This window comes from Tachypleus tridentatus, chromosome 13 (genome assembly GCF_004210375.1).
Source record: "Tachypleus tridentatus isolate NWPU-2018 chromosome 13, ASM421037v1, whole genome shotgun sequence".
Classification (NCBI taxonomy): Eukaryota; Metazoa; Arthropoda; class Merostomata; order Xiphosura; family Limulidae; genus Tachypleus; species Tachypleus tridentatus.
Window position 1 is genome coordinate 227,608,953 of NC_134837.1, and position 121,896 is coordinate 227,730,848.

At 32.5% G+C, this 121,896-nt stretch overlaps 3 protein-coding genes across 16 annotated transcripts; 2 read left to right on the forward strand and 1 right to left on the reverse strand.

Annotated features, from left to right (window-relative positions):
* The first annotated feature begins 8,383 nt into the window (after positions 1-8,383).
* Positions 8,384-13,815, forward strand: LOC143237555 (IQ motif and SEC7 domain-containing protein 1-like). Of its 3 annotated transcripts, XM_076476957.1 has the most exons (4): positions 8,398-8,583; positions 8,721-9,115; positions 11,570-11,649; positions 13,403-13,815. In XM_076476957.1, the coding sequence occupies exons 2-4, from the start codon at positions 8,831-8,833 to the stop codon at positions 13,407-13,409; spliced, it is 372 nt and encodes a 123-aa protein (XP_076333072.1). In that variant the 5' UTR covers positions 8,398-8,583; positions 8,721-8,830; the 3' UTR covers positions 13,410-13,815. The 3 variants fall into 3 exon arrangements, with proteins under 3 accessions (XP_076333071.1, XP_076333072.1, XP_076333073.1); XM_076476956.1 differs by lacking the exons at positions 11,570-11,649; positions 13,403-13,815 and adding an exon at positions 9,511-11,560 and having other exon boundaries at positions 8,384-8,583; XM_076476958.1 differs by lacking the exon at positions 11,570-11,649 and having other exon boundaries at positions 8,401-8,583.
* A 9,503-nt stretch (positions 13,816-23,318) lies between these two features.
* On the reverse strand, positions 23,319-70,946 carry LOC143237126 (monocarboxylate transporter 10-like). Of its 3 annotated transcripts, none has more exons than XM_076476028.1 (10): positions 70,662-70,946; positions 66,602-67,005; positions 52,106-52,467; positions 51,244-51,363; positions 42,340-42,468; positions 41,181-41,321; positions 33,020-33,245; positions 32,506-32,612; positions 30,136-30,217; positions 23,319-29,498 (listed from the first exon to the last, which is right to left on the reverse strand). In XM_076476028.1, exons 2-10 carry the CDS (start codon positions 66,888-66,890, stop codon positions 29,293-29,295), a joined length of 1,662 nt encoding a protein of 553 aa, XP_076332143.1. In that variant the 5' UTR covers positions 66,891-67,005; positions 70,662-70,946; the 3' UTR covers positions 23,319-29,292. The 3 variants fall into 3 exon arrangements, with proteins under 3 accessions (XP_076332143.1, XP_076332141.1, XP_076332142.1); XM_076476026.1 differs by having other exon boundaries at positions 51,238-51,363; XM_076476027.1 differs by lacking the exon at positions 70,662-70,946 and adding an exon at positions 67,317-67,637 and having other exon boundaries at positions 51,238-51,363.
* Positions 70,947-83,809: 12,863 nt separating this feature from the next.
* LOC143240772 (uncharacterized) lies at positions 83,810-116,747 on the forward strand. 10 transcript variants are annotated; one of them, XM_076483785.1, is made up of 13 exons: positions 83,810-83,927; positions 84,330-84,474; positions 86,823-86,921; positions 88,330-88,498; positions 98,887-99,145; positions 101,089-101,148; positions 102,422-102,536; positions 105,414-105,506; positions 106,002-106,109; positions 109,855-110,068; positions 111,032-111,117; positions 112,251-112,418; positions 113,774-116,747. In XM_076483785.1, exons 4-13 carry the CDS (start codon positions 88,354-88,356, stop codon positions 113,981-113,983), a joined length of 1,458 nt encoding a protein of 485 aa, XP_076339900.1. In that variant the 5' UTR covers positions 83,810-83,927; positions 84,330-84,474; positions 86,823-86,921; positions 88,330-88,353; the 3' UTR covers positions 113,984-116,747. The 10 variants fall into 10 exon arrangements, with proteins under 10 accessions (XP_076339900.1, XP_076339896.1, XP_076339901.1 ...); XM_076483781.1 differs by having other exon boundaries at positions 88,337-88,498; XM_076483786.1 differs by having other exon boundaries at positions 88,344-88,498.
* Positions 116,748-121,896: the final 5,149 nt, after the last annotated feature.

The window sequence follows — 121,896 nt, forward strand, 5'->3', positions numbered from 1 at the left end:
CGAACACCTTAACCACAAAGGCATGCCGAACTAGCATTAAAGGAATAAATTACCGAGAACACAATTAACAGGCAACATTTTAAAATATAACAAATAATTTTAAAAGTTTGGCAAAATTTAAGTATGATGTGGGAATGGCAATGTCAAAAGGTACAAAAACAAGGTAGGGATGAATGCACAAAACCATACAAAAATCCCTCCATAAGTGAACAGTGAATACTGAAGTCAGACTTTCAAACTTATGGCTATTAGCCGCTGTAATACTGTATAAAACTATTCAATTTAAAGTATTTTGTTCAAACCTGAATTAATGCAAATTTCAGATAATCAGCATTCACTTGTGGATAAAAGTTATTCTTGGAAATATTTGGCTGCTTATTTAGTGATTCATAAAATATTTTGTCCATCCAACAATATCTTATTTCTGTATTTTTGGCATTGCCATCCCTACATCATACTTAATTTTTTCCAAATGTTTTAGTATTTGTTCCTCTCCTTTTGTAAATAATTTCATAGAAGTAAGATGATAAGTGAAAACTTGTTTTATTTTTATAATTCAGTGGTAATATATATTGTTCATATCATTTTTGTCACTTCCTTTCTTGCACTTGTCCGAGGGTCGCGGGTTCGCGCCCGCGTAGCGCTAAACATTCTCGCCCTCCCAGCCGTGGGGGCGTATAATGTGAGGGTCAATCCCACTATTCGTTGGTAAAAGAGTAGCCCAAGAGTTGGCGGTGGGTGGTGATGACTAGCTGCCTTCCCTCTAGTCTTACACTGCTAAATTAGGGACGGCTAACACAGATAGCCCTCGAGAAGCTTTGTGCGAAATTCCAAAACAAACAAACAAATCTTGCACTTGTGAAATGACGTCAGATACTGATATTATACCATACAACTGGTCAGAATAGATTATTAATCGTGACTGATCATAACCTTTACTTAGAACTTAATAATGAAGTGACTACAGTAAAGAAGAGAAATATGAGAACTGTAAAACTGTATCATTCCTATATTCATGTTTGCATTCTTAGTGGCACTGCCATCTCTACATAATATTACATTTACACAATGTTTTTTATTAATTATTTTGTCACATTTCCCTCCTGACTGAAAGTTACTGTATTCTATAAATGTATACAATAAGATTTAGTATTACGCGTATTGATTTTTTTTACTCCTTGACTTCGTACATAGTGTAGAAGTTCGTTCCATAAAGACACCAATTGTATAGCGTAAAAAGTATTGAATATTCCACGTCCTATAGTCATTTAATGTTCATCTATTGTTGGCTGCTAGTCCTTGTTTCATCCCGCACTTAAGTTGTTTTAAAAGAACACAAACTAATCTCAAAGGGTAATGATAATGTCATTTACACTAGAGTTGTGATTTTTTAGCTTAATTAAGTAACTGGTTTGGCTTGTTTTGAATTTTGCGCAAAGCTACGCGAGAGGTATCTACGCTAGCCATCCCTAATTTAGCAGTGTATGACTAGAGGGAAGGTAGCTAATCATCACCACCCACCGTCAATTCTTGGGCTACTCTTTTACCAACGATTGACCATCGCATTATAACGCTCCCACGGCTGAAAGGGCGAGCACGTTTTGGTGTGACGGAGATTCGAACCCGCGACCCTCGGATTACGAGTCGAGTGCCTTAACCACCTGGCCATGCAGGGCCTTATTAAATAATACCATGCTTAATGATTTTTTGTCGTACTAAAGCTGCTGCAGAAATTCCACACATTTGTTTGGCTAGCATTAAAAAAATAAGAAATATGAACACTTTGGTTTTTTAGGAAGTTCCTAGTTCTCAACTTTCGCAACATTTTACAATGATATCGGGAATCTCACAAGCTGTGAAAGACTCTATTACGGCAATTAGACGCTCAAATATGGCTACAATTCAACTTAAGCAGCTATTTGTAAGAATCGTGAATAATATATTGAATACAGCAGACATTGGTTTCTCGGTCCAAGATCTTACCATAAAGATCCAGAGTTATGATGTTAAATCTGGTTAGTGTCCTGTGAAGCATTGAACAAACTTTTCACACTAGACTTAGTCTTTGTTTTATATAACAACCAGGTGATAGATGGGGTAATGTGGCAGGGTCTTAGGATAACTGAGAACTATCAGAACGGTAATGACAAACTTAGAGAGTGCAGCAATAATTTGAGACCAAGGGCAAGATCTGAAGATGCCTGTGTTATTCAAGCTGCCTACGGGTATTAGACATCGCGTTCTTCAAGTAGTATATACATTATTACTACGAACATATTGGCATGACACTCAACCACGAACTATGATTTTTAGCACTCTGCTTGTAACAAAGAATTTAGGGCAGAATATTTTTTTAACCAGGCCATAACAACTGAACCCACATTTTAACATAATTTTTCTATCATTTGGAGTTTATTTGCCCCTGCATTTTCAATTCTGACATTTGTTATCTTTGTTTTCAACTAGTTATCTGTGTCTAGGACACTCTAACATTGCAGATAAACACAATATCCATTGTAAGAAAACGGGAGAAAGCCTATGGTGAGAAGTCTCATTTGGGCAATTGTACAGATTACCTGGAGTATTGCATCCTTCCAACCTCTCTACCCCCAGTGACGTAGAGTATGTACGCGGACTTACAATGCTAGAAACCACAGCAAAAAATCAGTCTCTCTCACTAAATTTAAATACTTTACGGATCTAACAAATAACTTATCACAAACAGGACGAATGGAAGGGAGATACTAATATCCCTGAACGTCTCAATTTGGGAAATTTATTTCCTTTGAAAAATAAATCCCTGTCACGTAATTTTTGTGTTTTTTATTTTAAAAATATTAAAACACACAACAATTAACGTTGTGTAATAAACAAAAAAATATTTAAAATCCAATCATCTGTCGCAAAAAAGGGACTTGCTATGTTTCAACGTCGCTGATATAAAACACAAGAATGTTAAGAATGAATGCTCTGTGACATATAGATACAACGAAGCCAACCTTCATTCTTATCTACGATGAAATTATTTTGACTGTGCTTTATTATTTTTTTGTTTTCTCTAATATTTCTAGCCAACAGTTTCCCCCTTCCCTCCGATATAATATGGTCTGTAGAAGTTACAAGTTCAGCTAGGGCAGAGTTTTTACTTTTATTTTTAACATTTCTCTTATTTTCATTTACTCTAGATTTTAAATTTCTTATAGTTTGACTAATACAAGTACCACCACTTTCACATTCAACTTCACGTTTTTTCCATTACATTAGTTCCATTTTTAGTTTTACTTAGTAGTTGACTAATTTTATTCAGTGGTCTAAAAATTTGAATCAATTCTTTTTTAATTTACAAATGAAATTCACATGACAAACATGGAACACATGTTAAAACAACATTTTTAACTCTATTTTATCAAATGTTGATTTAAGTTTACTTTTTTGATGATCGTCTGCAGAACGTGTGCATGAAAATTTCTACAAAATATATAAATACACGTGACTAAAGATGCATTCCACAGTGTTTATGAATGAGTAAAATATGATGAAATTTTCTGACATCTCACTACTTTGGGGCGGGTACATAAACACCTTGCATTTCTTTTGACGACATAGTTTTGACATCACTATAAAGTTATCTTCAGTTTTTCACGTTCAACATTGTTATCTTCAAAGTTTTGTTCACTTAGTTAATTTACAATATTTTTTCTGTTCTCTTCCTTTTTATCACTTTTTTGTCCACTGCTTTATATGTCTTACATCAACAACAAAATCAAATCTTATGCCACTACAATTTCCACATAGTGACACTACAATAAAAATTTAACACAGACGGTTTTGTTTAACTTTCATTTGTAAGAAAGTCAGTTTTATGATTAATATTATGCAACTTTCGATATTAATATTTCAGCAACGGGAGAAGCGTGATCTGTATAATTGTCTCTGGTTAAGAAATATAAAATTTCATGTCATATTAGATAGACTATAAAGCATTATTCATTTTAAAAGATTGATAAAATTAGGATGTGTTATATATGACTTAAAGATAAGCAGTTAAAAGTTATAACATATATAAAAGTTATATTTCATTCATATTTTTCTTTAAACTTTTTACATACACAAAACCTCTAGAGAAAGATTTTTTTAACAGAAGAAAAACGTGAAAATAGAATATTTTAATACATACGCTACCTTTAATTTGTAGTATTATGTAAAGTAATGATGCTAATTTTTCTTATTTTCCTTCAGCGAATCTTTGGAAGTAGTTGGGTACAAAGTAATTTACTAATTTCAGATATTTTTTACCATGCTAAGTAATTACGCTAATTTTTCCTTATTTGTAATTTTTGCAGATAATCTTTAGAAATAATTGTTTTTGTTTTTTTTTATAGTTAAAAACAAAATTATTATTGATAATTTCTAATTTTTTTCCGGTCATTTCGATTTTGTTTTGAATTTCGCGCAAAGCTACTCGAGGGCTATTTTTGACTATATACATACATGATATAACTATAGATAACTTAGAAGTGGACCTAATACGTGATAAGGATAGGAGATTGTAATTCTTCTTTTGAATGAAGAATTCCCAGTAAGCACGAGATAGCTGTTAATGAGGTCGTAATTGTAGGGGATTTAAATTTTTCAAATATAAAATGAGAAATGAGAAACGTTATTTCATGAGGGAGAGAAGTTTTAAGAAACTGTTCATGGTGATATTCTTCACTAGTGAGTCATGGAACCAACTAGTAATGATATTTTAGATACATTGTTAACATCTGATATAAAAACGGCTGATAGGGTGGAATTTGAGAGATATCTGGGTAAAAGTTGTTATTGTTCAAACAGGCTTGATGTGCTACTGCATGTAACAGGATTAATGAAAATTTGTTTCGAAAAACAAATTTTGAAAGGATGATACAAGAATTTGAATTGTGAATTGGTTAACTAAATCGCGTAGACACACTGAGAAAATGTGAAAAGCTTTTAAAATATATTTCTAAAAATTGAAGACAGAGGCTTTCTTATTGAAAAAAAGAGAAGACTGATACAGAAAGAATAACATTAAATAAAAGCACAATACCTTTAAGAAATTTAAAATTATTGATACTACGAAAGAGAATTTAATGAATTATAGAATATCAAGAAGTTGGTCAAAAAGAAAATTAGGAAATTAAAATGTATATTAATAAAAAATAGACTGAAAATGTAAAAAATAATCGTTAGGATTTCTTTAAATACATTACAGGTAAGTAACATTATTGTATGGGAGTTAGGCTAGTGAGAGATGATACAGGAAGAAACATACTTGATCATTATAAAATGGCTCGGTTATCAAAACCTTTATTTTTCTACAGAACACACACTTTGTTTTTCAACCACGTTAACTCCATACACCCCGACATTAAGTTCGCCTGCGAGCATGAGAAACTAACCAAATAATATTTCTCAACCTTAAGATCACAAGACCTAATACCATAATTCAAAACAGAAATCCGCAGAAAAGTTCCTGGGACTCAGCACATGAAAAAAAAAAAACAAACAACAAATCATTAACATATTAAGCAACCAAATTAACATAGTCACACAATTCTGCTCACCTAATAAAATTAATGATGAAATCGATCAAATAAAACAATAGTTCATGAAGATCAACAAATTTCCTTTGAAAACCGTTAAAAATTATACACATACACATCTATACTAATAATACAGTCAACAACAAATAAACGATGACAAATTCATTGAAACAACTAACTGCAAAACTTTACATACCAAATATTCCTTATATTAGCGATAAAATAACCAACATTTGGGAAAACAAAACACACAACAAAACATAACATTCCAGTAAATACTAAATCCATTCAAATAACAGGTACAAATCTAAAGTCCATGCTATGTAAAAACATAACACCAATATTATTTATAAAATACAATGCAATAACTGCAATGTCTCCTATATTGGAGAAACAAGCAGAAAAATGGAAACCAGATTCAAATAACAAAATAAAACACCTTCGCACGTTTCTGAACACTGCAAATCAAATAAACATAGAAAACATCAACATACAAAGTAGGGAAACAAATACAAACAAACGCAAAATCAAAGACGCCCTGCTTATACAACAACTCAATTCAAAATTGAACCAATATAGAGAAACTCCTTTATACCTGTACTAATTAATAACCTAACATCTAACTGCGACGCCTCCTACAATCACATGCACGTTTACACCGTCATCCCTAAGACATGCGCTCAGCAACGGCCAGTTACAAACTCTTTATTAACCTGAAGTTAACCAAAGAAGGTCGAAATCTGAAGATGATCTAAGAATGTCGAAACATTGTTCTTTGCTTTATTAGTAAAGTGATACTTTTACTTCAAGTGGGTTTCTCGTCATCACGAGTGTTCTGTACTTTATTCTAATTAAAGTTTTAACATCTATACCAATCGTCTTTACACAGTCTCACCCAGTTTGAAATGAATATTTTTAAAATTGTGATTTGTAACTTGTGATCAGAACAACTGATAGATAGATCACCCATCAGTCATATTGTAACGTTACATTATTCGATTATATTAGCTCAAGAAGTAGCTCTGAGATCTGTTGATTTGTTGCCTTTGTTCTAATATTCAGGTTCAAGATCGAGGACAGTTAGCTTACGTAGATTTACTCGAATATCCAAACCAAATCATATATCAATACTCACTTGTAACTTTTGGAAAAGATAGAAGAACAAAGCGAAAACATTGCTAATATGCGATGATGCCACATGTTCACATTAAATTGTATATTCTACTATTTCAAAACGAGCTTTGAAAGGAGCTTATTTGGTGGATCTTCAAAAATGTGTGAAGCACAAGTTGATACAACCGACCAGTCATAACATGTAAAGAGTTTATCTCCGTACAACCATATAAACTAGGGAAACTCCTTCAGATGTTTGTTTGTAATTAAGTACAAAGCTACACAATTGGCTCTTTGTGCTTTGCCCACCACGAGTATCAAAACCCACTTTCTAGCATTTTATGTCCCAAGAGATACCACTGTGCTACTGGAGGGGGGCCTCCAAATGTTAAATCCTCCTGACTAAGGATCACTACATAAAGATTTTCTGGACAATTTGGATGATATTCATCTTGGAGTACGTTAATCGTATTTCAAATTTTTACTTAAATCTCAAAAGAAAAAAAAATTCACTTAGAAAATAACAGTAGTAATATACAACAAAAACTTGTTCCTTTTATAAAATACCTAGAGTAAAATAAAAGAAAAACACTTGTTTCGCTTAGAAACCAACTGTAGTAACACAAAAATAAAAACACTTGTTCCTCTTATAAACTAACTGTAGTAACATAAAACAAAAACTTGTTCTTTTTATAAACTACTTGTAGTAACACAAAACAAAAACACTTGTTTCTCTTAGAAAATAACTGTAATAATACAAAACAAAAACACTTACCCCATCTAGAAATTGCAGTAACACAAAAATAACTTTTTCCACTTAGAAACTAACTGAATAGCACAAAGCAAAAACAGTTGGCCTTCATAGAAACTAACTATAGTAACAGAAAAGAAAAACACTTGTTCCTTTTGGAAACTAACTGTAGTAACACAAAATTAAAACATTTGTTTCTCTTAAAAACTGACTGCAGTAATACATAGCAAAAATCAACGCTTATCTCTCTTAGAAACTAACTTGTTCCAATTAGAGGGCCCAGCATGTCCAGGTGGTTAAAACACTCGACTCGTAATCCGAGGGTCGCGGGTTTGAATCCCATTCACACCAAACATGCTCGCCCTTTCAGCTGTGGGGGCATTATAATAATACGGTAAATCCTACTATTCGTTGATAAAAGAATAACCCAAGAGTTGGCGGTTGGTGGTGATTACTAGCTGCCTTCCTTCTAGTCTTACAAACTAAATTAGGGACGGCTAGCGCAGATAATTTTGCGCGAAATTCAAAACAAACCAAATCAAATCATCTTAGAGACTGACAGCTACCTGAAAGACAAATAAACGAATGCAGTTGCGTATGATTATATTTTGGTAATTTAACTGCTGTATTGTTAGGTGTCGTAGAAACATTCATAAACGATGAAAGTTAATCTTTACAGAGGAGAATATATATCAAAGTTTCTACTGGTAACGAGGCTACACTATGTAGTACTACTACCTTGATATTATGGTATTCTAAATAAGTAATGAAATCTAATGCTATTTTTAGATGTAACATTATGTTATAAACTTAACTGGAATTAAATACTCATAAAACATTGACATTTTCTAGCTCTCCATATTCTGTTGTTATTATTATTATAATAGTAACATTCAGTGTTGGCGAGTCAGTGTCTGTTATTTTGATTACAACTTATCTATTCATATTTTCTTGTAGTAAATTAGTTCATAAAAACACCATAAGAAGACACCACTGTGACGCAGCCAAAGTTATATTTATTAACAACTTGCCTTAATTTAAATCATAGTGAAGTACTTTCCCGTTTGAAATCAACCACAAGCAATTTAGAAGGAAAGAATCTTGGAGAATAAATGAGAAAGCGTCGAAACGAACTCATCTCAACAGCAACCAGTAAGTACTCAGTTTTATATGTTGTAATCTGTTTGAGTGGTTTGTGAAACGACATGTATACACGTGTGTTTGTTTATGAACACAAGTTTTTCTCTAAATCTTGAGAGGTTTGTAAAATTTCAAACTTCTCCTCTCAGGTGCGAACTTTCACAACAGTTGCAGGACGAACAAATAGAAATTTTGAAAGGAATATTTGTTTTTGCCCGAAGAGAAGCCCTATATTCAGCGTGCTTTTCGAAAATTTTCTATGGACTGTTGTTATCAAGAGCTCACTAATTCCGGGAAAGAGAAGGACAACTTTTTCGACGCGTCACAACAATGGATTCCAAAGGGAAAGTCTGGATGTACAATGACGACCGTAACTGTCGTTTCTGTGTATCCGAAGGTGATATTTTTTTATGTAGCAGATAACGAGCACCGTTCTTCCACCTATATAGATCCAGTAAACAATTTATCTGGCACCTTTGTGGAACAAAACTGCGAGGAATATTGTGGAGCTGAAGATATTACCACACCAACATCACATCATAAGGTATGACAGCTTCTTCTTTATTAAACAGCTCATTTTCTGTATTCAGTTGTTTAAACTGAAAACTAATTAACATAACTTATAAGAAATAAATTTTATTCTGGCCTGCTGCATTATCACTTACAGAAGGGAGTCAATTAAGAAGTTAATTTTTGTTGTTTTAAAACAATTTTAATGCAAATAGTAGAATTGTTTAAATATAGTTTTTTGCTTTCAACTACAATATTGTTCACTACCCATTCTAATTTATTAAAATTGAATGAATGTAAATCAGAATATTTTTGTACTTTTTCTTTAGCTGTTCCCAACTGTTGAAAAAGTGTCACTTGTAATATGTTTTGTAGTTCTTGGCTGTACCTTAACTTGTAAAGTAATGGCCAGTTTTTCTACTGACATAGATGTCAGATCTTCAGAGAAAAGGCCAATACAGAGTGGGTTTGAACTTCAACAAAAAACCAGAAAAGGGGATTTCTTACCTTATACAAAACAATTTCTTAAAAGGAACAGTCAAGGCTGTACCACGATTTTTGATTTCCAAGAAAGGACTCTGTAAACAGAGCACTGGAGAATATCTGAGAAACTTACAAAATGGTTTCAACTCAACTGTGTTAAAGTAATTAAACCTCAAATCAGATGTGTAACAATGTAGACTGTTCTCAAAATGCAGGCATCAGCAGCTATAGGAATCAGTATTTACAAATACTTTCCACTAGCTGGACAGTGTTGTATTATACAATATATAGTACACATATCAGGAGCTGTATGAATCAGTATTTACAAATACTTCACACAACACTGCCCACTAGCTGGACAGTGTTGTATTATACAATATACAGTACACATATCAAAAGCTGTAGGAATCAGTATTTACTCATACAATATATGACATTTTATACTTTTTCCCTTTCAAACCAAAGTATTAGTTTAAAAATTAAAATGTTTTGTACATTTCTTGTTTTTCAGTACTTTGCTAGCTTTTGACTCTTATCCAATCTTTCATCAGGCTGTAAACCACTTTCTAAAAATCAGAGATTAAAGGAGTTTGAAAATCTTTGTCATTTTAATGTTAAGTGTAGGTAGCAACCCAAAATTATATTTAAAAGTATCAACTATTATATCGTTGAGGCCCAGCATGGCCAAGCGCGTTAAGGCATGCGACTTGTAATCTGAGGGTTGCGGGTTTGTATCTGCATCGCGCCAAACATGCTCGCCCTCCTAGCCGTGGGGGCATTATAATGTTACGGCCAATCCCACTATTCGTTGGTAAAAGAGTAGACCAAGAGTTGGCGGTGGGTGGTGATGACTAGCGGCCTTCCCTCTAGTCTTGCACTGCTAAATTAGGGATGGCTAGCACAGATAGCCCTCGAGTAGCTTTGTGCGAAATTCCAAAACAAACAAACAATTATATTGTTGAGTGGAAATTACATACTCTGTGTCATTGTTAAAATTTAATGTACCTACTAAACTCTGTGTTAAATGATCTTGTGATAAATCTAAAATAGGTTATTTTTACCCTCCAGTTGTTATTACAATAGACTGTTCTACTTGGCAGAAGGGATAAGTGTCAGTATCGGGAACATACAGACTGTCTTCTTTAATGTGTATCATCAAAACATGAATTCATTTCAAATTTGATGTAAGAAAGGTTTGTTTTTTTTTTAATTAGCTAATTCAAACATATTATTCTTATGTTGGTTTAGATGTTTTTTTAATAGATTCAGTAGAAAAAAATGTTATAACAGAAAATGATTATGAATATTCCACATTTACAGAAATTGATCTAACTGGAATGCAAGTTGACGAGGCTCTCCAGAAGTTCCAAATATTTTTTTAGGTATATCAGTAAATTCAGTATTTATAACAGATAGTTGTGTAGAGGTTTTAAAAAATTAATATAGAAATTTAGAATATAACAGGGTAACATCTTCTAATTTAGTTGTTAGACTCAATAGTATTTTTTCAACTCAAACAAGTCAAGAAGGTGCTTTTGGTAAATCAGGTTTTTATGCCTTCACTTTTGAGAACTGATTAGAAGAAAACTAAAGTTTATAGACTAGATATATGAGGATCTAGACAATTAGTTCACTGAAAATTACATGAAAGTCTGGATAAGGTCTGAAGATTGCTTGAAACTGATAACAAACAATCTGGTTTACACATAAAATATCATACATTGATAATTAATTCCTGAAAACCAAGTGTAATCTTTACTTTAATTTTGTTCACAACATAACATTAAAGATATAAAAAATGTTTTTTTTAAGATCCACTTGAACTAACAGTTTTTATAACATGTGTTCACATTTAGGGAGAATCCATGAAAATTGATCGAATTATAAAGGTGTTCAGCTACAGATACCCCAACTGTAATCCTGATATAGTTTCAGGAGTTTTCTCCTATAGTTTTCTGATATAAACACAAACATAATCTTTGTTCTTGCTTTTGTCATTATAAAGCTTAATACAGATCTGCATACCCTGAACATGAAGGCTAACATAAGGATGAAGGTGAAAGACTTCATAAAAAAACCTGAGGGGTAAGATGTGACACTTGGATAGATATATTATACTTTTGTAGAATACAGTGATGTATATTTAGAAATAATAGGTTATTCTTTTTTGTCAAAACTCACCACTATAATTACATAGATTATAATGGTAATGTTTTGATGTCAGTTTCATAGAATATTATCATTATACAAACATGTAATCTTGAATCTCATCAATGTTCAGATTTATTTTCAATTTCTATATTACTCCAAGTAAAATTACTCTAGTAACCAAAATATACTTTAAATAGTATATGGTTAATATCATCACTATTTTAATTCTTTAAAATTCTGTTTTTTCAAGAACTTCACTGATAAATGTTTGAGTCTATAACTAATGACTTTTTTAAAAATTATTTTCATATTATAAGTCCTGTTATATTTAAAGTGATCAATAAGTGTTTATGGGTGGTATAAATGCACGCAGAATGTTTGTGAGCTATACACCGTATACACATTCAACTACCGAAGGCGAACTGTACCCTATCTCAGTGGGCTCAGCAGATAACACAATGTGACTTTGGTATAAGAAAATAACAAACAAACAAACAGCAAATCAGCAGTCAATGGGTAAAAAATAGTCAACTCATTCTTTTGTATTTTATCATACATGAATGCTTAAATTAATCTTTAACCCAGCCTCTTATTAAATTATACATAATCCTGTCTTAATCCAGCCTCTTATTGAATTATCTAAATCCTGCTTTAATCCAGTTTCTTATCTGGTTTATACAATATTTTTTCTTAAATCCAAGTTATTCTGCAACTATTCATAATCCAACCTTTTATAAAGTTATATTACAATATTCACTTAATCCAACCTCTTATCACTTTGTACTGCAATTCTCCCTCAACAAATCTTTTTCTTCAAGTTTGTTCACATGTTCCACAAGGACTTGTAAAAAATTATTTTTCATATGCAAAGCTTGATTCTGTAGAAGTTGTTCTTCACGTCATGATTTAAACTCAAGTCCTCCAATAAGGTTTAGTATTGTACTACACGTGCTTTATACTGGAATCCTTATCAACCCTTTTTCTTGCTGGAACTTATGTGAGTGAAAACTAGTGATAAACATTCCATAAGTATGTTGAACAAATGTTTTATTAGTTTAAAACCATAAACCTTTGTACTATTGTTGTAACTAGCAGTAGATGATGGTCAAGATATGCTGTCAAGAATTTACAAAAGAATTTAAAACTGGTTATGACCATGTAACACAAGTAATGAAGGTACAGCAGATGATTGTTGGCAAGAAACCAGTAAATAACTGAATTACTTATTTCTGATTGTTAACATAGTTTTCTCTTCATTTCTGTTGCTGTTTTCTTGACATTTTCGACTTCTTGTTGAATTATTCGTTGAGTAAAGAGCCCAAAGTATCATCTTGAAACTGTAGAACAAGTCCTTATAAACTGTGTCTACGTGACATTGTTATAATTATTATTATAATTCAATTACGGACACCAGTCAGCAGTCGGAAGAATGAAGTTTCTTTTTGTACCTCTAGAAATATTTAGTGAGATATTTCTCAACTTACATACAAAGGTACCAAGTTATTAAATTATTTTCAAAGTATAACATTGTGTAAAAAGAAAATATTCAGAATATAATGCAGTAAAAACTTATGCTTTCTTTAAATGAAAGGTTTATTACAATGATGACTTAAAAATGAATGCACAGTAAATAAAATGAATGAGTTATATTATCTCAGATTAATAATTGATTGATTTAACCTTCCAGAAGTTAGCCCAGCCTCACAGAAGACTGGTCTCTCCTTGCTAACTGTATGAAATTTATAAACAAGAAAGAACGAGCAGGAATCCATCAGAGAGAACTGTTTCTCTTTAATGATATGCTTATGGTAAATATAATGGCTTATATCAGACCAGTAGAAGCTGTATTTAATTGTATAAATCTATTAATTTTTTATCCTCTATTTTAATACAAGTTTAGTTTATTTTGCAGCATTTTCATCAAACCTACTCATAATATCAGTCATATTTTGTACTCATGATATGAGTCTTATGTTCTACTTTACTGTGTGATAATCTTATCATGCCCTGTTTTATTTCTTTACTAAATGATCAAAATGTTATTTATGTCACTATTTTTTAATTTGTTGTTTGTATACATTAAAAATTTCAAACTTTATTTTATTTAAAGATGTTTAAGTTAACTTGTGAAGTTAATCATACTCACTTATCAAGAACATTTATCACTACAGTGTGGGCTGTTAGATAATTCAAATTGAAAAGAAAAAGCTTAGAGTACAAGGCTATCAATGATATTTCAGTCACACAAGGTATGCATATTTTTAGGTCTGTTAAACCTTCAGTAAAAAGAAAACCAGTTTTACCCACAAGCCCAAGCAATCTTTTCCGTTATGTGGGATCAATGTTACCATTTTTGAAGCTCCATGTATGATAATGTTAATATATTTTTAGTTTATTTCAGGTTATTTGTGGAATTTATTTATCATTATGTAGAACAAACTGCTATATTTTTTAGAAAGTTTTCCATTTTATGGGTTTTCAGTATGTGCAAGTAAATGCATGTGGGGTGTTAAAGAGGACATTTGCTTTCACCCCTATCCTTCATTTATGATCAATAGAAGCTCCCAGAATCTGGTAACAATATTGAAAAACATGTATAAAATTAATTTAATGTTAAGAAGTGGAAAAGATGACTGTGTAGTCATTTGATTTCACTAACTTAACAAGTAATGTTTAAAATATCACCACATCCAAGGGTTCTCAACATTCCTCCCCTCCAAGATTTACACCACCTCTAAAAAGTTTTTTTTGGGAACTCATGTACATGAACATATCATAAGTATGAACTTTTCTTGTTCAAACCAAACCATTTAGAGTCATATATGAAAGACAAACTTCATGGCTGTGTTTACTATGAATTTGTTTCAATATTTCTCCACCTCTTATCTCTAAATCACAGGTGTAGAGGGATCTGTTTAAGACTAAGGAAATTCATAGTGTTGAGTCACCATGTTTTTCTGACTTTAGGGATACAGATGTAAATGTTGGTAAGGTAAGAGTCGTATTCAGCTTTATTTTTCTGAGAGGGTGGTTGGAATTCGAAATAGGTTGCCTTCAGATGTGGTGGAAACAGTTTATTTAAAGGAGTTTAACAGGAATTATTGATATATATCTGAATGGTAAGGGCTGGCTCCATGAGATATTTCAGTGTTTAATTTAGTAGATAAGATAACTTGGATACACCATACAGCTAAAGGTCCCTGACTGTTCTTTAGTTATTATGTAATATTATATTTTACTTGTTTGTTAAGATAAAGAATGATGAAATATGTTAGATATGCCAAACTGAATTATAAACAGTAGTAAAAATTAGGCTTAAGGTTAAAAAGAAGCAGTCTTTTATAATTCTTATAATAATTTACACTACTTTTATGGTTACAGTTTATCCACATGAAATTCTGCTTACACAGGGAGTTGACAATAAAGTTCTGATAACATTCAATGCTAGATATGAAGATGATTGTATAATGTTTGTAGATGATATAAAGGAAACTATTCTAGAGGTAATAATGTTTACTGTTAAAATTCTACATGATGAATTTTAAAAGTCTCTAAGATTAAATCAAAGTTAATAATATCTTTGTAACAAGTTGCTCCTTAGGTTACTGTTTTCACCCTTTGGGATTCTTTTTTATGTTGGTTGTTGCTGTTTTATGAATTAGATACAAAAATACAAAATGGGCTAGCTATACTCTGACCACCACAGGCATCAAAACCCAGTTTTTAGCATTCTAAGTCTGCAAACATAACACTTTTAGTGTTGGTTTATATTTTTCTTCTGTTAGATAAAGTAACGTATAATTTGGTCTGAATATTTCTTTACTGCTAACATATAACCTCCTAAAGTGTACTTTTTGACAAATCAGTTCTTAAATTACAGTTTCCCACATTTTGCATTTGTTTTTTACAATAGGCTAATAATGATTGTGACTACAGCCGATTATCTATGGCAATGGAGGGGAAAAGAGAGCCCAGATATTCAAAACGCAGATAATACAAAACACACAACAATTTATATATATATAAATTTCGTCTTTAAAGAAAGACGAAAAGTTGAGAAATATTTAACCTAATATATGCCTTTCATACAATAAAATTTATAAAACTTTGTAACAAATATTTGCCTTAAAATCCTCTACAATATATTCAAGGATCTTGCCTTTGTATTGTTATTAAAAACTGCATTAACACATTTTCTAAATTATACAAGTGCCAAGAGTTGGCAGTGGGTGTTGATGACTAGCTGCCTTCTCTCTAGTCTTGCACTACTAAATTAGGGACGGCTCGGTGCAGTGGGCTAACAACCTACTCACTTAAATACCTGTTGAAGAATCCACAAGCGATTGCGGCCCTATGTTCCTTGATGGAATCTAATGGTGATAACTAACTAAACTTTATCTAGTCTTGAGTTATTCTTTAACAGACATACTTTTATTGAGCATCTTGAATATTTTCGGTGATGAACATCTGTCATTGAGGTATTACTTAATCGACAAGCTTCCGTTAAGTACACTCTGTTGAAGGTTTATTATGATAGAATGATAGTTATAGTTTAATTAAGATATACTTTGTTAGGTGTTAATGATGGTAGGACATCTAGTCAAGTTTTGCTCTAACAGATACGATTTTGTTAAATGTTTATTATGTGTAACATCAAAAGATGTGCCTGAGTATATTTTGTTTAAAGTTCATAACTGCAGGGCATTTAACATTGTGTTAGTTAAACTCTAAATGACGCCCTGTTACACACTGTTATATTTTGTCTAATTTTACTAGACTGGTTTGCGGGATGATTATGAAAGAAATTCAAATTGATAAATTTTTATTGGATTTTTCGCAAATGGAAAACACCTTTTTTCTTAAAAACACATATGTACCTTTAGAAAACAGTTTGGACAAAATATGCTAACATTTATTGCTTATATTCAAATAAGACTTATTCCTTAAGGAATTATGCTTTGTGAAATTTTAAGGAGAATTTTGTGCACAACTTTCTAGAGAAAACAAAATGGGAAACAAAGTGTTATAAGAAGTGTCTTTATTGAAAAGACACAAACCGTAATTAATGCGAAGAAGTCTGATCACGCATTTTCTTTCCTTCCTAGCTAATTTGATAGCATACATAATTTTTATATAAATTGTCGTTTATTTCAAATTTCGCGCAAAGCTACACGAGATTATCTGCGTCAGCCGTTCCTAATACAGTAGTAGTGTAAGACAAGAGGGAAGGCAGCTAGTCATCACCACCCACCACCAACTCTTGGGCTACTCTTTTACCAACGAATAGTGGGATTGACTGTCACATTATAACGCCCCCACGGCTGGGAGGGCGAGCATGTTTGGCGGGCGCGAATCGCGACCCTCGGATTACGAGTCGTACGCCTTACGCGCTTGGCCATGCCAGGCCCAAATATAAAGTAGACTTAAATAATTACAAACGATGTTATTGAAAGTTTTAGTTCATTTCTTTAGTTTTCCCCAGAGAGTTTTCAAAATAAAGGGAGGAGTAAGACATCGAATTAATTCATGATACTTATTCAACAACATCAATAATTACAATAACTATAATTATCAAAAAAGTTTGTTTATTCTGTTACCTTGGAACTATACTTAGAATAATTTGTTTCATAGTGTTAAATTTTCTACGGATATCTATCAGTATTAATACCAATCCATAATAATAAAAGAGTGTGTCTATGTGTGGGAGCATAATATCTCCAAGGAAAAAAACCTTGGAACCTGAAATTCTACATACATACTAAGTTGACTCTGGGGTTGTGCACCAGGGTATTATTACCTATCGTATTCACGTACTTTTTAACGAGGTAATCTAGTAAAAGAATGTAAAACACAGAAAATAAGTGGTTCCTTCAATTCAAAATAGAAATCGGAGACAAACAGATAAACATGTGCGTGTCTGTGTGGCCATCGTAACTCTAAGAGGAAAGAACCTAGAAATGTGGAATTTTGTACTCGTATTAAGTGGATCCATAATCTGTGACTGTTTGCTTGCTTTACCACTTACTGTTTAATATTCATTATGCTTTTTAAACAAACATAATACAATACCTTGACTAGAGAACTTTACATACTCAACTCTGTAGAATACTCCTCACAAATTCTATTTACAACTAAACACTTTGTTGTTATTTTACTCATTAGATTTCGTCCTGGCTCTTGAAAATTCTCCAAATAAGCCTCCTCAACTCGTGAATTCTTATTGATCTATTAATGTTAGCATTGTTTTCAACAAAACATTTGAGCATATTTTAGTTTTATGGTTCCACCATTCTTTATTGGAAAGTCATTTCTTATTCAATTTCGGCTTTACACCCTCGACCAACTTGCCAGGATGTTTGACGTTGTCGCCAATCATTTTAATACTAATCCCTCATCTTTTTATATTTCTGTTGTTTAAGTATGAGAGAGCATCTCATACTCTGTGGTGCACTGTACTTTATCCACAATCTTAGAAGTTTTCAGTGATCCCACTTTCCTTTAAACCCTATAAGCCTCATTCAATTATGGGCTCCTACTGTCCAAACAGTCTCACAATAGTATTTAGTAAAACCTTTAAGGGTATACTTGTTAATAATCTAAACCACTTTCTTACAAGCCATATTTTATTGCCAAACATAAAAGCTAGATTTTGTCTCGCACTTCTAAGGACGGACGAGTTTTCTGCCTATCGAGTACTATTACCATTCATTTATATGCAAACAGATTATCTTGAATAATACTCTTCAATTTTGAAATAAATATTTGATTCAGTTTGCATCGTTAATTAATTTCCAAGCTATGAATATACCACTTATGTTCGAGTTACTAATCCATTCTTTAGCGGATCTTTTCTATAAAAGGCATCTTCTCAAGACCCTTTACCCTACATGCATGTCTTCCAAAAGGCTCATTTATTTCACCTTTCATCTGTATTCTACATATTTCAGTTATGTTGTGGCCTTCTAGCTGAAGATTAGATTTTCAGAATGCTGATGGTACTGTGAGAACGGCCATCTCTTCATCTATAGTCATTTTAAAAAAATTTTACAAACAACAATCAATCACTTACTTCTAGACTGACAACTTGCATTCAGTGTGTGTGTGCTGGCCAAAATCTTAAGGCCAATTAACATAAAGAAAAAATATGCATTTTGCATTCTTAGACTTAACCACTTATTTGAGTAGAGCTTCAAAAGATGAAAATAAGAAAAGGGAAAATAAAAATGAAAAACGTTTTTAGCATTTTATAGGAAAAATGTGAACACTATGAAATTAGCCTAAACACTAGCTGGTCACGATTTTAAGACCATACCGAAACAAAGCGTTAATCGGTAAATACGTAACGAAATTTAGTCATTTTTTTCAAGCATTATCATTGTCAACATCTCCCGTGTTACATTGGGTAAAAACATGGCAAAGGCTAAAAAGTTGGCAGAGTTTGAACATTGCAGAATTGTCGAGCTGCAAAAGTAAGGTCACTCAATGTGCCATCGCTGGTGAGATTGGGCGTAGTAAAACTACTGTTGCAAATTTCTTAAAAGACCCTGAGGGATACGGAACGAGAATTTCAAGTGGTCGGCCCAAGAAAATTTTGCCGGCGTTGAGCAGGAGGATTCGACGGGTTGTCCGGCAAGACATTAGCCGATCATTGAACCAGATTAAGGCCCTTACGGATGCAGAATGCAGTTCAAGAACAGTAAGATGACATCTACGAGAGAAAGGCTTTAAAAACCGTAAACGTATTCAAAGGCCACACCTCCTTCCACACCACAAAATAGCTCGGTTACACTTTGCTGAGAAGCACCAAACATGGGACGTAGAAAAGTGGACGAAGGTTTTGTTCTCTGATGATAAAAAATGTAACCTGGATGGTCCAGATGGCTTCCAACGTTAATGGCACAATAAGGATATCCTACTGGAGACATTTTCTACACGACATAGTGGAGCAGGTTCCATCATGATCTGGGGTGCTTTTTCCTTCCACGGAACAATGGAGCTTCAGGTTATACAGGGACGTCAAACAGCAGCTGGCTACATTGGTATGTTGGAGAGAGCATCCTTATTGACTGAAGGCCCTCGCTTGTGTGGAAATGACTGGATCTTTCAGCAGGACAATGCTGCAATCCACAATGCCTTCAGGACAAAGGAAATTTTCATGGCAAATAACGTGATTCTCTTGGGCCATCCAGTGTGTTTGCCCAAACTGAACCTCATTGAAAATGTTTGAAGGTGGATGGCGAGAGAAGTCTATAGATATAGACGTTAATTCCAAACAGTGCATGATTTTCGTGAAGCCATCTTCACTACTTGGAATAACATTCTAGCCAGCCTTCTGCAAACGCTTATATCGACCATGCCAAAGCGAATGTTTGAAGTTATTCGTAATAACGGCCGTGCAATTCACTAGTGAGACCTCTTGTTGGGCATTTCCTTCCCTGTTTAGGAATTTTTTGGTATGGTCTTAAATTTTTGACCAGCTCGTATTTAGGCTAATTTCACAGTGTTCACATTTTCCCTATTGAATGCTGAAAAGGTTTTTATTTTTATTTTCCCTTTTCTTAATTTCATCTTTCGACGCTCTACTCAAATAAGTGGTTGAGTCCAACAACGCAAAATGCATATTTTTTCTTTATGTTCATTGGCCTTAAGATTTTGGCCAGCGGTGTGTATATATATATATAACCAAAATATTATTTTTGGTCAAAATGAAGAAAAATATTGATCTTGTTGAAATATTGATTTCTGTTTTATTCATATAAATGAAAGGCCTTCTTGTTAGTAACTTGTGGAACACAAAATGTAGACCTGAGATGTTATTTTTACACCTCTAGTCTTGAATATGGAAATTTAAAAAAAATTTACAGTTAATGTTTTTTATCACATACTTTTGGCTTAATAATGCCATTAAATTTATAAGATGTAAACTGTTGTTGTTTTGAATTAAGCACAAAGCTACACAATGGGCTATCTGTGCTCTGCATACTACAGGTATGGAAACCCGGTTTTTAGCGTTGTAGGTCTGCAGACATTCTGCTGAGCCACTAGGGGGCGAAGATATAAGAAATTTGTCACTTTAATTTCAGTTGTAATATGTAGTTTCTATGTCTATCTATATATGTAAAAATAATCTGTAATTTGTCTCTGCGTAATATATCGGATGTCATATAAGTAGAAAGTTTATTATGTTGATGTCTAAATATATCATACCCTGTAAATAGTTTGTAAAATGTTGTTGGATAACTGTTTGTGTTGAATATCATGGAAAGGTTCCATTTTGACTTATGATAGCAAAGATGTAGTGGTTAGGTTGCATCTTGAATGATGTTACCAAAGATGTCAAAGTGATTTTATATTGTGTCATAACTGTTGATCCTCAAAGTCCTGAATTGATGTTAGGTTGAGTCTTGAGTGATGATACTGAAGAAAATATAGTGATGCTTGAGTGAATCTTGATTTATATTACCAATAATGCTGCATAAATGATATATTTTAACTGGTGTGACTGAAGATGCTGTATTGATGTTAACCTTGCATTTTGATTAATGGTACCAAAGATATTATGGTGATGTCAGGTTTCATCTTGATTGATGAAACCAGAGACACTGAAGAAATGCTAAGTTACCAAAATGCTTTACTAATGTTAGGTTGCATCATAATAGGTGATACCAAAAATTTTGCAATAATGATAGACTGTTTCTGATTTATGGTACCAAAGATGCTGTAGTGATGACAGGTTACATCTTGACTAATGACACTTGAGATACTGTTCTGATGTTAAGTTGATCCTTGTCTGACAACACTCAAATACCTTATTGATGTTATGTTGCATTTTTACTAATGATTTCAAAGATGTAGTAATGCTAACGAAGATGGTGTTAGGGTGTGTCTTGATGGTTCATATTCAATATTCTGTTGTATCTTAACTGGGGATATTAAAGGTGCTCATGTGATGTTAAGTTGTATCTTTACTGATGAGACTGAAGATGCTGTATTAATGTTACTTTGCATTTTGATTGAGGGTATCAAAGATATAGTAGTAATGTCAGTTTGCATCTTGATTGATGGTACTGAAAATGCTAAAAAAAATGGCAACGAACTCTAGCAACAACTGAAGTGAATGGTTTGGGCATTGAAGGAAACACAAGTTTTGTCCATCATTAACTTTTACAATGGAAGGAGGGCTGCAACATGGCAACAGAAACATGTTAGCTTGTATATTACGGTATGTGCTTAGCTATTAAACTCTTAAATCCAGTATTTCTTGGCAGTCACTAATGATGGATATATTCTGCTTTATTGTTACTTTTTGGGTCCGTATTTTGTTTGGAATTTTTCTTGCACATTCCTGTATATTTCTAAAAATTCAAGTAGTCAGTCACTTTTATTCTGTTTTCTTGATCTTTTGCCTGGTTACAAATATTCTTAAATGTTTGAGGAACTAAATAAAGAATGTAATGTTTAAAACTGTAATCAGTCTAACACTAATGTCTTGAGGCAAATGTAACTGTGAGAATGACATAAAGCTGAACTTGCAACTATATGTTCACCTGTTTTGAAATAATAAAACACTTATTCTTATTTATTTCTTGCTAAACATAAACTACACAATTAATAATTGTGCTGTGTCCAATGCAGGTATTGAAACCATAATTCTACTTTTCTTAGTCCACAGACTTTTTGCTGAGACACTGAGAAACTTAAGTAAATACCTAAACATTTGGTCATTTTGCCAAGGTAAAACATTATTTTTAAGTATATGAATTATCTCTGCATGTTGATGTGGGTTACATACGTATGTGTATTTATTTTTTATATATTTTCTCCCACCCTGTAGATACCGGTAAAATTTAAGTTCATGCACACAGCACTACAAGTATAGAATTTTCTTTAATAATTTATACTTGTCATATTAGTATCAAACCTATTACTTTTTAATCAGTCTTTAAGAGTTGTTTTCAATAATAATAATGTCAATAATATTTATAGTATGTTTAACTTAACCAACGACAGATCTCACTTAGCTGTTTGGAATACACAGTGGTTACCTGAAAACTAGTTACATAAATCACCTGTTATAATAACATTTTTTATGGTGTGAATGCATTTTCTAAATTGATGAAGCATGACTATAATTATTTAGTTTTTCAAGGGGAAATATATAATTTTCAACTTGAAGTCCAGACCCATCTATGTAAACAATAATTTTGATTTTTTAAATTTTAATGTCCCTCAGTGGCATGGCGATATATCCACTAGAACTGGGTTTTCATACCTATGGTGGGCAGAGCACAGATATCCCCTTGTTTAGTTTTGTGCTTAACTACAAATAAACAAATCCAATTTTAATTATTTTAACAAAAAAGAATGTCGGAAACTTTGGGAGTGCTAAAAATCTATTTACAGTCATAGAGAATCTGGAACATTGGAATCGACATGAAAAATCCCAGCAAAAAACCATAAAAACATAAGCCTCATAACAAATCGTGGAAAGTAAAAACACTGATGCTTTTTTTTTAAACTATTAGTTGTTTTACAATTTCCATAACCATCATTGGGTGCTTGAGACTAGCTAGAGACAAAACGTACAAAGCTTCTCCTAATGATTTTTTTTCAACTGCACAATTTTTAATAAACAACTTATTGCACATCACACAAACTGGCATAATAACACATGATCCAAAAAATAAAGAATATTGTAGTAAATACATTTATTTATCAACTCTGCAATGGAATTTTAAAATCTTAAATGTCATTTTAATATTTATCCACTTGAACTTATTTAAGTAGGTTAATTTTCAACTGCACACGAAAAAACCCCTAAAGACACACTCCATAAATATACATTTTTATATAGCGACTAGACTTTAAAAACAAAACAAAAAACAGCATCCCTGTCTCCATCAGCAAGCATTACATTTTCAATCCAGGCTTTTGCTATTTAAAGTATAATTCTTGACCTTTCTTGCTATCTTATTCTTAAACTAAGCAGTGTGTTTTTGTCCCAGTGTGCTTATATCTCTGACCTGAAAATCTTGATAATGAAAAGTATTTAACAATGAACATCAGTACACCCAGAACTTCCTCTTCAGAAAAGTTCTAGCTTAGATGACAGATCCGAAGACAGTTTATGTTGACCTGACTTTTAATGTAGTATATATCATGAATGAAGATGCACTGGTAACTGAAATGTGATGTAGAGCACTTTACTGTGCCAGCTTTTAGAAACATGCTGACAGCACCACCAGAGAGACCAATGTACTTTACACTACCCTCAAAAACAAAGCTACCCAAAGGCCAATAACACACCATCTACTTGAATTGTAATAAAACATCAGAGGAAATCTCCACTCTCTATGACAATCGAAGTATCACTGCTCAAGTTGCCCCAAAAATGACTGCAATGGTAACCAAAGTTCATCTTACCAACATTTTCACCTGTCGTCATCACATGTAACAGGTTTCATGACCAAAGTAGTATTGTCAGAAAGTGCCTGGAAAGTGAACCAAGGGCTTATCTTGGTGTAACCATGAAAAGGGCCAGTTACTTCAGCTAAACTTTTAACCTTGCAAACTAAAAAAGAAGACCCTCTAACTATGTGTGTAGCTGGCCCAAATGATGAAAGCCTTAGCCCAGAACATAATCTACTTCACTACTATGGCCAGTTAACAGTCAAATGCCACTTCCAAATGTGTTTACCATTTGGAAGGATGCACCTTTTGTGCATAATTTTCTTGACTTGTTCATTCATATGTATTTTTTTGTCTTCCAAGTTTTCTTGCCCTTTATCTTTTGTGTGTATAATTACCAGCTATGAACCTGTGATATTTCCTATAATTTGTTGTTTACTCTTCATGAACAGGCACAAATGAGAAATCACAGCATCATCAAATCATGTGATTCTGAGAGCTGTAGATTGAAAATTTATTACAATATTTTCTTTTATATTTAAAAATTTAAATAATATAAACTTTCAATCTTAAGGAGATGGATATACTAGTTTCACCACAGCTACTACATGATGAGACAATACTTAAAATAATAATCAACATAAAACATAAACTCAATGGCAACTAGAAGCAAAATGTTACAATAAAAATTGAGCTTGTAATGGGAGCAAGCAAGAATAAATACTGTATATTTTACAAATTAAAAATTATCAGAAAATACTGTAATTTTCTAACAATACACCAAGCAAATCTAATAAAAATACTGTGAATGACCTGAACATCTAACCACTGATTTGTTCACATCTGAGTCAATATAAAAACCAAATTGTACTTATCCACTATTTTAATTTTAAATTGACCATTCCTAGAAAATTTATGAAACAAAATTCACTTGTTCTGTCAATAGATCATTATAGACACAAGTGCAAGCTTTATGACGTGAATGAAAACCTAAACAGAATTTTATTGGAGCTTTTTATTTGCCAGAAGTGATGATTATTTCTGCTTCAAATTAACAACAATTCTATCAGTCTCATATCTGTTTTTTAAGCTGTCATCACAAATAACTATAAAAAGTGAACATAAAACTAATTAAGCAACAACATTTCGCTTTCCAACCAAGTTAGCTTCTCCTGGCAAGTCACATGTACAAATGGTATTATATATATTAATTTTTCTTAAAGTTACAAGACAGTTTAACAGAAGATCTCTTCTAAAAGTGATGGTTGTAGGAAGTTAGAATACAAAAGACACTTTGAGCAGTGATGAGAATTTTCAAAATAAAAGTTGCTATAGCAAAGAATAATAATTTATAATGTAATTTGTTTTCACATAACACTGACAACCTTCAAGGAAAACAAAACATTGCCAATCTTTTTTGTTGTTCTCTAACACTTAATATCATTATATGAATATATAGTCTTATTTTCACTGCATGTTAAAATATAAAATAGACAGTAACACTAATTACCATTTAATTTCCCATAACAACACATCAATTTCTGGAAAAGCTGTTCAATCTAGCCGTGAAACATTGGTCAGGGATTGTATTATCTGATATCAATCTGATTTGGAGTTAGATGAAACAAATGACAGGTGAACACTTTATTTTTCTTACTAGCATTCACTAAAGAAAAATCAATAACACAACAAATTCTGCATCTCATAATATTATTAATCATTTTTTTAAAGAGGTCAACAATACGTCATTATATTCCATACTGACTGAACACCAATTTGTTTAATTCTCAATTCATCAAGCATGTGCACTTCTGAGTTTACTCAAAATTTCACATAATTCTAACTTATAAATTACTATTATAGTTAAAATGAAAGTTTCAAGAACAGTTTGTAGTTTAATAAAATTCTTAATGAGAAAAACAATTTAAGGAAGAAAGTACATGTAATTGATACAAGCTTTAGCATAAGACTGAAGTATGTCTCTTCTTAAGGAATTATTAAAAAGACAGAAATAATCTTTTTCTTTTGTATGCTTCAGTGATAATAATTATTTGTGTGTGTGTAAACACTGTCTGTGAGTTAGGGTGCAATAATTTTTAAGGTGGTAATAAATTCTGAGGTTCATGGTGTGTCTTAAAACTACCAGAATATTTTCATTTCATTTCATACAAGCTTTTTGACAAAATAAAAAAAAAACATAGTAGAAGTAACACAGATGCTTAAACTGAAACAGACCAATTTATTTTACATTGAGGAAGAAAGATTGTCTTTTTGATGCTCTACAATATATTACAAAGAATTTCAGGAATTGTTAACATCAGCAAACATAAAACCATTAAATGGGCATTTATGCAATGTTATTTATTGGAGAGACCAGCTGAAAATAACACTATAAAGCTTTGGGAGAACATATTTATTCCACTGTTGATATTACGTTTTCCCCTGAACTTTTACATACAGATGATAGAAAAGTAATGAATCTACATTTAAAAATTGAGCAAATAACTCAACAACTAAACTAGGTCATAATTCAGTGTTACAACACACTAAGTTACCAAACAATATATACACTTAAGGCTTGAGAATCATTGCCCTATACTGGTATCTTATATTTTACTATAATGGTATTATAGAGTAAATGGAAAGTACATTCAAATGTTTAACAAGAGCATTTTTTTTAATGTTAGTTCAATGTAACCAGGAAGATGTTTTAAAAGGTTACCTTCAAAGTACAGTTTAAGACTGGTAGGGATATACTGAGCCATATTACTGTAATATTACTAGCAACAGTTTATTGTTCATAGTATCCAATATTAGCAACAAAAAGTAATGTCACTCATATCTCAAAAAAACTTAAACTGTATAATACCATCAAACATTGCAGGAATATATCTTATAATATTTGAAAATACCTTAATAAAACAAAGGAAGTTTCTTTCAAAATGTATTTAAATATTTCCTGCTGACTTGATTCAGCCATAGAGATTTTAAAAACCTACAAATGATCTGGGACTCTCTGAAGAATTTAAACATACTAAATAGTATAGAGTTCTGTGGTTGTTGAAGAAAAAGTTGATAAAACTAAATCAGCATATATAAATTCAGTTAAATGTTACAATGTACTTTTAATAATTTAAATAACATCTAAATCCTACAGTATGTTCTAATTTCGTGAAACATTTTTAACATCACAACAACAGTTCCTCCATCCTTTCCTATGAAAACTTAATGTAGTATAAAGCTTTACATCTGACTGCAATAAAACTAGCAACAAAACACATCTGATTAAAGTTACAGGATGTTAACTAGTTACAAAGAAAATTATTACTTGAAATGTACCTACCCCTATAAAGGTTTGATAGATGCAATGAGTGCTAGGAAAACAATTTTTTTCCCTTACTTGTAATAACATGCTACTTGATTATTGTAGAATATAGAAAATTTCATTGGTGATTAAACAGTTCTTTTCAAAGGAAACTACTTTGTAAAATATGGCTTTTATCTGTCATTATTATGTTTTAATAAGAAAATGAGCACAATACAAGATCATCTGAACTTTTCTACAGAACAAGGCTATTTAATTTCATTGGGTATTAGACTCCATCAATTCAACTTGTGGAAACATCAAGAAATATTTGTAATTATTAAGAATCTAAGCTTGAGAGAGATCAATAACTGTAACAACTGGAAAGTATCTCTTATTCTAACTCACTAAATTTTAATAGTACATCAGGAAAATCATGATATTTCTACTTCACCGTCTTACAATGTTTACAAATGGAAACATGTATAGTATGATAGTGAAAACTTGATCTAAATTCTTTGGGATATTAAAACTGTTGACAATATGAATAAATGTTTACACTATATACAACAGTATATGACCTATTATAAGATCAACCTACATTTGGCCAAGTTCTTGTTAGATTTTAAGTACAAAGCATATCCTTAAAGTTCTTTCTCCAAGTATAGCTTAACATGGTTTTAATACAGTGCCCTTTTGGTAATTTCTAGCATGTGCATTTCAGTATATTCCTTTAAAACGTGGAAAATTGAAGCAAATATGTTTTGGTTACTTTAGGGAAGGTCTTTCCTTCACTTGGGTTTGAAAATTAAACCTTTTACATCTTATAAAGCATGCTATTTACATATGTTTCATTAAAAAAAACTAACTATAACATGAACAAAACAAATGTTCACAAACTCATTAAAGTCTCAGGCTTCACTAGAGTATTACTCAAGAAAGAAGTCAATAATTTATAAAAAACAAACAAAAAACATTATATACATATTTATTTAAAACAAAGTCTCTTCCATCGGATCATTGTATCAAGAAACAAATAAATAATATCCTTTACTTAATAATATAAATCAACTACAAAAAGAATATGAGAATACAGTTATAATGCTTCAATTACTGTTACATTTTAATACATTTAATCAAGCCATTTACATCAGTAATGATAGTTAAAACTAGTACTACTTTAATACTGTTTTAACTACCTCACATCAACTTCCTGAGATCCATCTACGAATACTTAAACAGCTGTTCTATATTTCAATATTTAACTATCCCATCTACATCATCTTTCTGACATTTACTCAGTTGTAATGGTTAAACTAGTCTTATTTTAATATTAAATTAACTATCCCACTTACATCATCATTACGACATCTACCCAGTTTGAGTACTAAAACTACTGTCCTATATTACTATGGGCTTAACTATTCTACATACATTATCTTTCTGAGATTTCCTCAGTTGTAATGCTTCAACTATTGTTCTGTTTTAATATTAATTTAACTAAACAGTACTTATAATATTTACTAGGTGTTTCAAATATTTCAATTTTTTAAAACTAGATTACCTATTCTATCTACACATCTTTCTGAGATTAGACCAACTGTAGCACAACTACTATTCAAACTTTATTAATATTTTAATTGTTCAAAATATATAACATTATACAGATTTACAAATTTCCAACTCTCCTATCTTTTGAATTTGTTTAACTTACAATCTCTTCTACACTATTTTTTAATGGCTTTACCCAAATGTACCATTCCAACTATTCTTCAGTTTTATAATTAGTTCAACTATCCCCTGTCTACTAGGTTTTTCTTTGACTTACACAGGTGAAATTGTTAAACTACCTGATAATAAAGAAGTTAAACACTTGATTCTTTATTCGACATGCACTGAGGTGGCTTGTCTTTCTCAGATCTTGACCAAGTATTGTGCTTATGGAGCTCACCATGAACCTGTTCACCTGTGTAACGAAGTGTCACCTGTGTGGACTCTTTGGGACTGCTCACACTAGCTATGTTTAATCTTTCCCACACAATTATTTCTCCAGCTGAATCGGGGGTCATTGCTGGCATATAAACAATCAGAAAGACACAAAATGATTTTTTACAAGAAAAGGTAATGAATACAAGCTGAAATAAATTTAGTTACACAAGAAATGTTAAAAGTGGAAAGACACATTCAGGGATTCTTTAAACTACAGCTGTACTTTATAAATTTGTTAGTTTCCTGGAAATGGCAGATACACTACAATCAAAATAATTTTTCTAAACTGTTTTTGTCTACTATAAACTAACTACTTTTCTGGTATGTTATTATACAATATGAAGTTATTTTCATGGTAGAGACAATACACTACAAGATGACTATTTTCTGTAAGCTATTACTATATACTATAACTAACTACATTCCAAACACTGTGACAAAATACTATAAAATAAGTATCAAAATAATGTAACTGAATGCAATAAACACAGTTCTTTATTATATATTCATACATTACAGTAAAACATGATCACTTCCCTATAACTACAGGTGTCATTATGAACTAACTACCATTTGTTTAATGCGATTTCACATTATAAACAACTATTTTTCAATACTCTCACTATGCATTGTTTTTTATGCTATGCCTTTATATCATAAAGATGACTTTCTCTGTAATATCAGAAATCAAACAGATACAAAACGTCCATTCTACTCACTTTCATAACTTCCTTCATCATCAGTAGTAGTTTCAGCTGCAGCAGCTTCGACCAATTGCTCTGCCATTTGACTAGGATATTGCTTTACAAACAAGAAATGTAATTTACAGTTTACTTATTGTGTAATAAAGTCTCAAAAATAAGACAGCTTCTGAACAATCACAGAACTAAAATACAAACATGGTAGTCAAAACCTGTAAGATATCTAAAAGGCATTACATATGTTACATGTACATGGTTGTAGCCTGGGAAATCATGTTTTATAAACCTCCCCTGATTATGTGTGTTAAAATAAAGTTGCCTAATTTATCTAAACAAAAACTGAAGTTAAATGTATTATGCTGTCCTGGTGTGGGATTCATTCAAAAGATCTCTCATAAATTGCATAAAGATATGATTTTCATTTGAACTCTCAAGAATACATGTGTTTAAATGTTTCAATTAGCTCCCTTCATACATTTAAATTAACTAAGATCTACAACATCATTCACTTTCTTACAAGTTTAATCATTAATTCACTAAGCCACAGATAAACAGTAACAGGCACTTACATTAAAAAAAAAAGAGAAAATTTGTATTAAGATACATCAAAGAAACTCCAACAAAATATAAGTAAATAATTTTTAAGTTTCATTCAACAGTCTACAACTGTTTTATGAACAAATCAAATTCCCACCATTTTAATCTGTATATAGAATGTGACAATGCTAACACTTATTTCACTCTGGAGTCAGAGCACCTTTTCTGTGAGAAATAGTGTACTAATGCACTTGGTTCAACCTGAAGGATTTAAGACATTAAATATTATTTTCCTTCTCAAAAGTTTCACTGGTGCTATAGTTATTAAAATGGAACATCTTGCTGCATGTTTAGATGTGGCTTCTATTTAAAAAATGTTTTTGTAACTACCTAATATGGTTCAGTCTTGAAGGTTAACATTTTGCTACATTGAAAATGTATTTCTGATATATTCATACTTCTGCTTACAGAATAGCTTTTCCTGACTGGTTCTGAACTCTTATGTGCAAATTTTTGCTTGCCACTAGCCTTGGTATTCCATCTACCCTCAACTGTTTTTATGTGTGGCAAGTTATGTGACAGCATGCAAATGCGCACTAGCAAAAACTCTCCAACAAAAGGAGTGCAACATAACTCCTAGCACAGCTGCCTCTTTATAGTAGTCCAGATTCATTTTGAGATTGAGCAACAGAAAAGGAAAATACACTGGAAGTGAGGAGGAAGGTGGGAAGTGTAACTTAAGGCAAAAATACATTTTCAGTGTAGGAAAATGGTTAATTTTTCATTATCTTCCCTCTACTTATAGAATAGCTAGAATCTCACATTCACCAGTGTAAGATTACCTAAGAGAGCTCCCTTCAAAATGCATACAAAATAAGCTTATGGGATATGTGGATAAAGAATATGTAAAACACACCTGTGGGAAAGCGCATCAATATTCAATGAAGTGTATTCCTTGTGAAGTAAATGATGTGCAGCAGTAAGTGCACAACTATAACAAGGATGCCTGATGCTGAGTGGATAGGATGTACTAGATTATAAGAGGGAGTTCAACCTTAATCAACACTAACAGTACCATGAAAATTTATCCAGTCCATGGTAGAAAAAGAGTTCTCTACCATTCACCTTGGACACAGGAACTGGGAGGAAATAAGATCTTTCATTCTATGAACCCATATTATCTTTATGCAGGGCCCAACCCAACCAAACTACTTTTATTCTGAAGCTGCTTTAAATGAGATAGATATATGGATAATATTGGAAATTGTGTTAAAAGATAAAAATGGCATGATCTTTAAGTTATTGTGAAGTTTACAAATAGTTCATGAATGACCTCATATTACTTCCAGTTTGCTTTATATTTGTAGTTTAATTTAATGCTTATTGCTAAGAATTATAAAATAAACTTGTAAGTACATATGTAAGTTTGATCAAGACTTCTTTGCTCATTAATTTATTATCATTACACTAACTTCCAGTGTTTAACAAGGTATCTTCTATTTACTATTCCTATTTCTAAAGTTTTTATTTCTAAAAACATTTCTAAAGCATCTATTATTCAAGAAATCTACTTGAGAAAGTATGTTAAGAATAAGAAGTGTTATCTTAGCACCTAATATTGGTGGTATGTTACCTGAAAAATTGTGTTAACATCAAACAATATCACAACTTCTGATATTAGTGGCATGTTACCTGAAAAATTGTGTTAACATCAAACAATATCACAACTTCTGATATTAGTGGTATGTTACCTGAAAAATTGTGTTAACATCAAACAATATCACAACTTCTGATATTAGTGGTATCTTAATTCAGAAATTATTGCAGCTCCCACAACTAATGACATCTTACCTGAGAAACAGTGTTAATAAGACACATCAGCAAAGCTCCTATTATTGGAGGTATCCCAGCTAATAAAAAAGCTGCTTTATAATTCTTTGTGTGATCATACAAAATTCCTAAATACAAGCAAAAAAACGTTTTCATTAGATCACTCAATTCAAAAACTAACACTAAAACATAATTAATGTAAACTAATAAATAATTTAAAAATTTTGAAGACATAAGGAACAGAAACCAACCCAAGATTTTAGTTTCAAAATGTTTGTCAATATTAATAAAACAAATATATCAGAGAGTCACAAAGAATGTTAGTAAGTAATAGCTCTGAGTTAATAAGCAAGAACTTGTTATATGCAACACACATGGTTTAAAATGTTTCAAAATTTGTTATTCTCTGTATGAAAGTCAGCTTCAAATTAACCTGAGATTTAGGACATTTAGATTATTCATTACTGAAACAGGAAAAAAAGAAAAAGAGAAACCTATTTGTAAAGGGCAGAGTATATATATATATAATTCATACCTGCAATTGGAGGTCCCAGTGTAAGAGGGATAGAACAGAGCCCCAGAAGAAACCCAATAGCTTGAGGAGAGCCTTTGAAGCCAGCAATATCAAAAGCAATAGGACCAAGCAGTGAGATAAAGCAACCATCAAATAAACCCAAAAGGAGACACAGGAGAATTAAAACTGCAAATTGATTGGCTAATACAAAGAGCATAGTTAGAAGACCTATAAAAATGAAAGCCACCTGTGGAACAAACCAGGCAACTAATAAATATATTGAAATTAAGAAAGTATTAGTTACTAATACATAGTGAAATGTAAGGCTCTAGATAGCATTATTTTAAATGCAGAAAAATTCTACTTGTATATTTCTTTTGTAAATATTCACCAGAGAAGAAAAACTCCTAGTACAAAAAAAAAACAAACTTAAAAAGCTCGGAAGCTTTTAACTTATGTCCTTTACACATTTACTGTTAATCATTAGAGGTGTGTAATTGATTCAATTACTTAAAACACAACTACGTCATTTAGCGTAAAATAATCAATTAATTGAAATAGTTAAACTGGTTAATGTCATGAAAATAATCAACTGTGATTATAATTAAACTGTCACCATAATAATGAACTAATGAAAATTAGTGATTTTGATTATCACCATTTTCAATTATTTCAACAATTAATTAATCAAAATTATGATTAAATTAAATATCACAAAAATATCAACTAATTGAAATTACTGTTTCCAATTGTTAGTGTATTTGATTATTCCAACTAACCTAGTAATCACAAATGACATTATAATGCTTCATCATTATTTTTGAACAGTGCAAGTTTAACTCAAGTGATTAGAGTCAAGACTTTAAAAAAATCTTAACATTTTATCTGAAAATGTAATTCTGTTAGATACATCTTCACATAGTTATCTTGCCCATGCATATGCCTTACAGCTTTGCAAGCTACAAGCCCTTAGTAAATTCTCATTTAATTTCATGAGATTTTTAGATAAACTGAGTTAATGCATAATGAGTTCATGATGAAACGTTTTAGAATGGACGGCAACTGCCTGTTATGGAGACACAAGTGTAAAGGACCATGTTTCGAAAGTCTTCCATCTTTCATCTTCAGGTCAGTGTGTGTGTAGGTATTGTCAGTCTTTTATAGTGTCCTGGTGGATTGTGGAGAGCGTGTTATGATTGGTTGGATTATCACTGTTTCTCATTGGAGGAGAGATTTCCTGTAGATTCAATCAATGGCAGACACAGGTTACTCACCTTTAATCTGGAATCTCTGTTTAGTGAAGGTTTAATGGTGTTAACATAAAATGATTCTTTGATTTTTCTTGCCTTCCACAATTTGTCTGTGTTGATAATTCTACTTTTCTCCCAGTTTATTCTGTGTCCAGTTAACAAAAAATACATAATGACTTCATTATGCAGGAAAAGCTTCCCACCAATAAAATGGCAACATACCTCCTTGCACACCTCTCATTTCATTTGCACTCATGAATCTTCATCTTATTTATAAGGAAAGAAATATTAAGGTGCACCATAAGGGGGAAGAATGGATAGTAATGTGTGTGAAGAAGCATCTATCCAAATGGAAAATGTTAACTTCCAAAATGATACAAACACCTCTTCACACAATTGTGATAGAATCCCATACTGAAGTGGTGGAGAGGCTGCAGCAAATATGTGCAGTACAGTTTGTGCACATTCTTACTGTACCTTATGTTCATCTTAACTCTACAATTACTCTTGTACAGACACCAGTTGCAGAAGGAGTGTGCAGTAGTCATGTCTTAGAAAATAGGTGACAAGTGCAGGAAGAGGGCACCTGTGTATAGACTGTGCTCACCTCAACTCTACTGAACAGATATGGCTGCAGGAGAAGGGCACAAAACTGTAGTGTGTGTTCACTTCATCTCAACTAAACAGACTCAGGCCACAGGAAGAGAACATTAGTGGCATGTGAAATAACTACATGAGAGTTTAGTTAAGAATAACATAACATTATAAATATATACTGCATATTTTAGTCGTTAAAGCCTTCTACAAAGACAGAAATGATGATGCACTTTCTGTATTAAACTTTAAGACATTACTTATGGGATGACTGGTACAATATATACATATTATTTGACAGAGTTATTGTATTTATATTGCCAGTGACAGTCTTAAGATTTAAAGCGTTTTTCAGAGGGACTTTTAATAACACCTATGCAATACAATTCAATATAAATTTCATTACTTATTAATTTTCTAGGCAAATGGACCTTTTATATAATTGAGGAGTAATGGAATTAATGTTATGTGTTTAATTTGGAATGATGACAATTTTCAGTTTTGTGCATTAATTGCGAAATTATTAGTTTTAATGTAGACTATTCTATGCATTTGATACATGTAGTTTTCTTTTTAAGCTTGAATTTCTTCATATATAAATTTGAATATAGACACTAGTAAGAAATGCTGATTGTTTTGTCAATAAGTATGTATGTGTAACTTTCAGATGTTAAATATCAAAATACAGAGGAACACTATTTTGAAATTACCCTTATGCACGCATTTAATTGCCCTAATACAGGAGAACTGTGTTACTTTGAAGATTCATCAGCATCTCATACCTAAAATCATGAAGTATAACCCTAAAAAAATTGAGTGGGATATTAGATGGATATTTAAAACAAGCATGTCATAAAAATCTGTATTTTCACTGTTGACTCTTGATCAAAGTACCAAATTTCCTCTGAAACACTCCTGGACATGTTTCAGATTGTTAAATCACAAATATATTATAGTTCTCAAATGTGTGCTCTTTTACAGAGTTTTCTGAAGGGCAGGGCTTAGCCTGTAAAAGTATCCACATGCTTAATTGCCTGAATACTTTAAATGTGTCTTTATTGTACAATGTGACAATGAACATGTACCACATCACAGGGTAGAGACAGAAAAAAGTAAGCTTATAATGGTATAAAATTAATGATTATTTTATACACAAGAGCAGTTTGGTGTGAAGCAAGCCAACAGTTTTTATTCTGAATCAGCAAAATGCCAATTCCACACATCTTTATCTTTAGTTTTATTTGTCATTGCACATTAGGCTAAACTGAATTTATTCTGTGTTTACGACACTACTGCCAGGAAAAATTTGGGTAGGTAGAGCATTTTTTAAAATTATCTGTATATGAGCTCAGCCATTTTAAACAAGCTTGTAATCATGAAACTAAACATATTTTAACTTTGAATTTAATAAATGTATCTTCACAAAATTTGGCAAGCTTCAATCAAATACTAGATGTGTTGTATACAAATATCAGCCTTTTTAATAAAGTATTTTTACTACATGTTTTTCTCCGAATTTATGAAACCATTACTAAGTCGATCAGAGTGAAAGGTGATTTTTCATGTTAAAAATAAAAATATTTTTCATCTTAAATGTTTCATATTTAATTTACCTAATCTCTAGAACTTCCTAAATAAGTATCAAAAGAAAAGCTATATTTATTTCATATTTTCTCTACCATCACATCAATTGTAGTGAAATCATCAATGTACAGTAGGAGAAAAAGATAAAATGTTTTTAATGCATCATTTGTTCCAGATTCTCTATTTAATTATCTTCACAATTTCTATTTTTTGTACATTTTCTTTTCACATCATAGCTTAACTGCTTAGTTTGTACCACAGTAACAATTTATTTTGTGAAAAGCAATAAATCACAGCAAGAAAACATCAGTATTTAACCAAACATTGTGACATGAACTTTGCAAAAAAATTAATGAACCTCTCAAGCATGCACTTTAGATTACAAAATATACAAGTTACTGGAATAAAATGTCCAAACTACTATCTGTTTATCTAGCTAAGCTATAAACAGGGAAAAAAAATCATATTCACGCTTACAAAAGTGACTTTGTTCATCAAAAATCAAGTACTTCTTCTCAACTAATGTTTTTCATCTTCAAAAGTAAATAAAACATCATAATATTTATGTAGAGGAGAATCTGTTATACCTGTTGACCACAAACATAACAACCAATGCACAAAGATAATTTTATAAGTTTCTTTAAAACTGAGACAAAGGGACTTCTCAGTTAGGTTTGACAAGTTTATGGTGTCTCCAGAAATTGAGAAGATCAAACTTTACATACTTGGTTTTAATTGCATACAGTTTTTATTTCTAATTGCTTGAATACTTTGAAAGCTATACTACTGAAGATATAAAATCTAAAATGAAAAATTAAAAGTAAACATTCAGATTCTTTGACAGAACTGGCATTTTTGTTCTCAATCTAGTCTTCGTTAACCTTAAATTTTCCTCTCCAAGTTGGTTGTCCAAAAATTAATTCATGTATCTTTCAAACATGCATTTTAATACATAATTAATTATTGATTATAATAATAATTTAAAACAGTAAAACAGAATACTCCAAACTTACTATAATTTAACTAGTTATCCAACTGGCCCATAAAAAACTTTAAAAATTTCATTACTTATTGGAACACCAATTTCAGTCTACACTCACACTTGGGAAATGGTGTTTTTTTTTCCCAAAATAAAATAACAAAATAATCTCATAATCATGTAGTTTACAAAATGGCCTTTCTACTGATTATAAACATATACCACTGATAAGCAAGCTTGAGTAAATATGTACTTTTAAAAGCAATAAGATTTGGGAGGAGCTTCTATGGCAGATGTTAACAAATTTATTGATATATCACAGAATAGAAAATCTGGAATATTCTTATTTCAGTTTTTGTTTGTCAATATCTATAGCTGATGTTTCTAATTCAACGACATTCTGAATCTCATGTAAGGAAGAAAGAAAACCTAAAATGAAAAATTCAGAACAGAGAGGAATCGCATGACTTTCAGGGTTTTGTATATGGGCTTGCATTCTTTACACTAGGTATCTGTGACTTGTTGGTGATAAATTTAAACAATAAACAGAAAGCACACAATCCACATATTTTAAAATAAAAAAATTTTAAAACAAGTCAAACTTATGTACAAATTGTTTTTACAATACAGAAAATCAGAGTTGTGTCCAAAACTGAATAATTCTCTTTTCTTGTCAAAAATCCACATAGGCTGATTCAATTACTTTATACTCCACTTGACAAGATAACTAATTTTTTTCTATATTCTTATCACAATAGTTACCTATGTCCTGAACTTTAATTGTTTCCTCCTTGTAAAGATTCACACAGATGGACTCAGTTACTTTATAACACCCTTTGACAAAGAATATTATTTCCTTTGTCTCTGTAAAACTGTGAAATTCGCTTTAAGATATAACCTGTTAAAGCTAATCACTCACATGATAGCTACTTTCACATTTTCTAATTTTTTTCTGACTGAACTTGACTTGCATTCACTTGGTTACCCATATATCTTGTCCAACTGAAGCCTGGAATTTTCTACAAACTAAGGAGATGCTATGATATAACAATACTCATATAACTAAAAAAACTTAAGAGATTTCAAGAAAGATTACATCAACAATTAAACTACACACACAACATACGACTCCTTATAGAGTTAAGTAACAACATTTGTTATAATTATTGCCTTTAAAATAATTAACATTAATACTTTGGTTACAAATACTAAATAATAATTAAATATTAGATCACGAGATGAATTAAATAGTAATTTACACAAAAGAGTTTTGTATATTCACCAATGACACATAGTAGAGAAATGTAATAATTTGTTTAATTCTATCCTTTCTAAATTCAGAAATCAAAACTGATATAGTAATAAAAGTTTAATTATATAATACATTTTGATGCCAAGTTTATTGATTTACTGACATACACATTGACAATCAAGTTCTTCAATGAAATACAGAACTCTGTAAAAGTCTTAACATGCACACTTTGACCTTCAACTGTACACATAAGGTTAACATCTGTATGTTAAGCTATTTTTCTGAATGAGAGAGTTCATTACTGTAACCATGGTACCAACTGAGACACACACTGTCAAACTTAGTTAGTGTTACTCTTAATTCATGTAAACTTCAATCTAATGATCAAGCCTTTCTATTATTCCCAATTACTTCCACAGCAACCAAAAGAAGGGATGTTCCTTACTAACAAAAACTTACAATACCAGAACATCATACCTGAGCGGTGTGCCAAATTTCTTTTCTCTAGCCTGTGATTAAGAGTATGAACATAATTTCAAACATAGCACCTCCAGTATTGCAAAATGGGTCAGAAACAAAATTTGATGCTAGATTCAAGTTCAGTTATACAAAACCTACTTTCAAACCTCCCATCCACAGAATTATATTATACACATAAAAACATTTTAAGTCAAACCAAGTTTGATACTACTAGTTCAAAAACTGTAGGAGGGATTTGCAAACAAACACAACATGCATTACTAGGGAATGTAAATCAATGGATATTTCAACTATGTTAAATGATTGGATAGTTTTGTCAGAGACTGATACTTTAAGCTGCTATTACTCAAAAAAGGATACTTATATAGTTCATGTCAATAAACTGAAACAGGCATTACCAAAAACAAAAACTTGAAATTTATATAAAAGTATTGGGAAACAGCATACATTATCCACTAAGGCTTATTACAAATATTCTATCCTTATCATGTACATATTAACAATATAAATACCTTTTAATGTGTTTTAACATAAACTTATTATGATTATTATGATGCATACTTTTTCTCTGCATTAACTGCAATGTAGTTGCCCTCAACATCATGTTCAGTGGACAGGCTAATTACAAACCTTGGACATGTGAATAACAGGAAAGAAAAAGTTTTTGACCAATAAATATTAAACTACATTCTCTGGATATTTTAGAAAGCAAAGGCAACAAATATTTGAGACTTTTTCTTCCAGGCTCAGTTCAGTTATCACAAACAAAATAGTTTTGTAGGTATTACGAAGGCAAAATTACAGTTAAAGCTTATTTATACATATTTGATCGTGGAGCATGTTTTTATAACATTATTCTGTGTGATCTAAAATACAGTGTAGAAACAAATTTATGTGTTTTTGTTATTGTTTATTGTAGTTTATGACATAGTTAAAAGACTAGCATGATGGACTGAATGAGGAATACTACTTTGTTAGCAAATGCTCTTTGTGATCCAGAATTGAAGGTCTGGTATGTGCCACTGCCTGTCACAACTTTCAATGGTGCACAAATTCAGGGAAGTAAGAAGTGTGTTATTACAAACAACAGATACACAAAGTAGAAAAAATAAATTTGTAGTTCATTTAACACCAAAGGACATTGTTATGTAATTATAAATTATGATGTAATGAAACAAAAATAAATTATATCTTATTCAACAATAAAAAATATACCTATGCAATTGTAAACAATGAACATAATGTGAAAAAAAACAACTGCATTCACATTTAACATTAACACGAGCAGAGAGCTCCAGATGGATGCTCCCAGTCATTTTTGTCTGATCAGTAGCTCAAAATAAGGGATGGCAGCAAATAGCCTTCATAAATTTGATATAATCCAGAAACAAATACTGCACTCCTGCACATAAAATGAAAAACATATTTTGGTGGTGATTGAAACCACACTTGAAACTCTCTAAAAACAAGTCAACCCCACTAATCATTTGGCCATGCTGCCCAAAGACTGAATAAGCAAAAACTTAATCTAAGAAATAATAATGAAAAATTGTAATAGTAACATTTTAATTACTATGGTTAATTGAAATATTGAAAAATACAATAATAATGGGATAAACAAATTTTGATTAGTTAATTATTTTTGTGACATTCATAAATGTAATCATAATTTTGATTAACCAATTAATTTACATGATACTAACCAATGCTTATAGTCAATATATAACATCCATTAATTGGCTAGCTCTAAATAGTGCCAAAACTTAATTTTCTACAAAGAAATACAACTTACACAGAAAATGCCCATTAGACAGTTACTTCTCCCTTACCAATTTAAATACAATATTTTCCATGAAGGTAAAATAAAGGGTAATGAATACAAGTACTTAAAATTCTTCAGTTTTCCTACTCCAGAAACCAACTGTTTCTACTTATTTCTAATTATATCTTTAGCACAGAAGAATCAAAATACAACAATTACATTATTTCACTGTATAACATTTCTAGTTTTTATATACTAGTCATAAAACCACTTCTTCTAACCTGTTGAAGGTGAATTCTGTTGACCTTAGGACAATCTGCAAGTTTGCTGAAAAGAAGACGACCAATGCCTGATGTTAGGCCTATACAAGTTACAAGTACCTCACCATTAGCATCAGGAAGAATATCTTTTACATGTTGAACCTTGAGAGGAAATATAAACTGAAAATTATTATTCTGACATAGTCAGAAATAATTACTATTATTGCCATACAAAAATATAAAGTACTCATTGAACACAGTATTGAAAACTTTTAAAATTACAAACTTAAATAAATTAAACAAAAACATTAACCAATTCTTATAAACATCATTCATGGTGGTTATTTACAGTCTTATGAATAACACTTCATTTTTATGCTTTTTTTAATCTTCTATTTTAGGTCTCTTTTTCTTGAAATATGGAAAGTTTTCACTGTTAGAGAAAATCAAATTAAGAATATAAGTATATAATAGAAGAAGACTAAAGTACAACAATACAAAAGCTTGCAAGCTTTCGGATTGGTCTCTTCTTCACAAAATATAAAGCAGATTTTCAAAAACACTTAAGCTTGTGTTTAAATTTTTGTACACTTCTAAACATTTTGCTGTAATCCATGATATAGTGAAAGAATATCATAGACAATTGGTATCAAAAAAACAAAAATTAGCATAACTATATAAATTACTTACAATAAATACACCAGTACAAGAATATTAGTCATGTGATATTAAATATGTCAGCAAAAACAGAACAATTCATTCAACACCATTGTTTACCCTTTCAAGTTTTATGACTCTCTGACTAATTTTCAAGAAACAGTTTTAGTGAACTTGAATTATTTGTTACATTCACTGCAGGTTAGGTCCACATATTACATCTTTTTTCTTTTCTTTTTTTTCAGGCGGGGGGGTCGTGTGTGTGTGTGTGTGTAAAGAGCCAAAATTGAAGGAAATTATATACCTATCTACCTCCTATCTGAAATACACAGAGGATCCCAGCAGTTATTAATGGAGTTAAATGTATTTTGGTGGTACTCATAATATTAGGAACTCTGTAAACAAGAGTATGATCGACTTACAACAAGCAATTTGGTAAATATATTGTTTAGAAAAACCTAATCAAACACAGTTAAATACGACTTCACTGTTAATTGTAAACTTAATAAAATTACCAACTTACCAAATGAACATAAGGCACAAAATAGCCAAGCAATGCAACTGGAATTGATGAAACCCAGATGACATAAGCTTTGTTTTTCCATATGCTCAAATCAAGCATTTGATGACAAAAATGATGGCAACGAGAAATCTATAAAATACAAAATCCTATTTCAAAAAATAAACCAACAGAACTAGAGGTGTCATTACTTAATGAGATAAAACTATAGAGCATGTAGCAAAATTAATGTAATCATTACATAAGAGCATATGCTAGGTAGGAGAATTAAAGTGTTCAAAAGGTAAGAGTGCTTTTCCCCTAGGCACGCTTAGCTGACAGGTAGGTATGAAGTCATTCTGAGAACTTGTATACAGGTAGTGAAGAAGTAAAAGACAAAGCAATTTAGTGGAATTGATTAGCAATTAGTAAATAGTGCTCAGCACACATTATGACAACTAAATCTACCACTAAAAGTCTTAACTCTTTGTAAAAACATCTGTTAACGAAAAAATGTAAACTGTATGCTTTTATTTTAATAACACTTTTATTAAACTTCAAACTAATATTTAATTGCATTATACAAGGCATTTCATGAACAAAATATTTCTTGGTAAATAAAGTAAAACTTTAAAACTTCAAGAAATACCAAACCCCTCAGCTGTCACAAAAGAATGCAACAATTGATTAATCAGAGAAGGAAATGATTTGAATATATTGTAACTGAACAAGATAATCATTAACTGTTTTTCAAATTAATCTGTTTGTTTATTTTTGGTGAGGCCTCATCACTCTCTTCACAATGTAATCTCCTTGGGTTTTTGAAGAAAGAAATGTCTACTGAATCTTCAGCAGTAAATACCTCTCTTTGCTATAGACATCCTTTACTGTGTAATTCAGGTTTTTATTTTTTAACAAGTTACATTCAAACTCTATTTAAGCTACTTTTTGTTTGTTCACATTATACCAATTAATATAGCATCAAAATATATACAATAATTAGTCCATATTTTTATAGTATGCAAGTTTTAAGTTCTTACTTTTATAAGGCAATATTAAAAAAAAAAAGATCCCAAACTTTAACTATGAGAAATGTAACATTTTTTTCTCTAGATGTCCCCCTCTTCTCTAATTTATTTACCACTTCTCCAAGAAATGTGATATGTAATGTAACTTCCTTATTATAATATTGTCATTACTCAAATTAAACATAATTTTAAAGTTACCAATTTTGCTGCATTCCACAGCCATCAAATAGAAAATCAGACCTCTCTTTCTACACCCACCTGTCACATCCTACATTTAATACTGTATTATTTTTAACTACCTTAAAGGCAAGGTTTTCATCTATCAAAGGACATATTATATTACATTGTTTTGTTTTTTATGCAGAACAACATTATTTTTCAGTACAAACATCACTCCCACAAGAAACACATTGAAAATTTGTACCAGCTTATGTTCCACACTAAAAAAAAGCCAGAAAAACTGTGATAGGTTTTTCTTTGTTTGTTTTGAATTTTGCTCAAAGCTACACAAGGACTACCTGTGCTAGCTGTCTCTAATTTAGCAGTGTAATAATAAAGGGAAGGCAGCTAGTCATCACCACCAACTGCCAACTGTTGGGCTATTCTTTTATCAATGAATAGTGGGATTGATCGTGCCATTATAACGCTCCCCAAGGATGAAAGGTGAGTATGTTTGGTGTGACAGGAATTTGAACTTGTGCACTACTACCATTAATAAAAAAAAAGTAGGATTAAGTGTCTTTGATAGTCAACAGTAAGTAAAAAAGAAGGTTCAAGTAAGTACCTTGTTTTTTGTTTTTCATGTGCATTCTTTATTTATTATTATTATAATTATAAAAGTAACTCATATGTAAACATGGAAACTCTTTCAGTTAGTTAAGATTAGCTTAGGTAAAATAAATAATATTTAAATCAATATAATAAAAAAAAGTTCACAAGGTGCACATGCAAGCAGCTTGTGTTGTCTTGTGGGCAATGTAATTCAATAAGATGAGTCGATGTTCCCAAAGTGATTAATACCTTATATCATAATGATGAAAATAGTACTAGTAAGACAGTTCAAAGGGCAATAAAACAATAAAATTTAGCATAAATAAATGTATAATTTTAGGAGTTTAAAACCACTTAGGAAAAACAAATGTTTTATGTTACAATCTGAAGTAATTCTAGAAAGAGAAAAAATGAATAAAATAGATTTATTTTGATTTTTTTTATCAACTTTATACACAATTAGTCTGGACAAAATAACAACTATAAAATATAAAGTTTTACTGAAAAAAAGGTTCATTATGCATTTAAGAGGTTCTAGAGATTATGCAAATAATATTAGATTTTTGAGATGACAAAAAGTATTTATAAATTTCATGTTAACACAAATCATATTTTACTTGGGCTGGTAAAAAAAAGACGATATATTTATGAATAAATCTTTATTAAAAATACTTCACTAATAAATTTATTTTATGTACAAACAACTTGTAATGTCTGGCAAAGTTTGTGAAGATACACATATCATATTAAAAGTTATAGTATTAAAAGCAATATACCAGTAAAAAGGGTCAGGTGGTAAGTTCTTGGGACTGAGCCCATATTGAGAGAGTTCATAATACAGTCAATACTAAATGTGCAGAGCATGTACTGTATGTATGCAGTTTAGTCTAGTTTGCTAGGCAGTGAGTGCATTACAAATGGCACGAACAGAGAGTACGTGATATGCATATGACAAAGTGTGAAAATATTGTATGTACCTTCTGGCAGAAATTTCCGAGAAACAAACATCAGCTTTAGCATATCAAACTGAAACATTAGGGCATTTTCACTGTGTTGTTGAAAGTCTTAAAAACAACATACAAGAGAAGCTAATGCTTCACATGTTGTACTAAGCAAAATGGAAAGTAATTCATAATTGAGATTGTTTTATTTGCAAGCCAAGATGCAAACCTGGATATTTTGCCTTCTCTGTAGTAAAATTTAATTAAGACAGGCTTCATTCGACCAATAAAAACTATAACCATAGATCAATTTTAACAGATGCACACATTTTTCATGCCTTGGTGTTTGATTTTCCAAATGCACATCTCAATTGTAAAACCAAAACAACATATGTGAAAAAGGTGAAACTACAAAATATTTTTTTTCATAGTCAAAAACACTACCAGCCTCTGATCCTGTAATTGATATTCTTAACCCAACTCCCAGACCCATGGCTTTTTTTTAGATATTTAGCATCCCCTTTTTCTAGAATTTTACCCGTGTATGCAAAAATAATTTATCTAACAGACTGTAATATTCTCACTTACCATACTAAATTTATTTCAACTTAACAAGATCTGTTTGATCTAAGAATGAATGACCATATGTTACAGAAGTCATCAAAATTAAACAAGTATATGCATACAAACACAAAATATATGTTACTGATAACTTTATTTAATCATTCTTGCACATTTCCAAACAAATCTAAGTTGTTAGTGTTATCAAAATACTAATTTAAAAAAACCATTAAATAATTGATCTTTTGTGTGTTTGTTAGTTACAGTTTCATACTGTAGTAATTATAGTATGTTTTAGGTTATATGTGTACTGTTTCAGGTAAAAGAAAAGATACAACTTCAAATATTATGCTACTAAACAGTAATTAATATCTGTACAAATCAAATATCCAATACAGTACTGAACAGTTTGACTACTGGATAACCATGAAACCCAAGTCTTCAGGTTAAATGTGTTGATAGTGTAGTTAATAAATATTAAATATAGAGACTACAGTTGATTCAGTTGTTTTTATAATTTTTATTGTTAGTATCTAACTGGTGTCTTAAAACAAAACGTGATCAAAAGCCACCGATACAATTATATAAACTTAACTAAACCAAACCTCTGTCATTTTTATTTTATACTTCAATATCTATAGCCAGATAATTCATGACTAACTATTCTCATTCAATACTGCCCTCTATATGCAAACACCTTCTTTATGAATGCCACAAGCCAGCACAAGGGAACAACAGAAGCATACCTGGAAGTGCCAAAGGAAATGCTGACCATGAGATAAAGAGTAGAGAAAAAGCACTCTTTCTGATACAAATATACTCTTTGCTCATGTACTGAAACTGGTAAAACTTAATAAGAGTGTAAAATGTTACGTGTAAGGTGGCTAGGGTGAGTCAGACCACAATTGGCAATTCAACAACATCCAAAACCTCCTCTGTAGGGTACCAACATTTATGTAATGGTAGGATGAAGATCATACCACCTCCAACTCTAAAATTGGGGATTAAGATCTGAACTTATTCTTGGGTACAACACAAGGATCAACACCTTACAGCAAGCTGGGACTGGCCATCCTGTAATAGTTTAAACAGTACCAGGAGGCCACACCACCAAGAAAGATGATGAATCAACTCCTGTAATTGTGTATATGGTGTCATTGGGTCACATCATCCAGGAAGGTGACAAATAAACTTTTGTGACTGTGTATATAGGGTCAGGAGGCCTCATCAGCCAGAAAGGAGACAGATCAACTCCTCTGGTTGTATAAATAGTGTCAGAAGGCCACAGTATTCAGTAAGGTGATAGATCAACTCTATGTATTGTAATCATGAGACCACAATCACCAGCAAGAGTAAACTCCTATGGAGTCCATATCACATCCACACCAGCAGAATACCACCATCCTACTCTCAATTGAATGTTTATAGCCAGCTGTGTACAGGAAATAATCTAGGAGGCTGCATGTATTGTCCATCATCCCAGTGAGCTGGAACTTAAAAGTAGTGCAGTAGATTGGAGGACCATCATGACTAGGGACAACACAATGGGTGACCATGATACTTTATTTTGAAAAGCATGCCATACCAAGTTCTTCACTCAAGGCATGGCAGCAATGGGTAGCTATCCTCTTCTGCTTTACCTTTGCATTACATGGGTGATATGGTCCAGAACAAACATATTTATGAAACAGCTATTGTGAGGTTGATAACCAACCAGCAATCTTGTGGAACACCCTATCTCTATGGTGGTCAACATGGCATACAATGCAGCTTTCCTTGTTAAAGAATACCTGGTCAGGCACCACTTACCACAGAGCAGGGTCCATGTGAAAAAGAAGGAATAAAGAAAGGCCTCTGAAAAAGAAAAAAAGGAACAAAACTTACCTTTAAAGTCACTCCAATGTCTATAGTGTGGCTATAGGAGAATTTATGAAAGCCTGACACAAATGAAAGTGAGATCAGATTAAGAGAATGGGAGACAAATGAAATGAGCATTGAGAATCCCCCCCAAAGGACAATAAAGATGGGAAATGATGGAAAATGTGAGAAAATGAATTGATGGAAAGACACATAAAATAATGTATGGGAAGAAACAGGTAGAAAAGAGTGGTCCAACTGGACCAGAGAGCAAACCCATTTTGTAAAGTGTATGGGGAAAGGCCACAAAAAGGGAGCATCAAGGAAAAAAAAAATTGTATGTACCATGGAGAGTAGTTGTACATGAAATACCACATCATAGGGCCAATAATGGACACAGCAATATATCAGAGTCCAAATGAGAGACAGAAGGTAGGCTCAAGCTGTTGCAGTATTGGGGACCAAGGAAAGATCAAGAAAAAAGAGAAAATGGGTATGATGATAAAGGGTATTAGAAACTTCAACAGCAAACAAAACATACTGGGAACATTCACAAGTACGGAAACTGAATATCTATCATCAAAGTGACAGGTGAGAAATTCTGGCACCAAAGCCACAAATGTCTAATCAGCAGGAAATCCCCTGCCAGTTTAACAACATGAAAGAATCCCACCTGTGGTGGTATACTTCAAAGAAAGATAAAATAATAGAAGCAGCTAACAGGAAGGTGACTTCACACATGAAACCAGATCAAAACCAAGCACAAAGATGCAGGACAGGAAGAGTGGAATGTAGGGTGAGAATTGAGGTTGGCATACAAAAGAAGGAAACAGATGAATTGAGACTGGTGGTGAAAAGAGTAGACACTGGAACCACAAAAATCAAGGATGTGCTGATCAAAAGCATGCAATCAGGAGGACTTCAAAGGATCAAAGTGTACCAGAGAAATCACCAGATGGAGCAACTTGATAGTAAGGTACACAAAGATATGGGTGAGATCAATCCTCTCTAAAGGCATCAACAGCCAGAGATTGTGGATATGGCGCAAAGAACCAAAAGAGGGGCAACTGGGTAGTGTCACATGGCAAAAGCATCAATTTGGAGAGAACTCTACAGAAGGCAAAATGTCTCTGAAGATAAACGGATCAAATGACTGCTCCATAAGAGAGATTGAGCCCAGGTGTAACTGGATTAAAAGCACCTAACACATAACATGTAATAAGATGAATAGAGCAGATCAAAAGTTCAAAAACAGGGATAACAGGACTGGGTGTATCATTTGTGGTCAATAAGAGCCATTCTCATAGAGCTGTAACAATGAACCATCATCAGAAAGTGACTGACAAGAGAAAGGAAGTGATGGAATGTCTGATAGACCAACAGAAGGTCGAGCAAGACAGTGACTGTTTCAGACTAATGGCCTGAAACTTCATGGCAATTGGCTCAAATCTTGGATGCAGGGAAGAATATGCACACCCACTGATGTTTGGGCTTAGTCCAGTCACCACTGTAGAGCATCAGGCAGGGAAAGAGGAAGGTAAATGGTGCAAGGAGAGGATCCTGTGCAAGATTTAACTATACATGAAGTGCCTATTGCAGGAATCCCACATAGATTTAATCGAGAGGGATCCAAGCAGCCAAGGAGAGCCACATCCACAAAAGCAACAGAACCTAGTGAGTTGTAAGTGACTGAGCCGAGAGTGCAAGGTAAATTAAAATGTTCATGAAACAGAGATGTAAAACAGAAGATAAAATGTGACAGATGTTAGTGTTCAAAAAGACTCCCATATGCACAAGGATAGGGAGGATCAAAGGAAGGACCCCCTTAGGGAAAAAATGAGCACACAAAATTGCTACAGAAAAGAGATAGTGAGTGTGAATGGCCAACTCTTATTCAGAGTAAACTAAAAGGAGCAATTTGTGCATATATAATGGAACTGAAATCCCAGATTCTGAAATTGGTAACTTATCTGAAGATGGTCAAACCAAAGAAAAGGTCAAAACTGAAGTGTTAACAGGAAGTAGAAGTAGGCAATGGAAACATTTATTAATGTCACCTACTACCCATGTAGAAATACTAGCCTAAGGGTGGACAAAAAAAAAAAAAACTCCATGGGAAACTTGAAAAGTTGCAATAAAGCAGTGGAGGCAAGGTATCAATGACCAGCTGAAAATCCCCAGTAATTTTGGAGATAATGAAAAAAAACATAAAGAAAATCCCCAGAAGGATGGTGAATCAATTTAATTGCTTGATGCAAAGTAAAAACCCAAACCGTCTCTGACTGAAGGTGGCAAGTTCCAAGATCTCAAGGAATAGGAAAGGAAACTGGTAATGAGAGGTGGGGAGGGGAAGAAACTGGATAACAAAACTCACTGAAAAAACTCTTAGGACTCATTGATAATTAATATATGGAAGAAACACCAAGAGCAGAGCTCTCACAAGACCCAAATCTTCAGAGTAATTACCAATACTGGGTGGCAATGGGTGTTATTCTGTTAAGCAAATCGAGAAAAAGAAATATCCAGAACTGATGGACAGGTAAGGGTTGGAAGAAAGTAGGACAGAAAGATGATATGATGTACGCAAGGTGCTGTCCAAGATAAATAGGTTACAAAAGTTGGATGGATAGATTACCAACAGGCTGATATCACCAGTGCCACAATAGTGTCAGGGACCAGATTAAAGACATGAAGCCCCAAAATGAAGTAAGATGTAAATTCCTGAGATACATGAAGGGAAGGTCTAGAAGGTTAAAAGAACAAAGAAACCATGTGTGAAGGCTAGAGCTGAAGATGAAGTATGGACAAAAATGGAGGAGAATAAGTGAATTGTATCAACAAAAATCCTCCATGATATCTGTGAAGAGCCTCTGAGAGTCAATGTAAGGAAGAAAGGTACTAGAGAAGTTTAAGTGGAAGACCAACAGTAGATTCAAGATCACCCCCCACTCCAAAATATAGACTGCACAATGGTAAGAAAGCCTGCTGAACTGATCTGAAGGCTATGGAAGGTGTGATAAATTAATCTCCCCAAAATATGAGGTTAACAAAACAGCAATAACCTGAAAATCTGTGTAAAATAAAAGGTACAAAATAGTACACATAATAATTGAGAACAAGATGAAAAAGAAACAGGTGAAAGGAATAAAGAAAACATATCTGAGTAAATTCAAGAAGACTGAATTATGTCTAGAAGAATCACCAGGTCAGGAACAGGAACAAATGGCAAACATGAGAGGTAGAAAAAGATGAACAAAGTCCTTATCAACTAGCAAAGGCTAAGCGCTTTTAGTAGAAACCATGGTGAAATCCAGGAGAAAGACTGAAACATTTGACATGCTGACACATAACAGCAGATAAATCCATCTTTGAGGTGCCTGCTGGTGTAAACCACCAAAGTGGTAAGGTTAAGTTCAGAATACCTTGCACAAAAAGAGTTTCACAAAATTAAGGTGCAGAAATAAAGCAACATGAACACAAATGCTGCCAAATGAGAATTGAAAGTTTGGTAGAGAAGTGCTGACAGAGTCACACGTGCCACAGTTGGTTAACAGCTGATGAATGATGATTTGCATGAGAGAAACTTTAAAAATATAGTCCAACAAGGGTAGAGTACAAGGTTTATGGCATACATAAAGAAATATTCTGCATATAAAGGACAGCACTGTATGAGAATTTCTAATATTGTGAGAGAGGTAAGTACCATATAAGAATTCAGTCATACTTTTATAGTTACCATTTACTGATCTTAAATCCATACTTACACCTACCTGATCTCTCAAACTCTCCAAAGATGTAAAATGAGGAATATGAGATTCACCATGAAGATGAAGACGAGGTGTGAAAGTCAAAGCACACACCATTAACAAAGCCATACCAGCAGACAGAACCTGTGAAGAAAAAAAATAATGTGGCACGTTGTTTCTACATACACAAGTTTTCAAATACAATTTCTAGTAACTTATATGTAGAAGTTTATATATTTACATATTTGTACATTATACTAGTAGCACATATATCTATAACCAAATAAGACAGACAGTAGAAAAGTTGATAAAATTCTGAGAGTGTATAGTTTAATAACAATAGCTGGGTGAAAATAGTTAAAAGTGCTAAGTTTACAGAACAGAAAATGACTCAAAAATGACTTATTTTTTGCTTTGAGATCAATGATGAGATGTAATTCAATGTGTACAATGTAAAAAATGCAACAAAACTGATTCTAGTAAAACTGCTATGATGGTTATATTTCTAATTATTTATATTAAGATAAAGAGAGTTTGAATACCCTGGTCGTAGTAAAATAGTTAAGATGATGATTATATAAGAATTTTCCAAATTATGTCTGTAAAGCAGTACTTTCAAAAAATTAGAAAGATTCTGCTTACAGAAAGGCAAACGCCATAAAAAAGAAAGCCAAAGATGTTTGTGTTACTTAAAAGCAATATGAAACCTATTATGGTAAATCCATTTTAGTTACAGGATTTACAGTATACATTTGCAGGCAAAATATCTACAATAAAATATTCCATTTAGATTCAAAAGAAAGAGAGTAACAATATCATGATGTCATTCAGCAAAACAATAGTTTTCAAAAGTTTTAGCACACACTCATAATGTTTAATCACTCACCTGCATGGTCTTCATGAGCCCCATGGTATCCAACAAGTATCGGAGCAGCAGTGGAATTATGGTAGTGAATACAGAACTCCCCGCTGTAACCAAGCTGTTCACTAAGCTTAAACGCTGTTTGAAGTAGTGGCCAAGGATCACTAAAGATGGAGTGTATGCTAATGATGCTCCAGAACCAAGCACCACTCCATATGTGAGATAAAGCAAATCCAAGTGGTTAATCAGAGAGCTGAGAAACATGCCAAGAGAAGCTAAAAAGCCACCAAGAAATGCTGTTCTCCTGATTCCAAGTTTATCAGTAAGAATACTGGCAACTGGTGAGAGTAAAAGAGTTGTTCCTACTGAAATAGACCCCACCCATGCTGAAAACAAGAAACTATATATAAATAAACATATATTAAAGCATGATAAAAGGATGACCTAATTATATTAACAACAATGGAATGTAAATGGTACAAATAATAACAATTACAAATATATTAAAAATATATGCTATGCTACTTTACTCTTTATTTTAATTCTACATTCTAAATTCTTGTGGCTTGATCATGACCAGATGGAATTTTAATTATGAGGTTCACATTAGTCCTAATTTATACTTTTTTAAAAAGTTACTCTTGAATTAAGAAAGTGATGCATTTTTTAATAATTTAACCACATAAGTATGCTATTTTAAAATTATATCACAAAACATTTAAATATTGTTTATAACTAAATTATCAAAATGAATTTATAAGCTGACAAGTCTTTAAAAGTACATCAGAAAGAAGCAATCAAGAAAAAAATTTCATTCCTTAACATTCAAAGCTAAATGCAATAAACATTCACCAAAAGTTTGAAATTTTCATTGAGGTTTTTTCTTCAAATTTGGTATCGTAATGAGAAGCTGTATATACACTGTTTTACACTATTTTTGTTAAATATTTAATGAAATACAATTTTACATTACTCAGTTTTTGTTTAACACCTTTAAAAATGATGTTACATATTAATTAATTAATATTTTATAACAAATTTATTCTGTTTCTTTTACATATTTCATGAAGTTCTAGACTTTTCTGCAAAGGACTAATTTTAGTGATGGCATCCAAAATTAAAAATCACCACCCTGCTCACCAAACAGCCATTCTAATGCTTTAGTATTTGTTATGCATCAGTTCACTTAAAATAAAGTCACTAAATATATTTACAGACTGTGGTAGCTATGCTTCAATCAATGCAAAAAATAAAACACACCCATATATGCAATAAATAACAAGCAAGCAACAGTTCTTTTTACATACTATTTGAGAAATTAGTTTTATCATCTATTTTCTTAATGTTACTTTACAACTTGCATGAACATACGTGAGATAAGGCAAATCCAAGTGGTTAATCAGAGAACTAAGAAATATGTCAAGAGAAGCTAGGAAGCCACCACATTTACAGTAATCTATACACTCAGACTATCTACAATGAAAATAAACAAGTGTGCTGAAAATTTTAAAAGTTGCTGTAACTTAAAGAGCACATTAAACAAATCTTTGTAAATGAAATGCCAAATAAAGGTTATGATCTACTGCTCTCACACCTGATATATCAGTCATAAAATAAAACAATTTTTAAGAGTTATAAAAGTTTAATTTTTCTCCAGATTAATGTCTATGCATAAGATTAAAAATTACTGCCTTCAATTAATACAAAACTTCATGCATTTTGCAAACTGAAAAGGTTTTAGAGTTAGCAAACACAACTGCTAAGAAGCTATTCAAGCAAGCATAATCTACATTATAGGTCAAAAAACTTATTCAAACTGTTTTACAAGACTGCTGCATCCCAAATCTATATGTAGTTACCTCAAACATGCTAACTTTTACTATGCAACATATTCTTGCATATTAGCTATACTTAAAAATTATAAAATTTAATTCTTTATGTATTATGATTATTCTGCTTAACATACATGAATCTGGCAATTATGAAATTTTCTTTCCTTATCTATCACACAAACAAGTGCTTGAACTAAAGTTAATCCTTGTTCTTGCAAACACCTTTTTTCAGTTTACACTGTATATGTGAGTTAAAGTTTTTCTTTTTTTCATCAGATGTTTGTTTTGAAGTTTGCAAAAAACTACACAAGGAGGGGCCCATTAAGGAAAAGAAGTTACTTGAAGCTAAACATTCAAATGGTTATTGAGACAAGACACAAAATACCAATTTAATAACTTAGTTAAGTAATTGAAAATATAATTTGGGAATAACGTTAGATAGTACTAGGGAGTCAAAAACCTTTAGATGTTTAGAATAACTAAAAGTTGTTGAAAACATTGACTGACCTAAACAACAGACAAAGAGAGACCCAAATGAAGACCAGGACAAAACAAGAAACAAATACAGTTGGTAAACTTGGTACAAACTCCATATGAGTCAAACCCAAGACAACTTTATACTTTAAACCCCAATGAACGTGAAAAAGTCTTGGTGTAGAATATGGGACAGAGGATGCCCTAAGAAAGATAGCCAAAGAGAAAGATGCAGAGGTGGATTCACTTGAAGATACTGTATAACAGAAAATAATGGTTAGATTGACCAATCTTGGTCTAACAACAATTCACAAGCAGAAAATCAAAACATAACCAGAACTATGTGTAGATGAATTGGAAGAAAAACAGAGAAAAGGTTGATTGGTTGGTTTGGTGTTCCATAGAACAAAACAACGAGGCTATCTACATCAAACATTTGATAAAAAGTTAAAATTAAAGTAAAATTATTAAACTTCATAAAAGGAAATTAAGGTAAAACAAAGATTAATTTTTGAATTAAAAATATAAATAGCATTAAATATAATTTTTTATATCTAGTCTACAGCAGTGAGATAAAAACTACAGTAATACAAGTTGTAAAGAACTTTCTGTAGTGTAACTGTAATTATCATAACTCACAAGGATGACTAACAGGTAAGTTCAAAAACCATTGTCAGTCACCTGAAGTTGGCCTTTCCAGTACTGGTTTTGAGTTATTTTACATTAAAGCCATTTTCTAATTTTAAATGGAACTAGATGTACTTTGATTCTTAAAAGGGAATCATATTAAAAAATGTCTAATTAAGATGATTAATGGGCTTTAAAAAACTAAACACATTCTTAAGGTGGACAGTGTCACCATTGACAATAACACTGTCTAACATTACGGATAAACCTTGGGACAAAACATGTTTAAAATGGTGCCATTATTGAGAGTCGTAATGACGGCAAGACAGTAAAATATGGCTTATTGTGACCTGTGTTAAACAGACAACACATTTGTGCATCAGTTATAGATAAAAGAAAACAAGGAGTTAAAAAACTGTGGCCAATGTGTAGTCTAGTTAGAACAACTTCCTCCTTTCGATCCTCATGGAAGCAAGATGTCCAAAGTCCAATACAATTTGGAAAAGCTTGTTTTCACATTGCTCACTCCAAGTTGATTGCTAACTGGCACAGAATCAAGCCTTGAATACACGACCATAGACCATAGTATGGAACAGGCACAGCAGTGATAGTACCAGAGCAGACAGATTCAGCTATCTATGGTTTTGAGTTATTTTACATTAAAGCCATTTTCTAATTTTAAATGGAACTAGATGTACTTTGATTCTTAAATGGGAATCATATTAAAACATGTCTAATTAGGATGATTAATGGCCTTTAAAAACTAAACACATTCTTAAGGTGGACAGTGTCACCATTGACAATAACACTGTCTAACATTACGGATAAACCTTGGGACAAAACATGTTTAAAATGGTGCCATTATTGAGAGTCGTAATGACGGCAAGACAGTAAAATGTGGCTTATTGTGACCTGTGTGTTAAACAGACAACACATTTGTGCATCAGTTATAGATAAAAGAAAACAAGGAGTTAAAAAACTGTGGCCAATGTGTAGCCTAGTTAGAACAACTTCCTCCTTTCGATCCTCATGGAAGCAAGATGTCCAAAGTCCAATACAATTTGGAAAAGCTTGTTTTCACATTGCTCACTCCAAGTTGATTGCTAACTGGCACAGAGTCAAGCCTTGAATACAGGACCATAGACCATAGTATGGAACAGGCACAGCAGTGATAGTACCAGAGCAGACAGATTCAGCTATGGTGTCGAAGAGCCCATTCTCGCAAATACCAACATGACCTGGTATCCAGAAAAACTGGGCAGAAGTAGATGTTAAAAAGAAATGGGCCAATCAGTTTTAAATATCAGCAAGAGCAGGGTGAGAACTAACATATAGCTATTCCAAGGCCAGAAGATAACTAAGCGAGTCAGAAAAATAAGTGCTTTACAGCTTTTCTGTTCTCTGCTGAGTTATACACCATTTCTCTTGCCCTGGATCACATAAAAGCTGTAGAGGGGATTTTATGCACAACCACTGAACCACAACAAACCATAGTAGAGCCCTGATTTTGAACCATCTGTATAAAGTGGAATGGCAGGATGGTTCAAAAGATGCTCAGCAAATAACAAACAGTATTTCCAATCGAAAGTATCTGCTTTTCTCAGATGACTTAAAGACAGGTCACATTTGGGGACTGTAAGAAGCCATGGTGGAATGGGCTGACCTGTGGATGCAGCAATGTTATCCAAGGACAGACCCAATTCATCCAACTGCACCTGGATACGAAGACCAAAAGGAACAATGGCAAATCATCTGTTCTAAAAAAGCATGGCCCACCAAGAAAAAAAAACACAATTCTAGGTGGAATACTTTGGTAAGGAATGAAGTTTTGAAGCATATAATAAAGGCAGTTGAAAACGGCAGAGGTGCAAAGAAAGTTCATGAGACTGTGCATAAGTTCTGAACTGGGGAAGTGTGGAAAGCCCCAGTGCAGAGCTGAAGTCCTTGATAATAAATGTGGTCCAACATCTTCAAGGCTGAGATCCTAGTAGAGCCATAGACCAGTGATCCATAGTCGAGTTTCGACTGAATAAGAGCACAATATATCTTTAGCACAGAACATCGATCTGCTCCCCAAGTTTTGGAAGAGAGGACACAGAGAATGTTCAGTGCTCTTGTACATTTAAGCCACAGCTGCTTGATGTGTGGTATAAAGGTCAGCTTACAGTCAAGGATAAGTCCCAAGAACTTTGTCTCAGGGACAACAGGTAGCACAACTTCACCGATATGGAGTTCAGGATCAGGGTGAATACCCTGTTGGCAGCAAAAGTGTATGCAAACAGTTTTAGAGAGAGAGAAGTTGAAACCATTTGCTGTGTTCCACTTCACTAAATGATTGAGGGCAGTCTGTAGTTGCCACTCAATATACCTCATGTTTGATGACTGACATGAGATGTGAAAATCTTTGACAAAGAGCCCATTTGCAACAATAAGAGAGAGTTGTTCAGTGATGGCATTAATCTTTATACTAAAAAGTGTGACACTCAAAACACAGCTATGAAAGGCTCCAAGTTCCTGTAGAAAAGAATGGGAAAGTGTTGAACCCACACAAACTTTGAATCACCTGTCCTTAAAAAGTTTTAATAAAAATGGGCAAATGGCCACATAACCCCTATAAAGGGAGGTGTCGCGAAATGCCATACCTCCATGTTGTATGATAAGCCTTCTCAATGACAAAGAATATGGATACAAGATGGCGTCATTTGAGAAAGGCTTCTTTGATTAACATTTCAAGTCGAATCTAGCACACCTTTATGTTTCATAGTCTGGAGCTGGATGAGTCAGATTTAAAACATGATAAAAACTTGTACAACCCTGCAGGAAACATATTGTGCTGATGCTAGACCAAAAGCTTGATCCCCGTACTAAAGAGCCTGAATCCTGCACTCAAAATGCAGCAAAAAGGCAAAATAAATTCATTTTAAGAATATGGAGAAATCCTTCATACCTGGTTAAGAATGCCAATGAATGGTGAGAAAGGACACCACTGTGGACGTTGGAGGATAAAAAAATGGGTTGAGATGAGAATGACAATCATCCACCAATCTCCCCTTGTCTGAGGCACAACAAATAAACAGGAAAAATATCCCAGGAGAAAGATAAACTGTCACTATTACCCTCATGACAAATAAACTTTGATATCTGTGAAATGAAAACCTGCACCCCACTGTTCAAGGTGGGGGTGGAAAAACCACAGGCTGGGAGAATAATGCATATGGAAAGTTGAACAACAATACCAACTTTAATATCAAAATCTAATGTACCCATGAATTTGCAGCTAATTTGTTTGTTTTTTTTGTTCTGTTTTAACTTTACTCAAAGTTACATGAGGGCTATCTGCACTAGCTGTCCCTAATTTAGTGGCATAAAACTAGATGGAAGGCAGCTAGTTGTCACCATCCACCACCAACTCTTGGGCTACTCTTTTACCAACAAATAGTGGGATTGACCATCACAATATAACACTCCCATGGCTGAAAGGGTGAGCATGTTTGGTGTGACAGGGATTAGATTTGCAGTTGCAGGAATGCCTTGTGTTCATCAATAGTGGTAACCTCACTCTAACATGGTCTTTGTATTGCCCTGTGCTGAGGCAAAAAGAAGATTCAGCAAGTTAAAGATGATTAACACTAATTTTAGATCTTGTCTGCAAGCTGACAGGGTCACTGATCAGCTTCTGGTCATGCTTCACTCATGTTTAATAATCCCATAACAGCTATCCATCTTTAGAACTCAAAATCACTTCACACAAGAAAATTAAATGTTGGCAGGGTCCAGACTGAGAAGCAGAAGTGAGAAAAAACAGAACAAATGGATGTTGAGATACTGGATACTAATTTAAATTAAACTCATCACCACCTAACCCATTTTAGAGCTATTTGTGTATTTTCCACATGTTGCTAGTTTGAGAAATTTGCTTTTTACAAATTCAAATTAATGAACGATTAAGTTTTTTCATGATATGAAAGAAATGATTACTATAATATTACTGGTAATGCAAATTGTATAATTTTTCAATTTCTCCATCAAAAGTTTTTAAGATTTTATTGACACAAGTGTCAGCTAGATGGTAATGGGTTATATGGGAACAAGAATAAATTACACTGGCACTGATGCAAAACAATTTCTTTCATTATTCATTTTGATTATGAAGGAACACGACTTTTAAGGGAAACAAATGAACAAAATACACTAGAACTGATGCATAAATTTTCTTTCACAATTATTAAAGGACATTACTATAAATGGGAAAAAATTACTGTTATACCATGCTTTATAAAGCAATTAAAAATCATATATGAGATAAAAATCATTTAAATGATCTGAAAAAATAAAACAGTTTGACTAGTATCTTTTACATGAAATATGAGCTAATAACAAAATAAATTAATAAATGTTGACATCCTGAGTTTCCTTTCAATCCATGTAACATCTGCTAATTAATTCAGTGATTTTTTTCTTATAACCTATTATAACAAAAGTTATATGTGAGCCTTGTTTTCAATACAAAATATTATTTCTACTCAAAACAACTAGAATCCCACAACAGACAGGTGGAGGGTAGTTGGGAAGATTATCCCCCTCAACAAAGTGCCTAACAAACAATCATAGGGTGTGAGAAGGAACCAAAAACACACCAACAGGAGACTGCACCACTTCTAAGCCAGGTATAGTCTTTAACCATTATTAATGTGTTACTAAAAGGGGAGGAAACAAAGAGTGACTAGTGTATTACACACTGTAAAGCAGAGTTTGACATCAACCAACACCAGGCTGCATCTGGAATTGTACACAAGTTCTGTGGCAAAAAGAGGGTCCTCTACTTTTCACATCAAGAACAGTTACAAGGAGCAAAATATAAGCTTCCATACCAATAATCCATCTTCACAGGTTTGTAAGTCCAATATAACCAACACCAGATTGATCAGGAACTGACATCTGGTAAATAGTAGGAAGTTCAAGAGCCCACTTGGGTATTCATCCCCAGTTCAATAGCTGGTGGCATTAGAACATTTTCCTCCAATCCATGTTAGGAGAATAGTAACCAACCTTCCACTTGTAAGAATTCATGTTTCTCATCCAACTATATATAATACACAATCTCCAGAACCAGTATCCATAGGACAACAGAAAGGAGAGTGCTTCAGCCAGAGGGGCAAAATGCAATATGCAATGGAGTGTTACATCCATCCATCACCTGGCCAAATCTGGAATTATACATCAGATCCACAGTAGGATGGACATCATATCATATGTGCAGGCAGAATACCAATGCTCTAACCTCAGTGTTATTGTGCACACTCAGGATGACAGGCCTCAATAGTTCACCCCCTCCACTTCCCCCAATAGCTAGGAAGTGGTAAGGACTCCCGTATTCCAGAGGACTACAGCAATGGAGACAGTGCAATAGATGACCACAATACCTTATTTTGAAAAGCAGGGTGATCGTGTTGACAGAGTTGATCAGCTAACATCTGAAATGGTACATCAGGCTCACAACAGTAGAAGTCTCAATTGCCATGGACCATTAAAGATGAGCAGTAATTCATGTATGCTTTGTTCATGTTAGTCCATGAAAGTGCTGTCAAGGATGAACATATTTATGAAGCAAAAGACCATGAGGTAGACCTATGACTGTTCCTACAGAACATCCCATCACAACACTGGGGTAACATGACCTGAATATGTGTTATGGTGTTGTATTTAGAAAGAATAGGAAACACATTGATGGAGATGATCAGACAATATCTGGCAACATCTATACAGGCACTTTAGGTCCATGATACAAAGAGTCTCAATGTTGGTCATCTTATATGACCAATATGTATGATAAGAGATCATACAATGCAGATTTAAGAAGTATACCTCATTATGTCATCAAGCAACACTTGCCATAGAACAAGATCCAAATATGTGATAGAATGCTTACCCCTGACATACAAATAGTTACAACATTGATGATGTCCCCAAAGAGAAGATGGAAATGTGCAGCCAGGGGCATGGTAAAGTAACAGTTCTGATGGGAAGAAAACATGAAAAAGGTGACAATCATCAGAAGAAATGGAAGAAAAAATGTCAGGGAAATTTACTGGTGAATTCAACCCAGAAGAGTAATGGGGAAAAGGTCACAAAAGAGGTGAGAACTTCACAGAAGAAACAAATGGATTCAGGACCATGTAAGGGAGCAGTATGTGTCATATACCATCAGAGAGCTCTGATCAGGTAAAGAAAATGGCAGGATCAGGACAACCATAAAAGTAGGAAAGAAAAAGGGTATGAAGGTAGAAGTACCCTCTCAAGCAGCCATAGTCTTGGGCATAAAGGAATAATCAGAAAAGAAATCAGGATACTAAGAAAATAATTATTCAGCAAACACATCAGACAGACAGACATTTACTTGTCAACAATAGAAAGAACAGGGACTTTAAGGAATGATGATATAATGAAAATGAAAACAATAGTTCCCATGGAGAATGGGGGATAGCATGAAGAATCACACAGAGGTACAAATCAGGAAGGAAAGCTGGTTGGGAATGATGGTAAAAGTGGAAGGAATAAAACAGAGATAAATCTGCCAATTGGTAAAAACATAAGCAAAATCAGGAAATTGAAAAGGGGAAGATAAAACCATCCTGTAGTCCACAACAGAGGGAGTTGAAAAGCCCCATTCAAAAAGCCAAAGCTAAAAGGATAATATGTGATGAACTGGAGGATGGAAGGATAACTCCTCAAGACAAATTAAAAGTAATATGTGAACACTTTTAATTGGTAAAGGAAGGATGAAAAATGAGAATAAAAAAAAACCTCCATAAGTAAGTTTGACTCTTTTAGACAAGGGACCAGACAAACCATGTGTGAAGACAGAGTGCATTGCAGACAGATGGTGCATGCCAGAAAGTATCTGATGGAGGATGTTAATATGGATAGTAGCCTTCCTAACTGACCACCAACCAGAAATTTATCAGAAATCAAAGAAAACCCCCAACCCAACAAGGTAGTATATGTGAACAGATAAAACATGGGATGAGGTGGAGAAATAAGAATCCCCACAATGATCAGTTTCCTGTCCAGGTATGAAGCAGGGTTGGCTTTGAACCCAAGAGAAGGGATTATATGATGGTCCAAGGAATCATGGTAAAACTTCCACTGGTTGACAAGCACCCACTGAAGGAAACACATATATGCACCCAATACAAAGGAATGAGAGTTTCCAAGGAAGCCTATGTCCCCAGTGAGAGAAGAAACTAGGACCTTCATGACTGCCCAATTCAAATCTCAAAGCCACGGAGGAAAAGACTGGACCCGACTCAGATCAGAATTGAATATAACCTCAAGTTGAATAAGACACAAAGTTAGGGTAATAAGGGACTTCTCCAACTTGATGAGAAACCATGTGAGCAGGTTCTTGAAGAAATAAGTGCATGTGAGTGATTGACTTGGCATAAGAAGAGGCAAGAAGTAACCCGTCATCCACATAATAGTGAATCTGAAGATCCAGCAAATGAAGATGGTGTGCAAAAGAGCATACCACTTGACAAAACACAAATGATGCTCAAGAAAGACTGAACAGCAAAGCCCAGAACTGGAAGACAACCCTCATGAATGAACCAAAAAAAATGGTATGTTACTGGAGCAATAGGAATATGAAAAATAGGCATCTGTCACATAGAAGTTGGTCATTCAAAGTCCCATTGAGAGAATAAGAAGATAGGACCTTCATGACTGCCTAATTCAAATCCTTAAGCCAAGGTGGAGAAGACTGGACTTGATTCAGATCAGAATTTAATAGAATCCCCAATGGATATAAATGGAATCCATAACTAAGAAAAATATTGACCTACTAGGAAAGAAAAAAATTCAAAGGAGAGTTACTGGTCTACCTTAAAGGGATATGTTAATATCTTTTCTTTTCTATTCATAAAAGATGTGTAAGAGGTGATATAATTGAAGTTTACAAGATTTGATCATTTAAGGATTGAGAAACTGTACTAGGGCCATATTGTGACTTGTAAATGTGGTATTTAATTATTCTTGCTTCCATCCTTGTCCTTTGTAGCCATGTAATATTCTTGCTTTGGTCCTTGCCTTTAGAAACTTCCTTCTCACCCTACTTTGAATTCATGTACAATTTTGGAATTCATAACTAAGAAAAACCTTGACCTACTAGGAAAAAAAAATTCAGAGGAGAGTTATTGGTTTGCCTTAAGGGGATATGTTAATATCTATTTTTCTATTCATAAAAGATATGTAAGAGGTGATATTATTGAAGTTTACAAGATGTGGATGTATAAAACTGTAGCAAACTGCCCTCATTTCCCTTGCAAGAACATCTCATTCCCTATAATGCTTAACTCTGGTGGAAAGAAAATGGGAAAACCAAGGATAAGGATGGGAATGCCTGAAGGAGGGTAATAGATGGAGAGAGGAAGAATGGGCACAGGAAACATGGACTGCCAAAGGCTGGGCAGGAACAGCAGGATGTTTCAGACGAAAGGCCAGGGATGACAACAAGGAACATAACCTTGCCATATCAATCCTAAAAACTCATGATTCAGGACAACCCCAAAACTGTTTTGCAAAGAAATCGACTGGACATAAATCTCTCAAAGATATGGAAATGCACCCCCTCGAGTAATAAACCCCTTCCCAGAAAATCCCAACAACATAACTGCTAGCATTGAGAATCAGTGCTAATATCGATAAAGGAGCCAAGAAGATTCTGAGTTCATCAGAAGAGTGATCAGGTGAGTGTCAAAAGGCTTGAAACAACAATTGTAAGGAGGAAATCATATGTAAAAGGAAGATCAGGGCAAAACAAATATCAAAAATTGATTAAGGACCCACAGGAAGAGAAGAGGATCCAAATTCTGCAAATGAAAAATGGATCTGAGGCCCAATGGAAAGCTAATAAATACTTATTCATCAACTGAAAGGGACCAGGCACACTTATCCCCCATAATTTATGTTCAGCAAACCATTGACCGAGAACCTGTATATCACATGAAGGAGTAAAATATTGTTCACATTGTCTAGGACAAGAAAAATATAATAATTCAATTATCCTATAATCTTTCATGAAAACCTTTCCTTCATCATCCCTCAAAGACCCAATTCCCACTTAAACATTCTGATGTATTTCATAATATTTTATTGTTTTAACATTTTCATATAACCTTTTTTTTGGGTATAGTTGGACAAATATTTAGGAAATGACCTTTAATTATAGTAAGTGAAAGGTAATTTTGTAATGACACAGAATTGTATAAGTTAGTACGAGCTGGACATTCTTCTTGTTAACTACGCTTATTTGGAATAACCATTTAGATAGGTAATCTAAGAATTGAGATACTGTAATAGGGCCACATTTTGATTTGTAAGTGTGGTATTTAATTATTCTTGGTTCCATTCTTGTCCTTTGTAGCCATGTAATATTCTTGCTTTGGTCTTTGCCTTTAGAAACTTCCTTCTCACCCTACTTTGAATTCATGTACAATTTTGGAATCCATAACTAAGAAAAATATTGATCTACTAGGAAAAAAAATCAGAGAAGAGTTACTGGTCTGCCTTAAGGGGATATGTTAATATCTCTTCTTTTCTATTCAGAAAAGATGTGTAAGAGGTGATATTATTAAAGTTTACAAATTTCCAGACAAATTGACAAACTAGAGTCCTCTGATTTCTTTAACCCTTTCTTTACAGGTTGAGCGGGATCCACCCAGCTCGTAATCACAAAAATATTCATAAGAGTAATTATGCTATGATTTTCTTATAATATATGCATATGTTTACAAATTTTGCAGGTCATTAGTAAATAAGACAAAGCTTTTGTATACAAAATATCATGTTTTTAAATTAAGTATTAAAATATTCTAATTAAAGATTTTTTTCTTGTAAATGTTTTTCTTTCAGAATGTTGACTAGGCAACATGCAGAGTAATTTTCATTTTAAGATATCAAATATTCTTATGTATGAGAACATTTTCAAATCTCAAAAGTGAAATCTTTATCACTTTCAGATATTTATATACAACAGTTTTTAAAGAAAAAATTTACTATTGTATCTGACATTTTCATTATCAAATTGGAATACCTGTAAGTATTCAATAGATTTGACCAATTTTGTAACCACCATAAAAAAATTAGGAAGTAAATGTAAATTATGCTTTTTTTTTTTTAAATTACTACAAATTATAACTCAAAAACACATTTTAAATAGCTTAAATGTTATAACATGATAAATTTATATATATTTATTACATTGACCTTGCAGCCATTGTTGGCTAAGATAGAAGTCACAATGATGAGGTGCACATGCATTCATGGTATTGTATCAAAAATAAAAAAAACTGACCTTTAGTCCTTACAAAGTGACATGTCTTTGTTCTGTTTTAGTGGACTAGTATTTTGCAAAATACAAGCATATGATTACCATTTACAAATAAGATTTTCAAGTTATTTTTCTTAAAACATAGAACAGTTAACAGAGAAGTAAAGCAAATAATTATCTCTTCTAGTTATAACCTTTGTGCTCAGTTGCTGTTTACTGAAGCTAGCTAAACCTTAGGAAATTTTGCACATGGAGGATGTAAAACAAAAATATTTTTGCATTTTATACACACATTTGAATAACTAAAACATAATAAATTACTATACTGATATCACAGAAATCCATTATAATTTATCTATTTTAATAACAGAGCTGAATATAAGAAAAAAAAAATCAAACAGGTTAGGAGACTCAACTTACCAGCATAAAGCTTGTCTCAAAAGAAAGAAATGATGTTATACTTGAAAATGGTTGGGAAAACTACTTCTGAGCTTTCAATTAATTAATAAAGTCTTGCATACAATTAAGTTTATACAAGGAACTGTTTTCAAAATCCAAAGAACATGAGTGGGGGGGCACTGTGTTTGATTCAGTATATTAATGACATCTCATCATATAGAAAAAGACAGGAAATTTTTATTTTGTATTCTAGCTTTTAAATATCATTAATTTGAGTTCCTAATTCAAACAAAACTATGGAATTTGTATTTTGACATCACACACACATCTAATTTGAACCAGTGCTGCATTCAACATACCACGTGACACACAAAAATAGATATTTAGGTGCATTTATTAAACATTTACTGTGATGTAAATTCATAAAATAGTAGTTGAATAAAATTTTGAATGCAAGTCAACAAATGCAATAATGTTTTTGACTTGTGCCAATAGGATTAAACTGCAATCTAAAAAGACTAATATGAGTATGCACATAAGTTTAAAATTTGGAAAAGACAGGCTAGGCTTCAGTTCAGTTTTCTTTTCTAAATATGGAATGAGCTGTTATCAGTAGCACCTTTCAAATTCAATACTTCTCTTTCTCAGAATGGGTGCATGGGGACAACTTCAAGAAAAAAAAAAAGGAAAAGGGAAGGACCTTTATTGTTCATACGTTATTTTAAGAATCACCTTTCCATAGTCAGTACAAAGGTCATTTCAAGTGAGAAATATTTTCTTTGCTCTTTTAGAACATCTGAATATACTTGCATGACTAAATTATGCAAGGTTAGAATAGTACATCTGAAATTTAACACTTACATGTAAAAAATGCAGTATCTTCACTGTGAGTTAGTTTAAACCGTTCTTTCAGTTTCACAAAGATGACTCCATAACAGTTCATCACACCAAAGATGATTCCATTTGTCCAGAAGGAGGCAAGACAGACAACCCACCCCCAGCCCCCTTCTGGGAATGAATGACCATGATAATCTTCTTTACCACTATCCTGATCTTGACCAGATAAACCTCTTTTCTGTAATTTTGTTTGACTGCCTTTTAAATTACTTTCATCATTCCAGTGTATTCCATTGGCTACTGTTTTCTCCATGGTTGTGCTAAGTACGTAAAAGTAGTCTACACAGTATGTCTTTTACTAGTTTTGTGATGTCTTCAGTCTCATATAGAACTAGCCATTCCTTTGTAGATTTGGTGAACTCTGGTGACTGGTAGAAATAAATTGTGATAATATGTCTTAATTTTCATAAATCATTAACGTGAATAGAAGAAAAAAATTTACTTAATAATATTGTTCATTTTTTCATTTAGAACCAAAAATATTTCATAATCTATTTGAAAGGTTTAAACTAACAGTAAAAACCATACATGTCAGGTAAACTAATTCACAAAATTTTAAGAAACAGAAAAATTTATTTTATTATGAAAGAAGCACTGGTCTGCAGTTGTGAATTTAAACCTATGCATATAGTTCTTGTATTTAAAAAGATAATGCAAGACTAAAAACAACATTATTCACCTGAAACATTATGAAAAACATCTTGAAATGTTCCCTTCCAGTTTCATGCACTTTCTTAAGGTCACTTCAGTAGGATTGTGCTCATAATTGTAAAACTGTATTTTCAACCTGTTCTTTATCTCCACTGAAAGAGGCTTGGACTATTATTTACTTATGAGTAGCCTCTTTCAGTGGAGGTAAAGAACAGGTTGAAAATACAATCCCAAAACCACATCAATGATAGTTCTTCCAAAGAGTAAGAAAAGAAAAGCAGGTGACAAAGACAAAGTGGTAAATAGAGCTGGGAAATTAACTTGATTACCAATGAATATCTATTAAATTGATTAGTGTCACATAAAATAAAATTCTATAGAATAGGTGTTGCTATGTGTAACCTCTACCTTACCAAATAAATTTGTACATGTTTAACACCTTTGGACATCCAGTTTCTATGGACACCATTACGTGATAAACACTTAGACAAAAATTTAGAAACATTATTTTACTACAGATATATATTCTAAATTAGTTATGGTATGATAAAATCAACAGCATTTAACAATGAAAATGTATTTAAAACTATTATGGCAATTAATAAGACTAATGTAGCAGTTTATTTGTGATGAATTCTGAGGACAAGAGGTCACATATATGATCTGGAATGGTCACATTTTTTTAGATGAGCTAATTATTTGTCTTCAATTACGTGGAACATTTGTATATCTCTGTGATTATCACAATTAATTGATTACCTATGAGCATCATTTATCCTCATTAGTATCATATAACTAATAAATCAAAATTGGTTGATGTCATGAGAACAACCAACTAATCCAAACTGTCTTTCTGAGTATAACATTTTAAATGTTCCAAAAAAATCAAAGTAATCATCATGATGTCATTATGATTCATTATTATTCAATTAATTCAAGCTTATTCAGCTTATTTGATTAGTGTCATCAGATTTATCAAAATAATCAAATAATTGAATTTAGGCTGATTATCTTTTTTTTCAGCCATTCAAGTAATCAAAATACTGCTATTAGGTTTGTTTGTTAAGGAACAAGCTATGCAATAATCTATATGAACCCTGCTGACTTTAGGTATTGAAACCAAAATTTTAGTATGTACCTTCATTTTTTTAGTCATTTCATGAGAATAATCAGTTAGTTGAACATAACTGTTTAATGAGCCTGACAGTTAATCTTTTAGAGAATTCCATTAATTTTCATTAATTATCCTGCTCTAGTGGTGAGCAAAAAGATTAGTGATTAAAAATAAAGTACAGGTTCTTTCCAAGGTTTTAAACCAATTCTAATACCAGAAATGCAAGACTCTCTCTCTGTCTTTCATTTTTTGTGACAGTTAATAGGCAGTCAATAATCAGTTGACAAATATTTGAATATTGGAGAGTTACATAGCTAATGACACCTATCCACTATTCAATAACTTATAAAAAGCAATGGGAAGTGGCTCACATTTCTAAACATTAACCTCCTTCATAACCCTTGATGAATTATCTGTTTCAGAAGCCTTATCATGCTTTAAACTTTTAAATATTTGCTTAACAAGTAATGTAATTTATAATGGACCTATAGGTTGAAGTGCAGGAACATTTTTTGCTATATCAACAGGTTTAATCTGTTTCATCAGGTCCAAATTTCTGGACTCTATTACAAGATCACAACAATAATAAAACATAAATAAAAAAATAACAGCAATGGTAAACACAAAAATTAAAGAAACTATCATAAATTGGTATAATTTAACTAATAATGTAATGTTATAGTATAACTGTAAAACAAATTACGTTATTTGTTGTAGAAGTTTCAACTAATACAAAATTAAAATACAGAGTGGTGCTGTGTTACAGTGATTCATTAGTTCCTCAGTTAAACAACTTTTTAAAGTCATGTCCCAAAGAAAGTAAGTCAAAATCTCTAGATTATATTTCATAAATTGGTTACTCTAATAACCTGTCTAGAATTCTTTACAATATATTAACATTATGCTTGAAGTGAAGGTAACAAAACTGCTGTCTCCCAAAGTGACATTATCAGGGTTTGTGACATAGATAAAGGAATAGTGAATAAATTTCTTAAATTTGCTAATGATGTGAAGGTCTTGATGGAGCATTGCTGTCTGTGATGAAGATACTACTGCTTTAGAAATGATTTTATAACATTAATAACAATGAACTTGTTTGTAGTTATACATTTACTGGGTGACCTCAATGTGTCAACTGTTCTTCTAACAACAAGTATTTTCTTATGATAAGCAACTTATAATCTTATTCCTAGTTCATAACAGTTTTAACACTAACATTGTAAGTGCAATTTTAAAGTAAACAGCACAGTAACGCTTTTATTTGCAGATTGGTCGTAACAAAGGCTAAAGCTGTATGGCGTGCATACCACCATAAGAATGTTATTAATATCCACAGTATTATTACTGTTATAGGGCTCAAAGAAGGATCAGTAAGAAATATAAAGAAAGAAAAAAATAACTCCCGAACCCCCTTTGTTTATCATACGACCTGCATAAATACATGCGTATTTGAATATATATTGAATAGTGGATAGGTGTCATTAGCTATGTAACTCTCCAATATTCAAATATTTGTCAACTGATTATTGACTGCCTATTAACTGTCACAAAAAATGAAAGACAGAGAGAGAGTCTTGCATTTCTGGTATTAGAATTGGTTTAAAACCTTGGAAAGAACCTGTACTTTATTTTTAATCACTAATCTTTTTGCTCACCACTAGAGCAAGATAATTAATGAAAATTAATGGAATTCTCTAAAAGATTAACTGTCAGGCTCATTAAACAGTTATGTTCAACTAACTGATTATTCTCATGAAATGACTAAAAAATGAAGGTACATACTAAAATTTTGGTTTCAATACCTAAAGTCAGCAGGGTTCATATAGATTATTGCATACTGATACTATTATTAGTATTATTAATTAGAAAATTAATGGAATTCTCTAAAAGATTAACTGTCAGGCTCATTAAACAGTTATGTTCAACTAACTGATTATTCTCATGAAATGACTAAAAAAATGAAGGTACATACTAAAATTTTGGTTTCAATACCTAAAGTCAGCAGGGTTCATATAGATTATTGCATACTGATACTATTATTATTAGTTTATAATTTAATGAGTTGACTCTATCACTATTACAATGCTATCACGGAATGACTAATGTCATAATGATAAACACCACAGTGCTACTGCTAGAGCTCTTAATTTCTAAATTACTAGTGTTACTATGCCCAAATATACAGTAACCGAAATATAATTCAATTAACTCCGGGCTAGATTTATTTTTAATTTCAATCAATTTTGTAATCTAACTTACCTCATTTGGCAAACATCACAAAGCTGGTATTTTGGAATAACAATAATAATTTAAAATAAAAATAAGTAGTTACTCTTTCCAGGTTCCGTATTCACGTTTTCTAATCATTGTAAAACACAGATTTTTTTTCCTTCTATATAAATTTAGATATAGCTATTAAAACTGTACTGAAGTAAACTTCTTTGACCTGGACTGAATGTTAGAAATATATATTTTTATCCAACAGTAATACTAATACGTTACTTGTCATAATATACCATACATCACCACAAAAGCAGAGATAACTGATTTCATTTTCCCGCTAGATGGCTAATAATCTTACATCTTCTTTTACAGATTCGTAATTTTATTAATTAAAACATATTAGTACTTAAAATTCATAAATCTAGAAATAAATAAAAATATGATGTGAAAGGACACTTGTTCTGAGTTATTATTTATTTATTTACTGGATGACCGCCAACAACAAATGATTGCAAAACGTTTTAGATCCACATTTGTTACTATGTTTATCTGTTTGTTGTTTGTTTGTTTTTTGAATTACGCGCAAAGCTACTCGAGGGCTATCTGCGCTATCCATCCCTAATTTAGCAGTGTAAGACTAGAGGGAAGGCAGCTAGTCATCATCACCCACTGCCAACTCTTGGGCTACTCTTTTACCAACGAATAGTGGGATTGACCGTCAAATTACAACGCACCCATGGCTGTAAGAGCGAGCATGTTTGGCGCGACAGGGATGCGAACCCGCGACCCTCAGATTACGAGTCGCATGCCTTAACAGACCTGGCCTACCATGTTTATCTTGCAATAGCTTTTTCTTTATCATCTACTCAAGTTGTCTCCAAACTTTATTGTTTTAAGTGGGTTCTTCATCATAAAATTTAAAAGCAATAAAGTATTACTGTGAGAAAAGTTTAAAATATGAAAAATGAAGAGTAACAACTTGAGTTGTTAACGCCCCACCAAATGAAATAATAACATTACAACAATATATAATGTGAAATAACTATTCTTTGTCCAACTGATATCGAAATGATTATCACAATTGTACAATAAGTATAAATACTCTTTATTGAAAATATACATAGTAAAATCAAGTTTAAAGACAGATTAAAAGAATGGATAATGAAGAAATCTTATTATAGGTTTATCCGGTACGGGTACTGAAAAAAAACAAACGATTTTAGCATGTAGTATATAAGTTACTGAAGACATGAAGGAAAATTTATCTTTCTAGTAGCAAAGTTAATAAATTTTTGGATGCTATTTAAAGATATTTTGATATAAGTTAGTTATCACCATTAAATTCCATCTAGGAACATAGGTCCGCAATCGCTTGCGGATTCTTCAACAAGTATTTAAGCGAGTAGGTTGTTAGCCCACTGCATCGAGCCGTCCCTAATTTAGCAGTGTAAGACTAGAGGGAAGGCAGTTAGTCATTACCACCCACCGCCAACTCTTGGGCTACTCTTTTACCAACAAATAGTAGGATTGACCGTAACATAATAACGCCCCCACGGCTGGGAGGGCGAGCATGTGTGGCACGACATAGGGCGCGAACCCGCGACCCTCGGATTACGAGTCGCATGCCTTACGCGCTTGGCCATGCCAGGCCTGATATAAGTTAAAATAAGTAATTATTTCGTTATGCAAATCCCTACTTAGGTTTTATTTGGAAATCTGTGTGTAATTTTTATTTGCTTATTTAAGTCCAGTTCCATATTGCGCTTGATTCATATTAGATATTGATTTTTCTCTAATGTATTATTCAATTTATTTTCTATAACATTATCTGCAATAATATCTTTTGCAGTAGATTCATTCGACGGGAATCGGAGTTTCATGTTGAACAATAAAACAATGGTTTGGTTTCTTTTAAATTGCACTCAAAGCTACACAAGGCCTATCTGTGATAGCCGTCCCTAATTTAGCAATGTAAGACTATAATGAAGGCAGTTAGTCAACACTACCTATTGTTAACTGTTGGGTTACTCTTTTACCAACGAATAGTGGGGTCGACCGTAACATAATAACGCTACCACGACTGAAAGGTCGAGCATGTTTGGTGTGACGGGGATCTGAATCCACGACCCTCAGATTGCGAGTCGAGCGCCCTCGAACTGGTAAAAAATATCCATTAGTCTCAGACTCCACGATTCGCACACGTAGTGAAAACAACAACCACCCCATATTGATTACGAATTTCAAAATCAAATCATCTTAATAATCTTAATTCAATATTGAATTTGTAAATAAAAAAGATTATCTGCTATGCGTGAACTCTCAAAGTTAAATAATAACACATCTTCACTCGAGTTAAGTCTGTTCTGAACACTTGTATAATATTGTTAAAATTGTTGCATTATTATTTTTGTTGTTGTTTATTTAGTCGTCTTTTGATTTAATTTATCCTTTTATTTGATATTTTAATTACTTTTTATATAATGCTTAAACTTTATAAATTTTTGTACCTTGTAATTTTCCATGTTTCTGCTTGCTGAAAACGGAATGTATATATTCTGAAACGTTCATTATTGTTTGATATTGTACATACCTGTGTCAAATGCTGCTGCTGTCATTCTGTTGCTTATGAGTACATTTTTTTTTACATTCTTACCTGGAACTTTAAAAGCTTTTTTTTTATTTAAAATGTCAGTAAAAATTTCTCTCACATACACATTTTCAACGTTTTTACAAATAATCGATGTATATAATAATTCGTTTGTTGTTGCTTAACCGTAATCTATATATAGCTCGTTTTGTTGAAAGTCAATTGAATAATCATTTTGATCCGTAATCTTCGTTTTTATTCTACAGTTGAAATTTGATCTACTAACAGCTATGTTAGTATATAGTATCTATACTGAATATGTTTCCTCAGTTTTAATTAAACATTCAAATCGACAAACTAATTGATTGATTGTTTTATAGTTAAGCATAAAGCTACACAAAGAGCTATCTGTTCTCTCCCCACCATGGGTATTGAAAATTTCTAACTGTACTCACTGCTGTGCCACCGGGAGAAAAAGTAAAGAAATATAAGATATCGCCAAATACATTATTGTATAGTCTTCACCAAAATATTTTCGTATTGTTCAGTATTGATGTTGTTTACATGTATGGAATAGTTACTGAGTTAATGCTGTGTAGTAACAGAAAACGTCGTGCATGATCGGACAAACACGTAAGAGTTGTTTTGAGCATTTGCTTGTCAAAACACACATACATACCTGGTTTGTATAAAAGGATGTGCTTTGGGTAAAATGTTTTTCAAAACATGTTAACGCTTTGTTCATATAATTTTCCTGTAGAGTCATGCCTTGTCACATTGCAAGCTATAGAACGTCAAGTTGTTCGAATCTCCAAAATGGTGCGATGTAGATGGATATTGCCAGAACAATAGGATACTCATAGTATACCATATCCGGAATCCTGAAACCTTATCGGACTTAAGGAAACGTTTTTCGAGAAAAGTATACTGGTAGAGGCCGGCAAACTACTCTCAGAAATTACCGTGTTTTGATGAGATTAACATGCTAAGAACGAAAGAAACCTTGTGATAGGAATGGCATGAATACTTTCATTTCAGGATATCCAGGAGAATAGTAATTATGAGACTGACGAAAAAAATGTTTGTTTTTTTTTTGAAGAAGGGTTATTTTTAATCTGATTTTATCCAGAATTCTCCTTTGACATCGTGTTTCTTGAGTAACATAGCATGCAAATTTACAGTTAGGACATTAGCAACATGTCATATTTTCAGATATGTTCCGTTTCCTGCTTGTTAAAGCTGATGGTAGAATTTGTGTTCTTCGTTTGCTTAGAGAACAGATGAGGGAAGACTTTTATTTTACAGGGAACACACAGGAGATGGTGCAATACACATTTGGGCAGTTATTCATCATGGTAGAAAACTAATCTTCATATCCGCCAAGAAAACGTCAATGATTCCTCCTACAGGCATCACATGGAGACGATATTTCTGTGTTATTATTATGCAGGATTATATTGACCAGTAAAATGTTACAAGACTGCAATAGACAGCAAAGTCTCCAGATTGTAATGCCACTGATAATTGTTGGGCAGAACTGAGCCAATAATTGCTAATCATTACCTTAAAACTGGCTATGTAACTGAACTGCAGTCCTTTACAGTGGCAAGCTGGGATGAAATCCCGATGGATTACAACAGTTATCTCTTCGACATGTCACGTTGCCTCGTGGAGGCTATTAGAGGACGAGGAGGACCAACCGATTATTAAATTTTTAATATGAACTGAAATAAGGTTGCAGACGCCATTTATAATAATTTAATGTTATATTTTGTCATTATATACATATTACTAAGGTTTTGTTGTGCTAGGTAAAATGTTGAATTACGCATCTTTCCAGAAGTGTATGATAAAATAGCTTGCTGTTTTAATTATTCGTTCATGATGTCCATAGAACCTATCTCGTTATACAAATTACATATGTATATGTTAAACATAACACCTATTGGTAAAATACTTTACCAAGAATACGCAAACCACTGGGTATACCATGACGGATCAGTATCTGATGGTAGTTGAGATACTCCATTATTCCATCTATCTTACAAATATATCCTGTCGCTTAAGAAGAAAAACACCCTCAAACTATCACACTGCCGACTCCATGCTTCATGGTAGGTGCTATGCATTGAGGTAGGGGCGTGGGTCCTGGGGAGGATGGAGGGTATACATCCCCCCATTCATTTTAGGTGAGGGATATGGTGCATACAATCATCCCCCCCCCTACAGTTTAGTCTGTTGAATTGTTTTATTGCATCACAAGCCTACAAATTGTGTGTTTGTTCTTGTGATTCTCGTGTTCTTACCAATCGAATTACATAATTAGGCCTAGATGTAGGCTTTTTCAGTTGCCGAAATGTACATCTTTAATATAGGCGTACTTCTAAGCTTTTCGATCTAAGCGATAGTTCGTAAGTAAAAGTCAGTAGGCCTAAGTATACATGCAAGTATCGTGGCAACAAGATTATTCTGTGACTGCATGTTTACAGCTTTCAGGTTCACGTGATCAGATATTACCAATTTGCAAATTGAATAGTCCACATAAGTGGTTGCAAAAATCATACCCCCATCGGGGAATTTGCCCGAAATTAAAAAAAAAAACAAGCAAAAAGAAAAACCTAACAGTTCCGTGTATTAAGTAGTTAGCTCCAAACAACGTAATATTTAATAAGTATTTACGTCCTAACAACTTAGTAGCCGTTTGAAAGAATATTACATGTTAACTGAAAGTAAAAACAATATTTTTATTTCATTTTTAAATGACCACAATTACTAATGGGGCGTGTGAGCCTCTTCGGCACTGCACAGCTTCTCAAACCTTCTAATCAGATTTGATACCGCCACCCTCATTTCCCGTTCCACATCGATTTTCGCGTAATACTTGCTTTTTATCGGAGAAACCGCTAAAAACCTGGCTTTGCAGAGATATGACATCGCAAATGGAATTAGGATTCGCTGAGCTTGTGCACTCAGCAACGGATATTCATCTTTTACTGATATACAAAACTCAGTTAGTTCCATGCTGCTAAATTTTGTTTTTAAAGTCTTGTCACAAGACGGCTCAATAAGATTTTCTTCTTCTGCAGAAGTGAATTCAAAAGGGATCTTTGCCTTGGATCCATGCAAACTTCTCTATATATTCTGGAAAGTAATTTTGAAACCAGTCACTGAGCTGTGTTAGGTGTTCCTCAAAAACAGATTTTTATTTCGTGGGCCAAATCAACTTCCTTGGATGTAAGAAACTGCTGCAACAGGGGAAAACAGGCTTTGCCACCATCTTCATTCATTTTTCTTCTCCATAGTAGTAACATTTTTCTGAAGGCTGAAACCTTTTCTGCGAGTTTTAGAATGTTCATGTTTCTTCCCTGCAGAGAGAGATTCCATTTTTTAGTTTTTTGAAGATATCGCATAGGTATGCTAATTTTGACAAAAATCAGTATCCAAGAAGTTTTTTAGCACATTCGTGTTCTTCTTCTTCGAGATAAGAGTAGAGCTCATGTCGTAATTCAAACACAAGGAACAGTACATTCCCATGGGAGAGCCATCGCGATCAACAGTAATACAACACGATGTGTGCTCAGATTCCATATCTTCACACAGTTTTTAAAAAACCTCGCCTTGTGTGGCCGAGTTTTTATAAAGTTCTCCACTTTCAACACACTTTCCAGGACCAGGTTCAGTGGAGGATTCAGGTGCTTTGACGCAATAACTTCCCAATAGATTATGCAGTGGGTCCACAGTGCACAAAGGGCTTTGCTTCGTATGAGTGCCTGCAATCCTCCATAACAGCCAGACATAGAGCGACCACCATCACTACAGACGCCAACGCACTTATTCCAGTCTAAGTTGTTTTCACACACAAAAGTGTCAAGGATCTCAAACAGGTCTTGAGCCTTTGTACTTACAGTGATACTTTTACAAAAGAGGTCTTCCACAATTTTGCCACCATCCACGATCTGTATGTAGCAATTCCTTGTTACTATCCATCGCCTCATCTAGCTGTAACCCGAATTCCTTTCCTTTCATTTTTTCAGATAGCTGATCGTTGAGGTCTTCGGCCTTGTTTTGGATTCTACGACTGATAGTATTGTTGGATAAAGGCATCTTTGAAAGCAGCCTTCCCGCAGGTTCACCAACTATTATGTTCACAATATCCACTGCAGCCGGTAAAATCAGTTCTTCTGCGATGGTGTGAGGCTTTTTACATTTCGTGACTTTATATGCCATCTTGTAGCATTTTAAACACTACAACCTTACGAATGGGGTGTTTGCAATAGAACAATGCTATAGGATTATTATCAAATTGGAAAGTCGTCAACTGGAGTGTGGCCAGATGCGATAACATCGGCTGGAGCGACATTGTTTTAATGTAATGTGTGTTTGTGTGATTTCTTATATCAAAGCCACGTCGAACTATCTGCTGAGTTTATAGAGAGGAATGTGTTTAATATTCTGTATTATTTTATAGTATTATCTCATCCAAAGTTATTTTGATTGAATAACTTTCGTGTAAGATTAACAATATGTGAAAATATGTGATTTCTCTCTCAATTTCAATAGGTAGTAGCTGGTAAGTTAGATACTCTTGTTTAAATCAAAGTTTGGTGCCAAGTTTAATCAGGCTTATTTACTGTTTCCACTTTCATTTTTTCTTGTGCTTTGATTACTATGAAGGACAAATAAGCCAATCATACTTTGACCTTGCTCTAAATAATGCGAGTTTTAATTTTTGTTTGTTTGTTGGATTTCTTATAAAGCTACTTGAGCGGTATCTGAGTTTCCTGTCCTTAATGTTGAAGTGACAGACTTGCCAACTCGTAGGCTACTCTTTTACCAATGGATAGTAGAAATGACCTTAAGGCTCAAAGGGCGAGCATGTTTGGTTAAGGGATTAGAACCAGCGACTTTCAGGTTGTGAGTAAAGTACGCTACCAATAAGTTATGCTAGGCCTTACGTTTTATTAGCTATGATTTTTAAAACCATAGTAAGCACGATAGAGCTAGGCCATAGTTCCCATGTATCACTATGCATGTCAATTTCTATCTTCTAATACTAAAAAGAGTTTGAGTATTTTAGTTTATTTTCCAAACAAGTTACTAAAAATTACTTTCGTACGTTAGTGTTTATGTTTTTTTTTTATTCAGTGTGACAAAGTGAGATTACATTAAGTTATTCTCTAATGTAATTTGCCCTATTCAAGAACGTAAAATATATCTATATAAATATTTAGTTCCTGAAAATTCAAAGGATTTAATTATTAGAAACACAGCAAATGAGTTTGAATCAGGATAAGCTTTATATCTGTCATCAAACATTGCGATCAATTCAAATGAGTAACTTTTGGAGAAATATGAACAATGTACTTTCAGCCATGACCTTCTTGTAATGATTATAAGCCAGTTTTTGTCCATATTCTCAGACAGATTGGTCACTATCGAAAAAACATCTTCAAGAGTTTTGTACACTTGTAATAACCCACTCAATTCAGTTTATTATTTTGGTTAAAGCTGATTCAGTCTGATAGTAGGCGGAGATTCTCATAAAACGGCTAGATAATGTGATTTAAGTTAATTACTCTTAGTTATAGTTATACTAGTATGATAAGAATTGGAATGTTTTGATAAGATATTATCGGTCTTTGTCCCTGGTTTTAATTTGTAATAGTTAATATATATATATATAAATTTATTTTATCTGCCTGTGTGTTTTTTTATAGTAAAGCAGTATCGGGTTATTAGCTGTGCTACCGAGGAGAATGAAACCCTCGATTTTAGCATTGTAAATCCACACACATTACTGTCCACTGGGAAATGATTCAATCTATCTTTTGTCAAAAGCATATTACACAAGGTTTAATAAATTATAGCTTTACTGATTAATAAGTTTATTAAAATTTCTTATTATTGCTGGGTTAGACTATTTTTCGTTACGATAACAATTTGCACTCCAAAAGACACTAGAAAATATTTTGGTAGATTAAGTTAACAAGTATTTTGTTTTGGAAAATAGTGACACGCTAGACATAAATGTGAAGCATGTTTTAAACCTAATTTGGTATTATCGCTCCTTAAATAAATTTAGTTGTATCTAATTTTGTGTCAAGCATTTAAACTTAAGTAATATGCCTACTATGGATGTTGTCAACCAGTGTTACTTGTGCAGCAGATGAATTCTTACAAGAAAGAAGCTGTGGTGCCTCCAAATTTGCATGTGGTGTTCTGTTGGTGCACTGTATTGTTTTATCACCATTTGATAGTGATAGATTCAACATATTAAACGATATTTTTACTCAGTTAATTGCGTGCATTATGTAGAATTAATACCAAGTTATGATTTGTTTTGTTTTTGAATTTCGCACAAAACTACTCGAGGGCTATCTGTGCTAGCCGTTCCTAATTTAGCAGTGTAAGACTAGAGGGAAGGCAGTTAGTCATCACTACCCACCGCCAACTCTTGGGCTACTCTTTTACCAACGAATAGTGGGATTGACCGTAACATTATAACGCCCCGACGGCTGGGAGGGCGAGAATGTTTGGCGCGACTCGAGCGCGAACCCGCGACCCTCGGATTACGAAGTACACGCCTTAACGCGCTTGGCCATGTCGGGCCGGCCAAAGTCATGCTATATCCAATAAATATAGTTTCAATAGTTAGTTAGATATTTATATTTGAATATGATAAACCTACAATTCATGATGTGCTTAAAACACGTAGGCTCAAGAAATCTTGATACAATTGAAATAGAAACCCTTATAACCCGAGCGCTTTCGAAATGTGGATCTTTTTTCTTCAGGGGCAATCTAACAATAATATTCAATAAATGATAATTTGAGTGTTTTGAATATTTTGCCATTGTTTACCATACTTGTCAAACTTAAGCAATTTTTAATGACATGTTGTCAGAAAAGAACATTTTCATAGCCTTAAAACAAACATAATTTAGTAAAAACATTTTTACAAATCTAATGAGCATGTAAAAGTTATTTAAAATATCCTACATCAGTGATTCGGTCCTAAGCCTTTTAAACTTCCCATTATATTATGTTCTTCTTTGCAAAATAACTCGTCACGCTACTTCTTTATTCATTCTGTATTTAAGTAAATTTCAGTAATCTCGCATGATATGTTGTCAGAATATAATATTTTCATAGCCTTAAAACAAGCATAATTTAGTGAAAAACATTCCTACAAATATAATTAGCATGTAAATATTTGTTTAAAATATGTTACATCAGTGATTTGGTCTTAAGCCTTCTGAAATTCCCATTATATTATGTTGTTCTTTGCAAAATAACTCGTCAAGCTATTTTATTTTTTCTGTATTTAGATAGTTAATAAATATTCTACGAGTAATGGTGCTTAATTTTTCTTGTATATTATTTTAAAGATGAGTTTCATTAACTGTTATTAAGATCAGATTCTGAGCGATCAATAAAAGAAGTTGTTGTCGTTGTTGTTTTGAATCAAGGACAAAGCTACACAATGAGCTATCTGTCCCCTGCCCACCACGGGTATCGAAACCCGGTTTTTAGCGTTGTAAGTCCGCAGCCATACCGCTGAGACACTGGGGGTCATAGAAGAAGTTATAATGAAAACAAAATCAGGAAAGAAGAAAGAAAATGCTTGAAGAAATCATGGATAATTATAATCCCAAAGGATTATTGTTTCGTAGAAACAAAGTAATTACTTTGGAATAACTATAAAACAGTCTAGAAATCGGCAAGTTTATTGGTGATATTCTTGAGTAATGCAAACATGTACGTTTGAATTTTTTCTTCGTGAATTTTTCTCAAAAATGTTGCAAAATGCCAATTATCAACCCTTGCTGTTCCAATAAGTCTCAGAATCTAGAGATAAGTTATTACCACCATGGCTTACCTTTTCCACTTTATACTAATTTCTTTGGAATTTCAACATTGGATATTACACAGAAGCAGTCAAGTTATCAATTAGCCACCTATAACACCTTTTAATATTGGTCAAAGATAGTCTGATAACTTTAACACAGCTTTCTTTACAAACCCAACTACAGTTGATGCCATCTTAGACGAACTGAGAGAGAGAGAGAGAGAAACAAGAGGTACTATTGGTGGAGAAACTCTGCGAACCTCAGCAGTTTTGCCAACAGATTAGGTGACTCAATCATAATATATATACTTATGGGTACCAAACTGACGAACAACTTCCTTAACCAACTTATCAACAGATTGGTAAGTAATAGCATCACGAATAGGAAATAACTCAACCATTTTTGTTATGTAATCAGTAAAAATGATTACATACAAATATTTTATGTGTGTAGTAAGTAAAGATCCCACAAAATCTATCCTAAAAAAATCCCAGGATTAGGTAAAAAGAACTGAAATCGTTGAGTCACGAGATGCCTTGTTTTTCTTAATATATCAGGCCAGTAAAAATCTTTTTAATGTTTCAGAAAATCCTAAATACATAAAGGGTAATTATAAAACCTGACTAAATAATGCTCCTGTAATTGATTTGAAACATAAACTAATATCTCTTGCTGGGAGTTTCAATGTGTATAAGGTTTTTAATATATCACATCATTTCTCGTGATATACTCCAAGATTTTAAATTTCAGGTGAATGCCATTATGCTAAATTTCTGCTCTATGTCTAAAAGTTCAGGATCAACTCACTGACATCCTATCAAGTCGTCTTTGAAACATTATTCATACCGATCGTTGCCTGAATATTTGTTAATTTTCGATCTGATAATTGAGAAGTTGAGATATTTCTCAACAAGATTAATACACACAATTTTCTTTCTTAACACAAAGATATTTTCCATGATGACAAGAAAACCACTTGAAGTAACAATGTATTCATGAGAAGACTGATATGGGTACTAAAGATTTAATTGAAACAAAGTACAAAACAACGTTCCGACTTTCATAGGTCATCTTCATGTTAACAAGAAGAGTTTGCATTAGCATGGACATTATCAACCCCTTTGATACAAATTATCTTCAAATCATACTTTTGTAATATTAAACTCCAAATAAACAGTCTTCTATTTTTGCCCTTCATTTAGTTCAAAAAGGTCATTGGGTTTTATCAATGTAAATGATAATAGGTTGTTGAGATGCAGACACATATGAATTGAAATGTTGTAAAGCTTAAACTGAAACCAATGTTTCTTTTTCCCAGTTGAATAGTTATTTTGGTGATAGTGTTCAATAACTCTGTCGTCTAATTGTAATAGAATAGCACCAGCTCCATAGTCGCTGGCATCAACAATTAATACGAAAGGCTTATCAAAATCAGGTGCTATAAAGATTGACAAGTGTCAGACCACTTAAACTTTTGATTTTTCTGTAATAGGTTTGTTAATGGAACAATGATGTCAGCAAAATGTTTTATAAAACTTCCTGTAATAATCAGCCATTTTCAAAAATCTCAAACTTTTCTTGTTTGAAGGGGGGAGTTGGATAACCTACAATGCAATTAACTTTGGCTTGAATTGAAGAAGTTTGATCGTGACCTATCAAATAATCTAAGTAAACCATTTTGGTTATACAAAAGTCACTTTTTGCCAAATTTACAGCGAGACTGGCTTTTATAAACTTTTCAAAAATACTTTGTAATGCACATAACTTCTTCCCAGGCGTTACTGTAAGTTATAATATCATCAATATAAATTCTGACATCTGACAGATTGTTGAGACATTGTTTCTTCATTCGCTAAAAAGTTGCCTGATAATTTTCCATCACAAACGGCGTAACATTGTACTGATATAATCCATCAGGAATAACAAAAACAGAAATTTTTTTTTGCTCTGTCAAATAGAGGAACAGCTCAGTATCCCTTTAACAGGTCACATTTTGTGATATATCTAGCTTTTGCAATTTTATTGAAACAATCTTTCATTCTTGGAATGAGATGGGAATCTGTTTTGTTAAAACATTTATTTTGCATAAGTCTGTACAAAATCTGAACAAACTATCAGATTTAGGAACCAGTACACAAGGCAAAGACCAATAACTTTTACTGGGTTTTATAGTGGCCTAGCGCGTAAGGCGTGCGACTCGTAATCCGAGGGTCGCGGGTTCGCGCCCGCGTCGCGCTAAACATGCTCCCCCTCCCAGCCGTGGGGGCGTTATAAAGTGACGGTCAATCCCACTATTCGTTGGTAAAAGAGTAACCCAAGAGTTGGCGGTGGGTGGTGATGACTAGCTGCTTTCCCTCTAGTCTTACACTGCTAAATTAGGGACGGCTAGCATAGATAGCCCTCGAGTAGCTTTGTGTGAAATTCAAAAACAAACAAACTAGCGTAGATAGCCCTCGAGTAGTTTTGCGCGAAATTCTGAAACAAACAAAACAAACCTATGTTAAATCATAACAAAGCTACATCATTTTCTAGTTAGGAAAAGGTGAAATATATCAGTATATGTATTTGAACCAGATACCATAAAATTTTTCCACAAATTCAGTAATTAATGAATGATAAAATACTACACGAAAAAACCTAACATAGTAATAATGGTAATAAATACAATTATATTCCATACATTTTATAGTTATAATTCTTTTTTATCACTCCACCTCCACCCCCAACTATTTACCAGCTAAATATGAGTCATCAGTCATGTGTTGTCAGTTCTAGTGAGCAGTAATATTGTATACAGGAAGGTATAGAATTGTGAAATATATTAGTTCTTTGGGGTTCTTGGTGTGAGGTGGTAGGGTAGAGTACGTGAGTAACATGTGGCAGTTTTATATATACATATGAAATATATTTATTTTGTTAATTAAAAAAAAGAAAAATGAAAACATTTACGAATAAGCCTGATGTCATTGATGTATATTAAGATGTAAAACGTTCCTAATAATTATATTACTTACTAGGCTATATATTTATGAGTTCTACTAGTACTATTACTAAAACTTTAATTTTTAAATTTTACTAAACTTCAAGTTAAACTGAGGTAAAAGTGGTTTAAGACAAAGCATAACTAATAAAAGCTAATAAAATTATAAATTATCAACTATTATTGTAATTGGTAATTGTGTTGACGGACTGTATTCTTAGCTTAATTTAGATTATAAATTATGAATTTTATATAAGTTGCGGAAGACGACTGATTTTTAATTTCAGATGCTTTGGTAGTTTATTAAGGTTAAATGAGATGATGCAGAGATCAAACCTCTTAAGATCTACAGAAACATACCACAATTAGGAGATTGTAATGTGCGAGAAACAGCCAGCCGACAGTGTTACAACTACAATTCTTAAATATAAGGTAAATTGCCAGAAAATTTAGATCGGAATTTGGGCCCCAACAAGTTAAATGTTTTATATTACAACAGTATTAACTTGTTGTTGAAGACTGAGTTAAGTATTCTCTTTTGTTTTTATGGGAAATGATACTAGAAATATTTCTGACTTCAAGTGTTCTATAGCAATATTCAAATTTACTTGATTCATGTAGCTATTAATTGATTGATAAAAAGGAGAAAGATTCAGAGTTTACCAGTAGATAAAACACAATAGTCACAAGTTTTACCCAGGTTTCAAAATAAGTTTGTCACTATCATACAACTTTTAGTATGTCACTTGAAAGCAAGCAAATACCCAATGATTGAATTAATGCTTATATTACTCTAAATATTAAAATTGGATCTTAATTTTGTAATATAAATGTTATTTAGAGAGTTTGATGAAAGGAACTTCAAAAATTATTTTTTTTTTGAAATGCAATAATGAAAGCCAATGTAGTTTCACCAAAAAGGAAATTATGCCTGTTCATTTATTATCTGTTTTAGTTTTGAGCATGTAGCATGTTATCTGAATGAAAGAAACACTAGACTTGATGTAATTAATTTTTAAAAAGTGTAGTTAAGAAAGTCACAGTTGGAATTTGGAGAAGACTAGTTAATTGAATTTTTGAGTAGTTGAACTAAGCAAAGCAAAACTGAAGCATGACCAAACTGAGCCTTTGTTACCAGATTGCTTCAGGAGTCAGTGTTTTTTATCATTGATGTTCTTTGTTTTATATTAGTAATACTAATAGAGCATAATTAAAGAATCAGTAACAAATACTGATGTCATTAAACTGTAAGGTGTGTATAAAAGCTGTTAAGTTCATTTTGTTCTGGTAGCGTTTTTCTTTGTCATTTTCTACAGATAATGCTTATATATACTATTATGAGTGGGTGGTATTACTGTAATGCTGCATGTTATTCGAAGATGTCAACAGCAGCTCTCCAGTGGTAGGCCAGGTGATATCTTAAGGTCACAGTTTTCCTTATTTTTTATGGGATTAATCAGTAGTATTGTAGGTTGATTCATGTATCATGAAAATACATTGTTACTAATATTGGTTCTTGACTTAACTCTCTTAAGCTGGAGCTTAAGTATATATATGTGCATATATACACACACACACACACACACACACACACACTCTCAAAATTTACGTTTAATCAATTCTGTTAAACACCTTTATCTTCTCCTTGACGTTGGAATTTTGCTGATGCTGCAAAGGTTTATGATATCTTATAACTGCTGAAAATTCTGGAAGTTCTCTTTATGCTTTCCTCATAATCAGTGAATTTACAGTAGAATAAAGCGATTGAAATGGTGTGATGTTTGGCAAGTATGAAACTGAATAAGGTAGTCTGTACAGGACTTTTAGGCATTTGCTAGTCAGAGTAGTCCAACCTCAGCTCTAATCAAAGTCACCAGGAATTGAACACCAAATAGTAAAGTAAGTGGACAATGGGGCAGTGAAGAGCCTTTCCAACTAGATAACTATTACTACAAAACAGTGATGAATTGCAATGAAGCCACATGAAACAGCCACCCTAATGCAGAAGTCTGTCATTGATAAGAGTCAGGGTGCTTAAGTATGTCTGCTGCACTTTGCTCTTGACATTAAGGATTTCTTAACCTTTGTCCTTAGGAGAAAACCAGATTTTTGTGAGTAAAACTAATCTTTTTTTTTCTGTGATATCTCAGGAAGATTTGGGTCTTTTCCTTAATCATGGTAGCAAGACAACTGTCTGGAATGACAGATTTGAGGGATGGGCAGTGCAATGACATGTATTAAATATTTATTGTTTAGTGCTTGGTTCAGTCAACATTTGGTAAGGTGGAAATGGCTGAGAGTACTTGTTTGGCCATTCATGGTGACCCAGATGAGGTAGCAATGGATTTAGAGGGGAAAAACTGCTCTGGATAATCAAATGTCTTTCCTTCAGATCTTCCAGTTGATGTGACTGTAATTAGCATTGATCTTGGTGCTAGGATAGTCATTTGGTCAACAAATCAATGATAGAAAGGGTATTTCTTGCTTACTAAACTGTTGGGTGGTATTGTAAAGTAAAATATATATGCCAATTATTTTTTCTTCCAAAACTCAGAATTACTTTATAATAATATTCTGCTGAACCTTATGTTATTAAGTATGACCATCTTACTGCTTTAGAGTTAACTTGTTTTTACCACACTACAATTATAATGAAGATTGCAATATTATCCTGTTAATTAAGATCTCTAATTTATTTATGCTTTGTTCTAAAGATAATATAATAAGAGGACATAAATTTAATACGTAGAAAAACTAAGAAATTTTTATTTTTATAATAGAGCTATTGACTTATGGAATGAGTTGTCATGAGAAGTAGTGGTGGTGAGCACTTCACTGGGGTTTCGGAGGAGAATCAGTGATTGCCAGAAAACTACATGGTGTGATATGGATTAAACTTTTACTTTTCTTTTCTGAAGGGTTGGTTTGCAAGGAGAGCCTTGAGGTATTAGATAATCTTTGACATTATTAAGCAGGAAGAAAGGTTAGGAACAAATATATTAGCAAAAGCAATTATTTCAGTGAATTTTAATTAACATCTTATTTTGGATTAATTACAGTGAATCACTTCATACACTAATCATGTATAATTTTTGTCACTGAACAAGGTCTCTCCTGGCTCACCTGCACCATTGTTATTATCCCATTTATATTTTCTTACTAGTTCATATTGATAGGAGATAGAAGTTAGTGTTGTAATTACTGGAAAGTATTTAATACATATGTAGTAGTTTGGATGAAGTTAGTGTTATAATTACTGGAAAGTATGTAATACATATGTAGTAGTTTGTTATAATTACTGGAGAGTATGTAATATATTTGTTGTAGTTTGGATTTAATGGGCTACAGTACTTAAGCTTTTTTTTTAACAAGACTATGAAGGTATGTCCTAGTAATTTCAGAGTAGGAGGTTTAGGTAATTACAAATGCAGTTTAAAACATCTTTTTAAACTGTATTGTTTAAAACCTGGGTCAGCAAGTTTTACCATTATACTTTGCTCATTCAGAAGTTGTTCTAATATATATTCTGTTGCTAGAAAAGCTGGGTAGATTTGTAGGGAGCTACACAAGTTTCTGGAACTTCTCAAACTGCAGAAGCATGTTATATACAAACATTTGAATGCATACTTCTAAATCTGAAGCCAAGACTATATACAGAAACATGTATAACATTTTAATTCACAAACCCTGAGAGATGTGCATATTAACTAATTTATCTATATTAATGCAAAATTATTACATTACTTTTGTTTATGGTAAGATGTATATTATATAACATAGTTAAATTACTTACAAAAAGAACTTTAATTAAACGTTGCAGATCTTAGGTTAGACACCATGATATATTTATCAATTTGCACATGGGGTATTCTGAATACTGTGCTGTAAAATTATAATAACTAAATGTTCAAAGTTGTAAAATGCATGAGTAAATATTTATGAAGAATTTAAATGAAAACATGGTATACACCATTTCCAATAACACTGAACTGTAAATGCATCAAAATGTTTGTTTATTTGTTGAATAAAAGCAAAATTCTAAATTATATGTTACTTTTTTATGTATTTGATGAGAGGGGAAAGAAGTACATTTTTAAGAAAAATAAATACATGTTTTTAGCATTTTAATATTTTAGTATTTAGGAAGGTCGAAAAGTTGTTTGCTGCTTATCAATAAAAGTGTTAATACCCATACCAGCCGTTCTGAGATACGCAAATAACACACACTTTTATGTATGTATTTATTGTAGTTTTGCTGTTAAGAAATTGAGTACAGATATTTAATATTTTTCAGGTTTCAGATCATTCTAAATGGCAAAAACTGAATGTATTTTTGATGGACTTAAACTCAACTGTAGTGGCATTATTTATGTTGAAGAAGAGCTCCCTCTGTCATACAAAGATGAAACATTTTGGATATACATAGGAGTGTATGTTGCTCTTGTTCTTGTTGCAGGTAAGTACATAAAATAATTGAAAAGCATATTTGTATGTTCTTCCATAAAATGTTGTCAACAGGGAGTGTCCCACCCTTGGGCTATTACATTTCATGACTCGCAAGTAGAACAGATCAATGGTTGTATTTATAGTATCTTTCATGCTAAAGCAGTCTTTTTTAATGGAAAGCATGTGATAACCTTGGTCATTCATTCAGTGCCATACATAACTGTCCTGAGAGAAAATTTATTGTCCTTTAACTGACTTCTGTAGTAAGAATAAAATCTGAAAAATGCTGAAAATGCTAATATTTTTAAAATAGTAGCTAATGTGTGTGTGTGTGTGAAACATTATTTGGCTACTTATCACAAGATACAGTACCTTGCATCTAAGTTCTTTATGTATGTTTAATTAAAGTAGGATTATTAATATGTGCGCATATCCAGTATACTAATTTAGCACTGTACAACTGTTCAATAGCTAGCAACAAACAGAAAATTTAGCCAAAAAAAAATTTGAATCATTTATTTTTTTAAATGTTTACATATCTTAGTGTGCTGTAAAAAAATTACTGTCTTTTCATACATTACTGTTATGCTGTCTCTGTAAAAGAATGCTTTTACTGTAGATATTATAATTTAAGTTTATTGAAATTATTCAAACAATTGATGCACATGTGTATCTTATCTTACATTTTTAGTTATGAATTCCAGAATGTTTTTTCCCTTGTTCAGTGTTATTAAAAGTTGTATTTTGTTTTGTATGATGGTGAGGAGACATACACATTTCTAAACAGAACAAGTAGAGTTTTCTAATATTTATCCTTTGAACAAGAAGTTGTTTCTAAAATTTCCACATCTCCATTTGTTGTAGAGAACATACAGAGAGTAGAACTAGAATTTGCTTGCCAGTAGTGTAAGTGCAGGAAATTATATTGTGTTAATGGTCAGTTACAGGCACTGAGGAACATTTCTTCTTTGTAGTGCATTTAGAAGCAAAAGATTTTCAAACTTTTAAATCAAAACAGCTGAGATCTTCAGAGGTTTTAGGATTAAAAATATAGAAGTTAAATGCATTATTTTACAACTCTTGGATTCTCAACACATTGTAGTGGTCTTTGTCTCTATTTCTGGTCATGCTTTATCTAATGGCCATGTATCTTTACAATAACATTGTAGTTTCCATTGCAAAAGACTTGGTCAAAAGGCTGTGATCTTAAAACATATAACTCTTTTTTTTTTTACACACTTTATGTAATGTATTTAGTGTACAAGAGCAATTGTCCCTCTTCCAATAATTTCAATTGCACACAAATCCATAGATGCTGTGCCCTGCAACATGATCAATAAATCTTCGTATGGAATAGCATGAATATGTTTCATTCTCTCTCTGCCTGAGGTATAGTTAGCTGGTCAAGTATGTTGTGAAAGCAACTCATTTACTCATTTTTTTAGGCATTGATTCATCTGTGTTACATTGCATACTGTTGTGTGAGACACATGGATGGCTTGTTTGCAACTGACCTTTACCTTTGTTGATTCTTACCTCTTGCAAGATTGCACACATTTCTTAACACAGATGAGGTATGACCTGTTGCACATATGTTTCTGGATTTTCTTCATGCTCCAAGTTGTTCCATATTCTTTTGTTTAACATAACATTAAGTGCAAGAAAATTCTAAATTCTTGATCTGAACACACATTCGTGATCTGAGTGTATGAATGTATTGAATTGGAAAAGGCTGTTACATATCCATTGTGAAAATGTTAAATTGTTTGTTATATTTATCGTAAACAGCTTAAAGCTTGTAACAGTATACATTTGTGTATACTTAACTGTATTGTTTTATTTCTCTATGAATTCTGTCATACAAGTTGCAAATCATTTGGTAAATGTGTAGCTCACATTACTGTATGAAACGAAATAGTACATGGAATGCTTATGAGCTTATTTTGAAAAATTTTATCATTATTCTTCATTATTTTATCTTACCTAGAATAAATTCTAATTTCTGGTATGGTACATTAACTCCCCTTGCATATGTCTATTCTCATTCAATGCTGCCTTCACATCCACAAATTTTCCTACATGCCACAAGCCTCAGACTCTCATATACCACACAGTCAGTGTGATAAATCATAATGCAAAACACTATCCTGATGTATTTGACTTTCACTCTTTGATTCTACCAAATTATGACTCCTTGTTAGATAATGATTAAGCATAGATATTTTTCAGTTGCTCTCTTTCACATGTTCATTTCCTTTCTCTTTTCTTCCTTCTTCTCATGCATCTCTCACAAAATGTACTATGCCTAACTCTGCCTTTTTGGTAATGCTTTATAAAATGTGTTCTGTTTTCAGTGTTCTCGCATGATACTGTTCCTTCCTTTTTTTATATGATGTTATCAGAAACCCTTGTTTTCCATTGCTTCCTTAACATCAGGACTTATGATAAGCATTTTATTTCTCAGTTGGGGATTGGTATAAGTCTGCCTTGTCATTCATGGACTTCTCATTTTTATGCTTCAGCTGACTAGCAAGATAGACCATTTTCTTTACTTCCAATAGTTTGGGTCACTTTTACTTTTTCCCACATCCATTTTGCCACCTTCTTCTCACCCTTACATCTCTCCTGCATGGCTTGTTCAACATACACCTCCTTTCTAAGGCATTTCATCAATCCTCTGAAGGTTTTGCAGGGATACACTTTCCTTCCTCCTCTTTACCACTATTATACACATTGTTCCTATCTTTTCACATTTGGTTTTGTTGTTGGGATTATATTGGGAAGGATGCTGCCTTTTTGGAGGTTCTTCTGCCATTGTCTTATCTTTTGTGACTTCTGGATAGATTTTTTCTTTATCAGTTTGTTTCTGGAGATTTTCCAGTCTTTCGAATTATGTGTGCTCTACGAGTCCATGTTCAGCCCTTAATTTTTGGTTGCTTATTATTCTGATTCTGATACCATAACCATTTCTCATCCTGCAAATTCCTGTTCTTTACCATTTTCTATCATTAGGGGTTCAAAATTTTTTTGTGCATCTTAAAATCAGGTTCATTGTTGCCAGCAGTTTCAGAGACTTTTGGATGGTTTCTGGTCCAGTGAAGGTATGTTTGAACTATTTTGTTCCTGTGTGACAATTATTCACTACTGATTCATGGGTGATCCAAGTGTGTCACAAGAACTTTTCATCCTTTTCCCTCCACCTTTGTTTTTTTATTTTATTTCCCTGTTAACTTGTGATCCAGTTATCTGTCAGAGTCTGTTCAAGGTTGTGTGAACCATTCTATCACAGAAATTTATCACACCTATCAGCAACTTTCTTCAGGAATTTACTCTAGGTTTTTTTGTCCTGTGATCCAACTGTCCTGCATCAACCAATATGTGGTTTTTCTCTTAATCCACACCGAGGGGACCTCCCAGGAAAGGTTCTGTTCTTACAGTTTATCTACTCTGGGATCTAAACATTCCACCCACGTGTTTGCAGTGCATGGTGACCTGTGAAGGGGAGGAGAGGACGGTGGTGGTTGAGGAGTCCAACCTTAACACATCACTTTGGCCTTGAATTTCTGTATACAGGTAGCCTTGGGTTAGCCCCCTTGGGTCAGTTTGCTGGTCCACTTGGGCTATGGTCAACCAAGTACCAATGTTGGATGTTCTCAACAGGTGTTATGGACATGTATTTGATGCTGGTATTTGGGTATAGTGCTCACTAAACCCTGGTGTTTCTGCATTGTCCTTGTTTGGCATTGTAGTGCATCCCATTTTAGGTCTCCATGGTGGGTGTGGTCAGTGGGCACCAAAATATTTCTTTTATTGTGGATCCTCCAAATAAAAAATTTAAATAAAATAGTGAAAAAACACGACCACGTCTTGAAGATTCTGAGTAGCAATCTTCAACATCTGTAACACTTGTTGTACCTCATTTTCTTATACTACAGTCTTCTTCAGACAAATCTGTAGGGCAAATGTCTTCCCTTTTCTTTCAGAAGGGACTAGAAGGACTTGCTGGCTCTCCAAAGTCAGTAAAGAAGCTTTGCCAAATTGGTGGAAACATCCATATCTCAACAAAGTGAACTCCTCTTCATTCAAAGGCAATTGAGGATATACCTTTTGAGGTTACACCTCATGCTACTTTGAATTTGTCACGAGGAGTTATTGTTGAGAGGGATTTGAAGAACACCCCCGAATTGGAGATTCTTGCTGGTTTCTCCACTTAAGGAGTTTTTGCAGTGATGTGTATCTCCACTCACAAAGATGGAATTACAATGCTGACAAATGTCATTATTTTATCATTTACATCACCATGTTCACCTGCCCCATCAAGGCAGCTTATCTTAATTGCAGGGTACGGCCATACATTCCAGACCCCTCCAGTATGTTTCCAGTGTCATTAGTTTAGTCAATTAAAGACGTCATGTTGTGGTTCCTTGACATGTGCTTGTTGTTGTTGGCAAGGACCATTATGCTTATGAGTGTGAAACTGACCATCATTGCATTAATTGCAATGGCTCTCACTCATCCTATTTTCGTTCTTGCCCTAAATGGTTGGAAGAAAAAGAGGTGCAGTGTTTGAAAATGATTTATAACATTACTTATCCCAAGGCTTGAAAGTTGCTGTCCACCACTTCATCTCGGATGTATGTTGTTGCACTTCATTCTACTACTACAGTGTGAGTGTAGACTGATCTCTCTGTGCCTCCAAAATAATCATTCTCAAACCAAATGAAATGTCTTTTGACCTCCATGGTTAAAAAAGTTAATGAATCAACTTCAACACCCATCTGTGTCTCTTACATTCTTTTCAGCAAATCCCAAGATCCACTTTCTTTGGTTCTGGGTACAGGCATTTCCTTGGATACATCTTCTTCTTTCACCCCAAGATGCAAAATGATCATTCATTCATGTCCTCAGTCACTGGAATCCCCTTCCAACAGCAAAGACCTGCCCAATCGACCCATGGCAGGATCCATGGAGGTTGATAGATCTCCCTCAAATAAAGACAGTAAAGAAAAAAAGACATGGTCATAAACAGAAGGGTTTCTTGACCCAATTCACCTACACATAAATAAAAATGGCTATCTTGTTACAATGGAACTGTTAAGGTTTACGTTCTAATCTGGATGATATCAAAGCACTGATTGCTTTGATACCATCCTATGTCTTTCCTTACAGGAAACATTTCTGAAACCTGTCAATAAAGTTACCTTTCAGCAGTTTTCTTTGTACAGAAATGACAGGCTGTGTGATGGACGAATGCATGGAGGGGTGGCACTGTTGGTTGATCAGCATGTGCTTACCCTGTCTTTGCCATTCGACACATCCTTGGAGACTGTAGCCATCCGTATTTCCTAGGGTCGTACCATCAATGTTTGTTCTCTCCACCTGTTGCCTGGAGAGACCTATGATCAATCAGATCTTGATGCTTTCATTGAACAGTTGCCATCTCCCTTTTAAATCCTGGGGAACTTTAACGGAAATCAATCCCTCTTGGAAATGCTGATATTGATGGGACAGGTTGCTCCATAGTGCATATGCTCTCTGATCACAACCTTTCTGTTTTCAATACTGGTTCTTATACTTATTTTCATGCACCTAGTCAGTCCTTTACTGCTATTGGTATCTCAGTTTGCTCCCCTTCACTATTTTTCCACTTTTTGTGGAGGGTTGACAATAATCCATGAGACAGTGATCATCTTCCTATAATTTTGAGAGAGACTGGCCATGGTTGATACCACTTGATCTGCACACCCTCATGGAAACTGGATCAAGCAAAGTGACCCTCTTTCACATTCTGCCATTGTCTGTAAGCCATCAATAGATGACTGTGTGGCAGCAGTAACTGACTGTATTATACAGACAGCTGCTCAATGTATTCCTAAAACCTCAACATGTGTTCCATGATATCCTAATTCATGGTGGAATCCTGCCTGCCACATGGAAAGGAAGGTTAAAAAATGGGCCTGGAATACTTTTCGTAGGTATCCCACACTCTCGAACTGCATCTCTTTCCAGCAGGCCCGTGCACATGCTCAATGGGTAAGATATCAAAGCCAGAAGGAATCTTGAATTAAGTTCACAACCAGCATATCTTCTGTCACCAATTCCAAAGTCATATGGGACAAGATTCCAAAGATCATTGAGTTATATAATTCTGTCCCTCTCTCGATCTTACTCTCTGGCCAGGAAGTTGTTGATACCCAGAGTGTTGTTGATACTCTAGGTAAAAGCTTTTGCCAGGTATCTAGCACTTCTGCTTCATCGTCCACCTTCTTAACCATCAAGACTCGAGCAGAGCTATAGCCTCTTTTCTTCTGAGCTGATTGTTTCTGACTATAATCACCCCTTTACATTGGTGGAACTCAAACTGGCCATTCATTGGTCTGGCAGTACATCGGTCTGACCTGATGATGTATACTACAAAATGCTGCACCATCTATCTCCTGCTTCTCTTGCTATTCTTCTGATTATTTTTAACCAAAGCTGGCAGGAGAATGTTCTTCCTGATGCCTGGCACCAGACTATTGTCCTTCCTTTCTCTAAGTCTGGGAAGGATCCCAAGATTCCTTCAAAATATTGTCCAGTAGCTTTGACAAGCTGTCTCTGTAAGATCTTAGAGAGGATAGTTAATGCTCGTCTTGTTTGGTTCCTCAAATCAAACAACCTCCTCTCGCCTATCCAGTGTGGATTCAGACAACAGAACTCCACCATGGACCACCTGATTCAACTTGAAACACTCCATCTTACTGTTGCAAATGGGCTCTATATCAATAACTTTCATATCTTGTCAGTCCATGGACATGAGTTTTTTGAGCAGCACCTACAGACTGTTCTTGAATCTTTTAATGAAGTGGACCATGGCAAACAGCTTTAACTTCTCTCTCTCTCTAAAACCATTTGCATGCACTTTTGGCACCAATGGGGTGTTCACTCTGATCCTGAACTCCTTATTGGCAAAGTTGAGCTGCCTGTGGTCCAGGAGAGAAAGCTCTTAGGGCTTATCTTTGACCATAAGCTGATCTTTATACCACACATCAAGCAGCTTGGGTTAAATGTACAAGAGCACTGAACATTCACCGTGCCCTCTCTTCCACCACTTGGGAAGAAGATTGATGTTCTCTGCTAAAGATATATCGTGCTCTTATTCAATCAAAACTCAACTATGGATCACTAGTTTATTGCTTTGTCAGGACCTCAGCCTTAAAGATGCTGGACTCCATTCATTATCAAGGACTTCGGCTCTGCACTGGGGCTTCATGCCCTTCCCTAGTTCAGAATGTATACATAGAGTTTCATGAACCTTCTTTGCACCTTTGATGTTTGCAACTGTCTTTACTATATGCTTTGAAATTTCATTTATTACAAAGCATCCGACCTGGGGTTGTGTTTTCCTTCCTCAGTGGGCCATGCCATTTCAGAACAGATGATATACCATTGCATCTTTTGGCCTTGATATCCAGGTGCAGTTGGATGAATTGGGTCTGTCTTTTGATAACATTGCTGTATCCACTGTGAGCCCATCCCACCATGGGTTCTTACAGTCCTGAAATGTGACCTTTCTTTAAGTCATCTGAGAAAAGCAGATACTCCCAACTGGAAATACTGTCTGTTATTTGCTGAACATCTTTCAAACCATCCTTCCATTCTTATTTATACAGATGGTTTGAAATCAGGTGACTATGTGGACTCTGCTGTGGTTTGTTGTGGTTTGGTGGTTACATTCGACTTGGACTGAGCAACGTGAAAACAAGCTTTTCCAAATAAAACCTTCTATTTGACCTTGGTCATCTTGTTGCTGTAAGGATCAGAAAGAGGAAGTTGTTCTAACTAGACTACACATTGGTCACATTTCTTTGACTAATTGTTTTCCTTTATCTGGGACTGATGCACCAATGTGTTGTCTGTGTAATACTTAGGTCACAGTAAGCCACATTTTACTTTCTTGCCATCGTTATGACTCTGAACGATGGTGCCATTTTAAACATGTTCTGTCCCTAGGTTTATCCATAATGTTAGACAGTGTTATTGGTGATGTTGTCTACCTTGAAAATGTTTTTAGTTTTTTAAAGGCCATTAATCTTTATAATGCTGTTTAATAAGTTTTTTTATTCATACATTAGACATTTTTTAATGTGATTCCCTTTTAAGAAACAAAGTACATTTTAGTTCGATTTGAAATTAGAAAATGGCCATAATGCCAAATAACTCAACCAGGACTGGAAAGGCCAACTTTGGTGACTAATGCTGCTCTTTGAACTACGTGTCAGTCATACTGGCAAGTTATAATTAAAATTTTGCTACAAGTCTTTTAAAACTTTTATTACTTGCTCAAAATGGCCATAACGTCAAACAACTCGAAACCAGTACTGGAAAGATCAACTTCAAGTGAGTGATGGTGGTTTTTGTACTTACCTGTTGGTCTTCCTGGCGAGTTGTGATAATTAGTTATTCTACAGAAAGTCGTTTACAACTTGTATTGCTGTAGTTTTTCTCATACTGCTGTAAACTAGATGTAAACATTGATTTTAATGCATTTTGTTTTTGTTTTTTTAAGCTCTCTTGTTTTACCTTAATTTCCTTTTATGAATTTTACTAAATTTAATTTTAACTTTTCTGGATGTTTGGCACAGATAGCCTAGTTGCTTTGTGCCATAAAACTCCAAACCAACCAACCACTTTACCTGAATAATATAATACCAGTTAGATTACCCATAGTCTTTTGTTTTTGATAACACAGTATTAATCATCTTGTATATGAATTTTATAATCTTATTTGTGTGATATTCAAGAAAGAACTTTAATCTTAATTATTAATGTCTGATTAATACCTTTTACTTTATTTTAGCTTGATCAAACATACAGAAACATCTCAAGTTTTATCATTATTTCCCCATTCAAGTTGGTTACCTTATCCTTTTCTTAAAATTTTTTCACAGGTTCTGGAAGTTAACTTTTCTGTAAAATTTGGATGTAATTCATTAATTCTATAATTGGTTTTAACAAAAACAACAGAGATTTTATGATTGCTTACCATCACATATAACTAAACTTCTATTATAATTGCCCAAGTAGTAAGAACAAGATCCTAAATACCATCTCTCTAGTAAGATCATTCAAAGCAAGTTTTAATACAACCTCTCTCATCCTCATATTAAAAACATGAAAGTGATAGACTAACTATTTGTAAAACAATCTGTAAATATTCCTTTCATTGTCAACCATCTGCTATAGTAACTCATATAAAGTGGCAGTATGCAAAATTCTTCCTTTTGTATCAGGATACTCAAACACATTTTATATATTTTTCAGCTGCAGTGTTATTAGTTCTTTTATTATTTAGCTGATTTCTAATAAACAAAGTCATCCTTCCATTTCTTTTTTTTTATCAAAACATATTTTTATGAAAGACATTTAGACTTTCTAAAGTATCCTCATTTATCCAAGACTTGGTAATAGCAATCGCATATGGTGGCATATGTGACCTTTAGCTGAGTTATAAGATTAGTACATATTTATAAGTCTTGGACAGTTGTTAGCATGAACGTCACACTGCATGAACACGTGCTAAATTTCAGAAGTGTTTATGTGATTACAACTAACTAAATCTATATTCAGCACAAGTTTAGAATGATAAAACTCATGAATTTTGGTCATTACAACATACTAACTATCATTAAAGCTTCTAAATCTATAAATTAATTGCAGTCACCTCCAATATTAATGTTAGAATAATAACTTTAAGCATCTGTATCAGTACCATCAAAATAAGATGATGCAACCCTTTAAAGTCAGAAACATTCCCCAAACATTAGCTACATCATATCTGATTAAATGTGTACAAATATCACTTCCTTACCTTTTAAACCTGTTAGTTTGCTCCTTTTTTTTTCTCCTAAAAGCTATTCAACAAATAGACTTATTCACCATAACTGAATCAACTTTAATCATGTTGGTTAATATTGACAAATTTATTGTGACTGTTTTTTGAAGTACGATAAAGACGCTAGAAAAAGAAAAAGAATTTTAGTTTTTCAAACAGAAATTGCTGATTCAAATAAACTAATAATTTAAATTGGAAAAAAAAATTACATAATACTTTTAAGTATAAAAAATTTTGGATACCCCTGCTGAGTACACTATTAATCATGTAAGGCCCTGTTCTATACTGTAGTATCATTTTTAGAGGCACAGATATATTTGAAAAATCAAATATTTTGAACCTAATATGATTGCAGCCTGGCAGTAAAATTCTGTAAATTGTTGTTTGTGAGATTGGGAGGTCAAGTACAGATAGGCAAGAGAAGGAATTAAAACTTGTGTAACAAGAAATAAACTCGTACTAACTAACGTAATTTTGTTTATTTGTATTGAAGAATTGTCTTAGTATCCATCTCTACATTACAGGACTGATGTCAGGACTGACTATGGGCCTCCTTTCTTTGGATATTACAAGTTTAAGAGTTCTGGAGAGAGAAGGCAAACCCCATGAGAAGAAATATGCTCAAATAATCATTCCACTTGTTGAAAAGCACCATCTTCTGTTGGTGACGTTGATTTTTGGAAATGCTGCAGCAGTTGAAACTATGCCTTTGTTTTTGGATAGAGTTTCCAATCCAATCACTGCTGTTGTTGTGTCGGTTACAGCTGTACTTATATTTGGAGAGTATGTTATAATAAAATTTGTAACCAATATTTTTACTATGAAATGTATTTTGTAAACACTTAGTTTTACAAGACATGGAAAAAGCATTGTTAGTTAAAATTATATATAATTATATAAAGTTGATGGCTTGGGCTCACATTATTTTTGCAATGTCTGTTATTAGTACTATGTTAGTTTTTTTAAATCTAGAACTTGTTCAGTTTTTCAGCTTGAAAATAACAAATGGTACCTTTGAATGTGTATAACTTTTCAACACAGGTTTATAAATGAAAACTAAGATGTTTGAATTAATTTTGAAGTTTGTAGTATTGTATATTATGTTTTATGTTGATAGCTTGGACTGTCATAAGATTTTCTAAGAAAAATTGTGAATGAGACCTTGTATTTCTTTTTCATAAGAAAGTGTGGCCTTTCATTCACATCATTATTTCAATTTTTCTGTCACTTACTGATTGATATGTTTTTAGTTTTAGGCAAATGATACAAAGTTTTGCAGAGTAGGCATTGCCATAATAAGGCATTCTTTAATTCACTTAGTTCTAATACTTGTTATTAAGCATAGTTGGTTAAAGTGAGAAAAGGTGGTAAAATATTTTAACTTTTATGAATGAATTCGAGTTTGACAGTCACTTGTATTTAATTTATTAAAATAAAAGTACAGTGAAATTAAACGACCTGTATGCAAATATTTTGAAACTTTTAAAGCTATTGCAAATTAACATTAGTCATATGTATAACAGCTTCTGTTAAGATTTTTGATGTAAGCTACAGGTAGTATTTGTATTAATAATAAAATAAAATGAACATTCTGCCAGTCCTTAATTTATTGAATTTTTACTTTATGTATTTCTTGTGATAAGGGTTAAAAAGGGAAAAAATTAGATTAACATTGTGCTATTTCTTTTTTTTTGCAAGTCATTTTAATGAACTACATAAAGCTCTCACTCTCTGAATATAATGAAATATATTGACAAATCCTATATTCATCATTTGCATTAACAGGAATATTTCAGTATTTTACCAATCAAATTTCTCTAGGATTGAAAAACTGTCATCAGTTTCTGTAGCTTTGTTATATGACATGCATGCTTAACTGAAGTATATACTGACTGCCATTGAGCAATTGTAAGTAAATGTAAATTTACCAAATCAGTATGCTAATTTGAATGCATGCAACTATTTGGTTAATAACAGTTAAGTTTCTGAGGAATGTATTTTGTCTACTTTCTCTTTTATTGTTGGGATCAATCTATATAGTTCCATCATTTGAGTCATGTTACAGCAATAAACAAAATGTGTTGAGGCCTGTACTTTTGGGCCATGGGTGTGTATATTATAAGTAAGATAGGTAAACCCCACTGTTTAGTCAGAAAAGAGTAGCCCATGAGTTGGTGGTGGGTACTGTTGCAAAGCCTTGTTTGTAGCTTATCAGTTAGGAAATAGAAATATAGTTTTTGACCAGCCTTGAATGAATATCTGAAATAAAATGCAAACTTTTGTCATATTTTGAGTGGCAAGGCTGCAGGACAATTTTTTTTGGAAGGAACTGCAAATATTTATGGTTGTCTCTCTCACTAACTGATGGGGAAAACAAGAGCAGCATGAATACTGTGTATATTGGTGCTGTTTTCATGTATGAAAAGAGGTCTTACAATTCCATAAACCTAATTTGGAAGATGTTTGAAAACTTGAAATGTTTGTTTTTAGATTTATATACTTTTCTCATATTTAATAAGTATTTTGACATATTGTTTTGTCTGTTTTATTTCTATACTGTCCCTTCAAATCCTTTTCATACCTCAAGTAAGTGATTCTGCTTTAATATGTTGTGAAGCTTCGGTTTTGTATTGAAACAGTAAGTCAATACTTTAAGTAATTTTGATTAATGTATTATTTTAATCATTTAATCATTAGTATAATATGCAATTTGATTTTTTTAATAGGGTTGTACCCCAAGCGCTTTGTACAAGATTTGGTTTAGCCATAGGAGCAACACTTTCACCGTACGTACCTGCCAGTCATTATCACTCTTTCAAACTATTACGGTGTTCACTTTTAGTCTGTTTCAGTACATGCAAGTTACAAGATATGAATTTGGTATTACTGAGACATATTAAGCCTTACCGACAGATATTTTAACCACAGTTAATTTATTCTGTATACTTGATTCAATACAATTATTTAATATCTTATTACTATTATTCTCCTTGTTACTGAATGACTGGTTATATTATAGTGGTTAACATATGGATTTAAAATTGAAATGTTTGAAATTCCATTTATGATGCCACTGAATACTCCACATTTATCTTCTGTGACTACATTATAAAGTGACAGTCAAACTCATTTGAATAAAAGACTCAGAAAAATAAAACTTGAGGCAGTAAGCTTCTGCTGGTTCTCTAGTTTTTCCTATAATTAGTAATTAAGAATTTTTGAAACCTATACCTAAACATTAGAAGTTTCTGACTTGACCATTTTGTTTGTACAGATGCACAAACAATGCCATTTAGTTCAAAATTTCCAATTCCTTTAAACTGAGCCTAATGTATGTATTAAAAGTAAGAATTAAAAATCTTTAAATTGTGTGTGTGTGTGTGTGATTCACCTGGCTAAGAATTATAAAGATGAAGTTTGTTTCAAATACACTTGTTTGTTGTAACACTTACATTGGTGTGTATATATTTGCTACAAGTGATGGTAAATAAAATATAATAGCCTATTTCTTTAAAGTATAGTGTCTTACTCATTTTTTGAAGTTAGTGACTTATGAGCTTTTCAAATTGTGATTATGCTATTCAGTTTTAATAATACAATACATTATTTTAAATGCATATAATACACTTCTTTGATTTGGTATTACAGTTACAAAACATGACTTAATTTTTTAGAGAAAACAATAAATAATTGTTATTAAAATAAATATTGTCATTTATCTGTACTCTTAATTTTGATATTTAAATAAACTGTGTACAAATGACAAAAATTACACTTAACTAGTTAAACTTATTCACATTATAATATTCTTTTCATGTAAATTTAACATCTCAACCAATATTGTATCACTTGTAACCTCCTGATGTGCTCTGGTATTGGATGTAGTAGATAGTGTGTTTGACTTTTTTTTTTTTTACATTATTTACTTTAACTTGTAAGTTCTAAGAATTTCTACTAAACTTGCTTGTTTCTGAATGATTCTTTATGTGCAGTATGCTTTTCTTTAATGATCATTTTGTTTTCAAACTCACTTTGGATTTATTATTATTTTTTCCCAAGGCTTGTATATTTCTTGATGGTAATTTTTTTACCAGTGGCATTCCCAATAGCCAAGCTGCTTGATTGTATGCTGGGAGAGGAACAAGGTACATTTTACCGCAGAGCTGAACTGAAGGTAGTTTGAATTTGGTTTGTTAAATACCAACAATAATATTAATAATATCTTTTTGTAATATTACCTACACTGCGACTTTAAAACTCAGTACCAATAAAGCTGATGTTTACACTTGCTAATTTACAAAAACACACATTGAAGTGAGTACTATACTTTATTTCAAACTGTGGCAATAAGAATTGGCTATCACTTGGCAGTTTGGCATATTTCTAATTGACCATTCACACAATTTATTAAAATCCAGTAAAACAATGTTGGAAAAGGTTTGCTGTAGTTGAAAGTGAGATGCTAGTTCTAATAAGCTTGATCCAAAATTGTCTTGTTGCATTGATTGGTGTTTACATTTATGTTAATCTAAAATCTACATGTGAGGCTCCTTTTAACTGTTTGATTGAGGGAAAGATCATAATTGCAAATAATTGTTTGAAACTGAAGGTATCCAAATATCTTGGAAATACATAATCTCCATCACTGCATACAGACCAACATTTTTAACCATCATATAATCATGAAATAACATATACTGTAACTCTGAGTGTTTTTAGTGTATCTTGACAAAGTTTTGCAAGCTTTTAGTAAATATTGCAATAATTTTATTAAAGATTTGTCTGAATGAATTAACAAAGCCTTTACTGAGTCAACCTGAACCAAAGGTGATTTTCACACAAAGAATCGAGGTGCTTTCCATCTCAGTTTCATATTTCATTTGTATAATATCTTAAAATTTTGTATCTTATTTTTTCTATTCTAATACTAACTAGGAAAATCATCACTATATAATGAAATGAAAAGTTGGATTTTTTTTTGTTCTTGCAAGAATAACTCCACCTTGAAACAGGCAATTACAGTTGCTTATCCTAAAAACTGTAACTTCTAATCTTTTCATGCCTGCTTTCTTTGAATTATCTGATTTTATTACAGTACTTTGGATACTCTGTGTGAGAATCAATAAACTACAAACTACTCCACTTCAACTTGTAAGCATTTGATCTGGTTACAGTTATGCACAAAGTGTGACTCTTCTGGTTTTCTCATTGAATTTTGTTTGTTTTGTTACATAACCTAAGAAATTTCTAAGGTTTAGGTTTCAGTTACCTTTGTTAAGAAAATATATAATGGTAAATAACATAAAAAATTTAGCACTTTAGAAATGAGGCCATTTGCATTCATATTGTATGCTTCGGTAAATTATTTTTTCTACCTTTGTTTGTCTAATAAATAATTTGTGAAACCTTTTGATAGAACACTAAAAATATATCAGGCACTAGCACTGAATGCCCTAAAGCCACTATAATTTATTTAGCTTTCTAGCTAATCAATAACTTGGTTAAAAATTTTGTTACTTTTTAGAGCAATAACGTTACTGAACATACACCAATATCTTCTTACAAACTATAATTTTTTACCATAAAAACTAAAGTGAAGTAAGATTTTTGTACATTGCTGTATGTTTTTAAGCTGATTTATAAACAAATAGAAATGAGTGAATAATTTGCCTGAATTAATGATGTGAAGGTTTTCTTTGACAAATTTATATATATTTCAGCAAATCAAAAAGGGAAGAGGTTAAGCTTTAATGTTGTTACCTGTCAGTATGTACAGTTTGTACTTTTAATTGAATTGGCACTAGAGAAACTGATTGCTGAAGCTATAAAAGTTAGAGAAGAATTCAGAGGGAAAACTTATCGCATAAGAGTAGAGATTGAGAATTTAAATATTTCCTTTACAGAATAAGAAAGTAAAGGATATGATATATGAAACTTTGATTTATAAACTATATTCTGATGGTAAGTTTATTAAAATACATTGGTAACAAAGTTTTTTTTCTAAATATCAAATGTAACTCTAAAAATTCATGATTTGCACTTTTAAAGTGCAAATGGTATGAAAGTATCAGAAAAAAAGATGGACTTAATGTTTTGGCATTTGTCTTTATTATGTGTACTTTACATTCATTTTTATAGAATTAGAGATTTTTATTTCACTAAATATTATTTTATGTGTAATCATTCAGATGGAAACTTGATTACAGATGTTAGATATTATCTGATGGAAACTGGAGAAAGCAGTTATATGAAAAAAATTCTCAATTATTTTCAGTATTTAAGGGTTTTTGTTAGAAATATAAACATATCAGATTTATTAAATGCCATACATGATGAAATTATTTTTGTTATCATGATACTTCTATATGAGAGCAAAATCATTGGACCTGGGATCTTAGGACACACAAGAAATCAGTATTGAAAACAAAATCTTGTCAGATAAGCAGGAACTAATGCATGAACATACATAGTATTTCATATCTGTTTTTTAAAATACTGAGTTTGTAAATGACTGTCAGTAATTTACAAAATGACCAGCTTCTTCATACCTGATCTAATCATTGCAATTATAATTACTTGTATGTAGTGGTTGCCTAAATATTTCATGAAATAGCCAGATTGTATGATGAGCAGTCTAATTTTGGTCACTGAAACTTGAGTTAGTGTCAGAAGTCCATTGTTGATTAATCATCCTAGTAGTGAAAGATAAATATTTAGTGTTTTAGATACCCTAAAATGCACCAGAGAGCACATATTCCCCACTTGCTTTTCATGGGGCCTTCTGATTCTGACTGGAAACTGGGAATAACCTAGGTTCATTTGCTGTTCCTATCACTGAAACTAAGATTGCTCTGTTTGTAAATTCAGTTGTTATATGCATGAGCTAACAATTAAAGTTGAATTTGGTAGGCCTGAAAGTGATGTATTTATGTTTAATATTGTGATAAAATTTTAATTTTCCCATCTTCTAACTGATGTGTTTTACCTGAAAGGGATAATAACAATAGTAAATAATATTGTTTTAATCAGATGTGTTTGTACATTTCTTTAGGCATTGGTTGATATTCATGGTCCTCAGCCAGTAAAACAAGAAACATCAAGGATTGAGGATCCTTTAACATTGGATGAAGTAATTATTATACAGGTGAAGAACATGCTTATTTATTATTATACAAACATTTAACCTCTGAAATTTGGTATATTTCAGGAAACTGTATATTTAAAAAGGTTATTAATCCAGGTTAAAATATTTTTCTAATAGGTTAATTATTGAATGTCTTATTTATATTAATTTAAATGTTCATACAATACTAATAAATTTTTCATACACACACAAAATGTACTAAAACTGATGTTGAAATGAATATTTATAACAATTGTAACTTTGAAACATTCATCAGTAATTAACAACTTAATAATACAGCCCAAAATGAAGATGAATTTAAGACATAAGGATTTAACACATATATTCAGAATTATATAATGAAGTATAACTACTTACAAAACTAATAGGATAGCAATTTAAAAACATACATTAATAAAACCAAATCCATAGTTGATAGAAATGTTACTAAAAATACATTTATAAATATGATTTTGTTGTTTTTTAGTGAACTAATTTCCAACTGCTTATGAATAGGGAGCCTTATCAATGAGAGACAAAACTGTTCAAGATGCAATGGTACCTATAGAGAAAGTCTTTATGATGAGTTGTGACACTGTTCTGAATGAAGCTGCAATGATGAAGGTGCATTTTATTTTGAAAATACTAAACAATATATATAAATATTTTCTACATACAAGTTTTCAACTGTCTGAACAAAGTGTGTTTGATAAATAGTGAGAACTACTGTGTGTGTGATGTTTGTTAAATACTGAAAACTTGAGATTTTCTTAGGAAATTGGGAGCCTAAATAATGTAACATACAAGTTTCCTAAAGTGATAAAACTGTTGGTTATGTAACCTAGTTTTATTAGATCATCCAAAAAAACTGAATGTCAATATACTTATGTATTGCAGAGTACAGAGCCCAGTCAAACAGCAATGCTAGAACCATGAAATGTAGCCAGCATGTGAGTACCCAACTTGTTGGGTATTTACATGGTGTTGTTATTCATGCACTGTGCCCACTAGTCTCTGAATGTGGTTGTTTTGGAGGTGCATACCTCCAACCTGCTCAGCCATATAATATACCATCATGATTTGTAAACAAGTATTTGTCCTAGGTGATTCTTTGAAAGTGTAAACTTCACAAATATTTATTTTGTAGCTCATATTACCCATTCTGCTGCACTTTCCCACTAAAGTGATAAGGTGAAGTGCACATATTCATTATAACCAGCTTTTAATTCAACTTTGATGACAGCTGGCTGTTGAAATTATCTTCCTGAAGGGCTGAATTGCAATATCTATTGTATTGCCAATATATCACTGACTCACTATTTTATTGTATGGGTCAATGGATAAGTTTCAGCCCTTAAGTTATTTAATAAATAACATGCATATCAATTATTTTGTTCAGTTTCCAGGAGAGGACCAGTAATATGCAGAGCTTTTCTCAGCTTGCTCTCCCTTTAGTCAGTATACAGCATACAATACTTAATCATTGATTAATTTCTCTCTGTGAATACAGCCAGTTGAACCACTAGTACATGCAACACCTTAAATCATTCAGTCCTTGCATTATTAAAATTTTGAGCTATATCCTGCTCGAGAAATATTAGTTACATCACAGGATGACAGTCACATTTTGAAGTTGTATAATAACTGTACAGTAAATCATTCTGCACATTTATGGAATTAAGTGCAATATTAATGATGATATATTTGTTTAAATGTTTTGCCACTTTTCTGTTAGGGACCCTATAATTAGTAAAGTCACAGACCCAAAAGCATTTTGTTGCAAAAGAGGATTTAAAAAAATTGATGGAGACCATCAACTTTTGGAACTTTTAGAGTTAATCAAAATTCTTTAATCAAAACATGTTTAATATTATTAAGGTACCCAAATTGCTGTGAGTGACACATGAGCTTTAGTATCAGGAATAAGGTGAAGTTATTCTATCCTCTTGTTTCTAAGGTGTGGATGTGTTGGTCAGTATATGAGTGTGTATGTACATATTTGTTTAAAAAGAAGTTTACATCTTATTTGTACATTTATGTATTTAGACTGTGGCTTTCGTCTTTCGGATCATAAAAAATTTCGTATGACAGTTTACACATGATAGATGTTTGTAGTTAATCAGAAGTAAATCTGTAATTTTCTTAAGTTTTCAGCTCCTTTTTTTCTCCCCATAGCCTGTTGTAGGTAACTCTAAACTAGTGTTTTGACTGTTTTTAAATCTCTTTTATAGACATAACTAACTGGTGTGTAACAGTTGTGTCTTTAGAAAATTGTTTTGTGAGTTGAAACATAAACTAGTGTCTTATTTGTGTCAGATTCTGTAACTGTTCTTCACCAGTATTTTCTCCTCACTTAATTCTTGAATTCAGTGAAAAAAATCTTCAGCATGTTTAAATCTGTTGCTTCTTGTGAAAGCAGTGAGATAGTTTTTCTTGCAATATAAAAATAAATTCTATTTTTTCAGATTTATGTTAATGAATTTCAGAACTATAGCATTATATTAGTTTTCCAAAGGAATGAAAATTCTGTTGTAAATTGGTAGTTGTGCCACAAGTGTCACTATTGCAATACAAATTTCTTTAACGTATAAAATTGTAGAATTTCCAAAACTGTATTTTGTTTTTTACACATGAGAAGCTATAAATTATCTTAAGGCATAAAGGAAGAAAAAAGTAGACTTGATTAGAGCAGAGAGCCATCAACAGTATTGTTTTCATAAGCATTGTAAATACATAATGACTTCACAGAAAGAAAAATATGAACTGGTTACTTGCAGGGATATTTTTAATGCAACAATTACAATAAAATATAGAAAACTGAAATTACTAAGATTTATAACTGTATCCGCATGAAGACAGAGATATGGCAGGACAATGTATATTTCATTATTTTTTCCATTCTTTTCATTCTTTCATGTATAATCCAGGTGTTTATTTCAAGGAATCAATGAATGCATTATGATTCTGGTCACATAACACTTTTTTTTTTATGAGAAAAACTAATGTAGCAGAGTGAAATAAATCCCAAGTCACTAAAATGTTTTATTTTTCTGAATTTCAAACAAATAACTTGTGCACAATGCAAATAGTAAGAGAAGTGAATAAATCATCCTGCAGGAACATTTTTTAGACATGAATAACCTAGATAACAGTTTAAACCAAGTTCCAAAAAGTTTTGGGCTGCTTTATGCCATACTTTTTAACATTTTTTAAATTTTGTCATTCATTCACATACCTAATTAAATCTTGCTGGAGGTTTTAGAAACCTTCCTCCAAAAGAAAAAAGTTGGAGATCAAATTTAGTTTAATTTATTTTCAATTAATACAAACAACTTTACTGCAATAAAAATATTTTCTTCTTGCATAGTTTTTAATAGTTTATGGGGCATTTAAGTCTGTCTTTACTTACCATATATTGACCTATATTAAGTTAAGTGTGGGAATAAGATTATGGCACTATGCATACTTTAATCTTTTCCTGTGAAACAACTGTTTATTGACTGATTACAGACTGAAAATATAATCTGTGTTGTATAAACATATTCAATGTTATATATAAAATTATACATTAGGCCTCTATGTTATAGAGTGTATTTTCAGTATTACCTTTGTTGAAAAGAATTAAAACAGTTGGTTTTTATTAATTATAATTTTTAACAATAGAAAATATCTGACTTAGGAAAAGAACATAAGAAATATTTCTTAATTTAAATTTGTTAAAAATAATATTGAACATGAATCAATCTCTTACTTTAGTCTTGTGTAATAGCAGCTTCAATATGATAGGAATATTATGGGAAATCAGCTTCTTCAGTTTGATATTTTCAGTGATGACTGTCTAGTTTGTGATGCTTAAACAATTTTTGAATAGGAGATGAACACTATGATAATAATGTTTGTGAAAAGAATGTAAGCTACTTGAAGTATTTTAATTTGAATTATTTACAGAGGTATGTAAAAATAAATTGTCACAATGATAAATTATTTTTAAATGTAAAAAGATGTCTATGTAAAACTTTTGACTTCAAAGTTGTTCTTACAACAAAATATTGTTGTATGTACTAAATTAAGCTATTGTATTATTTCTTAAATTTTAACTATCACAATAATTCTATTGACATTTCTAAACAAAAAAGTTTTAAATTGGAATGCAATACATTCAGCAATGTTGTGACTTAATAGTAAATTACAAATGTTAAGAATTAATATTCTGAAGCCTTCTAGGGTAATTTTTAGACATATTAGGTGAGGCAGTAAGTAAGAAGTAACCTAATTTTTTCATGTTAGGTAGTGATTAAGACAAGCTAATAGTGTTTCTGTATATTAGTCAGTAAACTGAAGAGAAAATTTCTGTTATGGTTCTTGATAGATTGTTTGGGCAGGACATTCCAGAATTCCAATTTATGAAAATTCTGTGCAAAATATTGTGGGTATTTTACTGGTAAAAACACTTATAAGACTGAACCCATACCAAGGTGTTACCATCCAGCAGCTGATGGGCTCCAAATGTGTTCGTCATGTTCACAGGGTGTCTGAAGCTATGCCTCTTTTTGATTTGCTCAATGTCTTCCAGACAGGACGATGTAAGCTGTTAGAATGCAATATCTTATTATCAAAGTTGTTTAAGATAGTTTTGTTTGCTGTTGTACATTTTATTTTATTGTTGTTAAAATTATTATCTGTTGTGGACTGGCTAAAGGTATGTATGTCAGACTGTCCTTTGTTTACTTCCTGTTATTGCAGTACTGTAATTCAGACCTTGAGGGTGTGGATGCACTATACAAGAAATGGTAAAATCCTATTATTATGGTTTAGAATATTCTAAGAGTTTCTGGAGTCCATTGTTTAATAACTGCCCTCCAAATATTCTATCTGTTCAACATTAGCATACATAGTACCATTGTTTGAGGAAAATTTTTTTATATCTAAAGAATGCAATGAAACAGTAAATTGCAACTATTTTTACTTGTATCTTATTTACTTGAGAGTGGTAATGTATCATATCTACCAAAGTAAACTTAGTTGTTGTAACAGTACTTTTGTATCACAGCTGCTCAAGAATAAACTGTTTAAAAATAAGTGATATATACACTACATGTCTTTCACTAGTGGCTACTGTAGTTGTAAACATCATACATGCTGCTTTGTTTCTAGACCAAAAATATTTTAAATTTGTTTTGTTTTATGAATCAGTGTTTTATATAAATGCTTTAAAGGCAACATAAAACAAAAGAAGTATTGAACCTGAATGCTGTTTTTTGTGTATGTTTAAACTTGAAATATTTTGCAAACCAGAAGCCTCAATAATTATATCTTTTGAAGAATGCCACACACACTGAAGTTTTGTTTATGAAGATACACAAATTTCTTTTGAAAAATAGTTATACAGACAATTCTTGTTTAGTATTATTATGTACAAATAGTTTTTAATTTTGTATTTGGAAAAAAAAAAGAAACTGTATAAAATTTGAAAACTTGTTCAGTAAAATGGAAATTTTGTTATGAATACAATGCCTATATGGTCGTTTTCATCTGTGGAATTTTAGGTCACTTGTCCATAGTGCATGCATCCTCTGGATCACCAGAAAAATATCAAGAAGATTTCAGCAAAAAAACATATTCCTTTACAGATGTACGTTTAAATCCTTGACTTTTTACTATTTCATTAACTATATCACACAAAGGTTTTAAACATTATTTTGGGCCTTAATGACTTTAAAATATATTTTAAGATATCTGTGTTTTGTTTTAAGTTCAGGGACACTGTTATAGATTATAGTGACTCATTAACACAAGGTAAAAAGAATAGATAAATATTATTGTTATTACAGTATTTAGGGTTAATTTAATTTTTTGGTAGGTAACATATCTTGGCTTTTCAATAAATTTTATGGTCATTACATAAAGTCGAGTGATCTTGTCAAAAGAACTGAAGAAATTAAACTAAGTATTTTTATTGTTGTGAAATATTTCTGTAATATTAAGTTTATGAAAACTTAATGTTGTTGTTAACTATGCTTGAGATGTCTGCTAGACTGAAAACAACTATCAGCATTTGTTTCCTAGCTAAAATATACTTCACAAGCAGAATTGACAAAAGGAATTACTGTTTGTTTATTTAGAATTAAACACAAAGCTACACACTGGGCTATCTGTGCTTTGCCCATTACAGTGATTGAAACCTGGTTTTTAACAGTGAGTTCACAGACATACTGCTGTGCCACTGGGGGGTTCTACTTCTTGTTCTGTACTTTATTTTAATTAAAGTGCTAATATCCATACCAGTCATCTTGAGAATTCATTTTTACTTCAAGTGGGTTTTTTTGTCATCATGAAAAAGAAGTATGGGTAATTTAAAAAAATATTTTGTTTTTAAATTAATACTGAAACTAATATATCAAAAGTCTGTTTTTATTCTTTAACAGTATCAGTTACAGTTAATCAAATAGTTATTTCAGGTACTTAAAATTTTCATGTAAATAGGCTAAACTTCAATGATAATAGATTATAAATTGTTTTGGAAAGGGGAACTTTCAGGTGCTAGCACTTCTTATGGTGTATATTCTGTGAAAAAGATTCATAAACTTTAATTTGTTAAAAACATTTATAATTATAAAAAATTTGAAGTACATTTGTCATTGCTACCTTTAGATGGATACTAAAGTTTGGTTTTAGATTAATGTTATAGTTTTTCTTACCTTTTTTAATGTTCTATAATTGTTATTACTCTTTGTACAATTTCTTGTTCTTTATTGTGTTATGTAGACTATAGTAGGTATCATAACATTAGAAAATGTGATTGAAGAATTGATTCAAGAGGAGATTTTAGATGAGAAGGATATAACAGAAGCCCACTTGAGAGCTACCATGGCCAAAGCTCGCTTTGCTCGTTCCTTGTCATTTGCTACTTTTTCTAAGGCAGAAAATTTACCTGTAGGTTCATTCTGTGATTTATATCAAACTTTAGAAATGATGACTTAAATAAGTTTATTTCTAAAGTGATATTTTTAATATTTAAACTTGTAATAATTTATAATTTTCACTGATAGACTTTATATATAAATCTGAAATAAGTGAAGGCTTAATGGAAAGATAGATTTTTAGTAAAACTAGAAGTAAAATGAAATTAACATTGTGAGCTCTAGATGCCTAGTAGTATTTATTGTGGACTTTTAAGTTTCATCTGTTGTTTAGGAGCTTGATGTTTATGATGTGGTAAAATTGTTAAAGCCACTCAAATGTGTTACATGTTAGATTCTGTAGAAACATAATATTTTACATGCAATATATTTATTTCAGGTTATGTTTATTAAAAAACATGAATTGTCTGCTTTCCTTAATTTTATCAGCTACATCACTTTTAAAAGCAATCCTATACAATTATAGACATCATAAATGCAGTGCTTAAGCCATAAAATGTAAAGAGAAATAAAAGTATTAGTAAACCAACATTTTGTGAAACCATCAAAATTTGATAAATATTCATTTAGACCTAAATAATGAAAGTTATCAATTTGTGTCAATAATATTTAATCTGTTTTATTGTGTGAAAAAATTAAGTGTTTACGTATAGACATGTACAAGTTTGACATCTGGGCTTAATAAGCTTGAAAATAGTAAAACTTTGAAGTTTTATTTTCACAAAATATTTGTACAATCAAGTTGCCTTATGTTGTTTTATGTACAAAATAACATAAGAAGTAGTGATTCATGAAATTAAACCTTTTATTTATTTTAAGGTGATATTATGATGTACTTTGATTAAAGTTTGTTTTGTTTGTGTGTGTGTGTGTGTATAAGCATTTAAAGCCAGTGCTTAGTTTCTAGGAAGGAAAAACACCAAGTCTCTGTCGATATGTTTGTGGAGGAGTTTGAGTTTTGAAAAATAAAAGTTTAAACATTATTGATTCTAACTACTATTTGGAAGGGGCTGGAAAGGAGTTATGTAGCTTACTACTTAGACCAAATATCAGTTTGTAATGCAGCTGAGGCAGTCTTTAAAATTGTTATTTTTATTGTTACTAGCTTTAAATTGAAAGTAAAATTGAGAATTGAAGAGATACAATAGAAATTAAGCATTTGTTTAAGTTCAGATTGTGCAATGCATAATTGCCAATTCTCTGTGATTTAATTAAAAACAGTTTTAAACATTCTTCGCAAATTTAATGGTATAAAAGCTTATACATGATCAATACAAACTGCACTGGTAGTCAATATAAAGTAGTTATAAGGAGCAACTTTTCTAAAACTTTAGAAAAATAAGTAAAGAGCACCAAATACTTTTTCAGAACACCATGAAATTGGAGCGATCAATTCTAGAACAAAAGTCATCACTTGTAGGAGTCAAGTCAACAGCAGCAATCTTGACCACTATTTCTCCAAAATATGGTTTAATGCGCACAGCGGAAAGAGTTCCTAACTCTGATGACACTACTGATCCACGTGCAAATTTACTCCAGCCTGAGTCTTTTCACAATTCCAGCTCTAATTCAGAATGAATTTGATTGCATATTTTTCTGCTGTGAAGAAAATTGTTATTTTGAAGACATAACTCATCCTTATGTACCTTAGCTTCAACTTGGTTCCTTTTAGAATTCCAAACCTAGTATAAAATGAACCTAGTTTTCAGCTGTCAAGGAAATTATAAGTTACCAACAGATTATATCTTTTCCTGTATGAGTAATTAAATTACATTTCTTTCTCTGAATATATTGTTTCAACCAACTTTTTATAACCTACGTCTAGAATTAGAAATAATTTTGTGGATATCTTTCATACTTGAAACTTGTGACTATGGCAATAATGTTTGTAAAAACTGCTTTTGTTTTCTAAAATTAGTGAGTTTTATTCCATTATAAATTTTACACTGAAACGACAAAGTATCATAGCTCTTTCAATATTACTTGCAAACTTTGCTGTGAAACAAAGGTTTTACTTCTCAGGAATTTTAATTTCATTTTGGGATTTCTTTTTTTATTATGATCTGTATAGTAGCATAAGATTACTGTTACCCATAGCATGGAATCATTCTTTAAATGTTTGGAAGGTTTCACTGCCACATTTAGTAACTCAAAGCTTTGAAAGTAAAGTAACCATTTCTTATTCTGGCTTACTGAGTCTGTAGTTGTAATTAATAACTTTTGAATGAGCCACAGTGAATATCATTGAGTCCTACACTTTGTTGTTGGTTAACTTAGGCTAATTTTCAAATAGTTCTTATTCAGTTCACTTTATCATACAGTGTATTGATGACAATGTTTCATTGATGCAGTTCACTGTGTATATTGGTATTATATAAAAGATAGTGGTACAAACTGTTTTGTTTTCTTATATATAGATTTTTTTCAGCATACTTAAATATTTTTATTAACTTTTTAAACATATTTGTTAAAAATTTATTCTTTAATACCTTTGAATTTACTTTGATTGTATAATTCTATACCAAAATAGGCTTGTGTTCTGCTGTGTTGCTATAGTGTCAAGCAGATAATAACTGCTAACTAGTAGGTCAAGGCTTGTTTAATAGTGTTGAGCTTATAGTAACTAGTCAACTTAATCATTAAAGGTTAAGATACTAATATTTGGAAAAACAGCAAAATGTAAGAGCAGAATGAGGCCATATTACAGGTAAGAATACCTAATCATTGGTTCCTTTATAGTTCAGTTAGTAATTCTTATAATGGCCAATTAATGTTCTGAATGTGTTACAAATATTCTAATGAACTTAAAGTTTATTGAACATAGTAGTCAACTTCAACATATCTGTGAACTTTAATGGGTATGTTATATCTCACCATGCAAATGAAACTCGATGGAACAATACTTGTAATGATGGGAAGATGTTTAACCAAGTTCTAAAGATAAGATTATCTTAATATAAAGGATGTGATAAAATATTTAGTATTACGTTCACATTAGATGATTGATGCAAAACATTATGCATAAGAATAATAACAGGCCTTCTCTAACAACTGGATGCCTTCCCATGATGAGTTGATTGAAATCTGGGACAGCACCATGTTAACTTGACTGCACACTGAAAACTATGCTGTAACATAACTTTATAACTGGATGGAAAAGAGGTTGTGTTTTGGCTAGTGCTATAAACTCCTCTAGTATATAATCACACTGTCCATAAACTTCTTTATATACTTAAGAAGTTTGGTGTATAGATATTTTTTTAATTTTATAATAGGTAATACTTGTATGACAAATCATCCTGAGGGGAAAATCCTGCATTGTTGAAATATTTATTGTGGGCATTTTTCAAATTTAGCCCAGTATTTTGTAGTGATGATTCTACTTATTGAAAGAAACCTTTATTAAATTTTCTGAGTGAATCTTTTGTAACACAGGAAAATAAGTAATTTATTATATGTAAGATGATACTTTTTATTTGTGAGTAAAGAGTACCTCAGAATAAACACCATATTTTTGTATGTTAGACGAAAACAAAGGATGCTATTTAGATTTGGATCTTGTCAATAATAACCTATTTCATCTTGTGCCATCTCTTTTTATTGTTGTAGGGCATTTCATTGTTGAAATCTTTCACACGATGTTTAACTTTAACATTTTAATTTGAGTAGTTTATTGCTAAAATTTTAGTTATTTTCAGTACCTTCTTAAGTAGTAAAGTTGCTAAGTTTAATGATAACCAACTAAATGGTCATTATAAAGTATTCTCATCATATGAAAATTTGAGATTACTTTTTATTTCCTTATGCATTTTCTGCAGTTATGATAGTTTAATGTTTGTAAATTACATTTGGTGTATGTATGCTTAGGCAACCTTGTATTAATTTTTTTGTCCCTCAAACTTTGTTGGGTGACTTATGCATATTAGACATTATGGAAAAATTGTACAAGTGCTATTATTCAGCAAAGTACAAGTTATTTGTGTAAGTAACCAAAGTACAAGTTATTTGTGTAAGTAATTACTGTATGCAATTTTGGTTCAAAAGTATGAACAAATGATGCAATATTATGTAAAGAAAGTGCTGAAATATATAAATGTATGATTGAGATCTATTTATAATGTAGAGCCTCCCATAACCTGAAAGTATCTGTTATAAAGAAGTGTTGCATGCTATGAATGTACATTTAAAGTGGTAGTAATTATGGATCACATTCCATTCGAAAGATGCTTTACTAATTGAGAAAACTGTATAATTTCTGATATTTGTTATTGTGTGTGTTTAAATAAATGCTGTTTGCTAACTATCTGTACATTAAAAACAAAACTTGGTAAATAGCTGAATCTTAATAGTTGATGAAAGCAATCATTGTGTGTCTAGGGAAAATTTGCATACAATGAATAAACCCTTAAATCAATAAAAACACAAAATATTACATAAAATCTACTTAGTCATAGGTGTGTGTGTGTGTGTGTGTGTATATATATATATATATATACACACACACACACACACACACACACACTTAAGTTTGTTATAACCTAAATGCAGCCAAAACAAAAATAAATTAAAAATAATGAACAAAAAATGCTGCACTAATTAAAAAGGATACAAGCTGTAATGTGGAATATAAAATGTACCCTGGGTTTTGGAGGTGATTTTAGAATAGGACCCACATTGTGGTGGGGATAGTGTCTATCAATCTTAACCTCCATTTGCCAGTTTCATATACAGAAATAAAGGAATAGCAATAGATATCAAATAGAAATTAGGAGAGTGAGATGTGTATGCTCAAACCCACAATGCATCACATTTCTATCATCCTTTATTGCTTACAGACAGTTGTGGGAAGGTGACTGATCTCTAAAATAAAGAAGAAAAAAGAAATAATTAATGGAAAAATAAGAATAAGAAAATCAGTGATGACGAGAAAACCCACTTGTAGAGAAATGTGTATGTAAAAACGGCTGGTTTGGGTTGAGAAAATTTTTATGTAGAGGAGGGAACGTTGTTCTCTCAACCCAAACCAGCTGTCTTTACATGTATAAGAATAGGAAAAATAATGTACTACTATTTCGGGGTAAGTTAAAAACATACCTCTTGAAGTTAGCATTTCAGCCCCCATTATGATAGAAAGGCACTAATTGGTAGGCCAATAAATGAATTATATTAGTATGAAGAGTCCCATCCAGTTATCTAGATAAACTGGTATAGCACCTTATTTTTTTTTTATTCAATTAATGTTTTTATTTTGTTTTCTTTGGAGAGCAGTCATCTTCCCACAACTGTTTGTAGGCAGTGAAGAGTGATACAGATGTGAGACATCGTGGCTTTGAACACTCACGTATTGCTTTTCCAATTTGTATTCCATATCTATTGCAACTCCTTTATTTTATTTTTTTATATGAGACTGGCCGATGGAGGGTAAGACTGATAGACAGTGTATCCCACTGCAATGTGGGTTCTGCTTTGGACAGTCATTTCCATAACCTAGGGTACATTTTATATCCCACATTATCGCTTGTAACCTGGAATCTTTTTAATTAGTGCAGCATTTGGTTATGACAAACTAATATAATTAGTCAAAGGTTTGGATCTGCTATTTTAATGCAGTCTTTCCGTTTGATTTTGTTTACTTAACTATACCAGTATTAATTTTATTAGGAAAATAAAACTTCAATCCTAAGCAAAAATAATGTTCAAAATTAAACTAAAGGAATTAATTATATATGTACATTAAAAAAATCGCTAATAAATATGGAATTTAGGTGGAAAAACAGAGCTACTCATCTAAAGAAACCCTACAGCAAGTCGTCCAACAAACGTATTAATTGTTAATGTGCCTTGTAATCTGGCACATAATTTCTCTTTCTCTCATAAGGACATTTCTGATTCTAACAAATCTCATAGCTGGTGCTTCTCTTCTAGCTGTTTTGATAACTTTTATCACTTTAGCAATGTTCTTCCCAGTTGTATGATACCACAGCTGTTTGATCTTTGCAGTAGCATTTTAAAATTCTAATCTGCTGCAGCATGAATTTCTGTTTGATCTACAATGAGAGCTTCATGGAAAGTGCTTTGTTTTCAGCATTGTTTCTAGAACTACTGTAGGGAATGCCATCAGTAAAGAAATCAACACCCTGTCGTCTATGATAGAAACTGCTGTCACTTTGTTATGATGTGATGCGTTTTCCAAGCTGGTGAAGCATGGTTACAACTAATTGTGATAATTACTCTAAATGTTTTTTTTATTCATGTAGGATTTTGTTTATACTAATACACATCTTATTCATCACTGAAATATTCTTCATAAAATTAAATTTCCAACAGTTTTTCATTATAATAGGGCCAAGCTAAGCCTATTGGTTAGTGTTTCAAATAGTAGAATTTATGTTCAATGGCTCATGCCATTCCAACAACATAAAATCATGCTTTACATTTTAAGATCAAAATGTAAATATCAAATTAATCAGACAACCTGGAGGCGTGAAAAAGCAAAAGTTACTAAGTCTTTTAATTATCAGTTCCATGATAAAACAACCACCCTAGCTCTTAGTTTGGCAGGTAATCCCAATAACATAGATCCAGAGGTTGTCATTGGCATTCCAGTTGACCACTTGTGCTATTTAGTGCCTCTTGAGGTGCTGCTTTTCTGGCGTATTTAATACAGCTCAATACTTGTATCACTCTCCTCCATCTCACTGGCTGAGCTGAAGCACTCCTCAACAATACTTCCAATTTCTTCCAACTCATCAATTCTGATTTCCAATTCCTGGTTACATTAAAATCGTGAGAGGTACGTCCATAATCTAGGGTAACTGCTTGTTCATGGGATGGACGTATTTATGTGCATCTAATAAATGCTGGATCTTGGACATCTGGTAACTGACTTGTTGAAGTACTAATTGGTGATAAGTTCAATCAGAACCAAGTTGCTTCCATACTGGCTTGAGAAACAGCTATAATTAGTCACCAAGTGCAAAGCTAGAGGGCCTTGCATGGCCAGGTGGGTTAAGGCGTTCAACTCGTAATCTGAGGTTCGCGGGTTCGAATCCCCGTCGAATCAAACATGCTCGCCTTTTCAGCTGTGGGGGTGTTCTAATGTGACGGTCACTGGTAAGAGAGTTGGCGGGGTGGTGATAACTAGTTGCTTTCCCTCTAGTCTTACACTGCTAAATTAGGAACGGCTAGCGCCAGATAGCCCTCGTGTTGCTTGGCGCGAAATAAAAAAAACAAACAAACAAAGCTAGCTTTGACTTCACTTACCAACCCAGAGATTCTGATGACTATTGTAGTTTGCCACAACAGCAGCAGTTACTGGTAAACATTATGAGAGATCTCATAAAACAATGAGTATTGCAAGCTATATACCATCCAAATAACTTGTCAAAAGTTATTTACACAAATTAACTCATCAATGTATGCATCAAATATGACGCAGAATATTATGTTGTAGGTTTTTGTGATGCACATGAAATCACTTATGGCAAATGTTTACACTTTGTTTTTCACAGTGTAGTCACAAAACTTGTACTGGTATCATCAAAATAATAATAAAAAAAAGAATCTTAATATTGATGTCCGAGGCTTCTGTGTAGACCTTGCTTTTACTAATGCAGTCTTGTACATTACATCTACCTGGATATGTGATGTAATATCTGCAGTGATTGCCTCATGTGAGGTATGCGTGAAGATTGGAAGACGATGATGTCAAACAATCTAGAATCCAATTCTAGGATGTCAAACTTATTGGCAGTACTCATAACTTAAAACTTCTGTTCACCATGGAGCAAACTCAATTGCATATTGTGTGCAAAAGAAATCCCATACTTGTGGAATACTGATTTTGATATAGCTTGGAAATCTACATATCTAGCCAATGCTAAGTTAATACAGATGAGGAAAAATAATCAAGGAACTACATGAAATAGAGCTCGTGTTTTACACAGTCGATCAGCATCTAAAGCATATGACATAAAATAGAGTGAACTACACAGCAAGATCAATGCGGCACTTTCACAAGCTTGTAGTTAGCACAGGAATACAAAATATGGTAATACCACTTAGTTACTAGGACGATGGTAATTCATTTTGTACAGATAAAGATGGAGGAAAGATTGTCATATGCAGATATATTAATCAAACTACACCCATTCGTATTTAGAAGTGCATGGAGATACGGATGTCATCTTTAGCTTGGTTAACAAGCATATAGCCATAAATACATCTAAATATGGATCTTTATGTCTAGATAGTGTACAAGTCTCCACCTTTAAGAATCTCACAGCCTGTTAGTGCTAAAAGTATCAACACAGCTGAGCAATGAATAGTATCCTTGAAACGTAGACTTTTGCCTTTATCATATTTTTACTAAAACCCATGAACTAACCTTCTCACGTTAAAGGTCATTTTGCTACAACACCTCATTGGCAAAATTCTAGAGAAGGTTTACCAAAAATTACTGTTAGATAATTATCACACTAGAATAGAAACTAACAAAGTGTTAAATTCGAAGGTAATAGGTGAGAAGTAATTAGAGTGGGTCAAGAAATATTGCAGTAGCTATAGATATGGAAGATGCGTAGCTGCAACGTTTTTCTGCCAAAATGCTCAGAATAAGCATTGGTGTAACATGTATACAAAATTTCAAAGTCTCATTATTACTTGAAAATAAATTATAAAACACTACATTGGATCAACACTAACACTGGTCTTTTTCAATGATTACCACTATTACGAATTCTCTTCAACATTTACGCCACGTATCTAGTGACTTTGGTAGTCCAGCCAATCATTGTACTATGTTCAGCTAATATTCTGGTATACAATATAAATACTGGTAAAACTGGAATTGGAAGCAAGTTCCAACCATCCCTTAAAACAATCAACACCAGACATTCTGACGAAGACAACCAATCACCACCGTTTGTGGGTATTACTATCCAGGAATATACACTGGAATACCAGTGGGTATACTATGACAGACAACTTTACCAGTTGAAGTAATACTATAACTATAGCTACCAAATTCATCAGTGAACGGAAACTTGTAGTGAGAAATACAGTTAAGTAAAAAACCATCTGCTAACACTACCAACATCTTATTTTGCTTCATTTTCGATTATGCACTATTGATTATTAATGAGTTCTACAGTGCTAGATTAGGTTGAAAGATACAAATATATGTTTAAGATTGGTCACAGAATGTAGTTCAGCTAACTTCATTTAAGCCCCTTACATCTTACAAACCTCAGCAGCATTTTAGAATACAAACAGCTTTTACAAGCGAAATTCTTCACTTCACTTTAGAATGTAAAGATTGTTCATCCCACCATTTAACCACTGCTCTTTTGAACTGTGATATTCCAATTCAACAGTGATCTTAAGTTTATCAACCAAACAAAGGATTACCTAAAAATCATCTCAAAAATAGTGATAAATGGAGAATGCTGTAAAAATCTATTACCATAAAATATCTTGCATCTCCAGGTAGG

Bases quoted from the DNA above. Each gene is read 5' to 3' on its own strand.
- LOC143237555 (XM_076476956.1), top strand. From the start codon at position 8,831: ATGGACTGTTGTTATCAAGAGCTCACTAATTCCGGGAAAGAGAAGGAC. The intron at 9,116-9,510 runs GTATGACAGCTT...CTACTGACATAG, and splicing joins CACCAACATCACATCATAAG to ATGTCAGATCTTCAGAGAAA.
- LOC143237126 (XM_076476026.1), bottom strand. From the start codon at position 66,890: ATGGAGAAAACAGTAGCCAATGGAATACACTGGAATGATGAAAGTAAT. The intron at 51,364-52,105 runs GTGAGTGATTAA...TTTTCTTCACAG, and splicing joins GGCTCATGAAGACCATGCAG to GTTCTGTCTGCTGGTATGGC. The intron at 32,613-33,019 runs GTATGAATTATA...GCTTGTATTTAG, and splicing joins ACTGGGACCTCCAATTGCAG to GAATTTTGTATGATCACACA.
- LOC143240772 (XM_076483785.1), top strand. From the start codon at position 88,354: ATGGCAAAAACTGAATGTATTTTTGATGGACTTAAACTCAACTGTAGT. The intron at 110,069-111,031 runs GTAAGCTGTTAG...GTGGAATTTTAG, and splicing joins TGTCTTCCAGACAGGACGAT to GTCACTTGTCCATAGTGCAT. The intron at 112,419-113,773 runs GTAGGTTCATTC...ATACTTTTTCAG, and splicing joins CTAAGGCAGAAAATTTACCT to AACACCATGAAATTGGAGCG.